Raw genomic sequence first — 124,378 nt, forward strand, 5'->3', positions numbered from 1 at the left:
ATACTTCTGCTAAACAGGATCTCACTGATTTCCCTCAGTGGCATACAGCTGCAAACGGAGGAGATACTGTATGCTGTGAAAAGCTTACAGCTGAGTAAAGATGGTATGTAACAGATGAGTACCAGGAATTGAAATGGTCAGCTTGAGAATCAGTGGTTTCAGCATTGCAGCAAGTCGTTTTCAAGGTTTTTCTAGGAAAAATAGAAACGAGCTTCACGCTGGTGTTATAAGGACACAAGCAAAGTAGCTCTGCTGGCATTGATGATGAACTCCTGGTAGGACTACTGGCACCAGAGAAGAAAAAAGAAGTTAATTACCTGTTAACCATCTTGTTGTTTGGTAATAGATACTGGTCTAAGGGGCAAGGAGCTAACCTGTCAGTAAAGCATGTATAAGCCAGTTTGCAGCATGTATGTAAGCCCGTATAGCATAGGACAAGAAAAACCAGTAAAGACACCTATTCTAAACCTCTCATGGTGAGAAAAGGTGGGTTTTGTTTTAGGAGAGACAGTGGGATTATTCAGATCATTTATGTCTGCATTTTGGTTACTAGCTTGTACCTCCTGAGTACATGGAACAGGCTCGTTGTTTAATACTTAGACACCATTTCGGTCTGTGATTGCTTAAGCATTTTCTCATGAACAGATTAAAGAGATTAGATTTTGTACTTTCAGAGGCAGAAATCAGTCATTAGGGCAGAGTTTTGTTTGCAGTTACGTGTTTATTATTTATTGACTAACAAATAATTTTTTATCACCAAGAATTCTTGACACTCATTCACTGCTTATAGATACCATATTCTCACCAATCACACTACAAAAAAATTGAGTATGAACAAATCAGTATGAACAAATGATGGTTTGAAGACTTCTTTTATGTCTTATGTCGCTGTTGTACCAAGAAACAAGCCAGAATCACGACACAAGTCCAAGGAGAAAATGGAATTATTTTATTAAACACAAGCTAGGTTATATACCTTTGTACGTAAGAGAGCATGGTATGATTGGGAGCTTGACCAGCCACCCCTTAGAAGGATTGGCTGAGGTTCTCTAATACCCATTCAGAATATTTTCTCTAGTGTACCATAACAAGACCGTGCAGCTGCAAGATAAAGTCTTGGCTTACAAAAATCTCTACACTCTTTTCAGCTAGCTTGCATGAGAAGGGAAAACTTCACAAAATGCTTCAGCAGCTGGAAAATTCCTCTGCTCCTGCTTTTTAGCATCCACAGTCTCAATCAGAATTAAAGGGATAACAGATTTTGACCAATTTTTAAAAATTTAATATAATATGGAAAATAAGGTATGTAAGATAACAGTATCACAGTACAATTCACACTAAGTCTTAGCAAAACCAAAAACCTATGGTGTCATTTATTCTCACTGTAATGGTCTGGACCTGACTACAGCTGTTTAGCTCTAGTGGGGATCCTTTCAATCTTCAGTTTCATTTGTGTTCCAAATTCAGGATATTTCACATTTAACTTGTTATTACACAGGACAGTCAAGTGTCACAATTTTTAATGAAATTTGAAGTAGAAATAAATCTAGATCTTAGAAAAATATCATGTCCAAAACTAAAAGAATGCCTGCTTTCTCTTTAATTGGATTAAATTTATGGAAGACACACAGTTTGATCCACCCACTGCCTTGCTTATTACAGTAAATGGATGTCTTTTCATAGCATAAACTGAAAGGTGTAGGTTGGAAGGGAAATTAGTATAATACTGCTGACATCCCAACTTTCAAATAAAAGCATTCCATGCCTTTCACTCATGAGGCTAAAATTACTGATTCTTGCTATAATCTCAGAAGTAACCACTTTATAATTAATGTACTAAAATATTTGTTTTATCAAGTGTTAGCAATATCAGTGTTGACATTTAATGCCTGAAATATTGGTCTTGATATTGACTCTCCAGACATGTGCAGATGACTGAGATCTGAAGAGCCTCTTTCAGATCTCAGTCATTCTCCTCTTTCTACTGCAGATCAGGAGCAAATTCCTTAAATCAGTGATTTTAAGGTCAGTATAAAACTGCTGTATTTAGGAAAAGGAGCAGACACTACCCATCTTTAAGAATGCACTGGTAGAATTTTAGAAGGCTCCAGGCAACACAGGAAAGTAGCAAAACTGAACTTCATCTGCTTGCAAAACACATCTTCCATATGTCTGTCACTAGGGTGGGCAGCTCTTGTACTATAATCCACAGCAATCTCCCACAAAATGTGTTGCCCACAATAATTTAAATTATCACTTTTTTCTACATATAACTTATGGATCATGTATAAAACCAACAGTCGTGGTTCACTGTCAGTGGGTTTTTAATATACAGCAAATGGAAGGGGAAGTCCACCCTAGAGATGCTTCTCACCTAGTAACAATACTGAAATTATCCTGCAGCCTATTTACTCTGTCCATAAAACCACACTGGTTCTGTCACTTGCCTAGGGTTTTTTTCCAGGATGGGCACTGTTTGAGGCCATAAATCATCTGAGGGTTTATGAGGATGGTTTCTTCATAGCAGCTAGTATGGGGCTAGCTGTTGGGATTTGTGCTGTTGATAAAATGGGGATGCATTAATTACTGCCAAGCAGTGCTTATGTAAGAGCCAAGGCCTTTTCTGCTTCTCACTCCAATCCACCAGGGAGGAGGCTGGGGGTGCACAAGGAGCTGGGCACAGACTGGATAGCTGGGATAGCTGACCCCAACTAGCCACATGGATATAGCATATGGTATCATGCTCAGCAAATAGAGCTGGAGGAAGGAGGAAGAGGGCCACGTTCAGAGTGATGGCATTTGTCTGCCCAAGTCACTGTTACACATGATGAAGCCCCTCTCTCCTGAAGATGGCTGAACACCTGCCTGCCCACAGGAAGTGGTAAATGAATTCCTTGTTTTGCTTTGCTTGCGTACGTGGCTTTTGCTTTGCCTATTAAATGTCTTTATCTCAGCCCATGAGTTTTCTCACTTTTGCTCTTGTGATTCTCTCTGCCATCCCACCAGGGAAGAGCAAGCAAGTGGCTGTGTGGTGTTCAGTTGCCAGCTGGGGTTAAACAATGACAAGAAAAAAGGCACGGTGATACTCTACCTCATCCACTGTTGGAGGGAAAAGAAAGGTCACTAGCAAGAACTGAACAAATTTTTTGCCTTGTAGATTTAAAAGCCCCAGCCTTTCCAGAGTCAGTACAAGAACAGTGGTGAAACCAGCATGTTCATGTCACATCCCTGGTCAACATTTCATCATCTACTGACAGCACAGGAGGGTGACATTTCCCTATCTCTTCCACATCTACATTTTCCATAAATGCTAAAGAAAATTTCTGATTTTTTACTTGTAGACATATTGCATCTACTTGGGATTTGGTGGGCATGTATCATCCTTTCATCCATTGCCTCTGTGCGATACACAGCTGGGTCTTTCAAAATTTGACATTTCTGAAGATGACAACTGCCTGCATACCAGTCCTCTCACTAGTTGACATGAAATACATGTTACATCACACACAAACCAAATTACAGATCCAGCAAGAGCTGAATGAACAGACAGAAATCTGACACTTGAAAGTGATTCTTTATTCCTTGAATCAAAGCAGGCTGAACAGCAGGAAATGCAATGTTTCAAACTTCTGAGGAACAGTACCTGCCTCTTTGCTAGTCCAGAGTTGTTGGCATTGTATCTCCTTGCTACAATAAGGTGATAATGGAGGATGTATTTAATGCAGAAGCCACTGCAGCCACCAGGATTATATTCTTTATAAAGCATACACTGAGAACTGACAACACATTGTAAAACCACAAAGCAATTGCATGCAGTTAGGACTGGAAGTACTATTACAGGATGGATGGTAGCTCCTAAGTCACTGTCTTGAGGAAAGCAGTTCCCAAGAAAAATTTAGATATGCTTATACCAAGGTCAGTATTTGTCTTTTTTTGGGAGATGCATTAGGTAGAATTACAGTAAATTGAATAAAAGAAAACGGCAACACTTAAATCAACTTTAAAATATGAAATAAAACCTGCTACCAACGCAAAGCAAGTGCGGGGTCGTTCTTATTTTCCCCCCAAAAGACATGTTTGATGTGGAGAGCTCCCATGCAGGCTGGAGTCATCCCCTCTCCCAAGCCCATCTGCTATATTACCTCGCCCGACTGGAAGGTGCGAGCACCAGGTAGATAAACTTTGCCGTCTCTGGCTGGACACGAGGGGTGGGCGGGCGGCCTCAAAAGAAACTCCCCAAAATATGCGTAAAAAGGAAAAGCTGAATCATAAAAGGTAATTGCATCCGAGGTCAAGAGCCCCCACATTGCGGTGAATCATTCTGCGCTCCCACGGTTCCCGTCGCGCTCTCACACGGGGTCAGGGAGGGCGGGAACCCGGAGGGCCCCTGCTCTCCTCTGCACCGTCAGGAAAGACCGACCCCCGCCAGGAAAGGCCGATTCCCGCCGGGAGACCCCAGGCGCGCCCGCGACACCGTGACCGGCACCCCCGCGCTCCCCTCCCGCGCCGGTGACTCCTCCCTCGCGGCCGCGGCCCCCGAGCCCGGCGGGGCGGAACCGGGCGCGCTACAAATCCGCCGCTCCGGCGGGGCTGCCGGCAGAGCAGCGCGGGGAGGTCCCGCGGAGGAGGCGCTCCGGCCGGCTGGTCCCGGCGGGAGCGGCTGCTCGCGCTCTCCTTGGGGGAGCCGGCAAACTTCCCCGGGGGCGGGAGGTAGAGAAGGAACCGTGTCCCGGTACCGCGGCTCAGCCTGCCCCTTTCTCCGGCCGCCGTCCCGTCCCGGGCGGTGCCTGCGGCCAGACCTGCCTAGCGCCCGCCGGGCTCGTCCCGTCTGCCTCCCATCGCCGCGACTGGCTACAGGGCTGCCTGCCTCTGCCTCGTCCCGTGGGGAGCGGAGGGAAACGAGGGGGTCGTTTCCATGGAGATAGGGCCGCAGCCGCGGGGTTTCGGAGTGAAACTTTGCCGCGGGCGGGCGGCGGGGCGCTGAGCGGAGCGCTCGGGCCGGCTGTGAGAGCGGGGTCCGTCCCCTTCCACCACCCCCGCGGCGCCGGGGACACCCTGCTGAGGAGCCGGGAAACTTTTGCGCCGCGGAGCCGCCGCCCGCCCACGCCCCCCGGGGCGGCTGCTTGGCGGCCGTCCCCTCTCGGCGGCTCCCGCGGAGCGCTGCTATGGCACCCGCCCGTCGCCGCGGGGCGAGCAGGGGGAGGCCGCCTCCGGCTGGCCGTGCGCTGGCGGCGGCGGGGGGGCGCGCAGCCCCCGGGCGGCGGGCGTCCTCCTCCGGCCGGCAGTGACCGCCCCGGCCCCGCTCCTGCCTGCTCGCCATGCCTGCCCCCGCCCGCCTCTCGCCGAGCACGGTGCCGGGGAAGGGCGAGGGGAGCCGCCGCCCTGTCACTCCCTGAGCCAGCCGCCGCCTCACCGGAGAAGCCCCGTGTCTGACGGGCACGGCGCAGCTCCGCAGCTCGCTGCGCCGGGAGGGCTGCGGGCACCGCGCACCTCCCCACAGGTAAGCGGCGAGGCGAGTGGGAGTGCGTGTGGTCGAGGTCTACCTTTCGTCCCCAAACTTCAACCCGCCCGAAGCCGTCACCCCTCCTCGGGAGCGGAGGGGCTGCGCCTTGCCCGTTCCTGCCGGCGGTGGCTGGGGGCACCGGGAAGCGCGCCCCTGACATCGGCGGCGAGGGGCAGGAGGGGAGCGGCACGGGTGGGTGGGTTTTTCCTTGCCAGAAATGGACTTTATGCCTCCTGAGCGGAGCGGGCTGGCGTGCCGGCGGCTGCCGCGCTCCGCGCAGCTGCTACACACCCTCTTTTGTCTGCGCTTGGGTCCGAAATACTTTAGTACTGCCGCTGCCTGCCCCGCCGGTCGGGATCCCGGCCGGCACTGCCCCGCCGGGGGCTGCCCCCAGGCTGCGCCCCCCGTGCCGCTCCCGACCCCGCGAGTTGCCCCTTTGCCTTTATTTTCACAGGAGCTGGGCTTTCCTTAACCTTTGTTTGCGGGGAAAATGGTGGTGCGCTGGGTATCTGGAAGGATGAGAGACAGATGGGGATTGCTCTATTCCCTTGCGTGCGAACATAACTCAGTGCTAAATAAATCGTTCACCGGGTAGATATAAGCTTACTAGTGAGGCAGACTTTGAAACAAAAGTACTGCGAACAGCTCGGATGCATGGCAGATATTCCTGAGAGCGTACTAACATAAATATTGTTAGTGTTTGCGCTTGAATTCAATACGTGTGCAGCTTTTGTGCAGATCTGGAATTGCAGTAGCTGTATCTACTTGACACTTAATAGTCTATTGTATGCAGTAGTTACGAAAAATAAAACTGGTTTTATTGTTCAAAGGCAAAAGTATCCAGACAAAAGTATTCCTTTAGTATAGCATTCTGTGTACCATGAACTACAAAATAACCTGTAGCGATGTAGTGGACTTGCACTTCATAATGCTTTTAGGACCTGAGGACTGTATTGTTCAATAAAATTCTGTCAGCAAAGGTTTTGTCTTCTCTGCCTTACCTTCGTGCTAGCTCAATACACTAGCAACTATTCTGTTATTTTTCTCTAAGTAGATGATGCATAGAATCCATGTGATGGAAACCAAGTGTCCAGATAGGAAGAAACTGCATTTTTTTTTTAGTAGTTTTGGTGCTGCTTTGTAGAAAGTGTGAAAAAAATCCCAACATTTAAACCATAAAATTATATTTCCATTGAATGTAACTGAAGTTCCTTAATGATTAAGCTAAAGGGTCATTCAAGTTGGAATGGTTTAGTGTACTTTTGTTGGCAGGAAATGTATGTTTAGCTAAATACTTGTTAGAAGATAATTGTAAGATAATTTTTAGAAATTCAAAACATGAGTTACAATTAGATATTTTGTCCTGAGAAGAGAAAAACACTGTCATGGATAAAGATATTGAGGTACTTAACTAGTAATTTGGGAAATAAAATCATATATAATTGATATTTTGTTGGCATAGAAACATTTTGTTTGTTGCTCCTTGGTTGGATTGCAACAATGATCCAAATGGAAGTTGGACACCTGATGCAAGCATTGAGCACGTTAGAATTACTTTATTCTATGTACAGACATAGTTTTGCCCAATATAACCTCACTGGAATTCATTTTTGTGGAAGCTCTGTAATCAGATTATAAAAAGTGGGCTGTTTGAATCTAATCCTGTGAAGTATGGACTAAGCAAGCCCTGCTCTGACAAAGGACTGGAATGTTTGCTCACTCTCAAGCAGGTGTGCAGTTCCAACTTCATCCCTAATGATCACCCAAGGTCTTGAGTTCATTGCACATGGCAATTTGTCCTGGTAACTTCAGTGAAACTCTTCACTGTCTTAACTGCACTACTAGACCTTCTCTGGACCAAGCCCTCTCTGTGTGTTCTGCCTCCACTTCCTTGAATGCTGGGCCTACAACACAAAATACCTGACACAAAATATCTATGCTTTGTGCCGGTGCTCACCTCAGCCACATCTCATGGGTTGTATATTCTCTGTTGACTCTCACCTGTTGGGGGCCAAAGGGGAAAATGCAAAGTGAAAATTGGTTAAGGAGTAGAGTACATCAGTGGAACAGCAGGAGGAGACTGCTACTTTTTGTGTTTTGTTCAGTATATTTTAGGAGCCAGAAATCAGAAATGCTGAAAATCAGTGGAAACACCCATTAAAATTACTGAAACCAGAAAAAGTTATAATATAAAATACATGAAACCTATTGTCATGAATAGTTTCCTATTTTTTTTTAAATTAACGATAGAATCCTGGCAGTCTTGTCTGTAATAGTGGTAGTGAATGTAGTAGAAGGGGAGCTGTGCGTCCTAGCTAGTGTTGCCTCAATTTGATTTGGTGCCATTGTGCTTTATAATAGTTTAGTTATTTGTAATCTACATGTTTGATCTCATGATACTGGAACAAAGGGGCAGGTGCAAATCATTTTCTGGTGTGCAAGATAGGAGAGTAAAACATATGAAGATGTGAAACATGAAAATGTAGCCATGTCATGCCAATTCAAACATTTTATGGTGCTTCAGACCTCTGTATGAGGCTGATAAACAGAGTCTAAGGAGAACAGTTCTGGAAAGGCAGCTGAAAACCCGGTAGAATACTGTAGTTTGTACTACAGTTCTGTGTAGAAGCCTTAACAAGATTTCAATCTATTCTCTGAAACCCTGTTAAAAATTTTGATGCTGTGTTATGATGGATGTGGGAAGAAATCCCTTACTGTCAGGATTTAGGGGGGTCCATTCTCAATGCCCATTTATCAGCAGAATCTTTGTATTGCTTCCTGTGCTGCTAACTGCTTTTGAGTAACTCAAAGGTGCTAATAAATAGTTGAGTTAAAAATCTTCGTAGGGAAGTCGTGTACACTCTCCAAGCCTACTAGAAGTGGAGAAATGGAAATTGCAGGCGGTGCTTGAGTTAGTGCTCTAGTTTCAGTTAGTACTTTAGCTATACAATAAATATACTGTGAGGAAAAGTTTCTGCATTTCTCTTTCACTGGATAAAACATAAGAACTTACTTACCCAGAGATTGTGTGGGTTAAGTGGACTGTTGGTTGCATGGAAGGGTGGAATGCTGACAACATCAGTGAGTTAAACTACTGAGCAGATGTTTACCCAGCTGTTGCTCTGCCCACTAGTTTTGCCAGCTTCTCAGTGTCCATCATTTGTGGAGCGTGTGAGAATGAGCACTGTTCTAAACTTTCATGCTGATGCTTCAGCCTAACTCTGAAGCAAGATGTTGTTACTCTGTTCCATCATTAACCATTGCCACATCAGACAATTCAGTACCAGGTGTATCTAAATGTGTAACTGCTCCTCAAATAGGTGAATCTTGCCAGAGGCAGCCCAAGTGACATGATGGCAGAACTTAGTACTGAAATACTGACATTATATTAGTCTCTTAGTATAAATGAAATTACATTTTCTGTCCTGAACTTTCTTACAGGATCAGTGATTTTAAACTACACGATTCAGAGATGCCTTTTTTTAAAAATCAAGTTTTTCTTTATTTGCACAGCTAGTCAAGTGGGATGGATAACCTGTAGTACAGAAGTACTTGAAGTCTTTTATCTGCAGTAGTAGCAGAACATGTTTGTATCACTCAGTTTTCTTTAGTCTTTTGCTGAATTTGTCAGCAAAAGAGTACCTGATTGTTTTAAAACGAGTTTATGTCCAGAAGACCTGACAAAAAGAAAGATGTTCATCCTCAGTAATTTCTTCTGCCCATCTGTGTTTCTGGTTGGGGAAAGTTATTGTTCTTTTTTCTGCATGTTTTAGTACCTAAAAAAGTGTGACAGGGTGATGCAAGTCCACCTAACCAAAACTAGGCATCTGAGGAACGTTGCAAATGAGATGTAATGATACAGCAGAGCTTTTCAGGAAAAACAGACTTGTGGAAAATAAAGCAATAAACTACCGTTTTTGTGCATAAAGATTCTGAAAAGTCTAATGTGAAATGTAAATGGTTTTCACTTTACTCTCTTGTGTCTGTCTATATCAACATGTTGTTATCATTTATATACCACTGGAATTGTTCCTTTTGCTGGAAGTGTGACCATTTTCCTCCAATTGAAATAAGCAGAAACAAAGGAGATATTTCTCTAAATTGTCTTTTAATTTCTCCCCACTAAGCTGAACGATGAAACTCTAACTTAATCAGAAAAACCAGGATTTTGTCACTTCAATGAAGAATGCTTTAGATACACACAATAATAAATCAGATTTTTAAAATCTCAAGAGATGTAAAATATAGCATAGGTTACTTTTCATAGGATCTAGTTCAAAGACAAAGAAGTAGAAGGAAAGAGGAAAAACCCCTTTTTACATTATTTTGTTTTTTCTAGTTGCTGTTTCACAGATAGAGTTGGACTGAGCATCCCAGTACTGAGATTTTAAAACCCATTGATAAAAAGTGCTAAAATTTGAGTCAGTTGAAACTACATTCACGCTAGGTGTGAAATGGAAAGGACCTTTTCGACAAAGCATTGATACAGTTGGGTGCTAATGGCCTACGAGTTCTGACAATTGGTTAGTTTCACTAAATTCTTTAAGTAGTAGAGGTTTGTGCTTTGATACCTGTGAAATGTAGCATTAGCTCAGAGACTGAATGTGATATCAAACCAAGTTTTTTAGATCTTTTCAATAGTAGTTACACTACTTTTTTCTAATAAAGGTGAAATTCTGAAAGTAATTTTAATTTCTGTCAATTTAAATCACCCTAAAAGCCCATTAATTAGAAGCCTGTTACAAATGTCACATGTTGAATTCGGTATCATAGTGGTAGCAGTAATATAAGGGTTTTTTCACATTCTCCATCTGAATGTGTCTGAATAAATTGCTCTGCTTTTCTGTAATCAGTTGCACATTGTTGAAGAACAAGTTTGTATCTAGTTAATTTTATTCCTTCCATTTTGCTATGTATTAGATGAAAAAAAAGTGCTATTATTTGTCCATCCATCTGGTGTAAAATTGTTGCTCAAAATCCTGGAGTTTTGTCTTTCCTTTGGGTAATTCAAAGTAACAAAGGCATATCACATATGTAATGTACATGTGAGATGTACAACTGATGTATTCCTTCATAAAGAGGAATGAAAGCAACCTTGTGTGTTGGGGCAGCATTTTGCTGCAGCAAACAAGCTTTCCCAAGGACTGTTCCTTGGAGCACACAGGGTGTACATAACAGCTGCTATAGGTTCTGTCTTTTGCATGATCTTCTGCTTGACAAACTTGGTGTATAAGGTGTGAGGCAGCCCTCTGCTTGGAAAAAGGGATGTGCCCTGCAACTGTGCTTTCTAGAGACATGGATGTCAGGGTGGGGTCAACTGAATAAACCTGATACAGTGTCTGAGACTTGGCAGAGGTCTGCTTCTTGCTATAAATTATTGTGCATTTAACAGCTGGCTTGTTTCACCTGAGGTGTGACTATTATTTTTGTAGGAAGGAGAAGTTAGATGACAGAAAACAGACAAAAAAAAAGAACAAGGAAGGAAGAAAACAGGAGAGGGAGAAGGGAAAGGGGAAAAAGAGCAAAACACAAAATGGAAATATTGAAGATAGAAAAAATATGAAGGCAGAAAGAGAATTAGATATAATAAGTTGCATTTCTAAAGATAAATTATGCTACATCCAGTGTTATAAATGGAAAGAAACTCAAATCATGGAGATAATAGTAAGAATAAAAGATGTGGTGGTATTTCTTTTTTGAAGCATTTTGAAAATCAGACTGGAAAATTAAGAGATTAATTCTTGTCTCCCTGAGATGCATTTTAAATGAACTGTCTTTGTTGTGTAGTAAGTAAAATGTTCTGCAAAAATGATGTTAAACACTTCTTCCAGAAGATACACTGTAAGTAAATCAGTTCAAACAGACATATTAAAGGAAAGGGAGCTATGAAGGATTGCTTGTTTACAAAGATTGAAACTGCATTTTGAAGTACTTGAAAGTTAGGTAAACTGTTGTTTTCATTTGCAAGCAGACTAATACTCTAAACCCAAAAGTTATCAACATGTTGATCTATTCAATTTGTCATTGTCTCGCAGAAGACCAGTGAGCACAATAAGCATAACGGGGACATCCTTCAAACACTGGATAATTAACTGGTATTTATCATGAATACTTAGCTACCATACTTACACAGATTTTTCTTTCTGATATGTTTTTGCTATATGTGTGTTAAGAAACTGATGAAGCCAAGACCTGTTTTCTGGCCGTGAGGTCAGCCAGAGTGGTCTGGCTCTGTGGGGGTGTTAAACTGTCTTTCAGATGGTCATATCCAAACTGACTGTTTGGAAAGAGCTTCTGGACTGAACCAGCTAAGTGCCTGAGAGGGTGTTAGCTGACCTTGATTGCTAATGTCCCTAGCATCCTTGTGGTAGTGTGAAAGAGCCCACTACCTGGGCCTGTGCCTGGGGACACCAGCCAGTACTGAGCATGAAATCCATGACTTGTTAGAATGTTTTTCCACCTCAGCTGAAACTATCTTACTACAATTATCCTAATGTACACAGATTTTATACAGAAGTAGTATGTTAAAAGCTATATTTGGAAGATATTGTCTGGTCTAATTATGTTAAAAGAAATCTGATGTCAGTTTGCTATCACAGTAATATAGAAAATGGAATTTGGAACATTATCTTTGGATGCACAAAGTTTGTGGAATTGGTGGAAGAACATACTGGGACACCAAGAGAGTGGCCACCTTGTGGCAAAGAGGGCCAACAGAATCCTGTAGTGCATTAGGAAAAGCATTGCCAGCAGCATGAGGGATGTGATCCTGCCCCTGTACTCAGCCCTGCTGAGGCCACATCCGGAGTGCTGTGTCCAGTTCTGGGCTCCTCAGCACAAGAGAGACATGGAGCTCCTGGAGCAGGTCCAGTGGAGGGCTATGAGGATGACTGGGGGACTGGAGCGCCTCTCTTATGAGGAAGGGCTGAGGGATCTGGGCCTGTTCAGCCTTGAGAAGAGATGACTGGGAGGGGACTTCATCAGTGTGTATAAATGTCTAAAAGGGAGAGACATCCAAGAGGATGGAGCCAGGCTCTGCTTGGTGGTGCAAACCACTAGGGCAAGAGGCAATGGACAGAAACTGATGCGCAGGAAGTTCCACCTGAATATGAGGAAGAACTTTTTACTGTGCAGTGGCTATGCAGTGGAACAGATTGCCTGGAGAGGGTGTGGAGTCTCCCTCACTGGGGATATTGAAGAACTGTCTGGACACAATCCTATGCCATGTTCTCGAGGATAACCCTACTTGAGAAAGGAGGCTGGACCAGATGACCTACTGTGGTCTCTTCCAGCCTGACTGATAGTGTGACCATACTCCCAAATGGATTACAAGAGATTTACCAAACAAGCACAAAACCTGCACACAAAATAAACCTCTAGCTGACAGTTCCTTACTGTCACAATTATTTGCCTGGTAATAGTAGCCTGTACAAAAATGGCTAGCAGATATTAATAATAAACATCCAGAGGCCTAACAGACTCTTTTTGGGAAGTCCTGTCTTGCCATTAATATGGTTTATAGTCTTTAGAGCAGTAGAATCCCTTTGCATTAATTCAGTGCCAAAGTGTTTTCCCCAAACCCTTGCTATGACCCCTACAAAGTATTTGCTTTGCTCTTTGCCAGGAAGACATTTTTTCTCAAATTACTTTGCAGATGCCTATTCTGAATTTATTGCCATTCTTTTGCTAATTCAATATTATTCTCGGCAGGACGTGGCCTCATTAACTGGTGCCCATGGTGGAATATCTGCATACATTGCTGGAACATAGTTCAGTAGACTATATTATATTAGAAAGACATGAGTCTGAGCCAAGCTTGCAACCAATATACATACCAATTAAATTACACACAGAAGCATTTACTGATTAAGGACAAGCAATGCTGTGTTTTGAAGAACACAGTTTGTAATTTTTTTGTTGTCCTACTGACTGTACAGTTGAAATGATAATGAAAATTGCTGAGACTGTAGTTCTTTTTTATTAAAGTTCTTAATCTTGTGAACTTTAAAATTCAGTTAGATTGGTGTTTGGTTGGTTTTTCCCTGTGAAATTCAGAGATTATGACTAGATGGCATTCCATACATTATATAATTCCTGTAAAAGAGATGAGATTATCACAGAATGAGACTTAGACTACGAGAGGCTGGGCCCAGATGAAGTAGTATAGCTTTTTTTAATGTTTTGTTGCGCAGCTTTTACAGCATGCGTGTGATTATAGGTTAGGAAGAAATTCTCCACTGAAAGGGTTGTCAAGCATTGTAACAGGCTGCCAAGGAAGTGGTTGAGTCACCATCCCTGGAGGTACTTAAAAAGCATGTAGATGTGGCATGTAGAGACATGGTTTAGTGGTGGACTTGGAAATGAGTGCTAAGGTACTGGTTAGGATCATGATCTCTGCGGTCTTTTCCAATCTAAATGAGTCTATGACTTCATGATGTGATGGTCGTGGGTTTTCTTACTTTCTCCGAAGAATTTTAAAAGTACTTAATCTTTGCTTTTACAAACATTTTTGTCAGTGTGCATGTTACCAAGTATCTACCCTGCGTTAGGGAAGGCAAAGTCCAAAGGGAGAATGTGGAGCAGAAAGTGGTCTGTGTGACCCTTAGTTTCTGCACTCCTTCCTTCCAGAGTTTAGACCTAGACTCAGGGAAAACTCTTTATCTCTTTTATAGAATATTCTAGTTGTTACTAGACCAAATTTAAATCTGAGTAAGGTCTGTCAATCTTGGTTTTCAGGTTTGTGCTTAGGAGGTAATTTTCAGCTGAGAATATTAAGTGCTTTGGAAATGGGCCATTGCTTAAAACTCCTTAAGAAGCCAAGATCAGCATCACCCTCAGGTTAAGTATGGCTTTGTTAAACCTTGTGACTGAAGAGATGGGCTTCGGAATTCAGTTCGGAGCTTTCTTTCCTAATCTAGCTGTTCTCACAGTTGAAGAAACATTTGCTGGGGAAATGGGAAGGAAAAGGAAAATGTGGAAGGTCTGCTACAGCTGACTATGAATTCAGAGGGGGAAAGTGAGAGAGTCTAGTTAAACCAGTCTAGAATCGAGAAGGCCCTTGGAGAGGGTGCTGATGTTACGGAAATATGAATTGGAAGGTTTTTCCGATGAGTCATGTGCTCTGAAATTAGTTGAGAATGTTGCTCTTCCAACCGTGAGACTGTGCTTGGGAATACCCATATTTCCAAAAAACTCTTCTAAGACTCAGAGGCTTGTGGCTTCTCAGGTTAGACCTGAAGCTTGGAGGTCTGGGTAATGTTTATTATGTGGGTTCTTCGATTGCTTTATATTAATAGTCTCAATATTGTGCTTAATCACCTACATTTGATTCCACTACAGGCATTCAGTAGCTGGGTGCTGTAGCAGGAAACACACAAACTGACAGAGTTTGTTATACTTTGATAAAAAATTGTGGGTAAACAACTGTAGGTAAATTCTCACTCCTTGACAATTGCAGGACTGTGAATATAATGATATTATGAAGGCAGAATGTAGATAGATTGGTCAATAGTACAGCAACAAAATGTCAATTATTCTATAGCAACAAGACTATAATTTTTGCAAATAATATCTTAATCAAGTAGTAGGGAGGCTCTTGTCTGAGTAACTGAAGGAAGTGGGTCTTATGCAGTGTGGCTAGAAGTATGTGTGGCATTAATATCATAACACTGTTTTCCTTCATGTTTTTCAGTAAATCCACAAGGAATGATGAGGCCAGCTGTTGGCATTTGCCAAGGGTAAGCAGTTTAGAAGAGAAAAAACATGGTAGGAATAACACTCAGGTCTTGAGCAGTGACAGCAGAGGCTTTGACATAGAGCAGCTAAAGGGCACTGGAAAAGGGGTCTGATCTGTTGTGCCAGCTGCTCTCCAGAGGTTTGTAGTTTCAGAACTCTTTGCAAACACTCAATTGAAAAGCCTGTGTTCAACAGCTGCATTGCTCTGAAAGATTGTCCTTAGCATGGTCATATGTGTGTTTGTACTGCTTCTTGTCTCCTTTTCCACCATATTTCTGCCTTTTAGACTGTGAGGTACTGAGTGGTGTGCTGTGGGATGTGTCCTGGGGGGATGTGCAGCCACACTCCAGCCCACATACATGGGTTCACAGTACGGAAGGTAGACAGAGGGTCTGCAGGAACGGGTATTCACAGAGGTTGCTAAGATAAGCATGAGGTTCAGGTTCTCAACATTTTTTATCTAGATCTTGAGGCAGTTTGTTTTTTCAAAAGGTGAGATTTTGAGCATGTAATCACATGGACCTTGAAATTAAGGTGCTGGGCAGGTTTCTGCAATTCCTGTGCCTAAAATTTCATCTTGATGGGAAATTACCTTCTCAGACAGAAACATCAAGGAGAGGATAAGACAGAATATGTCTACAGATCCTACTTTATACATTTCTTACTGTTTTAGATGCAGTGAGGTTTTCCTTAAAAAATAGAATTTGAGATTTGGTCAAAACAATAGAAATGGTTGAAAAAGCATTTAAAATCACTTTTGCGTATGTCACGTGTAAAACCATGTGGCTGTGATTAAACAAGCTCATTGTGTGCGAAAGCTAGGGGATGACTGTTGCTGAGCATAACTTGCTTTAAACAGATTTTTCAGAAGGATTATCAGTCATCATGATCAGACTATAAAAACAGAAAATATGAGCGGCAGCAGAGATCTGAAAAACAGACAGAGAAATGATCCTGGATTCCATCAAAACCCAAAAGTTTATACTACTTCATGTTACAGCTTTGATAAAATGGAAGTTGATGAATGGCTGCTGTTAATAATTTTATATTTGGCTTGTGTTTTAGTTTTCAGGATACTTTATTGTGAAATTTTTTTATTGCTCATTCTTGGTATGGGTTTTGTTTGTTTTTACAGAGACAGACTGCATATTTATAGTGCAGCAACTCTCCACATTCTGTCTGGATAGCTCTTGAAGGAGGAGCATGGAGAAAGCATGGCTATGTAGACAAGTTAGTATTGCATTATTTGAACATTCATCTGAATCTAATGTGGCTCTTCTGGCTGATACGACAGTAATTTCTATTTTTCTCAATCAAACCTGCCTTTTCCATATATGAGTGTGTATGTATGTGTGTGTGTATAAAAATCTCGGGACAAGAGTGGGGAGTTTGTGCAACTGTTGCTCCTCTCTTTGTTAAAAAAAATATAATAAAACCAGGTAGTGGATTTGCTTCATATGGAAGCTTGTAGGCCCTACTTTTGTTGTTTGCTTCAAAGAATAGCTGCAGAAGCACGTTAGTGCTGTAGCCCTATTTTATGATGTGACCCAAGTCACTCCTGTATTGTATAGATGTAGAGAAGATACCAGACTGTAGTAAAACATGTAACAATCTCATGGACATGATGTTATATATAAGTTGTGATAATTGCTGTCTTACTCTGTTCCTCTGTGAAATAGTCCTTTAAATCCTTCAGGTTTTTTGTGTCCATGCAATGTTCTCTTCTCTCTTTGTAGTGTAGGAGATCCATCCTATTCTCTTTTGCTTCACTTCTCCTGTTGTGCTTTTTTCTACATCAGAGCAGCAAATGCTCCAGGAATCAAATGGTAATTTAGGTTTGCTTATATCTAGGGTGCACACAGCTAGGAGCTGCATACTGCACCATGGAATAACTCCTTCAGTTTTTAGAGTTGTATGTATTAAACAGGTCAGCAAAGACAAAAGAATTTGAATTCTCTGCTATTGTTACATTTCGCATCAGTATAAATCCTCAATTTTAATGAAAGTTTTGATATATGTCACAAAACTGGTGGAGGGTTAGATATTACAGATTGAGTATTGGATGATACCAGTCAAAAATTGTCTTTTCCTGCTATGAGCTCAAGAACACTGTAAAAAGATTGAATTATTCTTGTTTGGTTACTGTTGGTCTGGTAGTGTCTTGAGATCCTGTCTATGTGAAGTTACAGGCAGATTTCTTATGTATTTCAACAAAGGTAGGATTTTATTCAGTATGTTAGGTAGTTGTGGGCCTTGTGCTGGTTCTTACATGGCCCAAATATGTAAAAAATGTTTTCTGTGAATTATGCCTTTATTACACAAACAAGCCAAAACAGCTCTCCGCAGCTAGAAGTGTTTTCGTTCAAAGCCATGACAATCAGTTTCTGCTAATAAGCTGCCATCATGGGGAACCCCCAAAGCCTTCTGGAATGTGCTTTCTGCAAAGATGACACTCTAGTTTATCTAAGCCATGTTAAGGTGGTATTTTTTTGTTGTTGTTGTCTTAATGTCTCTGAATATATGCTTTTATCAGCTGGATTTTAAAATGTCTGAGTTCCAGATTTCTAAATGATATGTGTAACACGCCCTGAAGTAGAATGAACTTTGGAAGTTCAGATTTGGAAGGAGAGATTTTTTCCATCTAATTTCTTTTATTATAATAGAATATTATGAACCATATGATAGGTTAATTGAGTTAATCAAGATATTAAGAAGATGTTTAGTTTTCTTATTAGTGATATTCAAACTCTTAAAGACAACATAATGGGGAAGATGTCTCTTCTAGTCCAGGAGAAACACTTTTTAGAGAACTTTTAGAAATACCCTAACACAAGTACTGAATACTTTCTGTGGCCAGTAAATTTCAGGAGGTCACATGTTCATTCTGCAAAAAAACCTGACGATTCGTGAAAGCCCATAGACCTTGTTTCAAAAATAGCAGTAAAATTTCAGTAACCTGTACATCCCAGGGTGCTTGAGCAGTTAAGATTGGAGTTGTAGGAAGGATTTTATAGATGCATTGAGAATTTACTTTCTTCCTTAGGGTTCTACAACCCCATTTCCTGTGGTTGGAAACATTAGTTTTCCGTGATCTGACCTGCTGCTTTGTATGACATAAGGCTGTGAGAGTAAGAGGTCTATGCCTAATAAAGCTCCTCTCAGAATACACTCTGACAGCTATTGGCTGCATTTTGGAGAGAACCTATTACGTTCTTTCATCTACTCAGCAGTATTCATTGATCCAGAAGAAAACCTTCCTCCCAGGTTCAGATGTGCAAAGAAGTGACTGAGTGTGCACGCTTCCATTGACGCATAGTCGCTGGGGACTGAACGGCCAGGCTGAGGTCTTCATTTTCTCTGCCACAGGTCAGAGTTGCAGCAGCTGCCAAGGCAAATTTGGGCTTGCTGTGAGTATTGGTATTTGTCATTCATTAGGCTTAAAGTGTCTCGTTGTATGAAGAGGGGTAAGAGCAGCCAGTTGCTTAAATGGTGTAAAAGCTGTTGCATTCCTGTGCTGGACAGTTTGTACTGTTGCTGTAATTGAAGCATCAGTATTAAATCTGTAGTGTATTTCTGAGCTGTTTCAAATACAGAGTTGTACACCTGAACTTCATACAACAGTATCTAGAAATAATATATTCAGGTCACAATTGTCTTGTTGTGGAAGCACAGGCATAAGAATCTTGACAATGAGGGGTTTGTTCCTGGCTTTGCCAGAGTTGGCCTGTGACTTTGGAGAGCTTGTCTGACCCTGCCTTCCCAGAAATGCATAGACACCTTGTTCCCATGTTATTTTAATTCCTTTGGTGAATATTATCTTTAGTGTCTTTTCTTTCAGTTTGCCTGGCTGCAAAACGGGGATATTTCTGTAGGAAGTTTGCCATTCTTACACACTTGTGAGAATTTTTTGAGACATTTGAATGACAGGTGCTATGTAAAATCAAGTCAGTATTATATACCGTGAGTGGAAAGAGCTCTGTGAATGTTGGCACCTGAGCAGAGTCATTAATCCTAGAAGACGTCATGCACCAAAATGTATTGGAAATCAGAATATTGAAACTGCAAATAAAATAACAATTGAAATTGGAAACATTTCTAACCATGAAAAGAATGAGTTAAAGTATCTCCTAAGAGCCGAGTTGTCTCTATTGAAACCAAGACTATCTATCTGAAACAAGTAATTCATGGAGGAGTTATAGACTTGATACAGAAATCAGAACTGAATTTCCTTGCTTATGTATGCACAAGAAAATGGTCTTTTCTGGCCTAAAATATCCATGCATATACATATTTTTTTCAGCTGAACAGTCAGTTGTAAGTTTGTGGCTAAATAGTGCTTTTCTCTAGAGGGATTTAAATTCCATCAAAGCTATTATTTTGAACTGTATAATGTAAGCTTGTTATGTAGACAAACATAATGGCCCGGCTGTTTATTTTAGGCAACTCTCTCCAACTGTATGGATAAATACATGTTGGAGATAATGTTGATCTCCAGCATGCGCCTCCTTGCTGAAGTTTATATTGCACATGCTCAGTGTAGTGAATGAAACAGATGTGTCTAAGTAGAAAGAAAATTCTGCAGACACATCATTGCCTTACAGGCAACTCCTGTTGGCTGAGTCTCAGTTACTCTTGTCCACTGTTAAGCCTCAAGTGTGGGATTTGGAGAGTCTGTCCAAGGAATTGATGAGGATAGATCATATTTTTGAAAGAAGGGCATTATGACATTTGTGTTTTGTTCTTGGTGAGGTATTGGACTGCCCCACCAGTAGACCTGAGAGAAGGAAGGTTAGACAGTTTTTCCTGAACAGAAATAAAATAGTTGACAATGTGATCTGGCTAACTATGAATGAAATATGATTTTTGAGCATACTTAATCCCTCTAGTATCTCATGCAAATGCTATCTCAAATAAACAGTGTAAGGAGGAATCCATATTTTCATAAGCAAAATAATGCTTTGGCTATTTTAACAAAGAAGGTAAAAATTACCCAACACACTGTTGGTGAAGAGATTGGTTTGGCTTGTTTATGGGATAATTAACAAGTTTTTGAAAAAGGTTGCAGTAGCACTTACTGAGAATACTATAGACAGTTACTGTGTTGCTAGTATGTTTGCAAGGTTAGACCAAAGTGTGGGTAAGATTTCTCACTTCATGTCACAAAGCAGCCCATGATGTGGTGGTCTCAAAGAATCATTGAGAGTTTGTCTGGTAATTTCAGTGGAACCAGGATTTCATATGCAAAATTAAATAACATCGATATCTTGCTTATTCTAAAATTCTCATTTGCTACCCAAAACTCTTGGACTTCAACAAATCCTTTGTGTTTGCAGAGTCTATAACTGGGCTCAACTTAATATGATTGTGCAGTTCTTTCTGACTTACTGTTTTTTACAAGAAAAATCATTGATATGAGAAAGATTGACAGAATAGTATGTGAAATATTCAGAATTATCCCCATTCTTAAATATGGTGTCTTGGTTAGTAACGGAGAACTGAGGTGTTAGCCTGCAAAATTTGTGTTGCATAAAGAGAGGTTTTGTGGTATATTTTTCTTTGAATGGCATTTTACAATTTTGTGCAGAATAGATCATTATTCTATGCCGATTGTTGGTATAACTGGGACATGAGTTCTGTTATCTGTTCAGGCTCAACAATAACATGAAAGAACAGGACACAGACACACACATACAGAGAATTTATGTGTATGTAAGAAGTTTCAGATTTTCAAATAAGCAGTTCAAAATATGAACGTCACTGTTGCTATGTATTTTTCCCCAATCTCATTTAGCAGTCAAGCAACCAGTTTTTGGTGAAGTTTTCACAAAAACATCAGGTGCAGTTTCATAAAAGGCCTAAGCTATTAAATTCTGGCAAAATTACAAAGACGAATTTACAAAAAAAGTAACCAGGTAACTGGTTAACTTGGCATTTTAAGTGGACTTGGAAACGGAAACTATTTCCTTGCAATGATACAGAATACAATGTATCACAGGAAAGGAGAGAGGCAGGGCCATTTACAATAATTAGCGTATAAATTCTTGTGGTCTGTGACAGAATCGGCTGGAACTGCTGGACTAGATTCTGTCAAGCTCTCATGGTTCATTCTTGTACTCAGTTTTAAGCAGTATCAATTGCAGGCTCAGACTATCTTTTAAAGCAAAATATTTGGAAATAACTTACATCTACAGCTATCTAGTTAGTTCTAAATTTAATCTTTCCTGTATACCAAAGGTGTCAGTGGAGAGTGAGGTACAAGGAAAATACAGAGGAAGCTCAGTATCTTTGGTGGATAATCTTGAAAAATATCAGTTGGGAAAATACAAGAATTACCAAAGAATGACAGATTTTCGTAACTGTTTCTTCATTATAATTCTTAGGGAAAGAAAGGTGAGTCATACTCTGGATGCATTTTTTTTTCAGTGAACTATGGGAGGTTTCATTATGCTCAGTTTGACTTTAACTGTGAAAGCTCTTCATCTGGAGTATGTCTGACTGTAGTGATCATTAACAATGATTATGTTTTAAATTGAGATGCTGATGGCAGAGAAAGTGGGGGATTTTACCAAGAGGACATCAACCAGCCTTACTATGCAGACATAAAAATTTTTCATAATGATTAAAAAATATACATTCATGGTCTACTTTTCTGTAGGTTTCCTGATAATCTAAGAATTTGTATCATAGCACAGGATTTAAATACTTTGACAGTTGTATACTCTAGTCCATCATTTATCTGTCAGTGAATGACAAGTCCTTGCAGCCAGAGATAGTTTGACTCTATTAATACACTTCCCCAAAATCTAATGGGAATGATTTGATGTCAAATCATTACAAAATAATAAGTGGTCTGCAGTGGACCTTTTATAAAGATCTTCCCCTAGAACTGTACATCTCATATTCCAATTAATCATATGTGTTCATTAGAAATTGGGCTCTGTCAGCCACACACAGTTATGCTAAAAGATAACTCTGTTTGGATGAATGTGGAGAAAAAGAAGTACTGACTCTCAAAATGCGAGGACAGACACGAGGACTAATTTTCTCTTGTACTTTCTCTAGGATGCAACTTCCTCAGACAAACGGCAATCCTTGGTACCAGTGCCTGAAGGGCAGGGCTATTCGTTTTCATGAGAGCCCTTCAGCTAATAATGAGCTGTTCAACACAAAGTTGACTGTATCTGCACATTGCAGTGTCAGAGATTTTGTTACCTGCTTAAGCAGCACCAAGCCGTCTGGGGAAAACAGCACCTCTGCAAAAAGGAAAAGAAAATGATGTTGCATCCAAGGCAGCAGGAGGTGCTGCTCTGCTTTCAAGCCCCAAGCAAGCACTGTTGCATGGTGCTTTGGTTTGGATTTTGTTATCTGTAGCTCAGAGTTCAGTTTACTGCACTTGGTTGCATGGTGTTAGTATGCCCAGTGGCTGCAATTCTGGCTGATCATAAAAGGGGAAAAGACTCTTTATGGTCTGCAGAAAAGATCCTGGGTGTCTCTTCAAAGGCTGGACAACAAAGAGTATCCAAGGATTGTTGTAAAAGTGCTATTAATGTTGTAAAAGCAAATATTTAATAATACATGCTAGATTTATCTGTAAAGCCTCTTGTTTTATCTGGAAGTAATAATTTAGTCACTTTTTATTTGCTGAAAATAAACACTCACTGAATATTAGTACATCTGTACTAATACACATATACACTATCCATTAGTACATGTATACTGAACAAAAGATACATTTTATTTCTTTTCTACTTCTGTAAAACCTGTACACCGTGTAGTTACACCATACATTAACTTAGTTCAGCTTCTTGATGATTTAAGGGTACTAATTATTATGATTTATCTTTACCAAAAATCTGTCCAGTGCTGGGCTGAGTAAAACTTTCAAGGTCTTGGAACAAATGAGTGACTTATGAAATAAAAGATGAAGAGAAGTATAGAGAGCTAAGGAAATCAGTGAGAATCTAAAGCGAGTTAGTATTTTCATACAATCCTTATTCTCCCTGTAATGTAGTCTTGTTTTACTTGTTTGCATATTTTTTTTCCTGTGGTCTACTTTATGCTGAACACATATAGTGGACTTCAGTCCTTGCTTTGTCATAAGGTTGCTTTGGATAAAGTCTTTACTGTCACTCTGAAACAGTTTTTGAAGGAAGAGGAGGCAAGGGTAGGCATTATCTATAAATGTCAGAATACCGTTCTGATAGTCAACATCTTGGAGTGACTTTGATAAAACATGAGTTTTCCTGGTTCCTCTACGGAAGTGAGGAAGTAACCAACCCTATTTCTCGGATGTGAACACGTGTGGTAACATACGGACAAGTGATCTACCACAGACAGACCAGGCTTTGTTTCAAGAGAACACTGGGAGCAAGCCAAAATAAGGCTTTTAGAGTACAGAAGCACATGGGAGGCGTAGATTAAAAAGATATTCAGAGAAAATATTTTTCTCTGTGGTCATAGCATACTTAACTGCAGTCAGCTTGCTGAGCATGAAAATAAGCTGCTGAATGCACCTTTCAATTAATTTTAATATGAAGAATTCCTCAGGATAATTGATGCACCGTAACAGAAAATTAAAATCTAGGGAAAGTTCAGGGAAGCGAAGGTAGTATTACATTTGCTGGAAGCATCTACTCAGATGTGCCTGCAGGAAAGAAGAGGCTTGTTCTCTACAGTCACCAGTTAGATGAGGCAAAGGCAATTTTTTAATTGAACTTACTAGGAAAATAAGAAGTATAAAGAGGCAAGGAAAATTAGTACACTAAAGGTGTAATAGGGGAAGTACTGATCTCTTCTCCTTGGTGCCCAGTGACAGGACCCGAGGGAGTGGCCTGAAGTGTGTCAGGGGAGGTTTAGGCTGGATATTAGGAAAGGGTAAAACACCAGCGGGTGTTTGAGCACTGGAACAGGCTCCCCAGGTCACAGTACCAAGCCTGACGGAATTCGAGAAGCGTTTGGACAATGCTCTCCTGGCCCATGGTGTGACTGTTGGGGATGGTCCTGTGGTGGGTCGGGGCTGGACTCAATGATCCTTGTGGGTCCCCTCCAACTCAGGGTATTCTATGATTCTCTTTTGAGATGTGGACTACTGTGCTTTATTTTTATAGTCTGTGATGCTGAAAGGAGCTCATAGGTGATGTTTTTACTGTGTGTGTTACTGCTGCTAAAAACTTCAGAGCTGAACTATTTTCATAAACTAAAAATTGAAGAAATTTTACACAGCAGGAAAACTTATAAAAATAATTTTTCCACTTTTTGGCCACGTGTATCCTATTCCTTATGGTTATTCAAAGTGTCAGTCCTACAAATAAACTGAAATACAAGCCTAGAAAATCATACCGCTTATGTGTTTCTTTGGTAAGCAAAACCATATGAAATTACACATATGATTAGATCTGCCAGTTTCTGTGGAATGACAATTTTTCCCTAACTGCCAAGCAACAAAATGAAAAGCTATGGTACTCTGGCCTCAGCCCCACAGATTTTTGCCAGTTTTAGCAGCCGATCGTCACATGAAAAATCACACTGATTTTAATGGAGGGAATTCCAGGATTTAGGTGCAATAAAGGCATTTTATTTCTGAACAAATTCTGCATCCAACTTGTAAGATTATAATGTTATTTTGCTTACAAGATGCAATAACTCTGATGAATTTGCTGTAAAATATTTGCGATTCTAAAATTAAGAAGAAAGTGCAGATAAGCAGATGTTTACAAATCAGGGTCTCTGTAGAAGTTTATGCTAAATTTATAGACATAAAGCATACTTTTGTCACTATAGAAATAACAATTTAAGTTCCCATAATTCCTGTGGGTATATTAAAATGATTCTTTTACTTTTTAAGGTTATAAAAAGATCAACCTTTTCAAGTTCCACAATAATGATGATCATATTGTTTAATAAGCCACTTTAATGCTGAAGCATGAATGTTTAAGAATGAAAAACAAGATCTGATCTCTTAAGATTTGAGAACACCTCCAAAGACTCCTAAGCATATAAATTATAAACCATAGCAGCACTTATTTTGAAAAGCATCAAGGCACACATCAAGAATTACTGAGAATAGAAATAATAATTCTGAATTACAAATAGCATTCTAATCCCATTTAAACTGATGGCAACCTCCTGTTGCTTGAACTTAAGATTTAACCTTTTGTCTTGGTATATGCTTTTGAAGTACATATAGGCATTAAGATGTCTAATTGATAAGACAAATGACTTGAAAATTATGCAGAGCATGGGGACATAGAGGTGAAGCATAGGCAGAAAGCATGGAGAAGAAAGTTAACCCTATAATTTGATGGCTTCCATACCTCTTCCTTTCCAACTTTTTTTCTCAACTAAAGGTTAGTTCATGTAACCCTCCTATAACTAGGTGACTAAACAAAGTATGTGCTTATCTTCATTTTTATGGCATACTTTTACTTACCACTCTCTTTCTGCTGGGAGGGATAAGATGTATTGCTTTTGTATTTTATTCCAAAATCCTCAGCAGTCTTCCAGGAGCAGTGAGCTAAGACTATCAATGTGTATTAAATTTTTTTCTTAATGGGAAGCTGGTAGTATGGGTCATGAAAAGAAGGGCTGTTACTTAGCCAATGTTCATATGACTGTAGTATTGCAGGCCATCTATATATCAGCTTTAAGCAAACAGTTATGGGATGTTACGAGCAGCTGTTCCATCCAGCAGCTTCAGAGCCTGACAGTTTTTCCTGGCTGCTGGAGCCCAGTCTGAAGTGCCTTAAAACCTAGAGGTGTCCTTCCCAGACGATGGACACAGCAGCTGCTTTCCTATTTACAGGTTCAACCAGTAGCAAAGCTAAACAGGTACCCCAGACACACACACACACACACACACACACACACAGAGGACGTGTGCATGGCTGGCTACTCAGGCTGCCAGAGACAAGGTACTGTCTCCAACAGCATCCACACACAACGCTTTCAGGAGTGGTGTTACAGCCATGTTCCTGTCCTCCTCTTCGACTGGTAAGGATTGACATTCAATAGTGAAAGTACATGCACTTTTGTGGATCCCCCAAGCACTGCTGTGGCCCCTCTCTCTGCCCAGCCCTCCTGCCTGAATCCCCTTACCCACCCTTGCAAATACCCCTTACCCTTGCAAATAGACATGCACTCACACACTTGTTCCACAGGTACTCCACACTTGGGGATCCCCCCAAATACCCACATGAACCTCCTGATACCCCTGCCAGGTCCCAGAGCCACTCAATGACTAGTTCAACTTGAGAATTGTGAGTGAATACACAGGCACACCTCATGCACACCCCTCAGTTTCTTAGTGGTCCATCAATTAGTATCTGGAGATTTTTGGCATTGTCTCTGTTTATCCCTTGTCTAACAGTTTGCATCCCCGTGCTTTTGTTTATCACTTCCCCTCAGATTACTATTCCCATTTGTATTGAAGAGGTCCTTGATTGGATAAAGTTAATGAAGCTGATACTTTCCACATCCCCTACACAAACAGGCTGTGGTATTGGTAAGGGTGACAGCTTGAGATCCATACTCTGTACTCAGCCTACCCAAAAGCTGGGCAGCTTTCTGGCTAGTTAGACAGTGTTCCTAGTCTCTGATCCCAGTTCAATGGCAGGTTTTGCAGTGGTGGTCTAAGATGTTAGTCCTGCAGCTTCCCATCCCTGTGCTTGCCGAAGGCTTCCCTCCATTTCTGAACAGCAGGTGTGAACACGACACGTCCTTGGTTGCTACAGGTCATATTTTCACATATAAGCATAAATCACTAATGAAGATTAACAAGGTGTTTGCATGTTCCATTGCAACTTGCATTAACTTTGGCCCTGGCGCATCTGATTCTGCTGTTCCACAAGGGCACTGCAAGACTGAACTGAGAAGTTTTGGAGTTGGATGCAGCAGGGCAAAGCGCACTTCCCTTAGTAGCAACACTCAACCCTGCTGAGCTGGAGCTGGAACATCTTAATTGGTAAGAGCTCCAGTCACTGTTTACCTAGCTTTGTAAACATAACTTATCTGTATGTTTCTTAATCTTCATTAGAGATTTTGGTGTGTTTTTTAATGTTTTTGTTTTGTGTCCTGGATTTTCAGTTGCCTATTGTACAGAGATAATGTGGGAAACATTGCACTAGTCTGAAAATCTGGTTGGTGCCAGCTCCTAGAATTTTTGACATAACAGATCTCTATCACAGATCTTACAATCCTTCCAGTAAAACTGAAATCCCAAATTGTTTCCTAAATAGGAAAAAAGTGAGAAAGGTTGAGGAAAGTGTATGAGGAAAGCTTGTAGTGGAGATAGGATGCAGAGGAGCTAGAGGCAGACAGACCCAAGTGCAGAGAGAGTTAGTGGGGCTTGCAGTAGTGTATGTTTGCATATGCTCAAGCCTCCTCAAGGATTTTATAATCTGCAGTGTACTATGTGTTAGAATTGCATTTTTGTTAAGAGATGCTAAAACCCAACTCTTTTGTGTGTACCAACAGTAAATAAAATCTTACTCAAATGAGTAGTTCCAGTCTGTTCCACTTGAACTGTTTGTAATAGAAGAAGTAATGCATCTTGGCATCTGTAAGTGCCCCAGAACAATTTCTGTGAGCTACTGTAATACTCCTACATTGAACAGACTGTAGTTCACAGCAGGATTTCTCCTGCAGCGTGGTGATATCCCAGATGAGTCACAGCAACAGCATCTCATCCAGCCAGCAAAGTACTGATTATGGCAAGAATGGCTGCAACTACAGGCAGCAAATCTCTGTCCTGTGTTCAAGAACATGGCTGCATTTCAACTCGAGGTTGATGCTTTGTCTGTCTTAATTTCTTTATTACAGGGGGAAGTTTTTTTAGCCTGTCTTCCGTTGTTGGGCTGGAGTTCTTTTTCCCCATCTCAGCAGATATCCTGAGACAGTGTAGACCACGTCTGGTAATGCAGCTGTGAACTTTTATGGCAGCACAGCAGCAGATGCTCTGTATTTGAATTCATTTTCAGATCCTACTATTTTGATAAACAGTATTCAGGGAGTTTTCACTTTGTTGCCTAAGTGTTTTCCAATTTGACATTTATGGAGTGGAATGTTGAATTCTCAGACTATAGAAAATGATAAGTTATGATGGCTTTATCACCAACACAGATGAATTGAATAAGTGAACAATATGAAGATTCGTGCAAAAGTGACTATATTTCAAAAGTTCAGTGAGCACCAGGAAAACAAATGTTTTCAGAGACAGACATCTAATTTATTTCTAGGTTTTAGGGCTAATCCAAGATTATTGTATGGATGCTTTCTTCCTATGAGTAAAAGCTTCATACTGAGCTTTTTGCTGCTTCTGTTTTCTTTTACTTTCTTATTTTATTTTTTTCTGGTCAGGTATACTTACTTTTACACTGCAGAGATCCTAATTTGTCATAGCACTTCCCACAGTTACATGTGTATGAAACAGCTTCTGGCTGAAGGAAATCAGCTATCTTGGGAACTGCAGAAGATTTCCTAGGAGGGAATGTAAGGAGTGCAGTATTCAGTCAGAGTCAGCATGAAGGATCTGGACCCATCTGTGGAAGATCTGCTTCATAGCTCAGGTGTTCCTGTTTAAGACATTTGGCTGTTAAAATAACAGACATGGAGATTTAAGGAGTTACTTGATGGAGACATAATGGTGATGGAGATTTGACCACTCCCAGTTTTGCTTTCTGGAGCTGACATGAGACTTGCCATTGACTTTCAGTACCAGTCCATTAAGGCTACAAGAGATTTGGAGATCTGACCTTACTGTGGGATGAAGACAATTGGATTTGGCCTTGAGAAATTAAGTTTGCTGGACGTTCTGACATGCAGTAAAGAAATTTTGTGTATGTGTTTTTTAATTTTGGTTTCTTTTTTTCCCCCACTTTAATTTTTTCTCACAAATTTGCCTTCTAAATCTATTTATTTTCAGCTTTAAAAGATGGTTCATTTGGCTGCTGAATTTCTAACTGTGGCTTTTGACATGTGATCTTTGGAATTCATGGAAAGTTAATGGGGGTGGGTCTGTGAACAACTTCTAAGACACTTACAGAAGATGAGGAAAAAAGTTTGTATAAATTCTACAGGAGGTTGCACTGAAAATTTTTTAGGTTTCTACAAACATCAGATGTTTGAAAATCCCTGATTTAGGATATGAATATTTTACTTGGTGAACTACGGCTGCTAAGGCTTGCCCTCTTCTTTGCTTTTAGTCTTTCCTAGGCATTTTGACTGGAAACTGGAATTTGGTATTTGCCTTTTGGCTGGTGGCATCATGCAGTATTCTTGAAGACTTTTCCCAGAAGACATACAGATTTTATTTTTCATTTCCAGTTTTGTGGCTGGCTGTTAGGACAGTGCAAATAGTTCTAAAGTGCTTTTAGCTTAAATATGTGTTATCTGTGTATTAAAGAGTAGTAATGGAGACAATGTACAGTAGAAATCAGTGCCTAATGTGAGTTTCAAATGCTAGGCTTCTGAGTGCTCCTGAATTTGTTAACACATTTATTTCTATTTTCTATATTGCTTTATAATAAACCTCTTAAAAATAACAGTCTAATTGACCACATTAAAAAGAGAAACCTGCTGTACAAAAATGTTGGCAAATACACAAAGTTTAGAAAAAAATATGTGTGTCGTTTTTCTAGTTGCTCTCAGTTGTTCCTGCAACAAGTAAAACAAGGAGTAGAAAATATTTGAAAGTTTGGTTTTATTTTAATTAGCTGTGTTTAAATTCTAAACATGGATTCAAAGCTTCATCGAGGTGTTGGCCTTGCTGTGAGTTGGAAGATTCATGTGTAGGCCTGAGGATGCAGTGTAACCAGCTTCCTCTCCTGATGATGTATTTGTGACAATATGTGTGGTGGGGGGACTGAGGGAAACATGGGAGTTGTGGGATGGTGAATTTAGCCATGACCTTTCACCTATGATGAGCAATGGCATCTGTTGCTGCCATCTGTTCTGTTTCTTTGCTTATCTTCCTATGTGTGGTACCAGGCAGGGAGCCCTAAAAAGAGGACAAAGGGGTCACTTCAATGAAAGTATAATGAATGTTGCTCAGAAGTCCCCAGGCAGCAGTTGGAAGGATATGTGTGGTCTTTTGCCTGGCAGAGAGGAGGATGCAACAGGATAGTAAAAATGTGATTAATATCCTGCTAGGAAGTTTTCCTGACTGAGCTTCTATACAGAGTAAGTACTGTGTTGTCTGACAAAATACTGTAGTGAAGATAAAGTTCAGAAATTCCATCACCCTTAGAGAATATCCATTTGGTGGAGCTTCCTGATTTAAAAGAGCGTTGCAGCTCCTGTTTAAAAGTTGGTTCTTCATAAAACCCAGCAAGCAGGAATATGTAAAAGTTTTGGCAACCAAGAGTACATTTCAGTGAGAGAACAATGGGATATTTAAGGGAAAAAAACTGGTCGTTGCAATAAACATCTTCAGCTTTTCTAATAAATCTACTCTATTTGAGCAGCGGCTTTTTAGCTCTTGGCAAGTTTGTAGGATGTTCTGTAGCAAAGACAAGAATTTGGAAAACCTCAGGGGGCAAGGCTGGCTGCAGTCTGTGACAGCTGGTAATGTATGAATCTAAAAATGGTCTGAGTATTGTTTAAAAGTTTCTTACAAGCAGCATAATTTGTGGAGATCAGAATCACATTTTATAAAAACATGTATTTTTTTAATCAGATGTATTTCAGTTCTATGTGAAGTGTTTCTTTCTTTTGATAGAAGTTGTGTGACTTATGACTCATTCTGTACCTGAAATATTTTGGTTAAAGAAATCACTTTTACATGTAAAGCATTTCATTCCAACTCAGTATTGACAATAATATGAAAGAAGACTTGCTGTAAAGTTTCTTTTCAGCGTGTTTTTATTTAACCATTGTCGAAAATTCTAAATAGGGTGGAGCTAAAATTGAGCATATACTACGGGTATATCAGAACAGCAGTTTTGCTAACTATATCTGTTTGCAGAAGATGCAGTACAGATTAAAAAACTCATGATCCCTGTATGGGCATCCATACCATTCAGCAGATGGGTTTGGCTAAAGTAATAAAAATTGAAAACAAAAGTTGAAACAACCAAAATATTTTTTGAGTGTTTGGAAAGTGAAACTTTATTTTCCCCTCACAAAAGGATGTATTTAGTCAAAATTTGCTCTGTAAAGTAACTTTCTAAACTGGTAATGACACACAGAAAAAAAATGTTGTTTGACCTAGAACTAGTTTTGCTTGCTTAAGATTTTGTTAAGAAAGCTAAAAGCTATTTATATTCACATCTAAACAATTCTCCATATTGTTCCATTTTTTCAGTCACTTCTGGGGTACTGAGCCTGGGCAACTAAAAATTCAGAAGGCTGAGTTAGTGCATAGGTTGCTGGATATTGTCTAGAAATAATATTTTATTTTGGAAAGCTAGCACTGTTAGAAAAATTTTCTTCTTGCATGCTACCTTTTCTCATTTTCTATGTGGTGTTCCTCACATTTGTGTAGCTTCCAAATTATGGTAGTGTGTGTGAAGGGAGTGCTTCAGAATATCCACACAATAATCTTTTAATTCACAGGTGAAGTTCTGTCCTTGTATAAGTCAGTGCAAATTTTGCAATTCATGTCAGTAATTAGGACTTCATGCAGCCATCTTGATTTTAGTGACTTAGCCATCATACCTGACTTACTATTTTTCAGTAATGTATCAGAATTGAGATTACATTCCATAAATGTGGAATGGTAAAACACTTTGGCAATGATGTGGGAAGTCTTGGAAAGCTTAAACAATTAGAAATTCAATGAAAAGACCTACTTTTGCTCCATGCTGAGAGGACACAAGTAAATTTATGTTCTCAAAATTCAAGAGATCTCATCGCCAGTGTAGTTATTTGGTATTCATAATACTGTTTCTTGTGAGAGGAGCAACTTAATATCACAGATTCACAAATTCACAGAATATTCTAAGTTGGAAGGCACCCACAAGGATCATCGAGTCAAACCCTTAAGTAAATGGCCCATATCCTTTAATATCATTTTGTATTCCTTGCACATTTAAAACTTCCATAGAAGCCAGTCATAATTTTATATGCAGTTAAAAAAAGTAGGACCACAACTATAAATGTAGGTGATCTTTTTTTCTAGTTTAGTTTAAATAAATTACACTAAATGTAATCCCAACAGACATTTCCAGAACAAATTTTACTTGCCTTACTAATGCAAGGTTTTTGTTGAGAATTGGGCACCAATAAGAGTAGCATTTACTTTGCCATAAATCTTTGAAAAATCTTCTGATACACAGCAGGTAATTTCAGAGATAAAGAAAAGAGAAAAAGAGAGAGAAAAATTGTATCCATTTCTCTGCCTTCTATTTGGAGATAATTAAGTTCAGAAGTTCTGAAGGAACATTGACTATATTCCAGGATGGCCTCCACACCAGAAAATGAAATTAATCAGTCATTGCCATATTAAGTGAAAATGAATTAGTCGCAGACAAAACAATGTGTTTTCATTAGTCATGTCAAGATGCAAATGTGAAGATATATATCTTTGCATAAATGTTCACAGATAAACAATATAATTAAATTCACTATTGAAACAAGCTAATTAAATTTACTGCTGTTATGCAACAGATATTCTCTTAAGTATATGATATTTGGCTTACAAGAGTATGAAGTAGGGTCTTTATCTGTGTTTTGTCTATAATGATAGGAGAATTTAATTTTTGTTAATCTGGCATGCCTGGATCCAGGCAGTGACTCAGGAAGACATCTGTGTTTATTCTTAGCACAAACAGTCCATCTAAATCTCATGGCTGCAGGTTTTTCTTTTGTTTTAATAATGTTCCCCTGAGGAGTACGATATACAATCTGATCTCACAGTTTTGCAACTGTCCCTCAAGATGGTTCCAATAAGACCACTTTTGTCTAATGACTAGAACTGAAACAAAAGTTTTGCTTTACATATTTTCAAGGAATTTTACTAATTAGTGTCAAAGCAACCTTCACCGAGCATTTGCTTTAATTTCTGAAATATATCTAGTGACAGAAAACACTTAAAAATCACCCATTAACTAAAAATTATTCAGAATTCAGTTGATTTAGGGTTTTGCTATTGAATTGAGAGAATGCCAAGTAGGTAAGTGGTAGAGATGTACACAACCTGTTGTGCAGCAGTTGTGAACTCCTGCACTCCAGCTTGGAAAAGAACAATGGATCACAGCATGTCTGTCCCATAGAGATTACAGTCTAACATATACATCTTCAGATACTCTTCAGTCATAGAATCATAGAATTGTTTAGGTTGGAGAAGACCTTTAAGATCATCCAACCAACAGTCCAACTGTTAACATAAGTCTGCCAAGTCCACCAGTAAACCATGTCCTAAGTGCCACATCTTCACATCTTTTAAATACCTCCAGAGCTGGTAACTCAGCTGAGGCTACTACCCTGAGTAGTCTTGTTCCAATGTCTGACAACCCTCTTGGTGCAGAAGTTTTTCCTAATATCCAATGTAAACCTTCCCAGGTGCAACTTGAGGCCTTTTCCTCTCATTCTGCCACTAGTTACCAGGGAGGAGAGGCTGATGCCCACCATGCTACAACCTTCTTTCAGGTAGTTGTAGAGAGTGATGAGGTCACCCCTGAGCCTCCTTTTCTCCAGGCTAAAATCCTCAGCTCCCTAAACCACTCCACATAAGACTGACTTGGGCTCTTCAGGCATCCATTCATGCTGCTTGACAGCAGCTGGGAGTAGAAGGCTCTGAGAAACAGGATTTAGAGTGGCAGTAAGAGAATTTCATAAGAACTAGATTAATCCCTAGATTTTAGATTGGCTTTAAGAACAGCATTGAAGAGAGAATATTTTAAAAATAATCAAAGAAGCATCTTCACTCAATTAGGGAAGCCTTATGAGGGGTGGCTGAGGTCACTTGGTTTGTTCAGCCTGGAGAAGAGGAGACTGATGAGAGACCTCATTGTGGGCTTCAAAATCCTCATATGAGGGGAAGCAGAAGGGCAGGCACTGATCTCTTCCCTCTCAGGACCAGTGGCGGGACCCAGGGGAATGGCCTGAAGTTGTGCCAGGGGAGGTTTAGGTTGTGTATTAAGAAAAGATTCTTCACCCAGAGGATGGTTGGGTGCTGGAACAGGCTCCCCAGGGAAGTGGTCATGGCACCAAGCCTGACAGAGTTCACAAAGAGTTTGGACAATGCTCTCAGGCCCATGGTGTGACTCTTGGGGTGTCCGGTGTAGGGCCAGGAGCTGGACTCAATGATTCTTGTCAATGATTATTGGGTCTCTTCCAACTCAGGATGTGCTATGATTCTCTATTTGTAGAAGTTACTCTGCGTGTTGACACTATACGAAGCATAAGTTTCTTTTTGATTTTGTGTAGAGAAAGAGCAAAATGTTTTCTGAGCAGTTGAATATTAAATGTAATATTGAAGTGATTCCTATGAAGAGGACTGTGGCGAGGGGCCAGCTTCAGTGTTTCAGCAAGGCAGACTGTTTAGGGATAAAAGTCTTACATAATTTGTTTACACTATTAATATGTTTATTTTCTGTTTGTATAAGCAAATCAGTCCTGAATGTGTGGTATATTCAGTAATGTAGCACTTGTGTAATCATTTGATGATCATTTGATGCTTAGTCCACAAATTAAATACACAGCTGACAAGAGAGAGCTTTTGAATAAACTATTGCTGCTGCCTATATATGATAGTGATATGTTATAATAAATGTTTTCTGTGTAGATTTATATTATTCTTTTTTCTCCTCCACTGTAATTTTCTACAGGAAGGCTCTTCAAAAGTTCACGGGTGGGCTGTGAACTACCAGGAAGCATGTTTTCAAAGAGCAAAATTGAAAGACTTTATAATTAGATCCTTTCAGCAAAAGACTGGTAAATCTTTGATAGTAACTTTGCTAACACCTTCTGAGCTGATGGGCTTGTTTTTTATACACACTAACACACCTCCTTGCTATATAAAGCCGACTGTAATTTAAAGGAGGAACTACTGAATTTACACATCATTTAACATATTTTAAATCTGCTTTTTGTGTATGATTCAAGACCCCAAGCAGATTAGACTGTTGAAATAAAGAGTGAAAAATGCAAAGATTTTGTCCCAAAATAATGACAGGGTGATCCCTATAAACACATTAGGGAAGTGAACAGTATGACCTGTGTATTCTTGTTTGAAATGGATTTTCTTCTTTTTGCATCAACAAAAGCTGTTAGGCAGTAAAGTCCTATAAATCTACAGACAGCAAAGGTGGGAATTCATCAGCTAAAAGGTTGTCTGAAAGTCTAAAATCCAATTCTTTATAAAGCTGACATACGGGGAGAATAAAGCAGAAGTGAGGAAGGAACAGCTGCCTAGGGAAACAGTTATGACTTAATTACTTGGTGATTAGTAAATAGGAATTTGAAGACAGTGTTGTAGGGTCAGAGAAAAAGAGCCATGGCCCAGTTAACAGATTGAATCTGAGAAGATCTAATACTCAGATGCTTAAAGAGGAACCTTTTTGTAATTGTAGTTTCACACCCTAAGGGTAAAACTCTCAAAAACTCATAAGTAATTTGGGAACTCAATTTCCATTTTGAATGAAGAGTCACAGGTAATTTCTGAAAAAGGTTCTGAATCACTTTTCAAAATTTTGCCCTCAGCTTTTTTATGCATTAATTGTTCTGTAAGGAGGAAATGGATATTCAACTTTAAGAAGTGATTAAATTCTACCAGTGATAATCTCCTGATGTCATTTTTATAGCTATGTTCCTGAACGTGACTTTGTTGCAATATTGACTAAGAGTAGATTTTGGTATGCTGGGGTCTGGTTGTGATTTTAGAGTACGAAACATGAGTCAGTACTCTAGCTGAGAATAGCATCTCTTTCTTACCCCTTCCATGAGTTGGCACTGGATGGATGTAATGTACTTACTTTGTCCATGAAGTAAAGGTTCTTAACAACTGAGCTGTAATACAACCACATGTGCTCTCAAAAGAAAAGGATAAGAATGAAGATGTTGTGAAGAATATATGCCTATTGCAGCCTATACAAATCTAAATCTGTAAATCCTTTGTCAAAACACAAGCGGAGTTCCTGTCTGCCCTCCCTTTGCCTTGTTCTTACTGCTCCTGTTCCTTTTACAGCAACAGGTTTCTGTGATAACAGTTTCAGTGAAGTACACAAAGCTGATGTGGGGCATATGGTTAATCAGTGGTAAATCAGGGATGCAAATTGTGAACAGCACTCATTGTGAAGGAAGGGGAATGGATAAACGTATCCTGCACTGCAGAAAATCAGAACAGGATTGGATTAATCAGCACAGCATGTATTAGGAGGCCAGAGCATGCCCTATTCATTTGAATTTCAGCATGTCACAGCTCTCGAAGCCAGAGTGTCTGTAATTAAATCAAAAAATCAATGTTAATGCTCAGCTGGGACACACAGCTCAAATCAGAAGATAATCAGGAAGTGCTGGAAAATTGAAGGTTTCATACAAATATTCTGTGGGCTGTACTGCACTTCATCAGTGTCCTTCAGTACTGTTTTTTCAGAACAAGTGCTACATGGTGATGTGATGCAATTAAAGCTGTTTGACACTTACCGAGGACAGGTGTCACTGTACTTATTTATGAGTGTAACAATGGTGGAATAGAATAGAATAGAATAGAGAAGGAGTATGGTGCTGTGTAATGCATGAATTGTTGTATTATGCATGGATTGCATGTTTCAAGCTAGAAAAAATGGCACATTTTTTCAGCTCAGCTTCTGGCCAGCTCTCAGAGCTTGCAGGACTTGTGGCTTTTAGAGTGGCATGGATGTCCCAGCAGCTCTGAAAACAGTTTTTGTGACACCATGGTCCTGCTTTAGGAGTTGCATGATCTATATCATACCTCAGATGAAAAGAAAATTAAAATCTTGTAGATACTGATCCTCTGTGAGCAGTATCACATGGGGTATTTATGGCACCAGGAGATGATGATGATGTCATTGACATGTGTTAATGATTAATGACCTGTTGGAGTGAGTCCAGAGGAGGCTGCAAAGATGGTCAGAGGGTTGGAGCACCTCTCCAATGAATGCAGGCTGAGAGAAGAGAAGGCTCTGGGGAGACCTTATAGCACCTTCCAGTACCTGAACGGCGCCTACAGAAGAGCAGGAAAGGGACTTTTTATAAGGGCATGTAGTGATAGGCCAAGGGGAAATTGCTTTAAACTGAAAGGATAAGTTTAGATTAGATATAAGGAAGAAATTATTCACTTTGAGGATGGTGAGGCACTGGAACTGGTTGTTCAGAGAAGTTATAGATTCACCATCCCTGGAAGTGTTCAAGGCCAAGTTGGATGGGGCTTTAAGCACCCTGATCTACTGGAAAGTCTCCCTAAACACAGCAAGGGGGTTGGAACTAGAAGATCTTTAAGGTCCCTTCAACCCAAAATGTTCTGTGAATCTTTGGTGATAACAAAAATACTCTTTACTCATATTTCTATAATGATTTCAATGTAAGTGAAAATATTCTATCAAGAAAGTTTCTTCATGCAAGGGAATCTTCTTTGGGAAGACCTAAGAGCTGGAGAAGCAGTGATTTCTTCCAAGCTGGTTTAGGGATCGGTCTCACTAGTGCCAGAGCAAGCTGACACATCTGGGTTTGTCTTCTAAGGTCCTGGCTCCATATAATTTGCCCACACAAACTTCCTGCAATATGGGTACATTTTTTTGCTGCTCAGATGGGGATTTTTCAGGCTAGATTTCTTGATCTACATGTTGATTATGAACTGAAAAGTTAGGAAGAGTGCACCGCAGCTGGGTTTGTGTTTGGAGATTTAATTCAGCTTAAATAAAGCAGTTCCTAGTATCGTCTCCCTTCTTTCAGCATGTCTGGCAGGGATGAGCTGTATATTATGCTCCTGTTATGGCAGAGGCATGGATTCCCATTGCATGGGAAGCCATCAAGGTCAATATTGTCACTGGCTGTTCCTAGGATGAGGAATGCTCCTTCTGTCTGAGTGGCACAAGGCTGCTAAATGTCAGTAAGCATGTAATAGAGGTCTACTATACAAGCATCTTTCCATAGCTTGGAAAATGTGACTTGGAACTGTATGGAGATGGACTGTCCACATGAAAAATCTAGACACAGCTTTTAGTCAATCTGAAGTGCTGGGGGTGTTCATGATTGCAATTTGCAGCAGGATCCTTGAAAGATCCTGAATAAAACATTGCAACAGATAGACATTTGCCAATATTAATAACAACAACAAAAATACCAAATGATCTGTGCTGTTTTCTGACAGTACAGAAATTATATTTCAAATTATGTGGTTGGCATCTTCTGAATTTAGCTTTCAGTGGCTACAGCAGAGATGTTGTGAGTGCCCTCTGTTGTGACCCATTCTTTCACCCACTCATCAACTCAGCTGTGAAAAATTGCCAAAGGCTTGTGTTGAACCTTTCTCAAATTCACAGTTGTTTGACAGGCAGAAGCATCAGAGTTGGCAGGAATCCGGAATGCTCTCAATTGGGATGTGCCTCTCTGAGAACCACACCCTGGGATGTCGAGGCAGCCTGAGAAGCCGCATGCATGTGTTTCAGGGCAGTGCAGGCACTGGTGCCTGGTGGTGTGTCTGAGGCTGGGGGCTTATGATCCACTGTCTGATGGTGGCTGTGCTAGCTGGCTGTACTGAATGAGCATAGAGCAATCCATGACTTCAGAGAGGACTGCAGCAAGCCTTCTTGCTCCTTGCTGGTGTCTTAGTGATGCCCTAGGATAAAGAAAACTAAACAGTAAATTAGAAGCCTAAATGAGAAGTCCAAATGAAGCACCTGTGAAGTGATTATTTTGGCCTCTGGGCAGGTGATGGTTGATGCTTTCTATAGAGGAAGAACAGTGATGTGATGTGAAAGGAAAAGGAGAATCTTGTTCTGTAAAATCTTGTCCTCCAGCTGAACCTGGAGGATGTGATCAGCTGCCAAATCTGCCAGAAGCTGCAAGTGTATCTGACTAGTTAACTCCCACAGACCTTACATATTTCCTACAAATCAAACAGTTCTCATAACCAGATGCTTTTTTTACTTTTCCTTTTGATTTTATTATCATCTGTCATGTTTTTTCATTGCTTGCATAGGTATCTTTGTTGGTTTGATTTTTCCTTGCTTCCTAGTATGTTTGCATTTGTTATCTTAATTTTTTGGTGTTTGCCTTGGTTTAATTACATTCTATCTATCTCTGACGTTCCAGGCTGTTCGCGCATAGTTGCATGATCTGGTTCATCTTTCTGCATGCTTCTCTACCTCTTTATTCACTTTGTGTGGTCCTCAATGTTTGCAGCTCTATCAGCCACTATTTCAAATGTCAGGCTCAGTTCATGAGCTCAGTTGTACAGAACTTTTTCCTTTTGATATTTGCTCTGCTAATTCTTGGGCACAGTTTCAGAAAAAAATAACAGCTGTGCTTTTACTTTATCAGGTGTCTGGCTTATTGAAGCCTTACTGCACTTTCATTGCCGTGAACAAGTAGTAATTACTTGATTCACATTTTAGTCACATAATGAACTCTTATATAAACATATACATATACACACTAATCCAGCTGTCTAACCCATTTACTTTACCCATGGTTTTCTGGGAAGCATCTTTTCTGCAGAATCAAAGCCCTTGAGGCTTTCATAAGGAAGTGAAATAGATTAGTCCCTGTCTTCAGAATCAGCACGTTATGACAGTATCTCACAAAGCTGGACACTGGTTACACTTCAGGCATGCTCTGGCTGGACTAATGCGGACAGTCCCAACTGTTCCATAATGTCTGTTGTATTTTAATGCTGCCTCTTACTCCATACTTACATTAGCATTGCTGTCGTATTTCCTCTAGGAAGAGCATGCACTGAGTTGTGACCTTTGAACACAACTGTGAGAAAAGAGGAGTCATAAATAAAGACTTTTTTTAAAGTGCTCTGTATATTTTCTGTGAATTTTAGTGAATGCCTTCAAATATGCACAGATAATTTTAGTGTTGTTTTTACTTGTTGCTTTAACTGTCTAAATGAATCCATTTGAAGTAATTTGCCACACGTTGCTAGCCTTCTACAGAAAAAGTAATTAACTGGTAACATTGTATTTCACTCTTCCTCCTACACTCTGAACTGAAAACTTTATGGTGAACTGCTGACAGCTTCCTGTAACTACACTTTCAGCTTAATCTCCCTCTCCCAATTTCTTCATCCTGCTTTTCTTGCACAGAGCTGGTAGTTTTGCAGTAGTTTCTTAAAAGAAAAAAGAGTAACCCATACTGTATCCGTTGTCATTCAGTGCTCTGCTGAGTTTACTGACCCTTACTGTATTTTCTCCTCAGCAATGCATTCAGAAATTTGGCTAAATGTTTAGACATACCAGACTGACTGATAGCTACAAATGCTCTGTGATTATCTGAGAAGATTCTAAAGCCAGAAATGTAAATTTTACACTAACTGGAAAAACTTGACTATATTTTCTGTCTTCTGGACTTCTAACTTCTTGTTGGAATCATCTCTTAGTTGTTTATGCTGTCTATATTTGTATCACAGATCAACAGTTTTTAACAAGGTGCCTCAAATAATTGTGGTTATGCATTCATGTTAGTTTAAATGTGCCTAACTTGTAAGTGCTTGATTCTGAACATTATGCTGGCTTTGTGTAAGTCAGGAGAATATTCATTAAAGTAAACTGATATTTATCTCTTTAATTAACAATGACTATATCCCGGCTAAATCAAAGTAAGTAAAATATTAATGGCATGAGGGGACATAGCAATAATGTAAATGAGGACCTTGAAGAGCGAAAAAATTACTGCAAGCCTTTGTGAAGAAATTGCAACTTACAATACATGCTAATAATAGTTTGCATTTTCTCCTAAATTAAGCTGTTACTTAGTATCACTCAGTGTTGACATCTGTCATGATCGCAGGAGCGAACTGAGATCATGTTTTAAATTGCATGGGCAATTACAGGGTAGGTCAAATGTGTTAAAACATGGATATATAGACTTCACAAATGGAGGGCACTGCAAATGCACAGCACACCAGATAAGCCAGCATGCTATCAGCAATGCATCTATTAACAGGTCTTTAACTAGGACACCACGCTTTAGCTAGCAGTACTATATGCTAGAAATATTCTAATTTTCCTGAGGCCTGGCAGCCTGCTGTTCCACAAGCTCTGTGTTAGGAACTCAATCTAACTGGAACAACTGGAGGGAGATGGTTTTCTGCAAAATAGCAGAATGGGCATATACTGATTCCTAGATGTAAAATGAAGTGAGAGCAACTCTGCCATATTTCAGAGGACTCGGTCCTGTAGACAAACTGTATATTTGAAATGTAGGGCAGCAGTATGGAATGTAGCTGTCTGAGGTGAGGGAGGCAGACCTTTTAAGGATCACAAGTTGCTGGATGTGAAGTCCCCTGTGTGAGCAACACCTGGACATTCTGGAAGCAAGTAGAAGCAAGGAGGTAGCAGTTATTCTGCTCAGTTTAGCTGGCCTTTCTTCATGTACTACCAAGGAATTGTTTGACTTTAACCCCCAATAATGTTCACAGATTGTTGATGGTAAAAGAAAAAAGGGATTTACCGTGCGAGTCATGTATCTTGTATAAGTGAATTCTGCTACCAAAGCTTAAGATGCAGTTCCATAAATTTGGCCCACAGTATTTCAGCATGTCTTTCTCTTTGTGTCTCACTACTCATAGGTTACTTTGCTCCCAGTGGGTTCCTCCTGTTCATAGAACCCTTAGTTTAGGGTACTACAAAGAGATTGGTTATTGTAATGCAAGTGATAATGGAGCTGATTACAAGTACAGAAGAAATTGTTTGTGATGGATAATCTGCATAACAGAAATGCCTTCATATTGACGTTTCTGGTTTTTTACACGTGTAAAATACTAATCTACGTCTTGAAACTTTCTGCTCTTATGTGTACTTTGTAACTTGTATTTACCCATCAACAGGCTGAGTATCAGTGTGGATGCTTACAGGTTCTACTGATGCCCCCATGTGGATGTCTGGCAGGATCATTCTAGTCTGCAGTTGAAGACATAATTGAGGTTTACTGTTAATTTAATAATAATTTATTCCTCTGTCATCCATAAATAGGCAAAAATGTTTGACTGTGTGGGATACTAGAAGTATTTTTGAAGTATGCTTACCATTCTCTATGAAATAGTGCTTGACTATCCCTTTTCTGCATCTAGCATTTGAAACTATTGTTGACATACTGGAAATAGCATCATACTAACCAGTTTGCTTATTTTTGTGGGATTCTTGAGACCCAAGAAAATTTTCATTCCATTATTAATGTCCTAATAATAGCTGTGATATAGTGATTGCCTAATTGGTGTGCTAGCATAGAATAACCTAAACCTCATACACTGATTTTTCTGCCCCTGTGAACGAATATAATGGTGCTGTAACTAGGAGTCCACCTGTACCTCTGAATCACCAAAAATTAGTGTTAAGGTGCTGGAACTGTCTTTAAATGTGACAGCTCAGGTACTGTGACCTTGCTAGCTATAATAACAATAACCTTTGGAGGGGCTGATTTGTGTTGCCACTTGGCAGAGCAGATTAACTTGCATGAAGGCTCAGTGTAAAAGACATCCTAACGCTGACCTGTGTTTTCAGAAGAGATTTCAGAAGGAAATGACAGACAAGGTAAGTGTAATGATAGCTTAGGGCCACAGTTGTGCCATGGCAAATGCTCCTCTTGGCCATATAAACACTCACACCTTGTGGCTGGGGTGCTCAGGGAGCCCAAATTTCAGTTCTTCTTCTAAAGACCCCCTTGCATGGACTTTACTAATGACATGGAAGATAGTCTCCTGCTGGTGGAGGGGCCTGGCACTAGGGACACCTCAATTCCCAAACAAGTATCTTGGCCACTAATTTAAAATTACATTGCCAGGCTTAATGGACAAGTAGCAGTGCTACGTCTGTGGCTTTCATAGTTACTTTTTGGTCTTAAGTCCTTGGTCCTTAAGTTCTGTTAAGTTGGGCACTTAACATGACTTCTGTACCTCTATCACGCACTGAGATCTTCTGATAAAACTACACGGTGTAGATACCTAAGTACTCTTCAGAGTTAGACTCTTTTATGTTTAAAAAATTGGTCCTAGGTGTCTTTTGACAATAAACACAGCATGCTAACTCCTGCTCCTTTGAGTTTGCATGTTTTATAGAGCAGGAGTATTTTCTAGGTCAGGGGGAAAGTGTTGCTCACACATCTTAGCTGTGGAACAAATAGATTTTATTTCATATCTAATATGGGTATTACTTAAGCCTTCTGTGAAATACCTACTTGATTTTGTACCTGGTACTATTTGATCTTATAGTCACTGAACTTGTATGCAGTGGGAAATTACAGTTGTTAGAACCTGCAAATTAACTTGATTAACTGAGCATGTAGTGCAGATAAGGACATTTGTTTGGTCTTTGGTCTTGAGAGCTGCTTGCATCCTACATTAGGTGTGTGTCCAGGCTGGAGATTTTGCCTCTGATGAAATCAGAGTAACATATTGCTACTTAAGCTGGATGATATGTGAGTATAAGTGGTAGCCAGGGCACCCCAGCATTGCTGTGCTTTTACCTCCACACCAAGTGTCTGTCACTGTCTTATTCAAAGTTTTGTGTGTAAGAATTGAAGAACCAACAATCCTAGTGCTTGAAAATGAAGGTATTTCCTAACATTTCCAATCTTGTTTCATGTTTTTTTTTTATTAGGAAACTGAGTTTATCTGGCATGTTGAGCCCTGGAGTGTTTAGTCATGCCTTTCCTTTGCAGTAGATGACAGAGAACATATATTTTACTCTGGTTGTACAAATTCAGTCTTTCAGAAACAATAGAGATCTTTATAACATTTATTTCATGACTTGTGGTTGATAACTGGTCTATACTCTGATTTGCATTGTGTGAGCTTGCTTCAGAATTTAGATTACTTCTGTGCATTTTGGATTTCAGTTGTAGGGTTGAAAGTCTATAGTATTATCTCAAAATTTTCACTTTCTTCTAAAAGAAGCTCCTTTTTATAATTGGTAATGTCTAAAAAATAAAAACTAAAAAACCACCCCAAACTAAAATAAATGCATAAATATCCACATGCTTCTTTTACACGTTTTAAATTATATTGTGCTTATAAAGTGATTATTTTCAATAAAATTATTTACTTTCAGTTGATACTCAAAGTGACAGATTGCATGGCATAAAAGGTTTAAAATAGTCTACTTCTCTCACCTGTAGACATATATAAAGCAGCATGTTTTCTGTTTACTGAACATGAACACTAATAACCTGAATGGACAAAAGCATCTAAAATGATTATAAGTATTTGGCTAAATAGCCAATATCTGCTTCCATTTGTAGTACCTATTTTTGCTAGAAAATGGGTTTACACAAACTAAAGTGCTAAAATAGCTTGGGAACAGATTTTGTCACTTCAGTCATTAAGGGCAGTTATCACCTTGCTCAGTTTAGGCTAAAAAAACCCTAGTTGTTTATCAGTAGAAAAACTGACAAACTGGATAATGAAAGCAAATAAAAGCAACAGTAAAGCCTCATTATCCAGCTTTTATTTTCCTGTGTGCGTATTCTGTAGATATTTTTTCTTCTAGGAAGAAAATTCAAAAACTCTATTAATCAATTGCATTTTGAACAACTTTTCTTTAAATCTTGTAAAGCTACTTGCCATTTTTGTTTCCCTCTCTTTTTTTAGCTCCTTGTTGCTTTTTGCTGTAGTTCTGTAATAGATTTTAGAACAAGATGTGATGTATCTGTGCATAGGAAGTGGAAATTTTTGTGCATAAGTAAAGAATTTATAGGTTCACACTTCCAAAAACAAGTTACAGCTCTAAATTTGCTGATAATTTAATACAGTGGATACAGAGGTTATGTAAGCATTCCACAAATAAGTACATCCAGTGCCTGAGATCTGGGGTTTCTTTAGCCCATCATCTAGGACTTTAATTAAGATAGTACAGCTAGAGGGAGATGGACAGCTGGGAATTCAGGACATCAGACATGGCAGTGGTGGGGCAGGTGGGTTTACACTGTGTGAGACAGGTGTTTTGTGACCTGAGAATTGTTTGGTTCACTGTATAATGACTGGAAAGCTGTTCTAGACATAGGATACCTGGCAGCAACCTTATGTTTTGTGAGTTTTACATAGGTAAAATCCACAAATTTCTCTATACTCACACCTGATCTACTGCAGTGTGCCAGCAGACATAGTTGAGGATGGAACAAATTTAAAAGTGAGTTCAACTGGGCCAGGCAAAAGCTGGCCGACCAAATCTAGGCCAAGTCATACAGCAACATCTTGAAAACAAAATACAGAAACTCAGGTTCCTTCTTTCCCTCTTTGATGTGTGTTCTGTGCCTTTGTGAGTAGCTAACGAGCTCTGTGTAATTCTGCCAATATTGAATGTTGCTGATTTTGCACAGAATTACTGTATATGAAAGGATCAGGCTGGAGGAGAAATAATAGCAAAGAGGATAAGCAGCTCAGGCATTCTTCTTTCTGCAGTATTGCTGGGTGTTCACCTTACATTTGACCTTGGCATAATAGTTGGAATGATTAATGTACGTGGCAGATATGGTAAGTGATGAAGTAATTCAAAAGGGATTTTTTTCACTGTGATTTAAAGTATGGAGTCACAGCACTCCCCAAATCTGTGTAACAGGCATCCTCACTTACCCTACAATTATATTTATCAGTATTTCGAAGTTTGCAATTTTTGAAGTTCAAATTCCCTAGTTATTGGTTTATTATTTCAAGTTAGTTTAGAGCCAAATAAAAGCCCAGGTGGTTTAAAAAAAAAGGAGTTTCACATTAATAAAGTGTGAAGAAAGATGTTTGCAGACTGGAGCAAGTTCAGCATGGGGCCCCAGGGAGGCCAGGACCTGAAACTTTCTCCTGAGAACAGGCTGAGCTGAGAGGGGGCGGATTCGGCCCTGGAGAAGAGGCGGCTCTGGGAGGACCAAGCAACAACCCCCAGTACCCTACAGAGGGGTGATCAAGAAGCCAGAGCCAAGCAGATGGTGTTAGGACATGGGACAATGAAACACACAAGAGGTGCAAACTGGATAAAGGAAGGAACCTTCTCCCCCTGAGGCAGAGAAAAAGAGTTCCAAAGGAAAGAGAGGGTTGTATTAATACCAACACAAACTGAATCGCTGTAAAGGTTTGGGTATTGATCAGTTGTATCTTTGTAAGTAACTTCTGGTCCTTGTACAGTTGAGAAAATTACTTAATAGTAGTTAAGTATAACTTTATTAGACTAGTTTGGTGGTTTGGTATGGGATTTTTTTCTTTTGATTGGCATTTTATTTCTTTCCCTCCAAATAATAGTGGAGGGTCAAGTCTTTCTTTTTGTAATTGCTGTGATTTGGTGTAATTTTATAACCTTTCCACTGAGTCGTTATGCAGACACTTAGTCTGCATACATAACAGCTTGAGGAAAGCTAGGTTAGGAAGTTAGGTTACTCACAGGCATACTTACACTTTCCTTGCTGTGCTTTAGTACAAGGCAGTGGACTGTCATAATGATCATGATTGGGAGTGCCATGGTCCAGATTTACTAATGAAACAGAATGAATTTGAGTCCAAATAGAGGTTTGATATATCCACTGTGGATTCAACGTCTCTCCTTCAAATACCTGCCACAACTGAAATTTGCATCAAAGTCACTTTGATAGAGAGGTACATCTTTTCATGTGTTTCAAAATGGCACAGTATAGTTATAGAAATATGTATAAAAATGAGATCTCATAACTCTCATTAAAGCCTGGACTTGTTTTTTAAAAATTCATTTTCCTTTCTTAGTTTGTTTGAGTTCCCAAATTTGTAGAGTAGAACAATGAGAAGGTTCTGATGTGCCATGCCTAGTTGTCTTTCACAGATTCTGCAGAGGTAACTGCTGGGCCCCCGCGGTCTTGCTTCAACCAGTGCAGTGCAGATTTGAAAACCACTGCCAGATCTAGATTTTTAAAATAACTGGATGTACTAGTCTGAAAACAAACCAGTGGGAGGCACCAAGTCAGAATAACAATTTAATGGAAATTAAAGAAAAGGGGAAAAAAAGAGGTAAAAGAAAACACTGTCAAACTGACAGAGTCAAGGTACAACCTGACACCCTGTTAGGCAGGGTGGTGGTAGCAGTCTGGTAGAATGGTGGCTGCAGTCCTCTGAAGCAGTGATCCAGTCCTCTGTAGCAGTGATCCTGTAGGCTGCAGTCCTCTGAAGCAGTGATCCTGCTCTTCCTCCGGAAGTCCAGTGGTGGCTGTGTAGCTCCTGTCCTCTGGAAATCCAGTGGGAAGCCGGTGTCTCTGGTGTTCAGCCTCAGATTATATCCACGATGGGATGCTTGGTTCCTCCCTCTGGGTGGAGCATCTCACAATGGGGTAATGAGTCATGAGGCAAAGTGTTGATTAGGCTCATTAACAGAGGATAGTCCGGAGGGAGTTATCTCTGAGTCAGGCGGCAGGACAATGATGGGCAATTAACAGAAAGATAGTCTGGGGGGAGGAGGCAAGGAAACACTGCCCCACCTGATTTCAACAGCTGATGGGGATGGTAATAGAATACACTGCAACCCAGGACACTGGATCACTGTCAGACTTCAGATTTCCTGTCAGATGTGTCCTTAATAGCAAGCTTTTATTTTTCAGTTATGATTGCAAAGATTTTAGTTTAATATGGTACTATTGTAAAGCCAATACAGTCTGTTTGATACAGCTGCATGGTCTACCAACATCTAGGGAACTTCATCTTTTAATGTCTGCAGTGGACTTTCTGCCTACTGCTGCCCCTTGGACACCCTGGTGCTCTTGCCTTGCCTGACCTGTGGGCAGCTTGCCGTTGTTTTTTTGTGCTGTGGAACTGCTTGCATGATTTGGCCTGCCTACCACAAGCTGATGGGCAACCAGAAGTTAAAAGGGCGTGATTAGTCCCTAAGTTTATCCCTTCACAGCCTAGAAGAGACACCATTAAAGGGAATTTGAACCCAAAGGGGTTGAATTCAGCTGGAAATTTCAAAGCTTTAATGTTTTAAATGTCACATCCTTGTCTTTTGCTGGCATGACTTTGAAATATCAGCTGAAGTCACGGAGATTTTTTTTGACATGATTTCTTCTCACCTATTGTCAGTTAGTGTGCACTTAAAATACCCCATAAACATGAATGCAAAAGATGACTTTTGCTTGCTTGCTTTGTTTTTTAATCTGTTCAGCCAGGTCATGTTTTGATGAATGGGTAAGAGGAGGGAAATGCATCATAAGATGGTCCCGCTTGTGTGCTGGGCAGTTGGAGGGGGCTGTTTGTTAAACTCTGCTAAATAAAAAACTACTGCTAAATAAAAATGTAATTTGAGATGGTTTTCTTTGCTTCTTGTGGGACTACTGTCTGTTTGGCTATTGCTGTACTATCTCTACCAGAATGATTAATCCCTCTGGGCCTATAAAGTTGGATATTTTTACCCTTGGAATAGAATAGATTGTACCGGATGACAACCTTTATGCACAGATAGCATATTGACATGTATACGTTGTTCATCAAGAGAAAGTATAGATGTGTTAAATACAGCTGAATATTGATTTGTTTACTCAGTTATGTCATAATTTCTCTTATGATTTTGTCATTTGCATTCTTGATTATGAGAAATATTTTATGAGTAAACAGTCTGTCACCTCCTTCATTTCTGGGACTTTAGGTTTATCAAAGGTGAAAGAAACTTTCCATGATATTAAAATTCGTGTTCTTGTTAAAATTTGAAATTTAGTCCCTTAAATGATAACAAATCATTTATTTATCATTAGTTGGGAAATAAATTTCCTAATAAGCTGAAATAGTCGGATAGGAAATGCTACAGTAATAGAAATCAGATTCTGTCACACACTACTTCTTATTGCAGTAACGTTTAATTTTTTGCTGATACACAAGAACTGAACTTTTCAGAAAACTTTACATAAACTACAGGGAAATAGCATGTACAGTTCTGATAATTTCACATAATTTTCAGTCATTTTTCAAAGAATAAATGAGAAAAAAAGAAATATTTATGCAAGTGAGGTTGTCATGCAAAGATTTTAAGTAGTAAGAGACATTGAAATGTATCTGGAATAAAACATTAGGAAAAAAGATAGTGGTAATCTTTAGTTTGCTTCCCATCTTTGCTGGGAAGAATTTAAAATTAAGTGTAAGATCTCTGTATAATTCAAATTATTATGCATGTATTCAAAAGAATAATTTGTAGGTAGAAGTAATAACTTACATAGTACCAAAATAGTTGAACAAATTAGATAAGGCATTAGATTTCAGGCATTTAAAGTAGAAGCCTCAAGCTTTAAAGCTTACTGCAAGTTGAGTTGATAATAGTTGCTGAGAGATTAATTAGATTTTTAATAGTTAGACAATCTCTGAAAAAAAAGTTACTTGGCAGCAGTACAGTTGTGGTGAAGCTAGTCATTAGGCAGGAAAGATGGGTATTAAGGTGGTGGTCTCTTAGGTCAAAGAGAGAAATAAATAGTAGGGGAGTGAGGAGAAGTTAGTTGGAGCTGCTAGAACATGCCATGAAATCCATTGCAGCCAGTTGCTCTGTGCTCTGCAGCTACTCTAGCAAGTCCCCAGGTCAGCTGCCTCCTGCCTCTCTCTTCCTTTGTCTAGGCTGGCAGGAATGTCTGTATGTCAGTCATATGTCTGTCAAGTCAAGTGATAGATGAGTAATGGTAATGGCATAAATACACCCTATTGGTGTCCCATCATCAGTGATAGCCTGATGTCCTGGCAGAAGAGAAGGATTCTCATCCACCTGTGCTAAACTACAGTTTGTCTATGATAATTTACCTAGGCCTTACCTCTGTGTCAGAGGGTGAATTTACCTTTTCTTTGCTGATTGAATTGTTTGACTTTCTGACTTTTTTAGGAAAATATCTCATATTTTGCTTGGCAAATGCAAGTCTCATGGTTACTCACAGCATACTGTTTTGTGAAAGCTGTTTTTACCCTCGTTTCCAAGTTTCCTTTGTGATGGCTTTTCCTTGAGCATCTGAACAACCTTTTCCCATATGGAGAGGTGATAAAGGAGAATCCATTCCAGCCTCTCTGGCATCCTTGGCCTGTGTAGCCAGTGTAATATAAGGAAAAAGCCAATGTGACTCCACATCCCAGCATGACACTTGTTATATCATTACCCATTTTGTGTCATGTCTGCAAACTTCTTGCTTTAATTTATTTCTGTGGCCCTGCTGTTCTCTGCTTAGATGGGCAGCAGCCCCTCTCATGGCTCCTTACCTACACATACTTTTGGAGATGTTACTGTTTTGGGTTTGTGTGGCAAATTTTGGTAGTGGGGGGCTACAGGGGTGGTTTCTGCGGGAAGCCTCTGGAAACTTCCCCTTTGTCCAATAGACATGCCAGTTGGCTCCAAGATGGACACGCCACTGGCCAATGCTGAGCCCATGAGCAGTGGTGGTAGCACCTCTGGGATGACAGATTTAGGAAGGGAGAAAAAAAAAGGCAACTGCAGCCAGAGGACTGAGAATATGTGAGACGAAAAGCCCTGCAGACCCAAAGATGAGTGAAGGAGGAGGGGGAGGAGGTGCTTCAGGTGCCAGAGGAGAGATTCCCCTGCATCCTGTGAAGACCACAGCGAGTCAGGATGTTCCCCTGCAGCGCATGGAGGTCCACAGGGCAGCAGAGATCCACCTGATGCAGGTGGATGCCCAAAGGAGGCTGTGACCCTGTGGGAAGTCCATGCTGGAGCAGGCTCCTGTCAGGACCTATGGTCCTTTGGAGAGAGGAGCCCATGCTGGAGTTTTGCTGACAAAGATTTGTGACCCCTTGGTGGTCCCATGGTGGAGCAGTCTGTACCTGAAGGAATGCATCCTTTGGGAAGGACCATACGGTGGAACAGAGTGAGAGTGCAAGGAGTCCTCCCCCTGAGGAGGAAGCAGCAGAGATGACACATGTTGAAGTGACTGCAACCCCGTGACTGCAACCCCCATCCCCTGTCCCCCTGCACTGCTGTGGGGAGGAGGTGGAGTATTCAGGGAGGGAAGCTGAGCCCAAGAAGGGAGAAGTGTGAGAGGGGAGGTGTTTTTAAGATTTTGTTTTATTTTTGATCATCCTGCACAGATTTGATTGGTAATAAACTAATTTTCTCAAGCTGTTTTGCCCATGATGGCCATGGGTGAGTGAACTGTCCTGATCTCATTCCACAGGCCTTTTGTTATATTTTCTCTCCCCCATCCAGTTCAGGAGGGCAGTGACAGAGCACCTCTGCAGAGGACCTGGTGTCCCCACCACATTTATGCAGCTCTTTCCCTTTGTCTCCATTTCTCTGTCCTTGCTGCATGGCTCGTTACCAGTAGTTTCTGCTTAAGGGTCCATCCTTTCTTGATACTAAAGGGGCACGTAGCTACCTCTTGCTCTGTCTGTTGCTGGATTTTTTTTTAAAGCATCTCCAGATGCAGAGGACTGTGTTTAGCCTGTGCCCTGGATGAAAGGCCAAGGTAAATCTTGCTAGTGGTCATTGAAGAGGTTACAAGTGAATTGTCAAGAGCCTGAATCATTCTCTGTGCAAATAATGCCAAGAGAGTGAGAGTGATCAGGAGCTGCTTCACAGGATCTCTGCCGAGATGGGCTTTCCGTGGATGATCTTTGAGTGGCTGACAGCGCTAGTGTCAGAGCTGCTCTGTAACAACAGCATAAAGCAAAAGTTAAGATCAATGCAGAGGTAAATGTGGGCCACTGCTTCTTTCAGGACTAAACCCCTAAGGTGTCCAGGCCGTTGGACCCTATGTTCTCACTGAAGATAAAACAAAACTGAGCAGTGATGAAGTTAGAGAGCTGCTCAACACTTTGTTCTTCAAAAGGACCTTGGCAGCTCTGGTGCTTTTGTATCAGCGAGATGGTTATGTTTTATAAAATGAATTACAGGCATGTCCCTTTCTTTTTGTTCTGTATTCCACATCCATTTTACCAATACTTGTTTCCTTGAAGAGCCAACATGTATCATTCACAGTGCCACCAAAGAGATGCTGTCTGAGCTCTTAGCATAATCTTCATTTACCTCTGAGAAAAAGTCTTCTAAGTCTTTGCTTGTTTAGAACTTTGAATTCAGACTTCAGGATAAAACTAAAAATATTCACTGTACTAAGTTAAATAAGAGAAGCAGTGTTTAATGAGCAGCACTCATATTATGGCTGGTATGTCACAAAACTAAACAGATTTGCAGAATAAATCATATATATTTACAATGTCTATTGTAAATAGAATATTTTTCTAAAATATGATTTTCATCTTAATATGCACTTCATTGTAACTGGTTTTGGTAAAGCTGTCAGCATGAAGTGAAACCATCTCATACCATTATGTATTTTAACACTTGATTTTTTTAGATGCAGAAGAGATCAAAATTGGCTTATTACAAATTATTATTTATAAGCCTGATTGTGATTTTTTCCATGAAAGAAAGTATAATAATATTGATATGAACTCAAGAAATATGAAAATTTCTATGTACAAAATATGCTTGTATCTTGGCAGCCAGACTTTTTCTCCCCTGAGCCCCATCTCTGATGCAGGTTAAATGAACAGAGGAACATGTTCCCCTGAAATCATAGTACCATAGAATGGTTTGGAAGCCAGCTGTGTGCTTTGAGAGATCTTGCTTTCTCTCTCACTTTTAGAAATCTCAATTTCTGTCCTTCAAGTAATGAAATTGAGATATGGTTCCCCAATTTCTGCAAAATTTGCAAATGAGAACTTTCTACAGAAGCATACCCCAAGATGTAATTCTTAAGCATGTTTTTACTTGCTCTAATTTTCAGTTACAGGGGAGCTCTTGCTAGAGGTATGTTTAAAATATTTAGCAAGTTGGTGTAAGCTTATTCTGTTCACCCTTTGGTGCAACTCAGGTAGCTGTGATAAGCCCAGAACAGTACACAAAATAACAAATCCTGCCAACAGGCACAGTGTGAATTTAGCACTTAACTGCTGTACCTGTGCGCTTCCTTGGTAGCCTTGAGAAGGAGCAGAGTGGGTTCATGTGTGCCTGTAAAATACCACATGAATATGGAAACTTTTTGTTCGCCACAAAGGTCTGGCAATTGTAAAAGATTAATGGAACAAACTAGATTATAGCTAAGTGATTTTTCATTTCAGTAAAGATGTGCTATAATTGTCTTAATTTATTTCATAGAGAAAACTAATTACATTTAATTGAGTCATGAAAAAATGCAACATCTTTTATAATGACTCAGTCCTGTTTATTTCTGTCCACAGATATTCAAAACATTGTTTTACGGAATAATGAACTTTTGTTTTGGCAGAAGCCCATAAACATGTAAGCACATGAGAAAGTTTGAAAGACTATCAGTGTCAAATAACTTTCTTTGGAGTATTTTAAAATTGTTATCTTAAAAAAAGAGTATTTTTAAGAAGCATTCAAGACATTAATTTCCACTGAAGTATGGAAATTGTCCAGGTAGCATCAAAAAGGGAAATGAATTGCAAAGCCTGAGAATTCCCAGAGAGATTATGAACATGAAACCTGAGAGTACAAGTGAAATTTCTGAAATTTTTGGAATAATGTCATGAATTTCTCTTGCAAAAATTCAGAAAATGCAGTATACTTAGCAGCCTAGACCTTTTCAAGTCTTTCCTTTGTAAAGGAAAGGTTTCTCAGAAAGAGAGGAAGCCCTCTGTCCTTTAACAGTGAGGGTGCAAGGAGGGAGTTCAGGTTGTTAGTCTTTCTGTCTGTCATCTGAATTGCTGTTTCCAATTTCCTTCCAGTTGGCCACCTATCTCAAATTCCATATTAATTGCATAATCAAGTTCATATTGGGTGGGACGGGCCGATTGCTGTTTGTAGATGTGCTTATGTGACACCTGCTTGCAGTGTTGGAAATCTGTGATAGTGTCGTATCATAACAGAGTCTGTCTGTTTCTCCTAACACAAGAGATCTAATAGTTTTTTTCCCATGACTGCACTGCTAAAATTTCAAACAAAATGACAAGTTTGAGAGATCTGATGAAAATCATTGCCTGTAAATTGCAAGCAGTCACCAATTTGCTATACCTCCGCTTTTCAGCACCTCACTTTGTTCACCCAGTCCCACTTCAGTTTTGCTTCTTAAACCGCCCCCAGACTTGACACAGAGCCTTTTCCTCTGCAACAGGCTGTCAGCCTTTCTTTATCTCTGAGCATAATAACACTATTAAAGAGGACATAATTTTTTCATAGCTAGCTTATAGTATCCTAATTTTACTCTATAATATCATCTCTCATTAATTCTAATACTAATTGATTAAGCTCAGAAACTATTTTTGAGTCAAAGATGCCTTGTAAAATAGAATTATCCTGAACTGTGTTGTTCTATTTGTTACTTTTGCTCATAAAAAACTATCAAATATGACTTTCTCTTTTAAACCCATGCTGGTTAATGTTTCTCATGTAATAGGCAACCAGGTACCAAAGTAAGTCTAAAATGAAATAAAATTTCCTCATAAAGCTAAGAAATTTTGAAATTATCAATTTGAATTTTATTAAAATTTCTTGTCTGATAAAACTTAACAGAGGTTTTTCACCTGTAGTCCAAGAGGAGCAAACAAGGGAGGAAAAATAGAAATGTGAAGATCAGCTGTATTAGGAAAGGCAAAAATTATTCTCTAGCTGAGACTCAGGAAATCTGAATAGACTTAGTAAAAGCTTATTTAAATGCTGTAATAAATATGTATGAATATATGCTGAAATCTATCAGGAAAGATCTCTTAAAGGGGAAATGTAGAATGAACTGTATTCACAGTCATTGTGTGTCAGAAGTTTTAAAAAGAACTAGTAGCTAAAGTGCTAAAATTATCAACAAGGTATTATTGATTTTACTGCAGACCAGTCCAGACAAATTATCTGTTAAGACTTCTGAATATTTTATCTTTAGTCCTGATATATCACCACTAACAGCACTAGCTTTACTTTCTGTATCACTGATGGAAGCTTTATTATCTATATTTACAGTGAAAAAGGACTTCTGGAAAATTATTTTTTTTAGGATACCATGTGAATCTCAAAACTGCTACTTTGTCACAACTGGAACTATAGTAGTAGCTTTTTTATAGTCATAGGAGCGTTTCAGTTATCAAGAAATACCTGCATATTAACAAAATGCTACTTATATTTGTAGGGACAACCTTTGCTTGCCTCAACATTTCTGCTTTTTCTTCTTTTTTTTTCCAGGGCACAACATAGAACTATGATAGCAACCGGAGGAGTCATAACAGGACTGGCTGCCTTAAAAAGGCAAGACTCTGCCAGATCTCAGCAACATGTAAATCTTGCCGGAGCACCAGTTCCTGAGGAGAAGAAACCAGTGAGACGCCGGCCCAGGACAGATGTAGTAATTGTCAGGGGCAAAATCCGTCTCTATTCTCCATCGGGATTCTTTCTTGTTTTAGGAGTGCTTATCGCATTCTTTGGAATTGCAATGGCCATCCTTGGATACTGGCCCCAGAAGGAACAGCTGTTAGGATCTGAAGGTAACCCATCTCTAAATGGAACCCGGACTCTGCGAAGCCAAGGAAGCATTTTACTTCGCTTCTTTGAGCAGCATGTGCACTCGGATAAGATGAAAATGCTGGGCCCTTTCACCATGGGCATTGGAATCTTCATTTTTATTTGTGCGAATGCCATTCTACATGAAAACCGTGACAAGGAAACAAAAATAATACACATGAGAGACATATACTCCACTGTAATAGACATCCACACCCTGAGGATCAGGGAACAAAAGCAGCTGAGTGGTGCCTTCACTGGCTTGTTGGGGGAAGGAGAACTCCGGCACGGCGGGAGCTCCTGTGCGTCACGGCTGGCTGCGAACACGGTTGCGCCTTTCTCTGGCTTCAAGAGTAATCTTAGAATGGATAGTTCTGCTGAAGAAGATGAGATTACCCTAAATGAAGATAGGACCACTAGTAGCCTCTTGCCACCTCTGCTGGCTGAGCAGTCTGGTTCAGTCTTTGGACTTTACCCTCACCCCAGCAAGGCTTCAGATGACAAAAACACTAACTCTATAAAGTGTGAAACAAAATCCATTGTATCTTCTTCCATTAGTGCTTTCACACTGCCAGTAATTAAACTGAATAACTGTGTTATTGATGAACCCAGTATAGACAACATAACTGAGGACTCAGAGATCACCAGGAGTCAGTCTAGAAATCTGTCAATGGATTCTCTGGCCATTCCTCTAACTGATACCAATGAATCCTACAGACCGGCTGGTTCCATGCTGCCACGACACAATTCTTTTGTGGACACTCCATCGGATCCATTCAAATCTTCTATGACTGTCGGACCAAGCACAGGAAAGCTTTTATCTCCTGGTGCTGCCAGGAAACAGTTTGGTTCCAACACATCTTTGCATCTTCTGTCTTCACATTCTAAGTCCCTGGACTTGGACAGGGGTCCGTCTACACTCACTGTCCAAGCTGAACAAAGGAAACACCCCAGCTGGCCCAGACTGGATCGGAGCAACAGTAAAGGCTATATGAAACTAGAAAACAAGGAGGACCCGATGGATAGGTTACTTGTGCCACAAGCAGCAGTCAAGAAAGACTTTACTAATAAGGAAAAGCTTCTCATGATATCAAGATCTCATAATAATTTGAGTTTTGAACATGATGAGTTTTTGAGTAACAACCTGAAGCGAGGAACTTCTGAAACAAGATTTTAATATTTAAATTGCAATTTAGAAGATGTCATATGGTATTTTTTAAAAAAGCATTTTGACAAGTGTTTCCTTTTCAATGAGACTGTACAAGCCTGTTCTTAACCAAATGCTTAATAGCCCATTAAAATTGGCTTGTGCAAACAGAGATCTTCATCTTTGTAATACCAAGAGTTTCTTGTCTTAGTAACATACAGCTGCAATACTGTACATTACCATTGCTTGGACAGTTTTGTTACGACTGATTCCAATTATTCCCAAGTCATTATCTCTTTTGTTCTATATAAGCATGTTACTTTTCACCAGTTCTACTCCAGGAGAGTGCATTAGGAAAAAAGCTCAATTTACCTGTATGTTCTCTTGATTTAAAGACTGCAAGAGACTGAAAGTAGCAGTCTTGTAGTCTAGAATGGGAAGTGAGCAGGAGCATGTACTGGAATTGTCAAATCCAGGCCTTTATTCCTAGGTGTTGTCTTTCACATGCAGTACATCTCAGCAACTGCAGTCTTGCCATTGTCATTGTGAGAACCTTGTTTACATACTGGGGTGGGTGGATAGAAAAGAGTGGATATAATTAAAACCATTTTTGTGAGTTCATTGTAATTGATCAAGCTGAATACCAGTGTTGTGAATTATTAACTATGCTTTGTACAATCATCTTTCTACATCCATTGTAATTTAATCCTGTAATTCTGGAAAAGCATATATAAAGTAAGAAATCTGAATTTTTTTCTGGGATCAATTCTGTAAATCAGTTTAGATTGGCAGCAGTTTTAAAATCAAAATAGAAGGATTCAATTAAAATCATAGGAAGCTGATGAATGCCAACAGGATTTTAGAAACATGGTGTATAATAAGATGATATTTTAACTTGCATCTGAAGACAATAATAGAAAATTAATATACCGCCTCTCATTACAATAACAAGATGCTGAATAGCTAGATCTCTATGTTCAAAATACTGATACAAAGCATACAATTCAATATGTATACTAACATAGTATGAAAGCCTAAATTTTGGTTTATATATTTCACATAATTACTGGTGTGATGGTTCACTGAAGGCATAGCTGTGTCAATTTGCATTACAAGGTTTTGCAAAAGGAATTGACATTTAAAACAGTGTTTTCCTCAGCAAAGCAAGCTTCACAGTTGACAGTTGTAGGCTATTTCTAAAGAAAAGGAGAATTGGAATGTGCATGTTAGAAGGTTTTCATGTATTCCATTAAGCCGCTTAGGCCATGATCCTGCCATGACAGCCACGCTAGAGAATGTCACTTCAAGCTGCAAGGCTCACCCAACAGGATGTTGGTCTTAATTGGTCGGATTTGATATATTCTCTTACCCTAAATACTCAGGAATTATTTTTAATGGCTTTTCCCAAAAAGAATCAAGCTTGTTAAAATGTTGTAATTTCTCAATTACTTTGATTATGAAAGATCAAGGACAAAATACCCTCTCTCTCTTTTTTTTTTTAAATATTCAGCTCCGTATTTCAATTGCGCAATGTTTATGTATCAGGAGCATTACTTGCTCAGTGAGTTGAGGCATAGTGTTAACTGTTAGAACCTCAAGCCTATATATTGTAACAGAGTTGGCTGAATATTTTGCTATGAAGCTTTTAATAACTCTCTGGTTTGTGTTCTTAAAACATTTGCTATTTTTTGCAATAAAATGTCTCTCTACACATATCCATCGTAAGACCTGTTTTTTTCTTCTATGATCTCAAATCTTACATCTCAAAGTATAATATTGTATCATAATATTGTATACAACGTCAAGCCAGAATTATTAGCCTGCCACTAGACACTTCTTCATGCCTAATTGATTTCAGTGACATGTCTACACATGGAAAGGCTGAATGCTTTTTTGACCCATGTAATGTGAAATGAATTCAAAGTGGTTTTGATATAAGAAATTTTTATATAAAAAGAACATCCTGCTCTTTTTAGTTTGGCAGTAAGTATTATAAAAATGGAAAATGCTATTAAAGACATGAGTGATGTAAGCTTTTTATTTCCTTAATAGCTACATTAAATCACAGCTTAAATGACTTTTCACATGCTATCATATGTGGGAATGGTGGTTCCTTTGTAAGTATAGCAGGGGATGAGCTTTTAATTTTAACACAGATAGTGGGTACTGAAAATATACTCACTTGGGAAAAATTTACCGAGGGTAAAGCTATCAAAATACCACCACATAAAGAAACTTCATTGTTGACAGACCTACTGCAAAAATATTCCCGTATGAACATATAATGAAGTATTTCAATCAGATAATCACAGGACTGTTGAGGTTGAAAAGGATCTGTGGAGGTCATCTTGTCCACCCTGCTTCCTGCTCGAGCAGGGCTGTCTCACAGCCTAGACCTTGTTGCCCAGAACTAGGTCAAGATGGTTTTTGCATAACCGCAAGGAGAGAGATCTCACAACTTCCCTTTGTGATCTGTGCCAGTGCTTGGTCACCCTCAGTGTAAAAGAGGTTATCTAATGGTCAGAGGCACCCTCCTGTGCTTTACTTTGTGCTGAACATCAGACTCTTTCCAGAGCCTCGCTCCTTCTTTTATGTGCCTCCTTTAGGTATTTATACACAATGATAAGATCCTCTTGAGCCCTCTCTAGGCAAAACAGTCCCAGCTGGTTCAGCCATTCCTCATAGGTCCCTTCATCATCTTTGTGGCCCTTCACACAACCAGTTCCAGTATGTCCATATCTTTCTTGTTCTGAGGAGCCCAGAACTGGACCCAGCACTCTAGATATGGCCCCACAAGTGCTGTGTAGAGGAGAAGGATCACCTCCCTTGAGGTTAATGGAGGACATTGCGTAGTTTCATATTCCTTAGGTAGTTCCAACTTGAGCTCAGGTTGGTAAAACTCGTAGATGTTCAAGAGACCTGAACATATACAGAAGTCAGAAACTGCAGTAGGACAAAGATGTCTGGACCCTTTGCAATCTACAGGGGTAGACTGGAACCTTACAGTGGCCAAAACGGGAGCTGTGGCAAGTAAGGAACTGATAAAGACAAGAGCATGTCTTAAATTGTATATTAAAGCTATAAATATCACATTCAGTCTGTTTCTGATACAGTTTACAGACCTTTTTAAAATTTTATTTCAATTGGTTTGCAGCCCCTTGATGAATTTCTCAGGTACACTGCAAGGTGAAAAAAGCCAGAGCCAGGACAGTTTTGTCATTAGAAGAAACAATTGTGGTGCTTTTTCCTAGAATAGGAAGTTAAACTTTGCATCTATTCAGAAGAAATGTTACGGTTTGCATACTTTGTATGTAATAACTCCAAAAATAAATAATTTAGATCATGCAAACAATGAGTTTTCTCCTTCCTCTGCCTAAGACTATTAAAAATGTACTTTCTACTTCTTTGGCAAGCTTCTTAACCACTACCAGTGGATCAGACTGATGATTAGGTCTGTCCCTCCTGAGCAAGGCACATTTTTGGGGCAAGTTTAATCAGGAAATAAAGAGCAGGACTCTACAGTGATAGAGCATAAATGCTGGGTTACAATCTCTCTTCCAGAATTGCTTCTGTATTTTACATGAAATGGTTGCTGGATAAAATCCTTGAAACAGGGATTGGATTCTTGACAGGTTGATACTTTACTCCCTGGTGATCCCAGTTTACTCTCCTTGGGAGGCAATGAACCAAACCCTTCCTTGCAGAGCAGTGCTGAGTTCAGCAGGAGGGACTGGCAAATGCTTCCAGCTACTCAATTGCACATGGCTTAATGAATGGGAAGGCATGAGTTTTCTCAGCAGCAGCAGGATTTTAGCATGATGTTACTCATCCTGATGGCTGTCCTAAGGCTGGAGCTGTGTAAAGGACAGGAAGGTGAGCTGGCACCCTCAGTATGGTTTTGAAAGAAAATGGAGTTTATGTTATTAACTGAGCGGAATTCTTGAGGCTGCCAGTTTTGGAGGCAGACATCTACAACTACCCTGCCTCTTACATTACCTAAATAATTTTTTTTTGCAACCATATCACAGTGCTTTTCTCAGACCCTAAGTTGACTTTGCTCATTCTTAAAATGAACCGTTGCTGGTCCTTTAGTTTCTGCTGAGTTAAATTTGGGAAATAGGATTAACCTGCAGCAGCAGCTTCTCCCTGAAAAGAGTCTCATGCTGCTTGTAGAGTTCCTGGATTGCTTTAGTCTTATATTGTTAAATTATTTCTTCTTATGAGCTTGTTCCCAACCCTTTCCAGGAACTTCTGCCTTCATCTTCCCAGCACTCTTTTTTGTTGGTTTATTTTCCTACCAAATATGGTATTGGGATGAACAAGTAGAAATCTTTTACCGAGACTGTGCATGTGTATGAGAGAGGAAATGGAATTAATAGCCTATATAATGGAGGAGTGCTTCATTTAGTATGATTTAGCTACTCAAGGACAAGTTCATGCCCTTTGTCTAAATCTTTTCAAATTAAACTCAGGAGAAAATTAATCGCAGTTATCACAGCTGTTCTGTTTATCTTTCAGGTGACATTTATTAATTCTCCCATCTTATTTTATGTGTGGCCGTATTGGTTAGTATTTTAGGACTCAGTATTTGAAATTAACCTCAAGTATTTCACACATTCAGTAAAGCACAGTTCTTAATGGTATTACTTGTCTGAATAACTGTTGGCAGAATTACAACCCCAGGTCTCAATAGGAATGGAAATGGGATAGTTAGACTACTTTTATTTTAGAATAGCATGGGCCCAGCGGGTCAAGGGAGGGGATTCTGCCGCTCTGCTCTGCTCTGGTGAGACCCCACATGGAGTGCTGCATCCAGCTCTGGGGTCCTCAGCACAGGAAGGATGTGGACCTCTTGGAGTGAGTCCAGAGGAGGCCACAGAGTTGATTAGAGGGAAGGAGCACCTCTCCTCTGAGGAAAGGCTGAGAGAATTTGGACTGTTCAGCCTGGAAAAGAGAAGGCTTCAGGGTGACCTGATTGTGGCCTTCCAGTACCTGAAGGGAGCCTACAAGAAAGATGGGGTGAGACTATTTACGCGAGCATGTAGTGACAGGACAAGGGGACATGCATTCAAACTGAAAGAGAGTAGGCTTAAATTAGGTATTAGGAAAAAATATTTACTGTGATGGTGGTGAGGCACTGGAATGGGTTGCTAAGAGAAGTTGAGGATGCCTTTTTCCTGGAGGTGTTTAAGGCCTGCTTGAATGGGGCTCTGAGCAACCTGGTGAGTTGAAGGTGTCCCTGCCCATGGCAGAGGGTTTGGCACTAGATGATCTTCAAGGTCCCCCTCCAACCCAAACTTAAAAAAAAAAAAAAAAAAAAAAGTCCATTGAAATTGAAATAAAACATTCCACTGTATTAAATAAAAAAGCTGTATGTCTAATCTGTTGTGTTGGTTCTAATTCAGGTAGATGATGCTTTAGCAGAGAGTAATTTACAATCACTGTGAATTGTCCATAGGAAGAAACATAAAGCCATTGTTTCCCTTTATCAGTTTTTATTCCAGTTAGTGTAATTATTCAGGATAGCATTCACAGAAGCATCTAATCCATTTCTGAATCCCACTAAGCCTTTTGGTTCACTAGTATAATTTTTGCCTACTACTGCAGATTAATTATGACTTGCCAGTAAATATATTTCCCTTATCAGTTGGCAATTCTTATCAGCATTGTAATTTCATTGCAACAGCCAACTGCTTCCCTATTTAAAAAATTGTTCCAGGAATAACCTGATATCTAGTGTAAATATATTGAGTTTCTGGGGGTTTGTTTTTTGTATTTTTAAAGAAATTAATCACTTAATTTTCTCAGAGCTGTCCTGTGATTCACTGTACAGCTGGTTTAGCACTTTTTGTTCTCAGAATAGGTTCCTACTTTGTAGGCAACACTGTATCTGGTTTTGGCCTCTAAATTACATGGTTTTTTCACTTTTATATTCCTTTTCCTTCTAGCCTGTTAGACAATTCCATTTTCCTTCTGATCTCTTTTATTTGATGACACTTATCTACTCAGTGCAGCCCAAAAGGAGTAGATCTGTGCTTGTTGCCAAGGGCTCACTGTCCCTCCTGGTTGCATTTTAGAGTGTTTATTTGACTAGCTCACACTTAGGCTGGTTGGACTGAACATCTTTTGATGATTGGAATATGTTATGGGCTTCTGGAGGACAGCTCCTCATTTATTGTGCAAGGAGTCCAGTGTGTGATGTGAGATTGCTCTTTGGGATGAACTGAAATGTGGTACATGAGGCCAACTTGGAGATTTGTTTCAAAGGAACACTACCAACCTGGAAAAAAACATTTTGCTCAGCCACACCGTCAGTGACTTCTGAGAATTGCATCAGCACAAATGTACATTTTACATAGATCTGATAGTAAATGCCATCTGGTAAGATTATTTTCATGTCATCCTTTAAAAACTTCCCTAATTATCTGCCTTATACATACCCCTACTAGCCCAATCTGCCACCTCCTCATTTGATACTCAGCATATTTTTCCTCCAAATTCTCTTCTCCATCTTAGGTGATGATTTCACATGCGCTATTGTATGAAATACTTTGCTTAAGTCAGAGCAGATGAGATCTACTGCATGTTTTTTCCAGGAAATTACTATTTGAAAAAGAGATATCAGTTCAGTGTGGCACATCTACTCTGCATATTACTCTGCTTCCTGTTTTCATTCTTTAGTACCATGATTTTTTATTTTTCTGAAGCCTTCCATATGACCTGTATCTGACAGGTTTGCAAGTGGACAGATAACTTCTCCTTCTTTCTGCAATTTCATAAATACATACATTTAAAGGATTACTATTTTTAACATACATTTCCTTACCTCTGTCAGCTCAGTTGATTTATTGAAATTCCTTGCTACAACGTGTTTCATGGGCCAATTTCTTCTGTCTATTGTATTGGAGGTTATGTGCCCTCACACTGTGACAGCATTCAGGGCTTGAATTTAGCTTTCTCATAGGTGAGGATTTTCATTGCTTCCATTTTCACAATTTTCTATCTCCCGTTTCCAGATTTTTTTACCTACTGGTGACCTTTTCTTTGCTATTTCTAATACAGTTAACCTAGCTGAAAAAATGAGGCAGAGTAATCGCTTAGCATATAGGTTTAATCTGGAAAAAACCTGTCACTTTTAGGGGTTTTGAGGCAGGGGTTGTTTAATTTTAAAATGAGTTAAATGGTGGCTGAACATGGCACTTCAGGCTTTGCACTGTGTTCCCACACTCACTGCTTTGTAACATACATTTCCCCACAGTGTTTCCTCACATGAGGTGTTGGGGTTTTTTTTTATTTCATTTTGGTGACACTGTCATTAATCCAGCTGGGTCTGGAATTATTTCCAGAAGCTTTGTACAGTCGAGGTGTACATTTGTGTGCTGCTGGCTTAAAAAAAGGTCTGCCTAACTTGAGAGCTAAATCACCAGCCTGGCTGACCTCAATAACTACTTTTCTTCTGAAATTGTCGAAAGTGGTTCAAAAGAGAACAGCAGTTTAGTTGAAGTTCCACTGTAAGTTACCCTTTTTGATTGAAGTTACTTGGATCAGTTTATGAGCACTTGAGTTTCTGGGAGCATCTTGTTTACAGCACACGCAATGCTTAACAAGAGCCAGTTGGTATTTGCTACAGTGATTGTCATAGGGATCTTGTACCTGGGGCTATCTCTGCTCAGTTGTCACACCCACCATTTGCTCCCAGACATTTTTTCTGGAAAATTAAGTTTTATACAAAGTGAAGGTAAAACTTCAAGGTAAAGACAATATTTAACTTGGTCAGCAATCATCTGCTTTTTAATTCAGTCGTCACAGGAAAAAATATTCCTGTACTTCTACCTACTTGTCTTGATTGTCTGGAGGTTTAAAATATTTGTCCAATCTAATTCTGAAAACAGTGAACCAAAACTGTTATCCAAGATGAGAGTATAACGTTATTATGGGGACTTAATGGAATATAATATTTTCAGTAATAACCTGTGTAGTTTCCATAGTATAGTCACAAAAGTTCATTTTTGAGTCTGTTAAACATGTATTTTCACCAAGATGCTTTCATAAATGTAATTTTGATATGATCACCATACAGAAGCACTTCACCTAACTCCTTCCAGGATGCATTTTTAGCATTTTTCAGAAATAATTATAAATTTAGTCATGTTTTATTTCACCCTACAGGAATGTTGCTCCAATTGTTGTCATTACTGTCATACTGCAATCACTAGTTTTTCAATGTTCTTGATTGATTCAAATAAAAATATGTGAATGAAAAATATAAAGTCACCTTCTGTCACACAGAGGGTACAATACAGTTAAACTCATCTGGCACCTGTAGAGAATTCATTATCATTTTAACATCGGGAAGCACTCTGATATATGATGTGAGCATACTGTATTACCTCCAGCAAACAAGTGTTCTTTATTATCTCCTTATGGGGATTAGGAAGAGAATTAGATTTATAAGTTCATTAAATGGCAGTACCCTTTGATTCTTGCATAGAGGAGTCAGGAAAATACAATAGATTAGGAGGGGTTAGGAATTGATAAAATGGATGTCAGATTCTCATTAAACTATACTTTCTAAATCCGTATGTCTTATAGCTAACACTGAACTGAAGGGCTCTTGCTTATTGTCACAGAAGACAGCCCTGATCATTCTACTAAAGAAGAAAATACACCTGTTTCTTTTTCACTGAATTTTTTAATGAATGCTTTTGTTCTTATGGCATTGTTACCTATCTCACTGTTATATGAGACTGACGGTTTTGCAAGGTTTTCATGCTTTATCTTAATACCTCACTTTACTCTGCGCTTTCCTTCTGCAGGTAGGGCATCTCTGGAACTCATTAACAACTCTGATATTTACAGTTTCACCTATATCCCAGACTGCCAAGGGACAGATGGGCCTCAGCTCACCCTCTCTTTGTAATATCACAGTGACTCAGATGAACTGTGGTTTTTGGACTGCACTAATAGACTAATGGTTTTTAGAGAAACATAACAGACTGTGGCTTCTAATATCCATTCTGGTAATGAAGCCCTGTGCATCTATGGAATACTTTTCTGTGATTTTCTGTCTGTATTTACTCTTGCCATCTTTCAAGCATCCAGTATCTTGGTGATTGTCTGTGAATGAGCAAGCCATTTGCAGAAGTCAAAATCTCTTCCTGAAAAGAGAAGAGAGCAGAAATTTTTCTTGATATGTATTATTGGTAAGTCATTCATTAAGCTTCTGTTCTGTTGCTAAAAGTAGGCTTGGGTGCTTTTTAATAACTGTATGTTTATAATAGTCAGTTACTTTCTCCTCAGAGATCTGCAGATCTTAATTAGTTTGTATTATAAGCAGCTTTCCAGACCTAAGGCAGATGGAAAAAAATGTATCCCTGAGCCCTTTTGTGTCTTACTGACTACCAGAACATATTGAAATGTTTATTTTTGTAAATTATTTAAGTTGAATCACGTGCTAGATCATATATGCATATGAATTTACAGACATAGTCATATATGTATGTACACGCAACATTTTTTATTAGATCTGAAAGCTGATCTGCTTCAGAATATTCTGCTTCTGTTGCTCAGCAGAGATAAACAGCAGGGTGCAAAGGGAGTGGGGAGAGGAAGATATGTGTGTCCAAAATAATGGGCTGCCTTTATTCAGTCTTGCCCCAGTGGAATCTGGAAACGGATTAGAGACCGTTGATTTATTTCATATATGCTGCTAAGCTGTAAGTCATATTTTATGATCTTAGGAACATTAGGTACATTGGGAACTTCACAAAGGTGAAAGAAACTTCAGTATCTGTGTTTTGTATAGTAAGGCTTACATCAGTATTGGGTACGGGTAGTCTGCCATATCTCCTGCAAATCCAGTAGCTGATACTACAACTGATTCATCTATCTTAAAATGACATTTAATTTCCAGTAGAATTGCAGAAAATGTCAGTTTTTGGACTTCTGCCTAATAACGCAGGAAAAGCTGAACAGTATCAGAAAAGGCAATACCAACAGGACTAGCAGGATGCAGACCCTGGAATTATCATAAAGTTTCCACTTAAACTCTTCTCTGTCTGAATCAGCATAGTTCAATTTACAGTAAATTCCTTCAGGATTCTTTTGTTACTCAAGCCTGTGGGCATCATCCTAAATCTCAGAATGTAGTACATGCCTTTTTCAATGTGAAGGAACCATCTGTTTTTTCTCCTACTCAAGTAATACTGACAAAGGACATATATAACTGCTGCAATGTTATCTCAAAGGAAAACAACATTTGCTTTCTCCAAGGAACATAAGTAACATATTGAAAAGTAGATGAACATCCACAGCAAATATATGGTTGGCTATAACAGAATTTAATTAGTTAAGGTAACAAAATTTCATGTTATATTGGTAGAAGTTAAGGTTCATATCTCCTTTTCTCTTAGCCCTGTCACCTTTCTGTGTTTCCTGTCACAGTGAAGGTTGGCCTTAACAGATAAGAAAATGAGAGGGAAACATTTGGCCAGCAGATTGTCTAAATCCTTCCTGTTTCAGACACCTGCCATTCCAATTTTTATGCTTAAATTAACTGTATTTTCCTTTTGACTTTGCCCATCCTTTTCAAACTATTAATGTTTTCAGTAGGAACAGCAGCATCCTTAGTTGCTCGTGGGGAAGGAAGGATTTAACAGGTACTTAAGGGAATGCAACAACATCAGGGTCATGGTGTTAAACTCAGTCAGAGCAGTGTGTCTGGCACACTCCTTCTTGCAGGAAAGCCTTTCCACTGCAAGAATGGCTGAGTTCATTTATTTTCCATGTCGTTCTACTTCTGTTACAGAATCTCTGCTTATCCTTCATAGCCTGCACCTTACAGTAGTGAATATCACAAGCATTAGGCTACCGATACCCTTGTAAAGGTGCCGCCAAATACAATGCATGCTTGAAAAGATACTAGTTCCTGTTAAAGGTGTCTTTGGAGAATCTGAAATAAAAAGTTCATTTTGCTCTTGGGAGAATGAGTATAGGAAGAAATTTGGCTTTGTAGCACCTCTAGAAAGTTAAACTAAATTGTTTCTGTAGGGTTCATTGAACCATATTACTATGAGCGCTCGTAAACTTAAGAGCTGATGCTATTGGCAGTATTTCTAAAGCAATGACAAAAAAACCCGAAAACATCTTATACGTAAGCAACAGGGTGTTTCTCACATTTCATACTAAAAAGACACAAGTCCCTTCTGTTAATTTTCTCCTGTTTTGCTTGGTTTAAACGTTGCATGTGGGATGGAAGGTGATTTGCTTATTGTTTAGGCCCCTTACAGATACCTCCCTGGCACTGTCTGATTTCCTGAAAGAAAAACTCAACTCAAAACTCGGTAATAGTTATGAGGAAGGTGGCCACAGAACAACTTTTCTCAACCAGGGAAAGCCTTGGCAGTGCAGGGCAGGGTCTGGAATCTGATTTCAATTTCATCTGTAAGCCTTGAATATAAATATAATAGAGATTGAACAGATAAAGGAAAAAAGAAAGAAAATTTACAGAATTGTTTTGAGTGTGACCATAGCTCTAGATAGACATCAGGATGGAGAAGGAGGCTGGTCCCTTTAGTCATGGGTTTCCTATTTGGTGGAATCATCCTTGCTTCCTCCTAATAAACATGCAATATATTTATTCTCCTTCACTCCTTTGATGAAAAGAAGACAATAGTAAAATATTGAATAAGAGTGAAAGTAAGAGAAATAAGTGATAAAATATCAAAATGGAGTAACTGAAAAGTAGAAGTTTTTGTGAAATGCTTATTTTATAAGAGAAAAGAATGGAGGTGAATTTCTGGTTTTGGTTCCATGCAAAGCTATTAAATAAAGGAATACTTAGCTTTTTTTTTTGCTTTTCTTTCCTTTTTTGCAGGGGCACAGGCTGCACTCCTGTGGTCTCTCACATCCTCTTCATTCAGCCAGGTTTAATATACATTTTTCTATAAATGCCACAGCAGGTGACAAATGGAGGTGGACATGAAGTTCTGCAGCAGCCAGCCAAGGAGTGAGAAGCTTGTGTGGGGAGACTGCCTGAGAAAATGGAGGGAAAATTGCCAGAAAGGATCAGAAGTATATGGGAAAAATAAACAGACTGACCGATTGCAGAAAATGTCCATTTTTCTTCCTTAAAGTTAAGCATCATCCCTCGAGAGGGAAAACAGGCAACTGAGACAAAGGGGAAGGTAAGATAGTCCTCCTCCTGGTCCTTGTAACCCAGAAACTTGGTGACAAAAATCACGGATAACTAGTCTGTGAAGAATTACATCTCTCTCACCCAGGAAGTAAGCCTGGGGAATCAGCAAAGACACCACAGACTACTGCAGAAGCTTAGCCTGAAAAAAGATCAGCATCAGGAGGTGATTTCAAGTCTAGAGATTGAAGAAGTGCCTGAAGTCTTGGCTGCCCTAGATGATGAGCCAGGTAGGAGTCTGACAAAAAACTGGACAGGTTGCTGAGCAAGCAAGAAAGCTGTCAGAGGAGTGACTCTCCACAGGAGGGGTACAGGCTGGCCCAGAACAGAGCTAAAGGGGCCCTGTCAAAGGCAGTGACCCAGTAGAGCATTGGAAATTGTGTATTTTGGGTAGTGGTGGGTTGAGGACTGCTGGAAAGAGTCCTGAAAAGCAGTAGGTGCCAAAGAACTCTCTGCTGTAACCATATTGCCAATTGTCATGGTTTGATTGTAAATCTTGCACTATTTGGAGACTAATTTTCTTGCTCATTGGGGGAATATATGTTCTCACTGAAGGGGAAAACAAATCCTAGACAATCCCTCTGTTCTTTACCCTCTGTCCTAGCAAAACTCCTGCGAGTGTTGCTTGAGCATATTCTGTATACTCACAAGAGAGAAAATGATGGAAAAAAGCTTAAACTTTAAGAAGTTGTTTGTAAAATGTCTGAAATTTTTTAAAGGGAGGCTCTTGATGTTTTTTGAACTTCATTTTGAAGACCTGGAGACAGTAAGAGCTCAGCTCCAGGAGGTTAGCTCCTTTCAGAAACAGGGAACTCCTTGCAGAGCCGCATGCACCCAAAGAAAACATATGTGTTCATCTGATGTAGAACAGGTTATAGGAATCCCAGGAGTGAGTCTGAATCTGTCTTGTGGCTGCATATGAAGCTGGCAAGGAGGATTTGTAATGTCTAACTGGGTGAATTAGTTTATACCACCTTAAGTAACCACATAATTGTAGGTGTACATGGATAGATTCCTACTATAATAATTTTTTTTGGTGCTTTTTTTCTTCAGTATTCTTACAAGAGAACATGGAAGACAGAGTGGGAGAGCAGAGAAATTTAATTTCATAATGTAGTTTCTGTGTTTTTCTGCAGAGGTGGAAAAAAAAGTGATGTTTTTTTCAGAATTGGATTTCACAGTGGTCTGCTTCCTTCCTCAGAAGTGACTGATGACAGGATTTGGCAGGAATGGAGACCTGTGCTAAGAACCATTTAATTCAGTGGGTGTCAGATCAAAACAGGGAGCAGATGAACAGAGGAGGGTGAAAGAAGAAAATTTCCTAGATATGTAAGGCTTTCTCTCTTTCTCTCTTTCTCTCTTTCTCTCTTTCTCTCTTTCTCTCTTTCTCTCTTTCTCTCTTTCTTTCATTCTCATTCTCTCTTTCTCTCTTTCATTCTCATTCTCTGTCTTCTTGGTCTCTTATTTATTGAACCTCTTTTTGCAGCAAAGCGACATCAAAAGGGGACATTTGACTTGTGAAATAGGAAAAGGGAAAAGCATTTTCCTCCCAGGTGTAAGGTTTGTTTACATAACTCCAATGATCAGCAGAAACATTTAAGTAGCTACAGACCCTTCACTCACCAGGCTTTCAAAAAGGTGTCTCAGGATTTGGTTTAACACTGCCTGGCATGCAGGAACCTGCAGGACTCAAATGCCTATGACATTTTATGGGATATATTCTGCCTGGGACCAGCTGCATGACCCTTGGAGGCTACCATGATGCATTCTTGATGCACACACCAGCTATATACAAGCATGCCAGCCTACAAAGGGCCCCATCCTGAGGAAACAAGAGGGTCTGTTCTGCTTCTCTCCTAGCTCACAAGTCAAATGACTGCATTAGCTGGTGCTGGTGGCTGGAGGCTGAAGCAAATGAAGTAAGAACTCCTAAATAGATGCATTTGCTGGTGTTTTTGTCTACACTGCCCTGAAATCTGTCTGTCCTTTTCACTTGACAGATAGGAAGGCTCCTAAGCAACTGCTGCTTTATGGCTAAATATACATTTTTACCCACAGAGATTGCCATCGCCCTTTACAGTCTGCAGCAAAGCCTTTAAACCCCCTGTGGACAGAGAAAACAACACCACAGGGAGACATCACATAGATTATATAGATAGTTGAGAGACCCTGGGGCAGAGAGGATAATGTACATTCTTGTTCTTGGGGCAACCATCACTGGAAAGAATGGCTCTTATGTAAAGAGATACAGGATGAGTACATTTTTTGTATTTTGATTTCCCCTGCAAATACAGAATGCAAGAAAGCACCATTTACAGAAGGAGTCTACTGTTATCATTTGGGGAGTGTAACAGCAAATACAGCCCAAAGTGAGGCACAGAATGGAGGCACTTTCCTGTGTGGCAGACCCCTGTGTGGGCTCACAGGCTCCTGCAGGGCCCAGAGGCAACACCCCCACCACAGGGTGGTGTTCCCTGCAGTCACCTCCTTGAGGCTGATTGTCCTGCAGTTTGCAGAAGAAAAGTCATAAGAAAGAGAGAAAACCCTAATTTTTATTTGTAAATAAATGGAAGATTAAAAGATCAGAGGGAAGAAATCTTTCACCAATTAAAAGGAACAGTTGTTTTGTGTTAAGCATGTGCATACCTTTGACATCTTCTTCTCATGACTAAGGCAAGTGAGCAATTCTGGTAAGATCCTAAAATCCTCAGGGGAGAAACCAGCTTCAGCCTGTCAGTCAAGGCAGAATTCTGTTTAAAAGGCCATATTAATGATCTGAGCAAGGAACAATACAAATAGCTGCTTTGATAGTGTATTGATCAGCCGTTCCCATGGCGTATTACCTTTCTGACTTTTGGGAATGGAGCCACTGGGTTCCTTTCCCAAAGACTCCCTCTCACTGCTGTTCTTCAGTGTTTGTATGTACTTCTCAACCAGTCACCTTATAGCTTAATTGGATGCACACACTGATCTGCTATCTAACTGCTGGCCCGGTTCCCAACTCTGACTAGGCAGCATCCATAGCACTCTGCTGATCTCAAGCAACAAGAAAAAATGTGTTATTCCTCTCTTACTCTATGTTTTCTCAAACAAATGAATATTTTGTACCACTTCTGCAATCTCTTTGAACATGAGATTTTAAGTCACTCAGACACTAAGATTTATGCTGATAAGACAAAGACTTGGGGCTATACTTTTGTTATTCAGAGCAGAAGCCAGAGATCTGTTCCTAGCCCATGGGAGGGTGTTTGATGTGCAAGTGCTACAGCACAATTGCAATGGCGTGTTTTCCATTTTATCAGCATTTTTTATCAGAAGCTTTTCTACATTATGGAGCCTCTGGCAACACAGCTGGAATTCACAGACATACCACTGGAAATGTGCTTACAGATCTGATGTCATATAAGCAGAATTGCCTGTATATGGGTGAAGCCAAATTTATGTGGTTCACTCTAGTTGTTTAAGGCAGCAAGGAGAGACAGGCAGCTAAATACCTTAAAAAAAATTAGGTCTTGGTCAAATTTTACTGTTCAAGCCGTGCTCTGGAATTTGAACATAAACTCTGCAAGAGCAGGTGGGAAGATTAACTCTTTAGCCAGGGTACCAGTGAATAGTAAAGGCAGAATTAATGACACTTCTGCTCTTGTGCAAGAATCTGTTAGGTCCATTCCTGACCAATATTAAGGCTGGTGCAGCCACCTAGGCAAGAATATGGTCTTATGTCTTTATGCTCACAGAAGGGGTAGCATGATCTTGGTGCAGTTCACATATGTTCAAACATTGTGCATGAAGAACATAAAATTGTCATACACCTTTGCTGATTGCTACAGAGTCTTTTGTACTGAGAAGACATGTTTCTTTCCTGTCCAGCTCTATGAAATTTCCCAAAGGCAGAAAACTGCTTTTTGCTGAGAAAGTTTGCTTTCTCTTTTCATCTTTTATACATATGAATAAAAAATTCTTTTATGTCTGATTAAAGAAACATAGAAAGTGGCGAAAACACTGGTTCTGATGTTGTTTGCCAAAGTTTTTCTTTCCTGTAGGGATATATTTTTTCTTCAGGTAATTAGAGGAGGCAAAATTCAATGCGGAGAAGAAAGCACCATGAGACACCTCCCCTGCTCTCCCTTCTGCCCATACCATGCAAGCTATTCCTTTTTAGGGCATCCTGGTTTCATGTTCTGGGAATTTGTTTAATTTTGTTCCATTTGTCTTTCTTCTTCTGGGTGAAAGATTTTAATTTGGTGAGTAACACTATATAGTATTTAACTGTGAGCAGTATCAGCTGCCAGTGATGTCTCAGGCTATAAGATCCACAAATAGTAAAGAAGTGATATAGAACTGAGAGAGGTGAAACAATTTTTTAATTGAACTTACTAGGGAAATAAAAAGTGTAAAGAGGCAAGAAAAATTAATACACTAAAGATATAAAAGAGGAAGCACTGATCTCTTCTCTCTGGTGACCAGTGACAGGACTCAAGAAAACAGCGTGAAGCTGAGTGAGGGGAGATTTAGGTTGGATATCAGGAAAAGGTTTTACTCCTAGAGGGTGGTTGGGCACTGGAACAGGCTCCCCAGGGAAGTGGTGACAGCACCAAGCCTGACAGAGTTCAAGAAACGTTTGGACAATGCTCTCAGGCACATGGTGTGACTCCTGGGGTGTCCTGTGCAGGGCCCAGAGCTGGACTCAATGATCCTGATGGGTCCCTTCCAACTCAGGATATTCTATGGTTCTATGATTCTATGACAAGAGGAAACGGTTTCAAGCTGTGCCAGGGGAAGTTTAGATTGAATATTAAGAAAAATTTCTTCACTGAGAGGCTTGTCAAGAATTGGAACAGGCTTCCAGGGAGCTGGTGGAGTCACCAGTCTTGAAGGAGTTTAAAAGATGTACAGATGTGGCAATTTGGAATGTGGTTTAGGGATGGAATTGGCTGTACTGATTTAATGGTTTGACTGGATGATCTCAGAAGCCTTTTCCAACCTAAATGATTCTATGAGTCTATGTGGTAATATAAAGAACACTGAAATTTGCTGGCTTGCAGCTGAGGCTCCCTATTGCTTCTGATATTAGCTTATTGTTGATAACATGCTTATTAAAAATGAAAAGCACCATGCTGAGGCAGGGTTTTAAAGAAAGTTGGAAGGATCATAAAGTGCAGGATGGATTTTTGCCACTCAAGTTACATGTGGGTAAGAGTAGACAGTGGGTAGTATACAGCTATTGTCTTTTCACATAAATGAATACTATACCAGAATGTTGATTGGTGGGAGCACTGCTCCCATTAAGCAGCAGGAACAGTTTCTTGCTGTTTTGGGCAAAAAGGTTTTATATAATTAGAGTTCTAATTAGAAATGCCAGACCTAATGTTCTGTTGCCTACTTTGGTATGAGGGCTATAGGAAAATATTAACTTCTGGCAGAAGTTTGCACCTACTAATTACTTGTAAAAAGATTTGGATGGAAAGCAGAGCCTCAATCTTTCAGTAGAATGAAAAGCAATTAAAAGAAAAAGCAAACAATTATGCTATTAATTTCTCTCAATGATCTGTGCCATTACTGTATTGTTTTCACTGACAACATTCCCTTATTAGCAGCATTCAGCCTGACGTTTATTTATTCTATCATCCCTGAACATAGGTCGGCCATAAGAATGCTGAAATGTGGGAATAAGTCACATTATAATGATGAAAGTAAGGCTTGGATCCCAACTGACCAATATTTCTGTCCATCTTTTTGCAAATGATCCAATGAGCTTAGAAAAGACAGATTTGGGAGTTACTTTTCTGGGCAAACATTCACGATTTTGCCATTTCCTCTTGAATCAATAGCTCCTACTGATGGTTACAGAAGTTAGTTAACACACACTGTGATACAAAACTACTGTGACTTTGTTGTGCAATGGAGTGTGAAACCTTTTCCTTTCCCTTCCACATACAGATGTATATTAGCTATGCTTGGAACAAACTTGAAAGTGAGGTTAAGTTGCCCAATGCCTCTTTATATTTAATAATTCAATGAAAATAAGAATCTCTGTAGTAAGTGAGCCAGCATACCTAAAACATCTCTAACCTTCTGCAGGGGCTTATTTCTCTCTGCTGATAAGGAAGGGAGCCTTGGGAAATTACTCTTCATAATTAGGCAGTGTGGGAATTTAAAACTAATTACAAGTCAGAGCAGATGTGATAATCTAACCACTGGGTTTATCACTGGGAGAATAGCACTGGGACAAGAGTTCTGTCCACCTGACACATTGGCTTTATCCATCGTAAGAGCAGTGATATACTGTATATAGGTCATAGTACTGCATTTTTTACTAGAACTTAGAGTGACCTATACTGCTGCGGTGACAGTGAAAGCACATTTCTTCAGCTGCGACCTGCATCTTCCATTGCTACATCTAGTTACATCTTTACTGGAAAAAAAAGTGCAAAATTAATTATCTAGATATGTTTAATTATTAGGGTGCAACCTTAGGCTATAAGCCAGTATACATAAGGCCAATATTTGCCTTAAACCTATATGCTAAATTCAGTAAAGAAATCCATTTTTATAATTTTATTTGGCCAATTCTTGGAGTTCTTTCCTCCAACAGCATATTACTGCTCTAAAAATTAGTCTTGGAAGGTAAGACTTGCACAAGACTTTCCACAAGAAAATTTGACCAGCCCTCTTCCCCCAAAAGGCAAGGATGTGGGACATAGATACAACCTCATGTTTTACCTAAGTTCAAGTAAATTATTAACTTTCTGATGTTAAAACATGACTTGTTCACCTGCAGAGGTACTTCACAGCTTGCATATCTTTTGCAGCGTCATATCATTATGGGAAATGTAATGTGTATATTAATTAATTAATGCAAACCTGGCTGTCTAGGAGGTTGCAAGAAGAGCTGGGGCCCTTTAGGCATGTCCTAGGGTGAGCATCTCACCTCAGGTGAAGCAGGCAGTTGAATTCACCAGGTTGTCTTTGGTTTAATTTTTCTGCTTTACCAAATTGACATTCATTGTAATGCAATACTGGGCTTTGCTGAGAACAGCAAACGATCCCCACAGAGGAACGAAATCAGAACAAAGGCCTGATATCTGAGCTGTCTTACTGCATATGCAGGATATTTAACGTTTTGATTTTTATTACCAGCATAGTTGCTTGTGGTGAGTTTAATTTTCCATCTAGTACTTTTTTGGCACAGTTCCACTTGCAGAAGTGAAATGAGATATCCATCTATCTTTTTAGTTCCTGGGTGATAAAAGTACAATAAAAAAAGCAAATCTTAAGTTAGTTTTCTGTCATGAACAGAAATAAATCATAACTGAATCTTAACTCCTCCTTCTCCTCCCACCAAAAGTCCTATACTCAAACAAATATTTCTTACAGGCTTCCTACTAGTTTTAAAATAATATTCCACTTTCTTTTCTCAGTTTTTAAGCTTTTGTCTTTAAAATCTGTTTACTGCAATGAGATTTCATAATGCATGATTTTACTGTAAAATGTTGTTTTGGAAAAGAAATACCCAGAGAAATACTCAAGCTTATGGTAGGCAGATATTCATCCAGTTAGCCATTGCTAATCTAAAAGTAGGCTAATCCCAATTAAATTCTGTTTGTACCTATGTGTTTAGCCCCAAAGCAGAGTTTGAAACCTGACTTTCCTTTACATCGCTGGTTGTTGTGCAATAATTTAGATATTTAAATGCTTGTCTGATTCGGCATTCTTAATAGAGTTCATGAGAGTTTGCAGATTCCCATGTCAGTCAAACCATTAACTGCTGAGATGCCTTTAGAAACCCCACATTTCATAATATTTCCTTTGTTGACTGCCCCATTGACAGAAACTTATTAAACAGGAGAGCAATGAAAAACAAATACTGAATAATTTTATTTGTACATGAGTTTTTCTGTATGTGATGACAGTGACATTTATGAAGAAGAGTGACTCCCAGACATTTATACATCCTAGTTTTTGCAAATATTTGCCTTGTATTGCTTCATTAGCCTTGAGAACAGATTTCAAATGTCTGTACTAAAGTTAATAGTTCTCACACTGTCCTAGTTTTGCTACTGATGTGATACTGGAAACTGCTGTGTCCACTTTGTGAGCTGCACGAAGGCAAGCTGACAACCTCTGTTGGTGGCAGAGGAAAGTAAGCGTGGCTTCACGGAGAGGCTGAACTGCCCTGTTGTTTTTAAAGGTGCTTGTTCTGAGAAGCGAGGCACAGTGCCAGGGCCTTGTGCAGGAGTTTGACCATACCTGTGCGGCTGGTAGACAGTTCTGAAGACTTTTTAATCTGATACATTTCACACAAAGTAAATTCATTATGAAAGGATTAAGCAGCTTAGGTATCATCCCCTTCACAGCTGCTTCTTTCCCTAAAGAGGTGCCAGGAAAAGGTTGTTTTTCATAAGGGTGCTTCGTATGAATCATGTACAGAGAGTGGTCACACCCTATGGACAACATGAATTTTAAAACAGTTGTGACACCAGGATTGCCTTTCTTCTGTAAGTCCCTCTAAACTAGGCAGAGCTGATGCTCCTCTAAGGAGCAAGAGTTAAGTTCAGTCTTCTCATTATTCATGTAATAGGCTTTTTCATTTTTCATGAGGAAAGATACCTTCTTAAAAGAGTTTTGAAACTCTGTGAGTATTTTACTGAACACATGCATAACATGTAGTAGGCTGAGCAGAGATTCCTAATTTGTGTGGTGTGGCATCCGCTGAGAGAAACTTGAAAATGAGTTTGTTTGTCTTTTTAACACTTGCTTTGATTTATGGCATGCTCTGTGTTACCAAGGATCACACTGAGTGCAGCTGAGTGGTACTTAGTTGCTGTCTGGGATTAAAACACAACAGATCTTAATTAATTCTAGCTTCATCATATCTACATGTCTGACCCACACACTGTGTCTTAAGTTTAGAGTAGCTATGACTGCACTGAAGTACTGATGTTGAGAATACTTTGGTACAAACCTTTGGCATTTCTTTGGTACATGCAGCTAAGGGCTGAGCTGTTGCTGGCACAAAGTTCTGTGAATTGTGACTATGAGGATGCCTTGCCTTTCCAGATTAAGAATGTCAAAAATTCTAAGTTATTGCATCTAAATGAAGTGCAGTGTGCCATAACATTAGATTAGCTATTGGACTAGGTGAGGAACCTTGGATTAAGTCCCTGCCTATGGGACTATTGCTGTTTTTCATTTTTTGAAAGCTCCTTCTCCAAGTAACAAGGCAAATTAAATGAAACTTCTTATGATCTAGCATATTTTAATAGAAAAGGGAAAAAATAGGAAGATTACAACTGTGAATGTTTAACAGTATAATCTTTCTGATGAATACTTGATAGGACTAAAGAACAGCCCCCATAATATGTGGCAGACATAACTGAAGAAATGTCAATTATGTAGTTATAAACTCCATAACGTTATCTACTCTTGGTAATAAATCTGAAGTTTTGGTGATAATTTATGTCAGTTCTCTGTGATATGCAAAGGAAAAATATTCTCAGAACTCTGTGTTGATTTCTTAGGTTTTACAAATGATGTAAAAGCTTTGTGAACAATATTTTTGTCAGCTATTTTCCTTGTGTCTCTGAAATTGTAAATTATTATGGTTTTTTTTCTGTGATGCTGCAAAGTTGATGTAAACATTTGCAGTGATTCTTGCCAGATGTCTGGAACTTGAGCTGTCTAACAAGCTCCTGGTTAGTTTGGTTTTTTCTTTTTTTTCTTTTTTTTTTTTTTGAACAGCCTTGGAAACTTTTTTTTTGCCTGAATAACAGCAAAATTGGGATAATATTTTTGTTCTCAAACTTTCAAAGAAAGTTTCCAACCCAAAGTGTGGCCAGAGTGAAAGAGTGTTATGACTAAAGCTCACTCTCTTGAGGTTCTTTAAACATTGGTCCAAACTGAGACCCTTTGAGCTCTCGTGGCCCACAGTAGGCTTTGACCACCAACCTCCCTCTGAGTGGGGCATCTCAGAGCCAGTGAACTCTGAGGTTTTCTGTACTTGGAGGATCGGTGAACAATGACAGTGGATCCTGGGCTGAAACCCCCACTCTTTGAGGCTTGACCCTTCACCCATTGAGTGGGCCTATTCCTGAAAAAAGTTTTCATAGTGAGCCGCCTGAGCTTCTGTCCTTGGCTTAGATCAAAAGAAAGGCTTTAGCAAGAGTTAGGTATGAATGCTGACACAAACCCTTTAAAGGACAAAAAAGAAATAACAATAAAAAGAGAAGGGGAAACTTCTTCATGATAAGCATGTCTTTGTAGGAAGAAGTATAAGGACACCAGGTACTGTGATACTTCTATACTTTGCGATGACAATGAAGGTGTCTTTGAGAGTTTGTATTGCTTCACAGTGAAGGGAGATCAGATTTTCTGCATGAATCAAGAGGAACTGACTTTGTAAGGTCTGTCCACTTTCCTCTTATCAAAATAAAAAGGGAAAGAAAGCATGCCATCTCCACACAGGAAAGATATCAATTGAAGCAGGAAAGTATTTCTAAAAGTCATGGGAAAAAAACAAATTGTGAGGAGTTTACACATTTTTGAAAGAGCTTAGCAAGTGAAAAAATGAGCTTTCCTCACTTGACAAAATTGAAAATGGTTTAAACAGCTTGGTTACAAAAAAGCAGGTCTATCATAGGCAACCTTTCCCATCTGAACACAGAGCGGGATTTATTAATTAGTAATTATTTCTATAAAGGACAGTGTCATGCTGACAGCAGTAATGAAAAATTCATGACAGAGATTTAACATTCTAATCTGCTGGATTACTATAAGGAGGCTGCCAAACTTGGGCAACCAGCCAGAGCTAGGAACACAAACAAATATCATAGTTCCCATAGAAACTGGGATCACCTTGGAGATGATTAATACCAGTCTGACTTAAAATGGATGTTCCAGAGATATCACTCTTGGCTGATTTAATTATGACCTGGTGTAATATAGCTGAGCATCTCTGAAGAAAAATAACTCTCTATTTCTCAAATTCTTCCTCCTACCCCTTGATGGAAGTCTAAGAAGGATATTATTTTATTTTGTTTCTTTGCTATTAAGAGAGAACAGAAAACCATATAGGACACATGCCAGAGTTGTGCATGTCACACTGGAACATAAACAGATATACTGAGGACTACTTTGAATTTTTAGAAAGTTTTTTTTTTTTGGCTTCTGTTTGTTTGGTTGTAGTCTTGCAAAAGCATACATTGCTTATATGTACAGTACTCTGAGCAATACAACTATCAACAGTTTTCATACTTAAGTGGAGTACATCAGCTGGTGCTAGGAAAATTTTTACAATCCATTACCAAAATGGAGCTTTGTGAACAGAATACTATTCTGAGGTTTTGCAGTGTAGGCAAAAATAAAATGTTAATTTCACAAGAGACCGTGAAAAAAAACTGTCAAAAGAAAAGAAAAGTAGGTATCTTTTTAGCATTGTCATCAGAGAATCTAGGTATCCTATGGGTAAAATACTCTGTGCTTGAGTCACAAGTCTAATGCTTGTGGTGTCATTCAATCTCTGTCTCTCAATGAACAAAAAGTGAATATCAAATCTTGTATGTTAGCATGTTTTTCTAGAAGACAAAAATCTCCTAAAGTGCTAGATCTCTAAGAATTTCTACCATTATCATTGAACTAGCATAAAAATCAATTTTCCTTCTATGTGTTCTTGAGGATCAATTTTTCACGCACATTTCTGATCATGAAAAGTTTGAAATATAACATCCATTTTTGAGAGGTGACACATTTACCAAAATGAGCGCTAATTCATATTTACAGAAAGCATAATTATTGACAGCAATACTCAATTTGGTTGAATTCCTATAAACTTTTAGTGCTGAAACTTCAATAGTTTTAGGCAAATATTCACAATGTGATTTATTCTTTCTTTTAATGTTGAAAATGCTTCCATGCTTATCTGTTTTTAGAATATTGAAAAGAATTAAAATATTTCTCCCCGTTCATGAATACAGGGAACATTTCCCCATCCAGAATCAGAAGTAAAATAGCCTTGGTTTTCCTCCACTTCTGGATGTGGTCTTATACATGTCAAGTGAGAAGAGGATGGAGAAGTTTTAAAATATCAAAATAACTATGATGATTTTCAGCTTGTAGTCTTCATAAGTGCAGCTGCTGGATGGACCAGATTCTGGGAAATTTATTGTTCCAGAAAGTAGTAACACCAGAACTAACTGCAGATGCTAACTGTCCCAATGAGAGTAGCAACAGAAAAGTAATAGGAAACTAATTTAAGTGTACCAAGAGCTCTGCATTGGCCTCACGGGGAAAAAGTGCAGATGAATCAGAAGCAACATCAGATTTGAAAGCTGAATTTAAAAAGTAAGTGGTTGTAGCATACAGGGAAAAATAGAAAGATAAAAAAAGATATGCAACGAGAAATGCTAAAAAAACCTAAAAATAATAAACTTTAAAGTGTCTGAAGTTTTAACAGAAAGAAAAAATACTTTTTCTAGCTATTCAACAATGAACAAATTATATTAATGGGTGAAGGAAAGAAGTCTGAAGTGGTTGATTTCTTTTCGAAAGACTAACCATAAACAGTCAACTTCTATAAATAGTGTGGTAGTTAAAAGAATACAAAGCCAGTCTAGATTTTGGATAAAAAGTTCAGGTCCTTGGGTTAGTTTCTGTTAAATATTTTCAAATTGTCTAGCAGTTCTCAGATGAGTTATAAGAGCCTGAGAGCAGGTGAAGGCTATTTCAGGACAGAGAGTGGTGATACGAAGAACTGTGGTTCTTGAGTAGGTTTGTGGAAGGAGCGGAAAGTCTAGACATACCAATCCCTAAAAAAGTTGAAAAGAAGCACCAGAGTGTTGGCTCTGGTCAACTACATATCTTGAAAGTTATGGAATAAATAAACAAAGCATGTGTGAAAACTAGCAGATAACGAGAAAAAAGAGATTTTTCAATAACAAATCACATCGGACTGCTAGGAGAAGAAAATATGTTTTGAGAGTAGGAGAAAAATAGTAGATGTCTTATATGTACTGAAATTGTTTCATTACATGCTCATACAACCCATCCAAGAAAATTTATGCTCACTGGAATTAATAGACAGCTATACAAGAAAGCAGGAGCAAGTGTATGCTGCGTGTCTATGGTTGTGAAACATGAAGTCCAATTAAAATGAACCCAGCAGTGAGAATCCTCATCAGAAAAGACTGAAAGCATGGATGGAATAAAAAGCAACAGGTTAAACTGAAGCAAGTATGACATGTATTACAATTAAGAGGAAAAGAATGGCTAGAAATCTGCATAGAAAATAGATATCCAAAACCACTGCTTCTCCAAGTTTTTGGAAATTTGAGTTCTTTCTGGACCATTTGCTCTCATGCAATGCTTTACATTGAAAATATTCATTCTTTCCCAGGAAGAATTACCATAATGTTCGTTATCAGCTCCTTTCTTCTCATGAGAGGTCACAACCAGGGGTCACAACCCATTCTCACTTTCAGGTGAAAAATTCTGCTGCTCACTTCTTTGTGGTCTTCTTGATGCCTTTTCATGAATTCCCCGCTTTCCTCCCTGCCACTGTATCCAAGGGACACTGCTCAAAGGTTTTCAGCAGAAGGTGATTTTAAGAAAAGGATACCTAATTTTTATCATGAATGCTGTTGGTATACCTGTTTTTACTACAGAGCAGGGGGACAGATGACACTGTCACCGAAAATCCATTCCACCTCTATTTTTCTGTAGCTCCATGTGAACAACATGAACTGGCAGATATAATTCTTCATTAAATTGGAAAGCTCACTGATGAATAAGTAAACATTTATCTTTGGGAGGGCTCTAGGTCCCTGATTTGTCTTTTTCTTCTGCCTATCAAGTTTTAAATTTAATTCTATCCAAAAATGCTGAATTCTCTGGAGGAGAATAAGACTGGTTTCTACCTGTACTAAAAATTTTTCTAAGTTCTTAAATTTAGTTTTTATCAGGTACTCTTGCTTTTGCCAAGACTTTCAACTACCAAAATATTTTATGGCAAGAATGAAGATTGGATTTTTTCAAGAGAATAAAGAATCTATCCTGAACTTTTTTGTGAATGTCTACATATTATAATCATAATAGATTCCATCTACCTAGATGTTTTCCACTAGTACAACCATTGATCTAATTCTGCAGGTGGGCATGGAAGAAGGGGGTCGTAGATCACTTCTGATTGCCTCTTTGTGCGCACTAGCCTTACTGATTTATTTCAGCGGAGTTGCTCCTATGTGAGCTAGAATGATAAGCCAGCTGTGTGTTCCATATCTGGAACTATATTTTCATTTGATTTTGCTAATTTAAGGTCTTTAAGCATAATTTAAGACTTGAAATTTGTTCTTCATGTGCTCACGCTTTCTTAGCTATGTAATAAATAGGATGCCTTATTGAGGCATGCATGTGCTGCAGTGGTTTGTTGTTGGTGTAGAGTCAGAGGACTTCTATACAAGAGCCTGCTCTTCTTTCAGCTTCCACTAGGACAAGACACATATATTCTAGCTTTATGAAGGCCAAAGCATCTTCTCCTCCCCTCCAAAATCAGGGGAAGTCCATCTCCAGCACAGAGAACGCTTTAGAAATTCTTCCCTCTTGTATGATGGAAAGAGCACTCCTTTCACGTTTCCCTCTGTGTTTTTAAAAATCATGTTATTTGTCCTCATAACAGCGTTGCTAAATGTTTTCCTTGAGGATGTAGAGAAAACACAAAGGAATGTGTTGCAAACACATTTCTGAGTTGAAATCCAGAAATGCAATTCCAAAACTATTTCTAACTAGGGAGCATGATACCTTTTGACACCTGTGTCCTAAACTCATCTCAAGACCTCTTCAGTTCTTGCCTGAACCTAAGTGCAGCCTGGATCCCTGTTGCCCCTTACATTTTTGTGCATGTTTAACTATGCTGATGAGAATAGCTTCACTGGCCTCAGTGGGGTTGCTTGTGGCAGAAAATTAAATTAGGCACGTGCATAAACATTTCTAAGTTTGTTACAAATTATGCTCTTCTCAAAAGTGCCTGTACAGCAAACACTGGCTTGGCTAAGAGTCTAATGGTGACAGGATTCACTTTGTCAAAACAAGAAATAACAAAATTTTGGTCATAATTTGCATGAAAAGCATTGAAAAAGAAACAATTTTATAGTTTAATCAACAGAGATTAAACCAGATCAAAAGTGGAGTTCTCCAAACATTTTATCAACAAAATTCCTATCATGACCCTCTGCCATACTCTCAGACAGAGATCAATTTTTGGGAAGTTGGTGCATATATACAGTGTCAATGTGTCAAAGGCTTGTGTTCATTTATCTGTATGCTAATATATTACTAAAGAAGCATTTTCTCTCTGCCTTTGAATCTATTTGCTTGTCGTCTGCATTATTTTTGTGAATAATTATGCTAAATACTGGAAATGCCATAGAAAAATTCAGCACTCTGCTCATATGTTCCTGACAGCTCCCTTGCTGAGTACTGGCATAATACTATATTGATAGTAATTCAAATTGTATAACTAATGGATACATAACATATTAAAGATAAATCAAAGCTTTGTGCAATGTTCTGTGTTTCCTAATGCCATCCTAGAACTCATATCAATGACAAACACATAACACAAAGCAATTTGTTGGATTCAGTGTATTATTTTGAAAAATAGGAGAGGAACTGCTCAAAGAAATACAACCATATGTCAATATGAGAATGTCTTCTAAAGGCTGATAACCTTTTTCCATATAAGTATGATTTGTAAACTGAAAGTTGAATGCATCGTCTCTGTTCCAAGAATACCATCAGCAGATGCTTTGAATGCTCCAAAGAGCAGTCCTCGGCTACTTTCAAGGGGGTTTAAATAGGCTTTGTGGTCCACCCATGAGAAACTTCAATGAGCTTAAGAAAAATAAGCTGTACTGAGGCAGATGTCAGTGCTCAAACCATGGTATCTACACGATGATGTTTTATCAACAGACCAATTGGGTGCAGAAAGAATTGTTCATATTTTCTTGATGAAAGTTATTTTCTCGCAGTACTTTCCATTCTTTTGTGTCCTGATACTGTCTTACAGAATATTTTTTATTCACTGATAGAGCTGATAAGGACTAGAAGTAATTAGCTGAGCATGTCTAAATGTTTGCATTCAACTGGCTGAAATTTAAACACTATTTTAATTTCCCAGAGTAACTTTTATCCATGCCAGCATCAAACTTTAGCAAATCTTCATGAAGCCATAAAAAGATATTATCATGCCTATAATACCTACCCAGGTGTAGAATAATAAACATATATGTGAGGGGTTAAAGATCTGTTTTGCAGAAGAAATGGCTGCATGTGGTGTCAGGCATATGTGGTGGTATTCGACTGTGAATCAGTGCCACAGCAGAAAGCAGAACCCAATATTCCTCTCCCTGATTTGCTCACATTTGACTAATTTTACTTCTGATTTAGGACAGAAAATAAAAATACACTTATTGATATCTTACTGATCCATTTCTGTGTACATACAATCTAGCTTCATGCCAGGGTTTTGATCACTTATTCCTTCTTCTGGAGACACATAATGGTAACTTCTGCTGCTTAAAACCCAACAATGCATTCCCAGCACTAGATTCACAATGGTCGTTCTACAGACTAACAAATGAATTTATGAGTGAAAACAAATTCTCCCCTTATGTAGAAGGGTGAAGATGAAAATAACCGGCCATTTTTTTGCAATGACAAAGCTGCTAAGTTAAGCATTCTCTTAAGCTGGCAGGAAGATAATTTTCCTTCTATATGTACAAGGTTTCCTTCTATGTACTTCACTTGCACAAAATTGAGTGATTATCAATTTTAGCAGGGAGGTATGTGTTTCAAACTGCGTTGTTACTTTCATCACACATAAAACCTCATGGAAACGTTGGCGCTGATAATAAGAAGCCTCATTTTAGGAGGCCTAATAAGATATCAGAGATGTTAAGGCTATATGCATTATTCATACACTGTGAATGGAAAACACTGAAGTCCTCAGCTGACTGTGGAAGCCTTGGAGGCTCTAATAGATGGTTAAATATTTTACACAGCAGTCATAGGGTTAGCAGTGTCAAGTGAAATCCATATATTTTCACAACGTTGTGACACTAATGTTATAAGAAAAGGGTATTACAGCAGGTTTCTTAACAGTGACTACTTTAGTAGTTAGATTTCTACTCCCTGTACCTGGTTCCTTAGATCAGCAGTGGCAGTTCTGCATGTATTTGTCTCTCTCTTCATGCATCTCCGGCTGCTCAGTGACCTTAATGGTCCTTAGAGACAAAAGTGTCCTGCATTTCTCTACTGGAAGAAATAATTGATGACCATGAAAACTAACAGTGCTTAGTACTTCACAGAAGACAGTTAAAAACTTAAAGAATTGTATCCTTTAAAAACTGCTTAAGAAAAATACCTGATGAGAATCGGGTTGGCTTTGCATTTAAAGTATTTTCTAGACAAAAGTTACCTGACACATCTTTACCCAAGGTCTTACCAGTAGTGTAAAACAAATGGGTAATCTACGTCTAATTTCACATTCTCCATACAGTCCCACCTCAGAACAGCAATGGGTAAAGTAAAAATTCATCTCGACTCACCCCATTGTAACTTGTTTTTATTTGCAGGTCTTTGACTAAGGAATGATTACTCCAAGAGTAATGGAGGCCTCTAAACTTCGGCTAAAGGAAGGGTGCTGGAATTTATCTCACTCTTTCCTGGGAGGAATGTGTTTTTTGCTGTGATAATAATCTGGGGAGTAGTAATACCATACACTGCCCCATGAGCTAGTCTATTCTGCTTCCAAAGTATGTAACAGACTTCCAGAACACACTTTAATACTCTTTTCCTATTCTTTTAAATCAATATATATTCTGATCCTGATTCTGTTAAAAGGGCATGTTTTAAATCTCCAAATATAGCTTTGAAGGTGAATTTAAATTATTTGATAATGGTCAATAAGCTGTATTTTTCATAACTAGTAGCATAAGACCTTTGGCTGATGACTAAGCTAGAATGTCTTCAGGGAGTGGGATTTTATTTGATGTATGGCAACTAATTCAGGCTACCACTGCAGGAGATATCTGGGGCTTTAAGCCTATATTTTAAGGTACTTAGACCATGAAAGCCAGCAACTGATGGAATTGAGAGACCCAACTCCAAATCAAATCATGGAGTTATTAACTCCTTCATTGTTTGACCTCAGGGCTCTTTGGCCTCATGGGCATCAGAAGGATCACTGGGGTGAAGCTGCTGTGTCAGGCAGTGTGCAAGAGACTCAGAGTCACTGCATTCCTCACTGGGAGAGTGCAGACTTCAGAAAATTGGAAGGAGAACAAAATTTAGGAAGTCATTAAGTCCTTCTCACCTCTGGCAAGATTGGCAAACCCAAGGTTGTCTAGTGACCAGGTGAGGGGGGCAGGAAGTGGTGTGTTGGTCCCTGACTGTGCCCTGCATGGCTCCTCGCAGTCAAGGAGAGCGGCAGGATGGGGGCAGCTGGGAGCAGCCTCAGATTCAGCCATCTTTGTTTAGTACCAGTCTGCTGTTTTTCTGCTGGTTTTGTGTCACATCTTTTACATGCCTCTTTTCTGTTTCCATGTCTCTTGCTTCATGGGATCTTGTAGCTTTCCTCAAAGAGAAAGTGGGCGGAGTACCTCTCTTTCCCCTTGTCTAATCCTTTTGCTGACTTCCCCTCCTACAATTCTCTTCTCTCACTTTCTGGCATACACAGGGATGGAGATTTTTCCTTTGCTTTCCTCATATTCACTTGAAGTCATTTTCAGTTCCCCTTTACTACTCATGGTTATTTCTTTGGATGCTTTTTGCTCACAAATCAAACCTAACTAAAACTGACCAGTGAGTCTGCTTGTCCCTTCAGACTCTTCTGCTCTTCTCCATTTCATGTATCAGCTCCTTGACTGTGCTGTGCACTGCCATCCCAGCCCTCACACATCTCCATTCGCCTTCCACATCTTGCTGGTTTCATTAACCATTATAAAAATTTTCCTGAACAGAGTGGGACACTGCAGTTCTCATTCAGTACTCTGACGGTTTCACCAGTGGTTTGATAGTTGGTGTATTGAAACCACTCTCTTCTGTGTAAATATTTTCTCATACGATCTCTATGTTCCCCCATACTTGAAGCCTGGTTGTCACAGGTCAAGGATGATAATTTTTATGCATTTGCAAAGCATTTGACCCAATGGGATAATCTTCGGCCCTTCACGAGGGCTCCTGAGAGCTGCAGAAGCACAGCCTGTGCTCAGAATTAACTGATACATGTTAGCTTTTTGCTTAATGTGGCCTCAAGATTTTCTCTTATGATTATAGGAAGTTGCTGCTGCAATATTTCTCAAAATATGGACCTGGAAATAAGAAAATATTTTTGACATTGAAATCCTTAAACCACCATTAACTACACTACATCCTCAGTAGTCACAGCTGCTTTCTTTGAACTCCTCCAGATTAAACCAAACCTAATTTACAAGAAACATTTCAGGTTGTTTGCTCATTACTGCAGAATTAGCTCCTTTTGAATTTTGACAATGAGAATTTAAAGTAACTAAACATTTGATTTCTGAAACAAGCTTGTGCTTGTATTGATCATGCAATAGAACAATGTGTTTAAGCCCTAGTTCATTATGAAAGTCTCTGAAACTCTGGAATTTATTACTCCCATGTTGGCTAATTAGTTTGTATGTAAAATTTTAGCTTCACTACTGTCTTTTTAGACACCAACGTTTGCCTTTCCACAACAACCATATTAAGTGGATTTTGTAATGCTTGACTACAAACAGAGCATTTCCCGATTTTATGCTTCTGTGTTTAAACATTTGCTCAGCACTGAGTATCACAATATTATTTTACCAGCATTTTTTATAGAACTTTAGCCAACTCCAGGCCATCATTTGAAGCCACTTACTTTTTCATCTAAGTGTAATGAAAGTACACAAAGGAAAGAGAAGCAGGGTTCCAGTGAGAGCTGTTTCTAAGTGGTTAGCAAGGCTTTGAAGGCAGCTGCCTCCTGTGGACTGCTGTCTGAAGGGCATCTGAGAGGGTGGCAGATATATAGAGCCTTCCTTCATCATTTCTAGTTCTACCTCTTCTCTTGGTTCCTTCTCCTGTTTACTTACCTTACTGGATCCATGGAACTCAGAAAACAGTTCTGGCAGACCTGAGTGCTTGCAGCCTCCTCCCAGCTCTAGTGGTTATTACAGCAGGCATTCCAAAATAATTCAGCTACATGCAGGCCACTTTCTGCAGTATTTGTGTTTTTCACACACCATGCCTGATTCCTCCCATTTGCATAGTTATTGGTCCTGCAGCCATTTAGTTGTAAAAGTAAAAAGCTTTAATCTGAGCTTTTTAATTATGCTGGGAGTTAATCAGCAGTGGGTGTCAGGATCAAATCTGCTCCGTCTTCTCATGGTTATCTGAGAAAATAAACTCTTGTTCTGGCAGCAACACCTTTAGGCACGTAGGTATTCTAGCTGCAAGTACCAGCTTCTCCCCAACTGCGCTTGCCACTGTGGGGGAATGAGAATATTCATGCTTGTTGGAACAAAATGGAAAGAAGTAGACTTTTTCTTTTGGGTTCAAAAGAATATAAAACTTACCTCAGTTTCTCTGTTTGTTCAAGGAATAAGCCACAACATTTACTTTCCCAGCAAGGATTATGCTTTGGTCTTGCTTTTAAACAAACTTGCTAACCAAAATTCTAGTAGTATTTTTCTGACATTCAAATGGTTTATTCTTATAGACAGAGTGAAATCAGGAAAGGAATGATGAAAACTAATTATGGAGTTTGGTTAATAACTTATCTAATGAAACAACTAAGAAGTATAGTTAGCAAAAATGTTAAGTATAAGCCAGTCTTAAGCAATTTCTGGCATTAATCCAGTCTGAAGTAATGATTCTAATTAGTGGGCTTTATGGTGTGGTACATCTGGTCTTAAATATACATTAACCAGCATTAATGTGTGAAAAAATTTTACTGACACATCTTCAGATAAGAGTCCAACTCTGATCTCTTAAAAATCAAATTATTTCTATCTTGAGGAACAGGCTGACTTACAAGAAAAACAATATACTTATAAATAGAGGGTTGAAGAAGTCTAATTTGTACTGAGGGATCACTATCGCTGTGTGTATGTTTGTAGCATCTGATGTAACAAAGCCCTAGTCCTGAATAAAAACCTGCAAACACTCTATTAATTCTATTAATAACAAAAAAGCTAACACCGTCCTTAGAATGAAGCTGTAATCCTATCACCATCAATATGTGTGTAATTTAGAGATTAAAACATTAATTCTTTGCAAGTGAAATGATCTGTTGCATTACTTGTGTCAAGTCATGTCCTGTTTCTCATGGGATGACATTAGTGACCTGTTCCCTTTCCTGCCTGATGAACAGCAAGGTCTTGTAATGTAATTGTGTCGTACTTGGATTTTTTTTTTTTTTTATCAGGTGAAACCTTTCAGATTTCACATCATGTTTGGGGAAGAAACTGTGCAATTCCCAGTCAAATGTGTTCTTCATGTAGTTAAGTTGGTAAACCAAGGCTTCATAAACAGAATCACACTGAGAACAATTTCTGTTCAGAATTCTTCAGAATTTTACCCAGTATGTTTTGCTTCTGCAAAGTGATGTGTGAACATTTTATTTACGTTAGTTGTAATTAGAAAGTGTGATTTTTGTAATTAGTAGAAATGTTTCACCAGCACCAAGCTAGAAGTGCTGCATACTGTGTTATGCCATATACTAAATTAACTGTTTCTTAATTTACACTGAGTAGACAAACCTGTTTTTTCCAAGGCTTTTTCTTTCCTGATTTGCCAACTAAATTATTTCTACATTTCCCCTCATTACTATAAACTGACCATAAATACATTACTAATTTCTCAACAAAAGCCTCTCAGAGGTAACCAAGTGACTTGAAACACTTCTTATTTACTCCCACAGACAATTGATGCAGTGCATGTAAAATTTAAAAGCTGCCTATATATTCACCTAACAAAACCTTAAACCTTATGGAGCAAGACTGAGATCTAAGCTGCTTGCTGCAAGTATAGCTGTTTCATTTCAGGCCCAATTTATTCTGAGTTAATATTTAATTTTCTATTTTAGGCACTATCATCATAACAAGCTACAGGTATGTGTTTCAGGATGAGGATGGATGCAACTGGTTTAGAAATTTTTTTTGTTTCTCAATAAAACTGTCAAGATTTTCCTGAAACATTCTTGTTGCATAAGGCAATTCTCTTTGACATCAAGCAAAGTTTGGGATTAATAAGTGCTACAAACTGTCATTCTGTCCAACTCAGGCAATATTTGGACACAGGCAAAACACAGAAATGAACTTGATTTTTATTTTGTTTTCACTGGAATCATTGTTGATGAAGTCCAATATGTCTAGCCAGCTTTTCTATAAATGTGTCTTGCTATGGGATATATCTTCTTATACATGGGTGTGCATTTATGTCAAGATGGAATAAAAATATATTTGAATTTAGTGGTGTTTTCAAAGTCAAATAACCTAAAAAAATTCCTCTTTGAACAATTGCAATCTCCTTGAACTGAGCACATGGCAGGGCTAAACCAGCAAAATGAAATTTATCACAACAAAACATACCTTCCACTTCCTTTATTTAATATGGTTACCAGAATTCCCTATAAAGCTTATTTTGATAGTGTTCAGAGTGACAACTGTATGTGTAGATGCTATAGATATTACATAAATCTGACATTAAATGTTGCTTGGTTTGGGAAGGAATTTTTTCAGACCTATATTATAGCACAATTAGCCATTGCAACTTTAGGCAAAATGTTTCTGAGGTGTTCTCTCAGGACTTTTCTGAATATTGTTGCTTTGCAGATATGAGGGGGCTTGAGAAAAATACAGACGACATACAGAGACATGTTCAATGGCTTTTCCCCTCCATTTTGAGTGATGGTAAAGGCAGAAGTTTTTAATTATTTATATCCCATTCCTCCTCTCTTGGCTGAGAAGATAAGTTAGGTCAAGATGTGAAGATGAAACACTGCTTTGATTCAGGAAGGAATAATATTTCAGCTGTGCTCTTGTTTGCTCTACACATCAACACACCTCAAGTCTTCCCTACGCAGCAGCCTTCTTTATAACCTTCCTGTCATCTCAGCACATGTGAAACCTATTACAGACTCTGAAAGTGTCTTTTACATTATATAGTAGACTGTCCAATTTTAGAAAAGTGGAAATTAATTCCAAGGATGCCCTCTATTTTAAAAAGGAAACAAAAACCAAAAAGACTTAAAAAGGAAGCTGTCCTTGGCACTGGGCACAGTTAAAACACAACATGACCTGTTGTTTTGATGTTTGCTATCCTGAAAGAGCATGATCCAAAGGCCTCCAAAGTTCATGAACATTTTTTCTTTATCTTCAATGCACTCTGACTAGGTTCTAAGTATAGAAAATAGCTACAATATTTTTCCTTAAAATAGTTTGTTACTGTGTAATAAGTATCTGAAACACATACTCAGCACATCCTTTGTCCTAAACATAGTAAAATGGCATGTGTTCTTGTCTGTTCCCCAGTCTCTTTTCTTGCGGGCTTCTTATTTCAGATTTTGTTGATCAAGGTACCTACAGCCTCCCTTTTTCAGGGATCTGCCTTTCTGAGATTAAGGTAAAACTGCATCTTCAGTCTCAACACCAAGAACACTAAGGTACATCAGCATCTAGACAAAATTCAAGCCATAGGTTTGGTGGTCATACTGCTTAACGATTAAGGAGGGAGAGGTATCTGTGCATTGGTAGAGCCAAACTGCAGCGTGTAATTTTATTCTTGAGCATGTTAGGATTTTCAGCTTCTATGGGTTCAGGCTGTTGCACACCATAGATACAAGTAAATGTAGAGTACTCACAAAGGTAACCAACTGGAAATGCCTCAAGAAGATTAAGAAACCAGAGTAAAAGTTACTCTCTAGAAACACTCTCAGCCTTTGATACTTTGCAGCTCAGTCAGGGATGACGTCTTTGTGTCTAGTAGACATCAATGATTTCACTCCCATATATTTGTTCAGTCATACACAAAACCCAGTTTAGCTCCCTACAAACCCATATGGGCAAAGTAAGCAGTACAGTGTACAGAAGGGCAACTCGGGACGCCTCAGAAAGCTTCTCTGTTTACTGATTAGTAGAAGGATACTAGGCCTAAACTTAGTGTGAATGCGTGTTCCCAGATTTTTCCTCACATCCTGAACTTGACTCCATCCCATCAGAATCCACATCAGAGAATAAATAGCAGCTCCGGCTTCTCACGCTTATCTGAAGACAGAGATCTTAAGGCCTTAGTTCAATGAAGGGATCTGGTGGGGACAAGAGCATAAATAACCAGGTGAGGTCACTATGAGATGAGATGGGAAGAGATTTCTTTCTGGTTAGGAGTAGTAGCTTGAGAGTGTCTCTTTGAGAACATCTAGTGTAAGCAGAAGTCCAGGAGTGCTGGTATGTGACAGAATTTTCCCACTGGGATGGTTGTACCTGGAAGAAAAACAAAGAGACCAAAATCTGCTTGGGAGTTTGATCCAAAGAGATTGGTATAACATAGGAAAAGGACTGAACGTATATTTTGCTGCCCAAAAGACCAAATTTATGTTTTGCTGAGGTACAGACTGAACTGTAAAGCTGTTTCTGTGCAAAGAACTGGCCATCCTAGTAGAGCAGAAGTTTGTATGCAATGAATGAAAACAGAACTTCCAATTTCTCTGCTAACACAGCATAAATCCACTTACTTGACCAGTTCACCTAATCGATATGTGGAAACATCAATTTTCTTTTTCTCTGGTAGATTTTAGATTTTCTAAAGCAAAGCACATCACACAACTTTTTTCAGAACAACCTGTGAGGAAAAAAATCAATCAAACGATTAAACCAACAGAAGGATGATGAATGAAAATGTTTCAAAAGCTGAAAATATCTGGTATCCCTCAATACTTAAATAAAAAGTATTATAGGGGGCTTTGAATCATCCTCCCACAGTACAGCTATTGCAGAACAAATGTTTGTTCATCTTTCCCTTTCAGCTGTTACTATTTTGACTAGTTGCACAGACAAGCTGAACTATCATCTGAGCCAAATTTAGTTCAAATTCAGAGGGAGTATGTGATGTGAATGTGAGAAGGCAAAATTTCATTAAACTACCCTATTTTCAGGGCAATTTCTGTTTCAAAAAGAGAACAAGATGAGAACAAGGAGACAAGAGAAGTTCAGTGTTTTTCCCTGTGTGTTGACAGAGGTCCCACCTTCCTCTTGCCGCTACTGGCGTTCCTACTGGTTCAATAAACAGGACATCCTGTTTTCAAGATGAAGTGGGAATTAGGGAGGCCTTTAGCCTAAAAATCCAAGGGATGACTACTCATCCTCAATCAGAGTAGTTACAACTAGGATGAAATTTGTTTTACAAGAATAATTTTGCTATGAGGCTCCTGGATTAAGAGGGCAGGGGAGATCCAGGGATGAATAAATTTGTTTTGAGAATCATCTTTCAAGTAATTTGTACTTGCATAGCTGAGCCTTGCTGTTGCCTTTCTCAGAATATCTGGCCACATGTTGACTAATAATATTTCACAAATGATTTTGCCCTAAAAAGAAAAAAAGTCCCTCCTTGTCTGCCTGGAATACCACACTTAGAGGTCTGAAATTTCAAGGGAGAAGCATCAAAACCACCAAAATTTGAGAGTCGGAGTCAACTTACTTCTCTCTGGTCTCACTCATACACTGGGGATTGCTTATGGGCCACTCAGAACTTCTCTGAGCTGTGTCCAGTGCTGCCACTCCCAATTTCTGCAACTCACATCAGCACGCAGGTATGCAGGAGTTTTCTTCCACTCTGTTTCTATGTTTTCCTTCTATTCAATTTGTATGAGTAAGAATTTGCTAATGATGCCAAGTCAAAAGCTTCTAAACCTTTATACATCCTCTGAAGTTTCCCAGTCTTCCCTCATTGTTACATATCCCAGTGTGTATAATGAACCGTGATGGAGACAAAATTGCATCGACCCCAAGTTATTCTGTCTCTGTGAAAATGCTCATCACTTACATTTCTTAATTTCAGAAGTAACCCAAGTAATGCTGCTCAAAGCCTCTTTGAAATGCAAAAGTTCTTTCAACAGCATCTTTGGAGGATTGATTTATTTTAATAATAACAGATACTGATATGCACTAAGAGTCAGTTATGGCTGGTCCAAATGGTTTTTAGAACACAGAAAAGTAATTTAAGTAATACTTTGCAATAGGAGTGGCTTTGAGAAAAATTATCTCACATTTGCAGCTTGTCACTAATATTAACTGCTCCCTATCACTGCTCTCCTTCTCTTTTCTGAAAAGTAATTGCTACTGCTATCTTAAAGACCGGAATATATTTAGGTATTGTTGTTTATCATTGTTTTTCTCATTATACATTTTTTATAAGTTTGATATTGGAAGGATTTTCATACAAAGCAAAAATATAATTTAAACTGCATTCGGAGATGCTATTCTAGGGAATCCTTCTTTCAAAGCTGCAGTGGGACCCCACTTCATTTCCTGGAGGAAAAGCATCCACATGGTCAAAACTATCACCACAATTGGCACTAATTGGGAGACTTTGTGGAAGTTTGAGCAGACACCCAAGTTTTAATAAGCAAGGAGTATGGAACACCTACTCAACACCTTGTGCTGGGCTTCTCCATGGCAGTGTTAGACACATTGTCAGGACAACTGAGAGAGTTTGCGCTGTAGTACTTTGGATAATTGGAAGACTTGTTTCCCTGGAATTGCTATTCTGTAACCTTGCACTAAACTCTAGTTTTTCTTAACTCTGTTTGTAAGAGCTAAGAAAGAAAGGCAATATTCTTTTGTTGGAAATAGCTCCAATACAAAATTCAGCAGCTGCAGTTCATTGGAGACTGCTAATTAAATAATCTATATCACCACTCTGTATTAATTAGGGAGTTTCAACATCTATAGACTAAAGAGCCTAATCAAACTTTCAGTCAATTCCTGCTGTGATTCTCTTGTGTCCTGAAAACTGCTCAGTGTTTTCCTGCCTATGAATTCTTTACTTTTCAATTACCTCTCAGTAAAGGATTTTAAACATCAAAGTGCAGCAGATACTTCAGAAACACAGGACACCCCACAAAGATGCTGTTGAGAACAAAGGACTCCACTTGATACAGCCACAGAGAGCTCTACTGCATCAGATGTGCGAGTGGATTTATAGAGGAAATTATTGTACCTGAAACTTTCTTTTCCCCTTCCCCCAGCACTGAGCATGGCTTCATGTTGCATGAAAGAGGAATGCCATTGCTCCTGTAGAGAGATCAGCACAGTGACAAGATGGAGCATAGCATTTCTAATATTGCCTGAATAGAGCCAAAAGCAGAGTGCAAGGGCAGGGAGCTGCCACCAGCAACCCTCCACTGCGGGGAGGGAGGGCTGGCTGGGGAGAGTAGGGGAGTATTTAGGCTGTATTTTACAAGAAATAGTGAGTGCAACTGACTGGCTGGGAGATATTGTTGGCTTTGTTGACTGTATAAATATACTTTTAAAAGAAGCAATTCAAGCACAAGCTTTTTAAAAGCATGTGTAACTATTCCTGGTTTGTTTGTGCATGTGTGGCTAATAGCTCTTGGCAGACAGAAAAGGAAGCAGGAGAAACATAAGATTAAGTCCTGGAGTTCCCAGCCACCACACAACCTGCTGTTCTCATCTTAGGGATGTGGCATCTTCACCTTCTGGTGAAGACAGGGGCCTGTCTCTCTTCAACAACAGTGTCTCCAAGCTCCCTATTTTTCCCCATATCCTATTACACTGATTTTTGCCTGCAGAGACAGCCTGACTCTTAGTTATTTGTGTACTCACATAGCATAGATAAAGGCTCTGCTTCCAAAAGAATCTGATCCCAAAAATGCTGCTACACATGAGTAAACAGTCTGGGACAGAAATTACTAAGTTGGTAACAAAGCCTGATCATATAAGTAGAGCTTTAGTTAGGATATTTTAAACGTATTAATAAATTAGGCATTTTTTAATTACAGTGTTTCTGTCATTTTACCCTCTCTAACCACTGTTTCCATTCTTCCAGGGGTGTGTCCGTGTACTTTAACAAATGTGTTACAACAAAACTCATAATAGAACTTTTCCCCCTAAACAATATAAAGAACAATGCGTGAAATAAAATCTGATGCTTTTTCTCCCTGCACCTACATTCATACCTCCTACACGAGTTGGCTAAAGTGGGTGCAGGAGATTTAGCTATCATCAGGAACATTAAACTCTGCCACTGTGCTCAGGATGAGACACACTGATTCAGTGGTACTACACATCAGCCTTGCTTAGGCTGGTCTGTGAGGGAGATCTAGGGAGGGAAGCAAAGGCACTGGATTTGTACGGAAGAACAATTTATTCTTGCCAGTTTTCCCAGGATTTTTGTTTTATCTCTTTCATCCTGTGGCACTGGTGCTAGATCTTAATATAGAGCCAAGAAAACACCATCACTTTGCACCAAATCCAATCATGCCTGCATTTATGACCAGGGTCATAAAGTCAGCAGGAAAGTTGGGGTGGGTATAGAGGAAGTGATTTAAGAAGAAGAGGGTGAGTTCAGACTAGATATAAGGAAGACATTTTTTATAATGAGGCATTGGAACAGGTTGCCCAGAGAAGCTATGGATGCCCCATTCCTGGAAGTGTTTGAGGGGCCCTGAGCACCTCATCTAGTTGAAGATGTCCCTGCTTATTGCAGTGGGGTTGGTCTAGGTAACCTTTAAATGTCCCTTCTAACCCAAACTATTCTGTGATTCTATAATTTTCATATTTGCAGCTATTTGTCTCTTAATTACCTGTAGCAGCTATAACAGGGGGTAAGTCTTTTAACTCTGCTTTGTCTTTAACAAAAACAATCATACATAAAATGCTCTGGTCTTTTTATAGCAATGTAACAACCAACCCAATGAAGTGTAAAATCAATGTTATAAAGCCAGATACTGTTCCAAATGAAGTGATTGCAAAGTGCTTTCTGCTGATTAAATATAATGTTATTAACTCCTGGGCTGTAGACATACACAAATAAAGATAGTGGTGGCTCCTTACCAATAACAAAGCTTAAGACGTTTACTTCAAAAACAATTTTTCTATTCCCAAACAGATCCTTGACTATATCTTGTGACTTTGTGTCATGAAATCAGATGGAGAAAAACTAGAACTTCTTCAAATCATCCCCTCCTCTTGTGACAGAGATCAGCTAAGAGGCAGAAAGCTGCATCAGTGGAACTCACCTCTCTGGCTGCACCAGTAGGGTCCCAGTGAGCACATAATTATGTCTCCCACGTGTTGCTGGGTGCAATTGCCAGGCAGCTGACATAAATGGGAGTGGGCCTGATGATGCTCTAAGCATTTGCCAAAAATATCTAAACCTTTTCACAGCATTCTCAAGATCTTCAGGACTATGCTCGTGCCCTATCACCATTTCTGTCCTACCCAGCTCCTCCAGCCGTAATCTCTTTATTGTCAGGCTCTGCAGCAATCCAGTGGTTAGGAATTGTCTCAGCACTGTTCCTCTTGGCCAGTTATCTTTGGTGACATGAGCATTTTCAGCCTCTGATACTGGCATATCCAACAGGGCAGCTCAGTCCTGCTGGAGCTCTCCAGGCTGCCCTCTCTCCTGGCTGTATATACTCTGCTGCTCCCATGTATCTCAGGAGCACTGAGGTTGTTACTAAAAAGCCTATCTTGACTTTTTTCCTAGACAGTTCCACTCTCTGTCTTCTTTTTCTGAAAAAAAAGTAATTAAGTCCAAAAAAATAGAAAGTACTAAACAGAAGAGATTTAATGAAATAGACACCATGCAAACTTTTAGGAAACACAGGAGAACAGATGTTTTTAAGTGAGAGGTGCTCAATCCAAAATTCATTGTACTGTGACCATTGTTTACTGACATGTGTCTTAGCCCTGGTACTGAACATAATCATAAATCTAAATTTTGGAAATCAGGCAAATGGCAGGAATACAGTACAATACACTTGGTTTTGCACAATATGAAAAGCAGGAATCTGATTGTTCTGTAGCCCTATGTTCTTCATAGAAAAATGAACTGGATATTATGATTTCACTAACTATGTTTTAAATAACCAAATAACCAAATAACTTAAAGGAACTATATACTACTGGTAGTTATGAATTCATGCTACTCAGGCAGTATATGGTAAGTACCTGCTGTTCTGGCCATCTCCTGCTCTGTGCTCATGGTTGGTGTAAACTCCATCATCTTTTTTGTCCTGTTGGGATGACTGTTGCAGTTTCCCAATAAATATTTACAATCCCAAGTGAAACTGCAAAACCAGAACTGGTGTCATGAGCGTGACAGTATTGCAGATAAGAAGTGGGTTGTTTCCTATTGCTTTGTGCAGTTTCTTAGCCATATAGTGGCTGAGGAACTGAGGCAGTAGGTAAGACCTGAGTAGCTATGGCCTTCAAAACAAGAGCTTGTGGAGTATTGAAATGTCTGCTTGGCAGACACGGCCAGACTTAGATGTGCAGCATAACACTTCAAGTGGTTGTTCCTTCCAGGAAAATTTGTATTTCCCTGCAGTGCTGGTAAAACTTGTAACTTTAGATCATATTCCTGACCCACAAAAAGTGGTAGAGCTTGTGACAGTGCTTGCTGCTGAGCTGCAGTAAAACTGGTATCAAACCACATCCCATGGCCTGCAGCCCTTTCAAACTCCAGTTCCTGCATGTAGACTTCCTAGGGTTGCTTGCTCTGAAATGTTTGGGAGTGCTTGGGATTTAGCTGTTCTAAGTAAGAACAAGCTGATCTGGCTCTAAATCTCTGCGCTGCCAGGAGGGGCGGTTGTAAGGGGTACTCTTGATTCATTAAATGCTTATTAAGGTTATGGTCACTTGGTAACTCTTTTCCTCTCCCAGTTATCTTTTCTTGTATCCCTCCAGCAGCAGAGCTACAATACAAATATTAACAAGTAGGAAGAAACAGTCTTTTAAGAGCAAAACTAAACTAATTTTTTGAGAATATGTCAGTGAAATTGCTTTCCAAAGCAGGTTAGCAGCCTTGAAAATTCCCAGAGATGCAATGACTGACTTAAATCAGAACTGAAAAGAACATCCTATGAGACACATTCAGCATTAGGATTCATTTCCCTCCAGTTCTTCCCTTCAGGTTTTTTTGTAAATTTTCCAAGAATAAACACATTGTGTTTCTTGTCTTTCGAAGCAGGAAGCAAAGAAAGGGTTTGAGGATTTAGGATTTCTCCTATACTAGGTTTAGAATTATGACTATTTGTTCATCTATTAGAAACTTATTTATTCTTTGAAAGGAAAAGAGAATGTTCCCAAGTCAAATTAGTCTAATATTCTGCTACTGTTGTAGTGAGTGCCTAAAGATAGCTGGAAAATATAGAGTTATTGAAGATGTTATAAACACGTAAATAAAATATTAGTCTGCTTGGTGACAGACTAATGCACTTGGTTTTGCAGCCATGTTTGACTGTGGGAATTCCAGGATGATTGCAACAGAAGGAGACATTGATGACTTTATGTATTTCTCCACTGAGTACCAAGTAAGAGAAATATAAACATTAAACAGTAAATCTAATGTTGAAAAAATAAATAAATATGGAACAGATGGGCAAAAGATGTGTCCAGCTGGCTCATGACACTCATTTTTTTCTTATTTAAGCAGTAGTCACATGCAGAGTGGGTTGGGTATTGGGCTGAAACTGTATTTTCTAATGTCACGCTACATCCACTTTCTCCCACAGACCTTTTAGATAAATCAGAGGAAAAGTTTCTCTAAACGGATTTTATGCAAGTAGTCAAATAGACAGGGTCTTTCCCTCATCTCACTTGCTTATGAGAAAGTTAAGTGTCAGGGCCCATTGCACCTTTGATGACTTGCTCATGTCATCATAATCATCGTAATTTTGTGGCTGCACAACACTCTGCCCCGTATCATGAACTTTCTGACAGTCCCTGTGTTCTCAAAATCCGTGCTCATGTGCTTACCCTCAGCTTTTGGTGAAGCATTCACATGGAACTTCTCTAGATAAAGTAGCTGGCAAACACCCCAACAAAGGGATTCCTGGGGCATTTCTTTGAGAACAAGTCTGCTTCTGTCTCTGCTACAGCTGTTTGTGATGTGGGTGTTTTGAGGGCTAGAGAGTTATGAGGGCAAAATCTTCAGAAGAACACCATGGCTTTGGTGAAGCCTTGAACTAAAACAACGATTTCAAATTCTGAAGTATAAATACTGTGAATTAAAGTATTTACACAACTTCTGTTGTAGATTTCACAGCATTATGTAGAAGGGTAAAGAACTACTTTAGTAAGACCAGGTATTTCTTCTTAGTGTTACCGTATAGAACTTCATTTTATTTAGCCAATCTTGAGAAAGTGAAGTGGTACAAAAGCTAGATTCTTGTTCCAAATGCAGTCAAGTAAATAGAGTGCAACTGATACTAATGTTCGGCCTAGTTGTGCTAGGAATTAATGGGATGGTCCTAGTAAGCATGTGATGTGATTTATAGACCTCAATTACAGTCACTAAGAAACAGTTTGTTCTGATGAAAACTTTTTCTGTGCATAGAGGAAGGAAAAACAAACACTCTAATTATACTCATGACATTTGAGAATGTCACTATATATTTTTTTCTCAAGGAGGACGCAATATGATATACCTGCAATGATCATTTCCAATGTAAATTATTCTATGATATCATGATTTGTACATTAACAAAGATCCCATTTCTAAATGCATTTAGAAAAACATAAGGTCAACAGAAAGACAGCAAGAAAACAAATATACAGCTAGAGTGGAAGAATTGCCTGCTGCAGTGCTCACTCCTGGCATGCTCACTGCTGTCATCTGTCACTTTAATATAAGCTGTGATTTATACTTGGCTTAGTTAACAATTGAAAAGTTTATTCTCTATAAAAAATGTTAATTGAATAGTGTTCTATTAAGGTAACACCTGAAGGCCGGATATGTTAAATGATAAACAATTTCAGATAAAACTTTGGAGACAGACTTGGCGAGTATGAGTTCAGAGCAGGTATAGCAAAGGCACTGAAAATACAGACATAAACAGACCTCAGGGATGTGCCCATCTTGACTTGAAGCCACTCTACACTAGTGAGAAAGCACTACTAAAATCACTTCACCCTTGCCATCTCCACCAAGCAGGTGACCCATGCAAAAACATCAATGCTTTTGACTTCATATATATCCATTTTGGCCTCTTTCTTTTAAGCTAAAACTGATCCAGCCTTCAGTGGCCTGTGGTGAAATCAAACCAGCACTCCAAGATGAGGAACACTCAGCCCACAGTCTGTGACTCAATCCAGCCCTTGAGAAAATGAATCATCTGGCCCACTGGCCCTCTTTACAACTGCCTGCTTTAGACACTGAGCTTCAGGCAGCATGAATTCATCTGGCAGCTGTAGCATCCTGCTCCCGATTGCCATTTTTCCTCATCAGCCTTCCCTGTATCTCACTGGGGGTGTATGTGGGGCACAGGCTACACAGCATGTGTGAAGCTATGCTCTCCTCCATGAAATCCCCAGAGAATCTCCACCTCATCTTCTGTTCCTGCATCTCAACTTTTTACTGGGAATCATGTCAATACCTGTCACTAGCTGACTAACTAACAAACCTATCTTAGTCTGTGCTAAGCACAAAGCTTTCATCCTTCCTCTAAACATTTGGTGGCATTTAGAGAATAAAAATAGGTAGAGACAATGCTCCAGCCCTCTGATGAGAATATATGTGGGGGAGAAAAAAACAACACAGAGGAAAAGAGATGATGCCCAAATGTACAAAGTCAAAGTGAGTCCTCACTTATTTTTCTTGCTGATAAAGATAGTGCTTTTAAGATTTATGATTGCACATAGAAATGGATTTCATGCTTATGGGGATCTGCCTGCTCCCCAATATGTACTTAGTAATAAATCCACAACTTCAGATACTCTGCAGAAGAGATAAGAAAAAGCAATACAGCATTATTTAAAAAAAAACTCTTTCCAAAAAAGCTCTGGTTCAAAAGGATACCAAAAGATACCTTTCTATTATATTTATGCACAAAATTATGGACCCATATATTTACTTCTAAACTTACAATAATAAATTCTGCTTCATGAAGTGAATTTTATTTTTTAATTGAGGTATCAACTTTTACACTTCTGTTTTGCTTTGAAACATTTGCATCTGTTTGTCTCATATTTTGTCAGGCTCTTCCAACTACATTTTTCAAAACTTTTGCTGCCATGATATCTAGAAACAGCTTCTTACTTTGACATAAGCTTCTTTGTCTTCATAGTCTCATCCTCAGCAGATGCTGGTGAGACAAGTCAAATGGTCCTCTGTTACATTTCCTCTTAACAGGGTAAGTTCACCTCTATTTGCATCACAGGTCTCTGCTACCTCTCTTAGCTCTTGGGATGGGGAAGACCACATTCTTCCAGGTTCACTGTGTTGGTTGTACTTTACCATGTGTTCTGTATCAGAAATTTGTGTTACATGGTCTCATATTTCCCCAGTGGTGTTTTCCTGGCAAATATTGATGACTCCTGGAGGAGTGCTCCCTGTGAGGGGCTTGTCAGACAGGTGGGATCCCTACAGGGAGGAGCTACAGGCCTCCCAGGTCACTGTAGGTGGGGAACTTCCTGGTGAGCCTGTTCAGAGACTCGTCAAAAGGAAATGGTGTAACTTTGTTGGAAACAGTAATATCAGTGTAAGCATGGGGATCCAGAGCAGTTTTTGGCACAGAGACAGGGCGGTCTTCTGAAAAACAGAAGGTGATAAAGACAGAAAAGAGTGTGAAGAACTGTGCAGCTTTCCTGTAGGTGGTCATTTATATTCATTGGCATCTAATGTGAGACTGAGTTATTGTATATCATGGATAGTCTTTTCAGTGGATTACCCAGTCCTTTGAATGGAGAGATGCTAGCAGTGCTGCAAGTATGTCCTTCGTATTACCATGGGAAAATCACCTGGCTGCAAGGACGTCCAGGTTTCATGGATCAGGCAGGGCACAGCAGCAAAAGCTCTTAGGCTGAGACTATGTGGTGCTGGTTTCATTGCCATACCCCAGGACTGGGAGTACCTGGAGGTGGAAGAGGTTACCATCTGAACAGTCACTTGGACTGCTCGCCTGTGGAGCAGGTACAATGCTGTGCTTCTTGTTGGTAAGTACTTTGAGACACAGACTGCTTATTGGTGGGGTTAGCTTGTCTCAGGATAAAAATAAATCACAGATCACTTGCTGGGGACTCTCCTGCAGAAGAGCCCACTTAGTATGACATTGGTCCAGTAGGATATCAGGGCACCAGGCTTCAAAAGAGAATGGTAGTTATTACATGCAATGCTCAAAATGCTTTGGTGTCATGTAATTACAGCATGGAATGGTCAAATAGTTTAGTGCTGTAATTCCAGTCATTTTGTGAAGTGAATTACTTTTGTAATCAATGGACAATATATGCAGTACGAGCACATTGCTAACACAACCATTTCATGAAATTGCTGTTCACTCCCTCAGTTCAGGCAAGCCTGCTCATTCCCATGGGCTGCAAGCAGACACATCCCTACTGCTGTTCCTGTAGATACCATCTGTACTGCCGCTGAGCAAAATGTGGCCGCTTCCTAAGAGTCCAGGCTAACTGGTGGTGCTACTCACTTTTTCCATTTCCAGTGACTTAAAACCATGGTCTTTCCCCAGAGTCTTCATGTGGGTGGGACTCACCAATACCAAGTCACCATCCTTCCTCTTCAAAACACAGAGAAAATGTGTATACATGCTATGTAGCAAGCAGAGGTTTTTGTGGTCACCCGATCTTTCCAGTGGGCACAGAGATCTGTGCATTATATGGTAACAGAGCTGCCTCATTGAACAGAACTGTTCAATGAGAGTTGGTAGCAGAATGTGTCAGTAGCGGTGTCTCTCAGCTTGGACTCTTCAGGTCTTCTGTTCTTCCCAGATATTAGGAAAAAATTCTTTACTGTGAGGGTGGTGAGGCACTGGAACATGTTTCCCAGAGAAGTTGTGGGTGCACCATCCCTGGAAGTGTTCAAAGCCAGGTTGGGTGGAGCCTCGAGCAACCTGATCTTAGCAATGGCATCCCTGCCCATGTCAGAGGGATTGGAACTAGGTGGTCTTTAAGGTCACTTCCTACCCAAACCACTCTATGATTCTATGATCCTATGATTTTACCATGGTAAGCTGCAAAAAAAAAAAAAAATTAGCAGGGCACAACATAATAAAGCACATACAGAGTTATTACTTTCTTCCTCATTTTGTGAAACAGGTAATAAAAAATCCAAACTCAGTCTGTCCCAATTTGAACTATTAAAACTGCATTTGCATGGAATGCTCAGTACTGGAAGAATCCCTCAAACTTATGTCTGTACTGGGAGTCCTCAGCGGAACACTTGTTTAGAAGAATTTAGGACACAAACTGAAGATTTACGAAGTTTAACTGACATTAGGATCAAGATAATAAACAAACTATTATGTGGGTGGCATATGTTTTCTACTTATAATGCTATTCCTACAGTGGTTAAAGGAAGAAAAAGAGAATGTTTCAAGAATCAAATATTCATTGGTATGCATATACTGGAAAAACCATAACTTGGAATGATGCCAAGAGATTTCACATTATTTTATTCTTGTAACATGAAGGAGATACAAAACCCCACATTAGTATTGTACATCTGATAAGGTTTTACAGCTCTTCAAAATGAAAAGTAGTGAGGGAAAATTATGTTATTTATATTAGCCATGATATAAAGCATCACAAAAACTGTAACACGTAAAAGCAGTGATTTGTGCACTGTATTAAACACTAACCATCATGAAAGGCTGCATGTTTTAAATGGCAAGGTAATTTTGAGTATTTAAATAAATGGGATATGATTAAATATACAAAAGCAAAAAATCAAACAAAATGGCTGAAAAGTAATTAGCAGCTCATTTCCCCATGTTCAAATATTAGTGATGCACTCTAAGAAACTGAAGCGTGTGCTGTAGTGTACTTCATCTTGCAGAACTGAGCCTGAGACATGCAATTACCATCAACACTCAAAATAATTGAGCATTTAAAGAATACATAGATGCCTTCTAAAGGATCATCTATTGTAACTATGCCTTCAGCTAGATGGTGTGCAGTACATGTATACAATTTCCTTCAGCTGATAGAAAACATGACCCCCACAGATTGCTATGCTATTAAGTACATAAAAAGGCAAAGCCTCCCTAGTATTCATTCATCTCCTACACAGCTCAGTCTTTTCACAGCTTATTTGAAGGAAAAATATATTTTCTATTTCTTTAATTATACAGTTTTCTCACACAAGCTCCAAGTAAATGCCAAACACAGTTGCTGCTACAGTGGTTAAGAGAAAGAAGCTATTATGAGACAAGGTGGTGAAGAAGGAACTCCGTGCTGGAGCCCTGCAGACTGTGCTGGGCTGTGTGGGCACCATGGGACTGACAGTGGGAGCATTTCAGAACTTGTGTTGGATTGCAGTTTGATGCACTTTGCATCTTTTACCTTTTTTCAGCTAGTTCCTCACCAGCTGCCATCACCTCAGTCAGAGTATTTCTGATTTTGTAAGCAACTCTTGGCTGTACTGAGCCAACTCTTGTGTGACCTCTTGCCAGCCCTCGTTACTCCCTTCCCTGGAACAAACCAGCATAGAAATTGAGTCACAAGGACCCAGAGATAAATCTGGCTGAATCTTCTGGTCCACTCTCTATTATTGTTGCTGATAGATTGCTGTGTACTTATCTAGGGCATTTTTATTCTATCTCATACTTAACACTTTCACACTTTATGCCCTGATGTACTCGAACACTCCTGCCCTGTCCTGCTGGAAGCAATCATGAGGGTGGAATGAGACAGCCAGTGGTGGTAAATCCAAGTGTATGAAAGAGTCTGGAGTGCTGAAGAGTTTGAAAGCAAATATTTGTATTTAAAGATTTAGCCATTATCTCTCTGAAAGTTCAGTCAGATCAAAAAGGAAAAATATTTAGAGCCATCTAAACTTAAGCCATCTCAAATAAGAAATATTTAAGTCATCTCAAGTAATAACATTCGAGAACAGAGAAAGAGATTACAGGACAGAGGAAAGAAGCAATATGAAAATTGGGACACCAGGCCAAAGGCTGGGTGGATAAGGGGAATAGGAGTGACCCAGCCTGAGGTGGAAACAAGACTAAAAAATTTTAATTCAGGGAACCCCTAAAGTCTGCAGCCTACTGGGTAATGAAAGCAGATACCCAGTTGCAAATGCTTTTACTTTGTTAGACTAAGAAATTCTGAGGTTTTAGCTCAAGAACCATTTTGGGAGATTCTCTTAAAGCACAAAATATCTAAGTGCATCTAGCTTTGAGATAGCACTAAAACAGCTGTTGAAAGTGTGTGTGATGAGACTGCCTGAGACTGCAGACAAAGCAGAGGATGACCTGAGTGAATCAGGAGATCTGTTCCAGCTTTGTATTCCCGCAGAAAATCTATGCTAAAATAAATCTACAGTTTTGAAATTATGCATTTAGAGAAAGCTGCAAGGTTGAAATCCTCCCTGTAAAAGGAGCATTTTCTGCAGTTCTTTTGGGATGGCAAAAGGAGCAGCAGAGCCAATTCTGCAAAGCAGTATATTTTATACATTGAAGAGCACACCTGGGTTCTCACTTTTCCCTGGGTTTTACCAGTCTCTGGTGCTAGTATATGAGCACCCTATCTTTAAAAACAGATATCCTGCCAATTTATCCTATCAATCATTTAACTAACATAGACTAAATCCCTTACTGCAAATTCTAGTCTCTGGCAAGTCTGTGATGTGTAAGTGACAATTAAAATTTCTTATTTTCCAATATTCTTTTTTTGCATAAGCTGAGAAAGGAAGATTGATGCAATTATGCTGATGAACACTGGTAGAGAATAATAATTAGGGACACAACAGAGATCTGGTTGCTAACATCAGTGAAACAGCTTAAAAGAAAACCAGAGTGGTCTGTTTCAGTCTCTCCTTAAGAAGCTGTTCAGACAGAACTGACATTCTAGACATTGTACTTTTACGAGTATTTGCACAGGTCAGTAGAAGAAGAAAATAAATTTTAAAATCTTGTCAGGTTGAAACTAGTGATTTGAAAGAGGTAAGCTAGACAAATCAGAGGACAAATATAATGAGTGACTGTTTGAATAAATAGCAAAAGCATATCATCTACAATTTATTGCTTGCGAATTTAGATTACAGGCTTTGACTCATAGGAAAATGTTAGCAGTTGAATTTCAATACAAAGAAATTCTACATCTCCCTATGCAAATCCCTACAGTTACGTTTTGGTATCATTCTTGGTTTCCCTTCTGCCTGCCCTGGAAGCTGGGATGCAGAAGATGGAAACTCAAAGAGCCTATGATTAGAAGGTTTAGTACATACACTCACGTAGACACACACACACATACGCCCCAGTGTGCATGGGATATAAAGTTGCCCTTTATATTTTGGGGTGCATCATTCATCACATTTTAATGCTGCAAGTAAGACCCTTTTTCCTTATCTTCTTTGGCAAACATGGATACAGAAATATCCTTTTTCTTGATGAACTATGTATTAGAACCACATTTGATCAGTGAGGATTTCAAGTTTCTAAACTGGAAGTTTTGGGTTCTCAGCTGTGCCACAGCCTATGGATGGGACAAACATCTATTACTACAATTACTAGTGCAAAACTAAATAAATAAAAAAACAAGTCTGAATATAACCAAACGCCATCATATCACATCATATCATACAAATTGTTGATATTTAAGAAAATAAAGAGCATCTTAAGTATGAAAAGACATCCTTGATGGTAAATAAGTAGTACTGATTTTAATCACAGAAAAAAAATTGAGGAACTCAAATTGACAGACCTGATAGGTTTCAGCATGAATTTGTATTTAAAAGACGCATCTTGCTGGTTTACCTTAAATAGAAAATCAACATAATCATAGTACCTCTTAGCATTAAAAGCAATGACTTTGTGAAACTTCAAGTAGTTTTGAACATATATCAGAACCCACACACCAGCTTTTCAAATTTGTTAAGAATCAACAAACTAGAAGAAATCATCTAACAAGTACAGTCCACAATAATTCTCCATGACAATTCTAAAACCATATTTCCTCTTTTGTTTAAAAAAGTTCATTTAGAGGCTTATATTTTTCAACAACTGGAGATAAGTATTTTAGTCTGACTGTTGATGATTAAAGAAAAGCATTTTTAATTGTACTTTCTCCTTCAGCATCCAGTTCTGACTTTTTAAATACATGTTGAGAGGAAAGAGCAAGAAGGAGTGTGCTCTTTGACACCGTGGGTACCAGCAGAGAAACCGTCAGTTCACTAAAATTTAGAAACATTTAGACAGCTGTAGCTGTGTTAGAAAAGTCACACAACTTTCTCAGCATTCTATGATAAAAAAAGATGGGGAAGAAAATGATAAGAAGAGAGCAGGGAAGATCAAAAGAGGTATTTGATGGTCTGTATTCCCCAGTACAGAATTACATACAAATGACTAAATGAATATAGAAAATACTTTTATTCAAACAGAAACTGAAAACAGGGAGGCATAAAGACCCTTTTATTATAGACTAAAAAGTTATTATAGACAAAAATTTATTCTAGAAGTATCTTGGGTTATATGGAATTGGGGGTTAAAATACCTATGGGGAACTTATTTTAAAAAGTTTGTTATATCTCTAGCCATTTAATCAGTTTCACCTGTAATAGAGATAGATCTCACAGATCTTTAAAAGCTGATATTAAGAAAGTTCTTTATAAACTGAAGACCCAGAGAAATAGTGTAGAACAAGGCAGAGGAAAAGGCGATTCACCTCAAAAGAAAATTACTGTGTGTCTTGTACAAAACCTCTTCAACTCCAGTGAAAATATTCCCTTTAAATGACAGTGCACCATATTGATCAACAGAGAATTGGAAATGCTACAGTAGTAAGAGATAAAGTACAATTTAACACAATAGGGGCAGACAGGAAATTGCAGATCTTCACAAATTGGCTGAAAAGCTGTATTATTTAACTAACAGGCAAGGAATTCCATTGAAGTAATGAACCACAAAGAATAGGTGAGAAGTACTGGAAAAACAGAAGTATCAAAAGGTTCCTGGCACTGTAAAACTTCTATTTTTTGCAAAGGAAAGACATTTAGTTTGCTATCAGCCATGTTTGTATTGTGAATCAAGAGAGTTAATTTATAGATTTACCGATTCTTAATTTTATCTTCACAATGCTCTACAGCATCTGAAGTTTTTTCTCTCATCCCAAACTGTATTCACCACAATGCTGTTTTTTAAGTTTAATATGCAAATTGCCCTTTTTTACTTGGCTCATGAGCACTGAAGAAAGCCCCAGTCAAGAAAGGTGTCTTGCTGACTGAACAATGTAGGATCAAATCTCTTCCATTTTTCAATAAGTGGCATTCAAATACCATGTGAAGTGGTGTATAAAATATGCCTGGTGGTGTAAAAAATATATTTTTCTTTAAACCTCAAAAACCCTTTTATTTTTAAATTTTTAACTTGATTAGCCTGGATTGCTTTGATTTCTTTCATGACACCAGCTTTCTCTCTTAATGACCTACTGCAAACGTGAGGCTGTGCTTCACTAGGTGTTTGAAACTGCTGCTACTGCTGAAGTGGGGCTGTGTTCATGCCATTTTTTAAGAAAACATCTTTTCATTATACAATCTGAAAAACAGATGCAAGCCAGAGTTCCATTCTTCTCTCCCCAAACACAATCTGCTTTAAAGCTGCAAATTAATCCAACATGTCTCAGATGTCTGCCTCCAGCTGACTTGTCCCTTTAAACATAAACAGTGTAGATTCCCAAGGCCTGTTACTCTGACAACCCTATAATGCCATCCTTTATACTCTCCAAGCTCTGTAAATCTTCATTCCATCACAGCTTGAAACAGACCAGTCTATTTTCACTGCTCAAGGTATGGAAAGCTATAAAACCAGCTTCCATGGTAAACTCATCAGCTTATAAAATTGTTTCAGTAGGACCTAAGCAGCTATTAATTAAGCAGGTAAGTTGCAGCTTTTAACATCTTATTTTATTTGCAATCTAATTACTCAGTGCTTTTTCATATCTACAGCTGGGGAGGAAAACCCCATTAATTTCTGTAGTGACTCAGACTGGGAAACCGCTGGCCCAGCACAAGAAGAGGTGACTACATGCACTTGTAGGAGGCATACCAGGTATTTGACAGATGGCCTTTTAGCATCTTTAAGTATCTAGTGATACGAAGAGCAAGTGCTTCCAAAGGCATTGGTGTAAATTACTGAACTCCAACATATGGAAAAGCATGCAGGGGAGTATGCACTTAATGGAGCCAGCCATTTACCATCTTTAGGAGGTTAACATTTGTTTTTAGCCGCAATTCCAAAATTTCCAATGCCCTGCCATAAAGCAGTGAGATATCCATTCTTCATAGGAATGATAACCTACAGAAAGGCCACTACCTGTCACTATAATTAGCAGCTACAGGCTATACATCCAATGTCCTTTTTTTTCGTTTAATTAGAGGGGAAGAAGAGGCATTACTAATTTGGTGTGTTGGAAGCTGAGTGCTTTGTTCAGCCTTTAAAACAATGCAAAGGGAACACAGTTTATTTTAGAAGGGGCTAAACACATGCCTTGCTAGCAGCAAGCACGATGTGCTGTTTCCATAGAAACAGAGGTTGGTATTATTAAAAGAAGAGAGGCATTCTGTGGCTGCTTCTCCTGAGGGACCCTCATTTACGGCTAGTATTGGGTAAACTGGGTAAGTGAGTTTTACCACCTGTTGTTAAAGATCGTTAGATATGCCTCTTTAAAGCTTTATTAACTGTCTGCTAACTCATGGCAGAAGTGGGAGGAAAATCATTACCCCCTACCTATAGGTTCTTCTGGAAGAAGATTTACATTAAAAATCAAAACCAAAGTCATATCCTCCTTTAAACTGAGTTGGCTTTGAAGGATGCTACTTGCCATTATCCTGGTAGAAGAATAGAGATATAATTTTGTCTCTGTCTCACAATCAAAAATATTTTCCTCTGGTTGAAGACTTCAAAGAGTATATGCCTGGATAAAGAGAGCAGGAGGTAACTTCTGAAACTGGAAAATCGAGTAGTAACAAAACGACAAGGCATTATTTCAGAAAGTTACTGACTATTTAAAACTAAAGTTATGCATCTGACTATCTATTGACTCATATGTCCTGTGGTTAATCCAACATTTTAATGCCGTGAGATACTTTCAGATGTGATAATGTTCAAGTCTATTTTTGTCATGCTCACTGATTTCTACACACTGATGTTGTTAAAGTCATTGCTGCTCTTGGCCTTTTCAGCTTTCAGGACTGACAGAGTAAATGGCACATTGGGAAAGGTATGAAAAAGAGTTCTCCATCTCCATGTTCTGAACACAGTATGTTAGGTGCTAAAAAGCCAGCTAATCATGTTATAGCATCCTGTTGTCCTACCTAAAAAAAATGTAAGGCTGGTTTAGTGAAAGGGGGCTGGAGCTGAACATTTTGTATTATTACTTTTCTTTCAATTTTAAAGCATAATTTCTTCTTATCTTCTGCAAAGATTTCTAAACTGAGCTGCCCATGTTTTCCAGTTATACCTGAGGCCATAGGAAACAGTGGGCTTGCTAAACTATGTATTTTTACTTATTATGGACTATTCCACACAAGGAAGATGAGCAACTTTTGCCGAATACAGGAGCCACACAGCCATCATGCTCTGGCTAGTGTTTCAGGATTGTACATAATCCAAATATAAATGGTTTGAAAGGCTTGATATAAAACACAGGTCTGGACTTAGCAATATGAATAAAATCTTAGAACTAGTGTGGGACACTTCACAAACTGCAGTTCTCCTTTGATCCCCTTTTTTTTTGTCCATCTAAAATGATACATTTTTAATAATTCCACTAGGACAGGAGGAGCTGGCATCACTCTGTCAGCACACTGATTATGGTGCATGAACTTCATATCTTGATGTTGCTTCTGGAAATTTTTTTCCAATGTGCTTCAAGGAAAAAAAAAAAAGAGCTGCTTCAAAGTATCTGCTACAGAAGCCAGATTATCACTTGTTTTCTGTTTGCTGTCACATTTGAAAATGAAATTCATAGAAAGACAGGTTAATTATATAAGGTTATTATAAGTTTTCCAAGCTTCTGCTTTTCAGTGGGAAGCAGAAGGTCATTGTGCATACAGGAACGACATATAAAATTATCTGTCTCTTCTTTTGTCAAACAGCTTCTCTTTTCACTCAGTTTGCCAGGGCAGTTAGCCAGCGCTGTTCCTAAAGCTGCCTGTTGCAGCAGGCGTCATCTCCTAAGTCCTCCTATCTCAGCATGACAACCTCAAAGAGAACCACACTAAGCTCTTCAAAATGCAAATTAAAGTTGACAAAGGCCAAAGCCTGGATATGTTGATGCAAAATGGTGATGCAAAATTGTAATGCAAAAAAATTTGTGTAGGTAATATAACTATGGAAAGAAACCAAAACTTGTACTCTCTCTGCGTTATAAGGTCTGCCCAGACTGGAGAGACTTGGTGAGTCTCTGTACCTGCTGGTTTCTGCTCTGAGGCTGCCAGTTATGGGTCAGAGGGATGAGCAATAGAAGTGAGGGTCCTTCAGGGAGCAAGAAGAGAGCTAGTTATCAGAAAACAGCTACTTGCTTGCTGTGAGGTATGCAGGCTGAGGTCCAATCTCTGTTCAGACAGATGCCATCCTGAAGAAAACAATATAATATGTCCACAAAAGAGAAAAAGAAATTGAGCAGGCTGCAGTAATTCGGGAAGAGATAAGCTTATGCATACATATATGTACAAATCCCAAGTATATATGTAGCACCTTCAGCAGGAATGGAGAGTGAACTGAGACTTGCTGTGTATGCTTGAGACAGCTGGACATCCATCCAAGCTCTCAGAAAGGTAGGCAGAATGCAGATGAGCAGACACATGTGCTTAACACTTTTCTGCCTGCTCAGTGTCTGTGGGTAAGTGAACAGCACCTCCACCCAGCAAAAGCTGCTCTGATCTGTGCCAACCAGCTGCTGCTTGCAGATGAGCAGAGGAAGCATCAAGCACCCACCAAAGACAGCTGCGCTCTGCACACCCTGTGGGGGGATGATGGAGAAGCCACCCCACAGGAATATGTGGGTGTGCCCAGACAGACAAATTGTGGGCAGGTATCAGGGGTAGGGGATGGAGTAGCCTGGTGATCCAGGTGAGCATAGTGTGAACCACAGAACTCCAGCAGTCCATGCAGAATTGCCCTGGAGAAAGGTGGCGCACAAGGAGAAAAACAGAATGAAATAAATCTGCCCATCCCTTTGAAAGGATTAATTCAGGTTTAATTTTATACAAGAAAGTTTTCTTAGGACAAGGCAAGGAAAAACTCTCTCAGGAAATACATGATTTCCTTTTCAAAGAAAAACAATGTACATAGGAGAAAAAAAATAGAATTTAAAAAAGCAAGAATTTGACATTTAGGGGAAGCCTGTGCAGCCTTAATTATTTCACTGTATGCCTACAAACTATGACACACTTTTATGATGTACATTTTTTTTAAAGCTTCCTCTCATTCACCACAAGATTCTTATGCAGCTAACAGCTATTTAATATTTGCTTTCCTCTTGTTTTTCAGCATACAGATCACCAAACGTCATTTATTGCACTCCATAGCCTCATCTGAAGGTGGAATTATCCTCTATAGACTGCATTTCCTCTCACTGTGGTATCTGAGTTCTTCTTAGACCTGAATGTATTTCTTTAATATCTGTGCAAGGTGGGAGGGAGTGGTTATCTCATCTTCCAAGATGAGAACCTGGACATGGGAATTAGTTTCCTAGGAGGACTTAGGACATAATTTGTAGCATCTGCTTTTTAAATACTCTGCCATTTAGCGCCTGGTCCATCACAAACAAAGCAAAGAACATCATTAGCTAACCAAGGAAAAGTATTGACAAGAGGGGAACAGACTCAGCACTGTTTTTCCAAGAGTGGAACATTTCCATTCTTCTCAAGATTCACTGCCAGGGACCTACCTCTAGGATTAAATGAGAGAGCATCAGGTGATGGATTCAGTGCCATTCTTCCTGTGTTCTGTAGTCTTTAGGTAATAGCTTTTATCTACACTAGAGAAAATAAATTTAAATCCTTCTTCTGCATAACTAGATTTAATTTGGATCAAACCTAATTGGATGTGACAGTACTGAAATTGAAAACAAATCTATTATGTCATAACATCACCAGGTATTGCAGTACTTGTAGGCTTATGTGAGTCATTTTTTAGAGGATGTTTTTTACTTCTCAGTCCCCACTGCTCTCCCACTGCTACATTCTTGCTGTGGCACTGGGATCTGATTCTGTGGATTTTTTGCTAGAAACTCTTCCCTCCTCCCCCCCCTCAAAAGCAAGGGACTTTCAAACTGAATGATGATTTCTAGATTCCTGACACTGTGGATGCAGGAGGAGAGCCCTGTACTCTGTGCAGCAGCACTACCTGGAAAAACAAGAGGGCTAAGGTCAGGATCCAGGGGGTTTGGGAAGCACAGGGCTGGGCTGGGCCCCCAGCACAGGGCTTCCAACTGGCATTGACGACAGTTCAGTATCACAGCATAATAGAATACATTTATTATCAGCAGACATTTCTTTCTATGGCATTGATATGCTGTCCAAAACTAGTTTGGGCTGTCAGTCTTGCCCTATAAAGCTTATTTTATGTAACGACCTCTTCACCAGATCAGGAACTACAACCTACCTTTCCTGTCTCCCTGATGCTGGCCTCAGTACCCAGAACCTCTCCCTTTTTATTAAAAATTTTGAATCAGAGCTGAGCCTGTTTTGTGAACCCAGCTGAGGCTAACCTGTGGAGCAGGATTTATGCAGCTCAGAACTTTCAAGTTGCACAAACATAGCAAAAAGGAGATCTAGCTATGTACCTCCTCTGGTTACTACACGTCAGAATATCTTCCTGCACATTTCCCTTCGGATGCTGGGCAGATATTTTAAAGTAAAGAGCTCTTAGTAACCTTGACTGGCCACACTATAATACCTGCCATCTTTTTTTATCATGTTTGGCTTTATACATTGAAGGACAGCTCCTATTGAATTCCCTTGAGCCTGATGTATAAACCTGAAGTAACATGGTGAAATAAGCAGAGCTACAGGCAAAGCTGGAAAGAGGAACAAGCAGTTGGGAGTCTCATGCAAATTCTCACGAATTATTCCATCTGATGACTTTGGAGACAAAAATAGCTGTCTGAAAAATTGCCTTTAATGTAAACTGAAGCTTTGAACTCCACAGCAGTACTTGTTGCAGAGCAAAGATCTTGTTTGGGTAATATATCTTGAATTTTAGTATTTATAATGTAAAGACTCTTGAAGAAGATACTTGAAAAGGAATGAAGTGAGATTAAAAGGAAGATAATAAACCATGACTAAAAGTCTGACACAAGGGACAAGGCATCATAAGGTATATCAAGAGACTGAGAAAATTACTCTGGTTTTTAAAGATTGTAGTTAAAAAAGACTTTTTGCAGAATATTAAAGGACACCAAGACAGGCTCTACCCCAAAAAAGACCCTCCTTAGCACTGTGGGATGACAGAAGGAGCCAACAGACATTTTAAGAAAGGTCTCAGTGAGGGAAATGCCACTTGCCCTATATATTCCCTATTGCCCTATTGCATCAGTGCTTTTGGAATAGAACAAAAATGATTTCACTAGTAGAAAAGTGCCAGAACAGGGGGAGGCAGCTTCACAGAAAAAAAGAAGTGGTAAAACACTTTGTTTGGAAAGTGATGATATTTTCATTCCAGTCTTATACTGCAAAGAGTGAGATGCAACTAAACACTCTGTTCCATGGAAAAGCTGAGCAAAACCCCTGGTCATAAGTAATAGTGTCTTATTAAGATGAAAAAAAAAAAAAAAAAGGTATATCTTGATCTGAAAACATCATCTTCTTCCTCACCCTTATTGTTTACATGTATTTTCTGGTGATTTCAGTGACATTTTAGAAAATTTTTGGTTTGTTTCTTTTTTTCAAAGTATACCAGTGAGATGAACACAAAATTTTCTCTCCCAACAATAATCAATTGCTGATGCAGACAGTGGAATACTCTACCACAACCAAGGGGGAATTTTTCTATCACTCCTTTTTGCCACACCTGGCTGATCTTGATTACAGGGTTGTGATCTCCTCAGACCTGAGTTTCATGTGATAACTGCACAAAGAAAAACCAAGTTAGTAAAGCTTACTCTGTAAACTGTTTAAGTGAATTAATTTTGATTGAAGCAGATAAAGGTGCAGTTTACACAAGAAGAAGTTCACACAGCAAGAAGAAAACAAGCCAAGTCTGATGGACAGTAATTTCCCATAGAGGAGCAATGCTAAATGAACTGGGGATAAGTGATTCTTCCACTTTTCCCACCACCACAGCTGGGTTCAGACCAGAGCAGCTGCTGGCAATCAAATCACCCACTGTCTCTTGCAGAAAGACCTGTGCTTTAAGAGCCTGAGTTAGGGGTTTAAAGCTACCAATTAGGCAATTTGGGGAAATTATTTTTTTTATGCATTGATTATACTTGAGTCACTGAATAACAGAAAATCCATATCTTCCTATGCCATTTTTATGTCACAAATCTGTGTTTTTCTACCATCAGAAATGTTCAAAGAGTTAATGTGGTGTGACAGCAGTCCAAATGAAATTAATCTGCAAACTGAGATAGTAGCTTGAGGTTGACAAGAATTTCTTCCCAGCTGGAAACCACAGAGGGAGAGCTTCACAGATCACTTGGTCAGCTATATGCCCCATTAAACATCACTGACTGATATCAGTGAAGGCTTATCAATCACCAGAGTCCCAGAGACTGTGAAGAGATTAGGAGCGGTACAGTTTAGTATGGAAAATAAAATCCCTGGTGGGTTTTCTACATCCTCCAGTCTGCTTTGATTTGTAATGAAATTTTAATAGGAGTTCAAGAAAAAAAGATGGAGAAGGAAAGTGGGTACATTTCTGTCTTTTCTCACCTAATTCCTTCTTTAATGCTGTAGGAAGTTGTTGGCACAACTAGATTATCAGAGTAACTTCTCTGTAATTGCAACATGTCTTTAGTGAAGATATTATACTTTGGTATGAAACATATGCTTTCCTGCTGTTACCACACACAGATGTGGCCGTAACTTTGCCCTGAGTTCACAATATGAAGACAGAAAATGTTGCTGTGTTGCTCTATTTCACTTGGTCATAATGGCTGAAATTAATGCAAAAACCCTGCTATCTAATGATTGAAAGCAATGAAGCTTTCATTTCTGATGTTCTCACAGATAAGCTGTCAATTACTTTGATTTGCTGTCAGCAACAAGTTAGAACCATTTTATTTCCTAAATACACAGCTTTCATGCTTAAGAACATACTATAATATCGATCACTTTACTGTTTGCAAACTATGATTCAGATAGAAAACTAAAATGAAAAGAAATCACAGCTTGAATGTTTCACAAATAAAAGCCAAAATCCCAAAAAAGCTCAAATAGGAGATTCTAAATATGCAGCAACTAAACACTAATTGCATGTCTAGAAAAGGTCGAAAGTCTTAAAACTCCCCAAGCTATCTATTGGTTTTCTGCTTGGAAAGTAGTCTGAACCTGGGACTGTCCATTTGCATCCCTGCAATGTTAATTTCAGAGCATGAATAGAAACATGAACTCCTAAGGTGCAGATGTCAGGTGAATGCCATTCTGAATCAGTGACAATAGCTTCTTTGGGAAAATACCTCTGTGCTCCATGTCAGCGAGCAGAATGACCACCGACCCATTACCAAGTTAGTTTACATTCTGGAATAAATCTAGCCAGGATTTCTAGGAAGAATCGCATTTAATAGCAGAGAAAACATGCTGAGTTAAAGGGAGTGAGTTCTGATGCCAGTAACTGATTCTGCATGTTATAAATACCTTCCCAATCACTGCTTAGGCAACATTTTCTTATCTACAAAGCATCTGATCTGTGTACAGGCACAGCTGCATATCTTTGAAGCTCAACAACACATCATTTTACCATTCCAAAACCAAAACAAGTAGAATTTACTAAAAATCCCCCAAACTTGCAGAAATAAGTGTGTGATCAAAATGGATAAAATGGAAGTGGTATAATTTTTTTATAGAGAGTAAATTTCTAATGTCATTCCTAGTTTTAGTTTGAACTTTATGTTTCAGAGTCTTTTCATCAGTATCAGTGCACTCAAAATTGAAATGATTTTCAATTTAAGACAGCAGAAGGGAAGAAGTCTTAACAAATGTCAGATCTCTCAAGGTGAAGATGAAGCGTATTTTCAAGATCAGTCTGAGAAACCTGAATAAATGAGCACCCTGAAGCACCTACCTATTCCTATTGGCTTTACTTCTAAATGTACCTTCTTTCCATGAAGGAAGAAGGCTGTGTGAGTATTAATGCAAACAGCATAAGGAGATGGAGATAGCTGATATCATTCTTCTATTTCCACGAAAAACGTGGAAGTCCCTCTTTTTCAAGAACTGACACACAGTCTCACCATTTGAAGTGTGTTACATCTATGCTTGATATCTCACAGTGACAGCATCTGACCCAATGGTTTTGGTTGTAAGGCAAGGAGATTTTTCTCCTTCACAGCACACAGAGAATGGAGGAGGAACCGAACTGACTGCCCTCAAGTTTTCACAGCAATAATAATTTCAGAAAGTTTTGATCAGATTTTTCAAAGCAATTTGATGTGATTGTACTTCTAACCTCAACTCCAAATGAGCTCACCTTAGAAAACTGTGAACAAGTGAAAAATAGAAGTTAAAATTCATATGACTGCCTGACAAAGTAATGCATTATTGCCATGAAGAAAGCAGCCAATTTGAGCATTCGTTTGATGCAATTTAGATATGCTTTATAAGTCTCCTCTAAAGGCTCCTTTTCTCCCCCAAAAGTGTATAACTGAGAAAGACTGAAACATGTAGCTTCAAGCATGGCATTAATTTTGTTCCAGCTATACTGACTACATAGCAAAGGCTCTTGAGAGTTCTAAAATGTGCACATACACTCTTTGGTATGGATTGCAGAAGTATACTTGATATTGAAAAAGTCCTTCCAAACATATTTAAAGGATAATTAAATTTAAAATATTCTTAGGAGATATTTCCCCATTTTTCAAATTCTTCTCCTTAGGCAGTAGAATGTCATTTAAATCTTCATAATAAAGGCAATACAGCATTTCTGTGTACAACAGTACTTTTTAGTTTTTCAGGACTAAATATCTTGTCATACTGAAGGAATTATTCATCCTAATTGAAAGACGATCAAAATCTCACCTATTTTTTATTGCTTATAATTGATTCAGAAAAAAAATAAATGGGAAGCTGAAGGATAACTTCTTTGGAAAAATGCAGCAAACATCTAATTAATGGATGAGCATCTGGAAAAAGGCCTGGAATCAGCAGCCTTTGGTACCAGAGCAGCTTTAGGTACATGTACGAAACAGTAGTGATGATACTGCATAATAGCACCTGGAAAAGGCAAAGCATAAATATTTACAAGTGGGAAACAGCTGAGTGAGTTGACAGAATGCTCTGTGCCCACTGGGAACACCCCCAGCCTGGCAAGCACGTCTGCAGTGCTCAGAACAGGTCTCTTTTGCAGAGCAAGAGGATTGGTGCATGACTTTTGGCTGTTCCCTGTCAAAAAATGTAGAAATGCAGTATTTCCACATTGATATGTAGGGATCTAAAAATTTTGCCTTCTTAGAATAAAAATCCCTGTAAAAATGTACCATTCATCTTTGCCTGCCATCACCTCAGTCCCTCTTTAAAAGCTGCCTGAGCCAAAGGAAAAAGACCCAGAGACTCTGCATTTTGCTTCAAGATGACAAAAGAAATTACTGGAAGCATTTGAATTTTAGTCAGTTCAGCATTAATTTGGAAAAAATTCATTGACTAATGGAATTACAGTGGATCTATATCAGCATAATTGAGTGGAATCTAGTCTTGTGCATTATAATGTGGGCTAATCTTTTTTTTCCTAAGTCATAAATTAGGGCTTATCCAATTGCACTCTAACAGAACATGGATTATTTTCCTCTTTTGAAAAGAATTAATGACAGGTAAACTTGCATACACTGTAAATCAGTAGCAGTTTGCTAAAATTTGCTATGAGAAAGTCATTTAATGCCTCTTCAGCAAATATTTGGAGCTACTTGCTAACTCTCATGCAAGTGATACATGCTCAAGTGCAGTCTGGGTGACAATATTAGGCTATGCTGAACAGACTTACACCCACAGATGGGTTCATTATATTTTGCATATGCTGGTTATGTAGCATTTAGCTGGAAAATTCCTTTGGCAGTGCTGAGAAGGGGCTTTATATTGCAGCAGTCACTTAACACTCACAGTACTGTACAGAAATAAGCCAAGAACAGAGAGGGAGGAAGAAGAAGAACTGGAATAATTTCTGCATGAAGGAATGTCAATATTAAAACCAATTTTTTAAACTTCACCTGTTCTGTTTCAAGGACATTAAATACCCTGACTGAATCCTTTGCTGTCTTGCATGTGTAGATTATTGGGCGAACTTTAATTATTAAAGACCAACATCTATGAAGTGCATAAGACAAAAACAATATATGTACATAAGGCACATATACTAGGAAGCACCAGAAATATACAGGCACACAGAAATTATTGCTTTCACTGACATTTACATTGTATAAAAGTTTTGTCAGTTATTGTGCATGTTCAAATAATTTTTTTAAAAGACTTCTCCACATCCGTCAGGATAAGCACAAAAAAAAGAGATGGGTTTCAGTTCAGGCTTTGGATTTGCTCTGAAGATTTTTTATTAAAATGTTAATTACATTTAACTGAAATCATCAATATGCCATAAAAATCTAATCATTCACTGGGGTGTGTCCTAACCATCCTTTTATTCACACAGGTGAATGAAAAGTTAGGTAAGACCACTTAAGTATGTGAAAATGCAGAGTATCAGATGCTCAAATCCACTATTTTACTCAATTCCTTGAAACCAGCTTTTAAAGACAGGATGTTGCAAAATTCATGAACTATTTTGTGTGTACTGATCTCGAATGCAGGGGCTAACCACACCTTGCTGAAAATGAGCCAAGGCATTTGCCAATCTGTCCTTCGCAAGAAGACCTTGGAATCTAGCTGGAAAACAAAACATTGGCATGAAAACTCATAGTGAGTAGTGTTAGCCTTTGGATAATTTTCAGCTTCTGTTTGTTTCAACACAAAGTTAAAATACAATGCAAAAGCTCCTCTTGTTTTCCCATCAGTTCCAGTTAGTAGCATGAATGGTAGAAATAGTCCTGGTTCAACCTGAGCCATATTATCCCTGAGCAGAGGGGAGTAGAAGAGGTGACATCATGTATCTCGATACAGGAAAAATTCTGTGGTTTTCACACTTCCAGATACATTTCTATACTAACATAATCTAGTGTACCTTACTACACCTAGAATGGTACTTGTGTCTGTAGTCCTCTGCACCTGAATGTACAGAAATGTGGTACAGTACAAACTGCAGCCTGAATTAATTACACTGAACATTTGAATGTGCAACAAGTTGTCTGTCAAACTCCAGTCACAGAGCTGTGGGCGTCAAATCCTAAGGAAACTACTTAAGCCCTCCCAGAAGGAAACTAAATCAAGGCTATTCACACTACTGTTGGGCACTCACATAAGAGGCATGGTATGTCTGTGCTCATGTCATCCAAGACTGTGAAGAAGTCATGCGAGGAGCAGGTTTGATAGTAGGCTGCAGTTCCTGGCACTTAAAAATGGTGCAAAACTTGTACCTTGTAGCAACTGAAGACAGTCTTTATTTATTCATAATAAGACCTTCTCTTCTTCCATCCATCCATGAAAAACTGAATTAAAAGGAGAAAAGAAAAAAAAATTAAAAAGACAACAATTAAAAAAAAGTGTTATGAGAGGCCTGTCAAACAAAGCACATTCCAAATGGCTCCCAGAGCAAGTGGACTCTCCTCTACCTCCAGCTTCCTCTTACAGATGTACATTGAAAGCCTCTGACTGAAGCCAGGAAGGTAAGGTGACCGGATGATCGTTCCATGAGTGTGCACACACATGCACACAGAGTGACCATTTCAAAACATCAAACAGATGGCAGGGGTGAAGAGAAATCATTCTGTGACAGCTGGATCTGCACTGAGGATTCTGGTCTGAAACACAAATCTACTTCCCCCAAAACCCCTCACATACATGTCATTAAAAAACAATCTTAACAATCATTTCTCACACAGTCATGCAATGACTATAGTGTTTTATACATAGTAAAAGAAAACATATTTCCAGATGCATATGATCTTTTGGACACTGACTAGGAATACATTAAAAAGCTATTTCCATTCTGGTTGATGATGTAGTATTTCAGATGTAGCTGTTGGAGTCCATGTGTCTGTCCTAGGCTCTTCAATAGAGTTTATTTGGGCAGCCAGAATCACAAGTTCATCTGTTGTGAATAGAAGTGATTTAATTTTGTAAAATACCGCTCTGTATAACCGGATACTGATGATCCCATCTTATGATCCTGTTTAATCAGTGTCCAAATGTTAGAGCTAGAAGATAAATTCTAGGAGCTTTTCTAAATGTTATGATTTAATGAGTGATTTCACTCCTGAGCAGAGCTGCATCAGTGGGCTGGCTAGTAACTTTGTGAATCTCCTAATCCTGATGTGTATCAGGAATCATCTTGGATTAAAAAGAAACACACTAACTGCTTTTGCCTGTGCGGCCTCCCCAAGACTAATCTGTCTGCTCACCTGTTTCACTTCAGTCCTTTGCTGCCTTTTTCAGCTTCTTCCCTTGGGTACATCCAGTTTAGCCATGCAGCCAATACATGGTCTGCCAAAGCTGTTCCAAACAGCCCACAAAAGCTAGTATACTTCTTTTCCTCAATTGATCAGATTCAGAGTAACCCCAAGTCAATTATATGTCAAAGATCCTTTTGAAAATTTGAACTATAAATTACATTGATTCAGGTAATGGAGACAGAGTGAGGGTAAATAAATAACAAATAATTAGAATTGTCTTATTCTGTGTTGCATGAAATGAAATTAAAATATCTGTCTCCCTAGTTTTGATGTTCTCCTCTTTCTCATCATTTTACTCTTCTCTTGTTTTTT

At 39.1% G+C, this 124,378-nt stretch overlaps 1 protein-coding gene and 1 long non-coding RNA gene across 6 annotated transcripts; one reads left to right on the forward strand and one right to left on the reverse strand.

Moving 5' to 3' along the window:
- The first annotated feature begins 4,587 nt into the window (after positions 1-4,587).
- On the forward strand, positions 4,588-58,641 carry TMEM200A (transmembrane protein 200A). 5 transcript variants are annotated; one of them, XR_007202576.1, is made up of 5 exons: positions 4,588-5,500; positions 14,240-14,341; positions 15,195-15,240; positions 16,374-16,468; positions 22,301-24,260. XR_007202576.1 is itself a non-coding variant. In XM_048298715.1 (5 exons), exon 5 carries the CDS (start codon positions 55,481-55,483, stop codon positions 56,954-56,956), a length of 1,476 nt encoding a protein of 491 aa, XP_048154672.1. In that variant the 5' UTR covers positions 4,591-5,500; positions 14,240-14,341; positions 15,195-15,240; positions 16,374-16,468; positions 55,465-55,480; the 3' UTR covers positions 56,957-58,641. The 5 variants fall into 5 exon arrangements, 4 of the variants coding, with proteins under 4 accessions (XP_048154672.1, XP_048154673.1, XP_048154671.1 ...); XM_048298715.1 differs by lacking the exon at positions 22,301-24,260 and adding an exon at positions 55,465-58,641 and having other exon boundaries at positions 4,591-5,500; XM_048298716.1 differs by lacking the exons at positions 14,240-14,341; positions 22,301-24,260 and adding an exon at positions 55,465-58,641 and having other exon boundaries at positions 4,591-5,500.
- LOC125323593 lies at positions 34,111-50,927 on the reverse strand. Its single transcript, XR_007202577.1, has 3 exons — positions 50,916-50,927; positions 40,710-40,715; positions 34,111-34,198 (listed from the first exon to the last, which is right to left on the reverse strand). It is a non-coding gene; the product is annotated as an uncharacterized LOC125323593 (long non-coding RNA).
- Positions 58,642-124,378: the final 65,737 nt, after the last annotated feature.

This window comes from Corvus hawaiiensis, chromosome 3 (assembly GCF_020740725.1).
Source record: "Corvus hawaiiensis isolate bCorHaw1 chromosome 3, bCorHaw1.pri.cur, whole genome shotgun sequence".
In the NCBI taxonomy this organism is placed as follows: Eukaryota; Metazoa; Chordata; class Aves; order Passeriformes; family Corvidae; genus Corvus; species Corvus hawaiiensis.

What these genes read in the sequence shown, in the direction of transcription:
- TMEM200A (XM_048298713.1), top strand. Translation starts at nt 53,483, where the DNA reads ATGACTCAGTCCTGTTTATTTCTGTCCACAGATATTCAAAACATTGTT. An exon ending in TGGCAGAAGCCCATAAACAT is followed by an intron (nt 53,575 to 55,464) that starts GTAAGCACATGA and finishes TTTTTTTTCCAG; the next exon opens with GGCACAACATAGAACTATGA.